Below are 144,179 nucleotides of genomic sequence, written 5' to 3'. Positions count from 1 at the left end.
TCTCTCACTCTCTCACTCTCTCAGGTGGAACATTTCTCAGTTTTAAAGGACGCATGTTGGATAACCTAAAGCTGGTCCATGCGTCTGACAGTCAAACCATCTACGCAGGAGGTCCAGATGGTCTCTACATGTTAAAGCCAGGAAAACATTCAACACTTAAGAAGGTAAACTGTTTCCCCAGCATCTCTTTACACTATCACACTCATAACATTTAATAATATTAATACACAGAAGGACACATTTTGGATGGATTTTCCCCAAAGTACATTAAACACCTGACCTGCCGGGGGGCGTCCCGTTTTCTGCTTCACTTGAACTCGCTCTAGTTCTTCTATCACTTTGGGTTTAAACATTGGTTCAGTAAGCAAGCTGACACAGGAAACCAGCAGCACGAAAAAAAAAAACCCAACTATATTAAACCTCTAGACTCTTACAACACATGATGTATAACTACAGCTTTATCTCCTGAGGATATTAAATAACAAGTTCTGCTTTCTCGGTAGGTTGACGTGCCGATATTTGACCCAGAATGCCCGTCTACTGTAAGTTTCACACATTACGTTAAGTGTACAGATCATTCCTATTTTTAAATATTTTCTGTAATGTGGTTATTATTATACTCAGACAATACTTACTGTCTAAGGCCAAACACTGTTATTCTTATCTCAATGAAGTTGATTTATTTCCATTAAGAGCGCAAGTGTTTTATTCTTCTTGAGCATTTCAGATGTACATTTAAGCGGTCTAAAAAAACTTTCACCAAGCACTAGTGAAACCCTGGGATGAGTGCATTAGTGTAGCAGAGGATTATATAGAGAAATAAAGGGAGTTACTTGCATAAGTGCACAACCAAAAGTCCTGGATTGACTTGAACATCAACAATAAACTAAGAATTAAGAATTAGAATGAGGCCAGTGATGGTAAACATCTGTGATTTGACTTGGCAGCTGGAACTCTTGACCAATCAGAATAGACCATTCAGCCACGTGGTAACCAGTAGTGTGTTGTCAAACAACATCTGTATGTTTATTATATAAGAAAAGAAGCTGGATAGTTCATAGATAGATAGATATTCAGACAGACAGAATTTATTGACCCCGTGATTTGAGAAAAATAATTGAAAATGTATTTAGTTTTAAACCCATCTGAAATTTTGATGGTCATATTTTTGTCTAAATGTCGACTCTGGTGTTCAGAGAAGTTCTGCTCTTCTGTGTCTAAACTGTTGAGCAAGCCTTAACCTCCCTTATAAACTTCCTTATTTCCTAACCAAAGCTTGTTACTGTGTGCTGTACCAGGTTACGCTGCGTGTGAGTTTAACCCACCTAACACCCTGGAGCGGAGAAAAACATTTATGCTTTTAATCAGAGATAAAGCATTTTGATCAGCTGTTAAACTCCGGCCAGACGGCCCTCTTCTCTGGAAATGAACAACATCTGGTCTGAATTCTACAGTACGGTGTAAAAGCCTTGAGCCAGTCCCCTTTGTTCATATGAATGGAAATTTAATTAAATTATGTAGATTAAATTAAAGAAATGTTTTACTGCAAAGTGCCTGAGGGTATCATTTAAAAACTGGGTGTTTATGTAACAACCTCAGCAGCGACCTCATTTCCCCTCCCGTCTGTTCCGGACTGATCATCTGTCATCACCTGCACCTGGTTCTCATCGGTCCAAGCCTTAAGGTATATGTCCTTTATGCTTGAATGACTCATGCTGTAGGTCACGGTGTGGTTTAAAAAAATCACAAATCAGAAGCATGGAGAACTCTTCCTGTTACTGTACAAGTATGAGAATATCCGACTATTTGGACGCAAAATATGATAAAGAAATGGGCGGGGCTCAAGACTTTTGCACAGTACTGTAAGGGAGACCAAAGAAAGGTATTTTTGTTAGGTGTTTACATCTCTTTATTGATTTTCAGGGCTGTGGATACAAAATCTCTCTGTTGAAAGAGGGGAGGAATGGAAATCCACTGTTCATGTGTGGAACCAAGGAGAAAACAACAAAGTGCTGTGATGTGGTATGTTTATGATTCTCGCTTCGAAATCTCATGATGATGCACGACATAGTGTTCCGGTCCTTAGACCTATTTAATTGTGTATAATATTCCAAATTATATCTTTTGTCATGCCAGAACTCAGCGCACAGTGCCATTGATTGCTTCGATCTGGTTAATCCGACACAAATCACACAGCCGTCCTTGCACATTGGTAAGAATCCTGCATTTATTTACAGGTCAAGCTGCTTATTCCTGCTTCATTCATCACTGTGACCTACTGTGTTGAATACACATGCATTTAGTTTCAGAATTTATCACCACTCTTATCATATTATACAATAAGACGTTTTATAGTCATATGATAGTCATCATGTCATCACCCTGACCTGATCCCGTGACCATGTGGAGAGATTCAGTTTTGATCAATGTGCTCAGATTCCCTTCTCAAACATTACAAGACCCTTACTTTTATACAAGCAAACAAGCATGGATTTTCAATTTCCCTTACTAATAATAATCTCTCTTAATAACCCAAGCTAGTTTCAGTGCACACCTGTCTGTCCAAGCACGAGCTATGGTCAGAAATGTGCCAGTATCTTTACCCCGGCACACAAAGGCAGTTTACATCCTGTGTAAAAAGTTAGTGTATAACTTCTTGAAGCCAATCGGAAGTTTTAGAGATTAACTGAGCTGTGGGAAAAGGAAGTGCATGGAGGAAAGAGATTAAGGTGGCATTCAATAAAGTCCTGAACAACATCTATTAAAGGTGCACCAGTTGATACAGTGACAGATGTAAGACTGGATGAGGAAAAATTAAGGCATTGTGCTTGTTATCTGAGCTTTCTGTTTATTAGAATGAATGTTTAACCCACAGGCCAGAGGTTATTTCCATTTGTGTGGGAATAAATAAGATGAGTTTAAAAGTGATTTGATATACATACTGTATATAAAAAATGATGGGTGAGAGATATGATTTTTACGGTTATTACCACATCACTGTATAGTCCTGACCTCGCTGCAAACCATTTCCACATGTTTGGGCCATTAAAGGAGTTCCTGGGAGGCCAGGCATGAAGCAGGCACTCTGATCATGGCTCCAGTGTACTGAGAAAACTTTTTACCTTGATGGTGTCCAAGCACCAGTGAATCACTGGGATAAGTGCACTAGTGTAGCAGGGGATTATATAGAGAAATAAAGGGAAAGTTTTTGCTTTAATAACTGTGTTGTTATTATGCACAATCAAAAGTCCCGGTTTGACGTGAACAACCCTAACAAATATAGTTTGACTGAATGCAAAAACATACATTGCCAGGATTTTAAAACACATAAATAAAAACACCTTGAGGTAAATTTACAGAGATATCAGCCTTGAGTCATTAGCCCATATTTGCTTATATTGCATTTTCTACAACTTAATAATAAATAATAAATCATTCTTAGGGAATATTTAATAATGAGTAATTATGGCAGCACATGTTAAACATTGCAGTGTGTTACCTGTTTAAATTTGTGAATTCCGAGTGTGTGTCATACACTGTGTCTAATATATATATGTGTGTGTTGTGTGTATTCCAGGTGATTCTCTATATTACACAGTCTCTACCGAGAACCACAATCAGCCAGGCCTCTACAGATCGGTCAAGGGGAAATTCACCTGGCCACCGCTGAGAACAACCGGTGAGACAAACACGCTGCATGCAGTAAACTGTTTTTACTAGACATTTGTAAAGAACCAGACTCAGGAGAGGAGTTCGGATCCATGTGCAGAGTTTATTGAATCACAGTCTGAATATTTTAGTGGTTAAGTATGCAGTGATATTGGCATCAATTAAAACACAAAGGAAAACCAAATATAAGTCGAACATGGTAGCAAAATCAGAAATGCACAGAAAGAATAATCAGGGAGAATACAGCTCAAAGGGATTTATGGTAAGACTTGTTAATGAGTAACAGGAAAGTCTGCCCTTATATGGTGATCAAAGAAGGAAGCAGACCAAAAACAGGAACTGAACAGCTGGAAAAAAATAAGGAAACACTGACCATTATTGCGTGTGTGTGTGTAATAGGTGGGTGTGGTGTAGGGGACCAGGAGGATATTTAAATATTATGTATATAATTTTAGTTAATTAGGATTAGGATCGTGAAGTATAGCGTGACATATCCATTTCTTAGCACGACCTAGGCAATATGATGAACTGAATTCTATTTCATTTTAACCAACTATACATGACTAACTAAAAATGGGTCACACAGGCAAAAGAAATACACACGATCCCATGTTTTTATGGTTGTTTTCAGTTGTTTCTATGAACAAATAATAATAATAACAATAATAATAATAATATGTTTAATTTTGAGAGTTTTACATTTTGCAATGTCAATCCCATATTCTGGTAGCAGTAAAATGTACATGTTATTGAAGTAATGATAACTTTCATTCTACCTGACATATCAGAAAACCCAAATTCACAGTTTGATGTCTGAAACCTCACCATTAACTAACACCATCAACGGTGTCATACAGTATAAGCACATTATAGTCATTAACCCATGCTGTGTTGCTGGCACGTATCTGAGTTTTAATTAGCTTTTAAGATAACTAAACCCTTTAAGCTCAAAAATGAGCTCTAATTAATCTCTAATTTCAGAGCAGAGGTATATAAAAATCCTTGGTAATCAAAGTGAGCCACTGGATGGAAAAGTGTACTCCTTCTACACTGAACAGAACCAGAACCAGGACCAGGACATGCCCCTTCGGATACCTCGGGTTTCTCAGATCTGCACGGTGAGCAGTGTTGCCAGAAATAATATTTCCACACTTAGAATTTTTATAAAGTCCTGATGTTTTAGAGCAGCAATGGGGATTGAATGAGATCCTGAGACAACATTGGCATTAAAACAACTCAGATACCAGAGACAATGTTATTGTATGTACATGTCTTTCTTACCTAGTGGAATACTCCTTAATGTAACACTCCTAACCATTCTATAAAGTTTCAAAACAATGTTGATTTTCCAAAAATTCTTTGTGTAATTTGCAACATGACGTAATGGTCTGATTTTCCTTTTCAAAGCCCATTAACTCATCAATGTTATCTGTTCTTTTTGAAGTATGAGTTGGAGAAAGAACTTCTCAATTACAGTAATAAGGAACAAAGGATAATAGATAATTTTCAGTTCTTGTGACATTGTTTCATGACATTAAACACCACGGTAGATTTGTTTCATTTCCATCAACCACAAAAGGTTTTATAAGCATTGGGGCTTTATTCCTGTCCCAAAAGTATACTATTGTATATGCACATGCAGTATGTTGTACAGAAAGTAGTTGAATTTTGTTTGCTGGGTGAAAAACCTTCACCCCGCAGTGCAGATTTATCCTGCAGCTTCTATTTATGGTCTTCTTCTCTAATCTCTGTGAAGTCCAGTTCAGCTGTTGATTATATTTCACAAGCTGAAGAAGCCCAGTTCAAGGCCTTAGGAATATGCACACATGAGAAAGGCTTGCTCTGTCCAGACAATGGCTAACTATTACATCCTTTTGCTCTTAGGCGGATCGAGGTGGCAGTAAATCAGTGCTGCAGTACCGATGGACGTCCATGCTGACCGCACGCCTGTTTTGCGGAGATGAGAAGAAGGGTCTCACGTATACAGAGCTCCTGGACGTTGCTGTGCTGGAAGCTGCAAACTGGGAAAGCACCATCATTTACGGCCTCTTCAAAAATGCCTAGTAAGATAATGCACTGGTCAGACACTCTGTGTTATTCGCATGACTTATATGTGCAGGAGATTTCCTGATGATGAGAGTCTGAACATTTCACACACTCATATCTGTTGGATATCTGAACTCAATGTTGTGGCTTTTAGACGTGGTGCTGATATCATAAAAACCTATCTAGTGACTAATATTCTTAGGGTTTACCAGGTTGCTCACACCAGTAACAGAAGAAGTAACAAAACAGAACAAGGCTGTTATATTCATGTAGCAGATAAGCTAAATAAATAAATAAATTAATAATAATATTTAAAAAAAATCAACCTGTTTGCTTAAAGCTTGTTAAACTTGACATTAACCTGAGGCTAGCTAAGTTTACAATGAGGCTCTGCCACTGGAGTAAAAGAACATAGCTAGCTAGCTAACTACATATATATATATATATATATATATATATATATATATATATATAACTATATATATATATATATATACATATTAGGTTACACAGAAAGACTTGTATTTGAATACCAAATCATTACTAGCTAAATAGCTTGCTAGGTTCCTAGTTACAGTACCTGCTAGCATTAAATAAGCTAGGGCTAGTCACAACACTACCTGATTAAAGGACTTGGCTAGCTCAAAATTCCTCTCAGGTTAGCTCATGTTAGCCAACTATACAGTAACTAGTGTTAACAGGCATTTTTTTGAACACACACACACAGATCTGTCTGTGCTCTGCCATTATACCCTGTGTGATATGATCCATAATTGCAAGATTTCTTTCTAAATTGTACAATAAATATGATTTATCTTCACTACAGTCGACACTGCTAGCTCCTGTAGGCTACCTCTTGATAGCCACCTGTAGCTAGCGCATACAGTAGCACTGACACTTTGGAGGATTTATGAATGAGTATGAATGTGTTGATTGAGTATAGCCCATGCTAGCTAGCCAGTTACTGTTAGCTAACTAGCTGTATGATAACCCACTATAGCTAGACGTATAAGATGTCAGTTTTAGCATACTGGTGTTAGTATTAGTGTTGGTATACGTCATTGACGGGAAAAGAGTTAAAAGGTTAAAGCTAAAAGTAACCTAATGATCATTAATGTAATCAGTGATATTATTATGCAAGGTTGAAGCCCATGTACATGTCTGTCTATCTTTCATTCTATACAGCAGAACTCTCTGTCTAACTTATTAATACAAGAAATATATATAATTTTTTTTTAAGGTTGAGTACGAATGCACTCCCTGTTCGGTAATTGGAAAGTGAATCATAGATTGGAAATCGAAAAAGCAGATCTGAAAAAGATGAAGTTTCATCTTAAAACGACTAAAGCGCGTTAAAATTTACTTCAGCGTTATTATAGAAGTGAAAATATGAACTGATCCCAGTAAAAATATTCAGGTTCGTTTTTCTATTTAATATCTATTGGGGGCCTCCGAGTGGTGCAGTGGTAAAGTGCTCGCCCTATCATCCGGGTGATGCTGTAATCTTTCACAGCTGGAGGTCTAGAGAGAGCTGATTGGCCGAGCTCTCTCAGAGGGGAGGGATGAGAGGTACTTTGTGCTCCCCTATTAATCAAGGCTCTACAGCCAATCAGGGGCATCTGTGAGCTCACGCAAGCGGAAGGAATGGATAGGGCTGTCCTCCGAGTGTGTTACGCCGCCCCAACGGTGCGTGAGCGAGCAGTTTAAAAAGATGCTGTCGGCTGGCGTCACGTGGTTTGGAGAAAACACGTGATAGTCTTCAGCCCTCCAGACTGAGTGGTAGTAGTAGCCTTGATGTGGGAGCCCGCTAGTGATGGCGAGGAATTGGATACGACTAAATTACGGAAAAATTTAAACAAAAAAATAAAAATAATATCTATCGATGCAGGTGTTCATTTACATTGAGCAAGTAGCTTCTTAGTACTGTACCTAATTTTAAAGAAGATTATTAAGTCAGTTTAAACAATCGCTTTTACTTAACACTTCTTTTACTGATTTTACTTATGATGCAAACTTCAGGCAGATATCTAAGTTTCGTAACATTTTGTCAAGCCAGTTTTGCATAATGCTGTGACATAATCTGGCTGGACAGACATACAGACCTACAGACAGACAGACAGAAAATTTATTGAGGTTTTGGTCCTGCAATGTAGGAAACTAGCAGGTTGGTGAATATACATGCCCATGAACATGGATTCATTTTCAAGATTGAAGACAGAGTTTGATAAATTTTTTGTGAATATTCTGATTGATTGATTGATTGATTTTTGCTCTAGCCAAGGTCCAGTTTTAGGCAGTGGAACACAGACACTATGATTAAGCCACTAACACACGCATCCTGTTTTAATCAGGAAATTGTTATTTAGATAGGACAAACTTTGGGGACTACAACCACTGTGCACACTTTACATAGCAAACAGTCAAATTGTGTTCGAGCCATAAGTCAACATCACAGTATCATTTATTTTTTTATATCTGTTATTAAAGCCGCACCATGCAGGTGCTGTATGCTTATTGCAGTATATGTGTTGTGATGATGCTTATAATTAACCACAAGTCACTTCTGTCCTGAGACGTGACCAGTACTTTAATTGCTAATTCAGTAATCTTTTCATTTATGGTGCATAAACGTGGAAGTTAAAGAGCTTTCTGATATCTGGAACCTTGTGTTTCCGTCAGCTGTTTCTGTTCCCTTAGACACTCCTACAGTCTACAGACTATAATTCTGATCTTTCTATCTCTGTGTCTCTCCCATAGCAACCTGAGAGCCGTGTGTGTTTATAAAATGTCCGACATCATTAACGTTTTTGCGAGCAACAATATCAAAGACCAAACTGAGACTTTTTCTTCACCAAGTCCTGGAGAGGTACAGTACCATTCAGTTAAACAGAAATAAACCACGTCTTTATCTCTCACCCTTTCTTAAATGAGTTATAACTGTGTTTTACAGTGTGTAGAAAACAGTCAAACGTTATCACCAAGCTTGCTAAAGTTTATGGAAAAGCATCCTGAGATGAGCCAGTGGATTAAACCTGCCCAGGCCCCTCTGTTGTTCATGCACCATCACTACACACACCTGCAGGTGGACAGAGTGGAGAGCAGGACGTCAGAAAATAGCCATCATGATGTTCTCTTTATGGCTTTAGGTGAGTGGGTTTCTGTTTATCAGAAATGCAATGGTCTTACAGAAACTTGACTAAACAAGAAATGCATGCCTCGTGTAATATGACTTGACCAAACTTTAATCTCTGAATCGCTCTGCTGCTTGTACTGAACTTCTGTTTCCATTTATGGCATTTGACAGACTTAACCAGAGCAACTAACAGAAGTGCATTGACCGCTCTATTAAAACACTGTTAGGGAGAGTGTACGTTACTGGTTTTGAATGTGGGTTTTGGCTTTTACAAGGTTTTACAAGGTTTACAGGGCTGTCCACCACCTTCATGGTTTATTCTCAACTTTTGGCTCCATAGTACCCATAAGAATTTAAACCTACCTTCACTCCTGTTAATTACACTTACTGTTGGCCGCCAGTTTGCGGAAGGATATGTGTTGGTGGAGCAAGATAACTGGTTAAATAAAGAAACAAATCATAATGTGTTGATTAAAAAATGGTGTTTGTGGAATGGTTTTATAAAAGCAATATCACACTCCAGGTCCTGCTGTCGTGTCTTCATGGCTCGGGCTGCGCCCTTGTACTTACAACCGCATCACAGATATTAATCTCAACACTTCTTCCTCTAGTGTGATGTTGCTTACGTACAGGCAAAATATAGACGCATTAACATATTAAAATTAGGGGCAGATTTTCAATTGGAGTGAAATATATAAGTTAAACAAAGAAGAATGATTAATAATGATCATATGTTTAGGTAGAACTAATTAAATAGTCTGAAGTACATTACGAACATGGGGGGGGGGGGGGTGGACAGAGTGCCAATCCATCGCAGGGCACACACATTCACACACTACGGACAATTTGGGGAAACCTAATCTTCATGTTTTTGGGAGGAAACCCACCAAGCATGGAGGTTTAGTCAGCAGTGCTAACCACTAAGCCCCCGTGCTTCCGAATCTACATTTTAAATCGATACGGTTACCCCCAATGAGTAAGCCAGGGGAGGAAAATGACTTCCTGAGAAGATGTAAGGAAACCTTGAGAGGAAGCAACCTCAAAAAGAAACCCATTCTCACCTCTCTGACCCTGGATTATGTGATCATAAGCAATTCCTCTTTGTGAAACTACAGTATGTACTATAGCGTCAAAAGGGTGTCTTTGTGGTACAGTAATAAGGACTTTAAGTATGAGCACCAGATTCATTTCTAAACCCTTGAGATGAGGATTGTGCTTGAGTGATTACAGTCTCAGTCCTGATTACCATGTCAGATCTGACTCAGTGACGGTTAAAGTTTTGAAATGACTGTAGAAGTTTTCGAACTAGTGTCCTCAGTCATGTCAGAGAATTAGCTACGTGTCAACTTGCTCATCTTGTGTGCTGTTAGACAGCGGTATGTCTTAGAGAAGACTTGCCCAGTATGCCTATCATATATCAAATATTTCCATTGTCTCAGCTCATTCACTTATCATTATGAGCAGAGCAGGCCTGGTTCATCATGCAGAATACTGGAGATGCTGACTCATAAATCAGTAAACCAAGTGTAAAAGGATACATTTTCTTCTTGTTCACTAAAAAAAGAAGAAGAGGACGCTTCCGCATGGTTATGCATGTTGTATGGTTAAAATAGTGTTCTGAGAAACGCCTGGGAGGAAAGACAAGTTCTGCTTTTTTTTCGTTTGGGTGTAAAGGTGTTTCATCTGGGTCACAGACCTCAGCGTAAAGGGTAATGTGAGCTGTGATAACTAAACAGGGCATTGAACTTTGACTGACTTTCTCTAAATATCACTTCAGTTAAAAAACTAAAACCGTTATCCATGTGTAAGAGCACCATGACGATAAAGATACAATGCTTAACCTAAAATTAAAAAAAGGTTAAATGTTTTATCCTGTATACAGTATGTACGTGTAAACTGTTCTATTAAGTGTGTTTGGATCTACACACTTAATTACCAATTTTAAAGGTAACATTTCAATTGAACTACATCCGTGAAACTGGTTGTCAGGAAGCCTGCTCTGAAGGCCTCGCTGCTCTCTTGGTCTGTGGCTTTATAAAGAAAACCTCAATGTCTATAAATGGAAATCAGATTTAAACTCAAAAGTCCCATCTGCTATAAAGTGAGATTTTCAATCATTTGATGTTTCAAACATTCATTTATTTACTGACCAGCTTTAGAAATCCTGGTCTGAGTTATGGTGGGAAAACTGGGTGTGAGGTGGGAATTCACTGAATGGAATGCCACATATGTTGTTGGTCTTTCAGCTGCTCCCTCATCACAGGGTCGCCATCTGATTCGCACAACCATTTGGCACATGTTTTGTTGGCACAAAGATGCACCAGTGGCATTGGGTGGGAATTGAACCGTGGCCATGCGCATGACAGATGAGAACCCTACACACGTTCATAAGCATTTTGATTTTGTTTAGTGTGGCCAGTTAAGGATGTTCTTAGGAGAAGAAATGAGAAACCAATTGAGGCTTTTGAGTACTATCTACTGTAGGTTGTGTTCTCACATAGTGTTCTGGAGACATGGGAATAGATCTCTGATTAGTAATCCTTAAGGTACCTTAAATGATAACGTAGTGATAGATGGTATCTTAGATGAGAATACAGCCGTTGCATATGCAACGAGCACGATTTGTGCGACATCTATGTAACCTGGCAGCCAAGAAGAGTGGACTGAACTGAGCGTGCTTGATCAATGACTGCATCAAATTTTGCACTTAGCTTGATCATTCCTCCAAGGAAACTATTTGGATGATTCAGAAGTGCAGTGCAAATAAAAGTGTGGCACAAACACTTGATGGGCGAGAATCTGTTGACATCGATCTTCATTTTGGATCCACCGTCTGGAACATGTACGGGCTGCATCGACAAAGATCTGCAGCTAACATCGCGAGAACCAGAAGTGTGATTAGGAGTTAACGCAGTAACGCAGTCGGTACAGGGGGTGGATACCTTCTAGACAGATATCGTGTGTACTATAAATAGAAAAGATGTATTCGTCATGGTACCATGCCAGCTACAAAAAAGGTATCTTTATAAGGACCACAAAATGTAGATCACTGTAAAAAGATTCTCGCCCATCAAGAGGTACCTTTATTTGTGAGAGTGCAAGGTGATAGTTAGATTTGCCAGATAATGCAGTTTACCGAAAGCTCAACAGTTGGACAGCAGGTTTTTCTTGTTTTACGCTTGTTTTGGTCCCAGCACAATCACTCACTATACCGCTATATCCTGTATGCAAGGCCGCAGAGGGCCTGGAGCCTATCTCGGGGGACTTAGGGCACAAGACGGGGTACACCCTGGACAGGATGCCAATCCATCACAAGGAAAACTCTTACAATACGGGCAATTTGTAAATGCCAATTAACCAAATCTACATGTCTTTGGACTGTGGGAGGAAACCCACCAAGCACGGAAAGATCATGCAAACAGGCCCGAGGCGGGAATCAAACCCAGAACCTGAAGTGCAAGGCGACAGTGCTAACCAATACACCACCATGCCACCCTGGCACAGTTAATCATTCAAAATATAAAAAACTGAAGTGATTGTGCAAGGTCTGTTTGGTTTAAAAGTCAAATGAAGACATATCGATGCCATTACACAGTGAATCTGTTGTGCCATCAAACAGTCACAGATGACCTTCTCTGTCAAAGATCATGGGTGTGTGAGATATATATATACTTTGTGACTCAACTTATTTAACAGTTTTGCCTTCATCAGCTGTCTTATGATATGCTGCTTTTAGCACTTTTGCCTAAAAATGTGCAGTTTTTGGAAAATAATCAACGTCATGTTGGTACCACGTGTCAGCTTGCATCACAGACCCTTTGATCTTTTCTATTCAAATAAGTAAAATCTTCACCCCCCCGCCTCTTTAAGGCTGTTGAAGCCTGTGGATGAAGACAGATATCCAAACCACTAAATGTGTGTTCCTCAAGAAATGTAATTAATCTGAAACACATCTAAAGCTTTAAACATGAAACTTATGATATGTAACATCTGTGACGCTAAAATTAACTCACTCATCTGTGTACTGTAACCGGATGAACCTCCTTACGGTTGGTTAGTCGTGTGTAATGTGGTTCTCCAATCAGAGACTAGAGAACTTTCTCTGGTTTATCATACGGCAGTAGTTTGTAATTTACTGTTGTACTTTACTGCATGAAAATGCTGTTACTTGATTGTAACAGCGAGTCGTGGAGGCATGGTTTTTTTTAGGTTCTCTGATTTCCTTGCACTCCCCAAACACGCAATTACGTAGGTGAAATAACTATAAGGGGACAGTCTGCCCATCACACCCCCACCCCCCGTCCCTTCTCAAACATGAAAGAGAAATCTTTTTGTGAATTAAATCATCAAAATTTCCAAAGAGGTAAAAAAAAAAATTCAACACTAAACCACATGTAAGGGTTGACTACCTGTGTGTGTGGGGGGGGCGTATAAAACGGCTGTGGGCGGGCTGTTATAGGAAAATAATCAGTGACATGGTGGAGTTACTCTTATGCACTTCATCCTGGCCTTTCCAATATTAAAAGTGTTCCAGAACTCAACCATCAATGTTTACCCGGCAGACCTGACAGGGTTGTTTTTGTAGTTGTGTAATGTAGTGAAACATTATGAAACGTTAATTCCTGTTACAGGGTTTCCCTACCAGTCTCTCTCTTCTCCCTCCAGATTTATAATGGCTAAAACGATGATGAACTGTAGATATCACTATAAACTATGGCCCAATTCACATTTCTTAGATATCATAATCATGTCTTATTATTTTTACACATTTTTTTTTAATATGACAAATTTCCTGGAAATTATATTCCTCACTGTTTATTTAAACTTCATTCTTTGCTTACAAAAAATATGTCTATAGTCCCTAATTTATCTTCTATACCATTTATCCCGTACAGGGACATTAGGGAGTTTGGACAGTTTAGATAAGACACTTTTGTGTCCTTTTCTATAAAGACATGGTTTGTTGAGTTCGATGTGGAAGAACTTGACCGGTCCTAACACAGAGCCCTGAGATTGTGTTTCTCGTCCAAAATCAGTGTCTGACCTCATAAGTACTCTACAGAATGAATTCCTACAAAAACACTCCAAAATCTTGTGGACAGCCTTCCGAGAAGAGTAGAAGCTGTTATAGCTGGGACTGACTGCATATTGAATTGTATGTACTTTGGATACAATATTACTGCGTGTTTGGCCAAATACTTGTTTATACATGCCTTGACCACTGTGGTTTGACGGTTAAGGCATTGAACTGTTAATTGGAAAGCCACAGGTTCAGACCCCAGCACCACAAAGTTGCCACTCGTTAACCCTTAACTGCTCGGATGTATAATGAGATTAAAAAAAAAGTCGTGCTGGATAAGGGCGTCAACCAAATTCTGGAAATGCAAGTACAGGTTGATTGATTCTAAAGACCCTCAGATCTCATGACTGATTTGATGACATAATAAAAGGATATCATGATATTATTCCACTGTAAGGTCCTAATGTCCAGCTCCATAATAAATAACAATAAATACTGTATACATCATACTGTATATGTCTATGTATACATTATGCAAAAAATCTCACCATATCATATAGAAATCATATAGAAACAGCATGCACATGTGTTTAAGGACTCAAAAGAGGAGTAATTAAAGGTTGGTTTTCTCTCCTTAGAAAATGGCAACGTCCATAAAATCCTGGAACAGAATAACGAGCCCTTCATCATCACAGAGTACGAGCCCTTCAACAACAGGACACACATCACCAGCCTGCTGCTCGACCGTGCTACAGTGAGTGACTGAAAAACATCTCTGAGCTGAGGAATGCTGGGAAGATTGCATTTCTCACATTGCATTCATATCACAAAGAATGATCATTTGGAGAGTTCATTCAGCTTTTGACGTCTGTATTCGTCACAGGAATGTCTCGTTCAGGAGAGAATAGTTTTATGACGTTTCTTATTACGTGCCCTTATGCTAAGTCATGATTCTATTGTTATCATCATCTCATCAAAATACCAGAAACTTGAGATGCTGATTCAGAAAATGTTTAATGCAGGTTTAATTTCTCTTAATGCAATGTTAATTTATGTGTGTTTTTTTCCAATTAAACGTTGGTTCATGACCTTTTTATCCACGCAAATGACGTGTTTGATAGACTGATGTCTACTTTCAGAATGAGTAGAGCCAGGAGAAGACGCGTACTGTAGATTAGCATTGTCTCATTGAACATCAAGCCTCCAGTCGATCTGTGTGTGTGTGTACGTTTTCTCTGCATGCCTTGGTGTAGGATGATCGGCATTTCCGAACTGTATGTAGGCGTGTGCTTTTGCCCTACGGCGACGAGTTGAGACACTGCCTTTTGGCTTAACCCCGTGCCCTAGGATAATGAGATAATGAATAGATGAAGGGATGATTAAATGCATGTACCATCTTGCAAGACTTTCTCTGAGACCGACTCTCATCCCTCTGCTGCACTTCCACATACCTGAACTCTGTGACTGGCAGTATGGCCCGTCCAATCCAAAGAGCACAAAGCAGGGGTAGTTTAGAGGTTAGACCGCTGATCAGAAGATCCACATTTCAAACCCTAGTGCCAATGAGCTGCCACTGTTTATTGGGCCCTTGATGAAGGTTCTTCACCAGATACAATCGGGTGATTGCATTTGGCAACCCAGCCCTGTATTCAGGACGTGCATGAATTCATTACCTCACGTTACCCAGAGAGCATTATCACGACACACACACAAATGCAAATAAATTATTTGTTTATCAGCATTTGATCTTTCCTTATTGCAAGGCCTGCTCCACACTAAAACAGACTCTGTGCTTGTCTTCTTCCTGCAGAAAAAGCTTTTCGTGAGCTCCATCAGCGAGGTGATCCAGATCGACCTGTCCAACTGCAGCGTGTACGGTAACGACTGCGACTCGTGTGTGATGGCCCGAGACCCGTACTGCGGCTGGGACTTGAAGTGTTCAGCTAACAAAGGGTACATGCTGAAACATCACACACGCACACATCGAATTTCTTGGAAATTAGGTTTTAGAGTCATGACATAGATCATACTATATGTTCATGCACAGAGGGCTGCAGGGTTGTGGGGTCTATGGCTCAGGGGCTTTACCACATCACACGCAGCACTTGCAGCGTATTGCTGCGCATGTCATAGTTTCAGAAAGGATGTTACATCAGTGCAAAGTGTAAAGTAGAAGCAATATCCCTGAACATAGAGAAGATTTCTCAAACTGGTGCAAGACGAGTCGTTGTTCCAGTATATTCGTGCTCTTGTGTAACATGAGCGAGCTCACGTGCACAATTTGAATGAGTTCACAACAAACAAGAACAATTTCACTTTGCATGTCAGAAAAGCTGTTAGCTGTTAATAAAAACAAACTTTGATGTGTGTGAATGTCTGGAAGATACGTTGCAGGGTTAAGAAACAAGCTTTAAAAAGGTGCAAGACTCAGTTAGACCCAAACTGCACTGTCCAAAGCAACGTGTAAAGAAGAACTTGCAGTAAAACCACAACTAGATGCTAGTTCACAGAAATGCCACAGGCGCTGAGTAAAGAGAACAAGTTCCTACACTATTATTTGTTTTGTGTAGCAACAGAGAAGATGGCAATCGGTGTATAGTATCTCTATAGTTTTACATTAAAACATAAATGGCTGCTTTTTGATCTGCCCTGACGTTGGTCTTGGAGTCCACACTGTATGAATTATAAGAATAAATGTAAAAGATTACCTACTGAGCAAATACATTAGCAAGTCAAATATTTACTGTAGAATTAGTTTCATTCAGGTCAAGTCAAGACTTTTATTGTCACTCCAAACATATACAGTTCAGAAACGAAACAACGTTCCTCCAGGACCGAGGTGCTACATACAACATAAATTAACAAAATTTGCGAGCCGCACAAGAATGCACTGCTGTCTGCACGTCTTCATCAGAAGTGAATATTCGTCCTCGTAGGGATGCATGCTTTCAGGCGACCAAACAGGTGATAGAGCGAGATCAGGACTATAGGGAGGACGCTTTAACACCTTAAAACATGGAGACAGTCTGGGCGGAAGTGTGCGGACAACGTGCATTGTCATGCGGGATAACGTCGTCCTCGGATATCAGTCCTCTGCATTTAATCTGGAGTTAGGTCTTCAGCTCTTCGATAAGCGTCTCACTGTAACGAGCGCTGTTGATTGTTGAGCCTTTTTCCCCGCCCGACAATGTTCCAATACTTCTGACCCTTAAGATGAGAATCCCGGGAAACTGTAAGCGTTGATGCATTTTCCAGCTGATGGTTGACTTTTGGACTTTTTCTCAGTTTCTCAGACGTTTCCGTTCCGCACTCTGACGTCTACTCTCGCTCCCTCTCGTATTTTAAAAGTTATTAGACCGAGACAGCACGGTGGAGTAGTGGTTAGCACTGTGGTCTCGCGCCTCCAGGGACAAAGGGTCCGATTCCTGCCTTGTGTGTATGTGTGAAGTTTCCGGAGGAAAGGGTGTTACCCCGCCCAGTGCTCCGGGTCCTCTGGTGGGAATATTATTCCATATCACATAATGTTAGAAAAGAATGAAGTATTGTATTGTTTTAGGGGGACGTAGTTGGTGGGGGACGTAGTTTCACTATTGCTTCGCTTTCGACGCGACACCTTTTGCACACTTAGAATTCACACCTTTATTTTAAATGTTTTATTTCCTTGCACATTTACCACACTTGCTTGCTCATTCTGTCCCTCACACACACACACTACTCCATTGCAACCCACCCGCATACCTGACTCTAATTAGACCAAAGGCTTCTGCCCACACGTACACCTGCGCTACCCTTTATATGAATCAGAGGGTGTTTGTGGTTTTGCTCAGAGAACATCACCTCCATAAGGACAGAAGACATGATTAATATCCTGTATAGCATCAGCAGGAATTATACAAAGGCTTGGGGCTTTGTAATACGTTGCGTAAGGAATAAATCACTTAAAGATAAAGCATGCTGTGGTTCCCTTCTCCTTGATTATTTTACTATTATTTAACAGACAATACACAGTTTTTCTTCTTCAGTTGAAGTTCCATGTATACTTGAGGAATGTCTGTGAAACGAGATAGTTCCAGTTCTTACTTACATCATAGCAGCTGTTTTCTCACCACCAGCCTCTCTTTCCTCTCCCAGTAATCAGGTTTACCAGGCGACTGCAAAGCGTAAACCCATCCAATCATAAAGTCCTGCTGAGATGGAGACGTCTTCCATGAAATGTCTCCTTACATGAAACTTCTTATCAGCCATTATGCAAAGAAATAGCTTTTTTTTTTTTTATCTTCTGAAAGAGCGGTTACTATGGAAACAATATTGTATTACAACAAGCGCTTTAGTCATCACCACCTTCTGACCAATCACATTTGAGAATTCAAAAGCACTGTGCTGTAATGAGGGGTGTTCAAGTCAAACTGGGACTTTTGATTGGGCAAAACAGTTAAAAGAGTAAAAATAAAACGCGCTTCATTCCTCTATATTCTACTATACTGCTACACTAATGCACTTATCCCAGTGTTTCACTAGTGCTTGGATACCATTAAATTAAAAAGTTTTCTCAGTCATGATCTGAAACGCCGGCCCCCCAGGAACTCCTGTAATGACCCGGACGTGTAGAAACGGCTTGGAGCGAGGTCAGGACTGTACGGGGGTGATGTGGTAATAGTTCCTGTAATGTGCGAGTGGTGTTGGTAAATGATTGTGTGTACAGTTCACACGGACAGATGCGTCTCTTCCGCAAGTTAACGAGAAGTTCGAAAACAAAAAAAAACTGCAGTGTTCTCTTATTCACATTGTAAAAGTCCTGAATTGACTCGAACGCCCCTTATAGAATCTTCATAAGTGACTATAAAGGATTCACAGTTTTTTGAGTGAAATGTGTTTTCCTCTGAAATGTTTATTGGAATCAGATCTAAAGTCTAACTCTTCGTGCTCTTTGTTTTCAGGATACAAGATGTGATGAATGGAAGCCACACTATATGTCAAAATGGTACGTCTGTGTTTGTGTGAGTGTGTGTGTGTGTGAGTGTGTGTGTGTGTGTTTCCGCTTCATACTTACTTCATGCTTATTAAATTACACTCTTGCTAAATTCAGGGTGTGATCAGGACACGAATAAATGGACGCATCTCTCAGCAGAACTGATGTTGCACAATCAGTGTGTAGTTCTGTAGGAATTCCTTGAAACACCCACTGAAGAGCAACCCGAGTTTATGAGCCAAGTGTGAAAAAAAACATAAAACACTCTCATTTCCCTTAACGGATAACGGAGACATCGTGAAAACTAAAAAAACAACAACAAAAAAAACATAAATGTATTTTATTGGGATTTTAGTCGTGACCTTTAATGGAAGAGAAAGCCATTGTTAAAAGAAAGCCATGAGACGTCCTGTTTGCAGTTTGGACACATCGTGTGGGGGAGACAGCATGTTCCAAATATGTAGAAGAAGGTGCTTTGATCAGATGAGACCAAAATGTAAAGGAAAACAAAACGTTTGTGTGTGGCTGAAAAAACTAACACTGTGCATGGTGGTGGTAGCATCGCCTTCTCTACAAAAGATGGTTCTACACGTGGGGGGGCTGAATACAAATGCACGGCACACATTTCAGATATTTATCTGTTTGAAAACCATTTCTCATTTTCCCTTCCACTTCACAGTTAATCCATGTGCAAATCTCATGCACACCTAGAATAAATAAAGACAAACAAGACGGCCTGTTAATTTAAAGACTAAATGGTACTACGGTGAACTGGTTTCCTACACGCACACTGAGACGGTTGGCATGAAAAATATTAGCCACGAATAAACAGTCAGGTCATGTGACACTACCCGAAGTCATGCGACATTTACAAAACAAGCAAGATGTCCCTCGGTCATGGGACTCCGCAGTTAAGTCTACTGAGAGACCTGTACATTATATTATTGCATGGTTTAAAGTTTTGGATTAGACCCTATTTTTTTGTCCTCACTTGTGTTCTCATGTCCTTGACTGTCTGTTGTTTCCTTCACAGACCCACAGACCAGCATGTCCCGGACGGATGGCCGTAAAGACTCTGTCATCAGAGTGTCTCAAGACTCTAAATACTTCCTCAAATGCCCCATGGAATCCCAGCATGCCTCATACAGTTGGGACCACCAGGGCAGGACGAGGACGTGTGTCTCAACTGATCAGGACTGCCTTTTACTGATCGACAGCATGAGCCAGAGCGACGCAGGAGTTTATAGATGCATCGCCTCAGAGAACGGATATGAGAGAACGATAGTCCGTCAGGAGCTGCAGATGAACGCTGCCTCAGAGACGAGAGCGACTAGTAGCATACTAGCTGTAGCCTGCATTCTGGCCCTGATCTCTGTCATCTGCTAGCACTGTTTAGTGTGTGTGTGTGTTGGTCTGTCAGCTGCTCTCGGCAAGGGGACGCCACACCGGTCCATCCGGTCCCCACATGCAAGCTTGCGCGGATTTTACGCCGGATTGCCCTTCCTGACGCAACCCTCTTATTTTATCTGGGTTTGGGACCGGCACTGCATCCAGTGGCACTGTTTAGATATTTCTCAAGCGCTCATCTTCCTGTTCCAGAGTGACATGACCAACGAGACTTGAGAGAGACTGATTAAAAACAGAACTATGTGAGTCTATACTTGTGATTCCTATTGAACTGCAACAGGGAGCAAGACGTTTTATACACCATAAACTGTAAAAAAAAAAAAAAAGGGGGAAAAAAAGTGATATTTATGACTTTAGTTTTTAAATTTACATATAATAAACATAATTTTATTACAGTGTGATGGAATGGGTATGAGTGTGTAGCACAGCCAGCATGGGTGCAAGGTGAGTCGGCGCAACGTGCTTGGGCCCGCTCATCGCTGCTTGCAACCATATTTCTTCAAGTTGTGTTCATAAGCATTCGTATGTTTGAGAAGTCCGATGAAAAAGTTTAGTGTTAGTATACGTCATTGACGGTTCAAGAGTTTATAGAAATTGTTAAAAGGTTAAAGCTAAAAAGAATCTGAAAATCTTCAATGTAATCAGTGTTATTATTATTATTATTATTTTAGGTTGAAGCCCATGTACATGTCTGTCTGTCTGTCTAACTGTCTGTCTGTACGGCAGAACTCTCTAACTTATTAAAACAAAGAAATCACATTTGTTAAGGTTGAGTATCTTACACCTTGTTTATGCTGTACAAGTTTTTCTTTTCCTGAAGTGTGTATACACTTTTTTTTGGCAGACTCTGTAGGTTTGCATGTTGATTAATCTAAAGCTAATCTAAAGCTTTTCTATACCGTATAGTTACTCATACTGTAGGTAGGAAGTTTTACTGTGAGCAGCCATGTTGATTCGACGTCACTCTGTACTTATTCTGTAGGAATGCGGATTAAGTTAACTCATCGGTTCAGTTGCATTTCATCTTACAAAAAAAAAAAGGAGAAGAAAGATAAAAAATGCATTCCATCTATTTTTCCAAGATATAACCCAGGCCTATCTCGATACACATTTAATATGATTGTGATAGTATGCGATGACATCAACAGAGACAATGGGCAAATGAAATGAAATGAAAATTAGATGACATCAGAAGCCTGCAAATGAAGATGTTCTGTTAGATGTGTGTATGAAATGGTATATCCAGTAGTCTCATTCTCAAATAATTCGATTCATGCAGTTTTAAATCAAGTACAAGGTTTACACCCGGTCTTAGTCTTAATCAGGATCGACACCATTTCGAAATCTACAATGTTTAAAATGTTGAAAGCTGTAACCTGATTGGTGTTTTACTTCTACGTGAGTTGATTTTTCTGGGAAGTGCCCACAAATAGGAACTGAGGTCGCTATCAGGGAAGTGATGCTAGGTCACAACACACACACACACACACACACACACACACACAAAAACAAACACACACACACATATATGCTAATTAGGTTTTGGTTTAAAACAGATAAGTAACTATGAAACATAATCATCCATAAACAAAAAGAAAAGGAAATTCCTTGTACGTCTTGTATGAGCGGAAGTAATGTGTATTATTACACTTTTGAGGTCGTGTAAATATGGATGTGAGAGCAGAACACACCCACATCCGGATATCGTTTCCTTTAAAATCTTACTAAACCTTAAAATAAACATGCTTTCAATATGTTTATAGCCGAGACGCCCAGACAGAGCTCTGCGGCCAGACTAGATTTTTGCTAATGGGATTTTTGTGGTCTGAAGACAATGAACAGTGCTGGAAACAAGATGATTAAAACGATATTTTGGTGAACAATGAACCCTATGTCATGACCACAGGTCTGCACAGTCACAGTAAAAAGAAACATCTGCTCTCATTCTTATTCTGTCAACACGGCTAAACAAAATAGACACATAAATTGTCTCTTTGCTGTCTCTGATTAAGACAGTATCTGGCCAAAGAAAAACCCACACACTATGATATCATCAGGGCTGTGATTACACACACTGTGGTGTCCAGTTCATGTGTGAAAATTATTTCTCATGCTCCCAAAATCATTCTTTCACACTTCTGGAATATGGGCGTGACATCAGGGAAGGAAAAACTCTGTAGATGTGATAACCCGGTGGTCATTGGGTACATTCAGGTAGTCAGCTGACTTCATTTTATTGCCGAGTCTAGACCTGAGCTCCTTAAGCGACCCCAGATCAGAACCCTGCCGCCAGAGATGAGTGCAGTGCTGGGTTCCTTCCCTTCTTACTCTGACACGCCCGTCGCTCTGGAATATGATCAGACTGGACTCATCAGATCACATGACCTTTCCCCTTTTGACCCCTAGCAAACTAAAGCCTTTTTTTTTCCCTCTAATGATTCATACAGACAAGTGCTTTTATACAGACATGCAGCTGTCTAGTCCCTTTCCTGTGAGTTCTCATCACATTGTGTGTGTGTGTGTGTGTGTGTGTGAGAATGTGCACACTTTCACATAACTGTCCATTTAAAATGATGTAACTTCACTAAGCAAAATAATGTGGTTAAAGGAAAAAAAAAAAGGTTTGACTAATATCATTAAATGCTTTTTTTGCATGATATTTTCCCCCCAACCACATTATTTTACCATAAAGATGATGTGGGTCAGTACTGTAATATACTTCCTGTTTTTAAAATGTGCTGAACAGGTCCTAACCTAATCCCAGTCACATTATTTGTTTATTTTTATTTATTTTTTTTTGCTTGAGGCAGGACCTTCAGAAATGTAGTGACGTCACTATGACGCAGAGGCTCCGAGGCGTGACTCGAGCAGAAGGGGGCGTGTCCGAATGAAGCTTTGAGGCTTGTGTCGGTTCCCCGAGTGTCACGTGACCAACGCCGGTGCCTGAATCATTATATTGGACGTTTTCGTTCGTAAATTCATAAAAGATTTAGGATTTTTTTTTTTTCATTTTCAAGTTTCACAATGAGCACAATGACTTTTATATAATATATGACGAAAGAAAATGCATACACACACAAAAAAAAGACTTTTTGTCTCGCGATGTTACGTTGTAGTTGCTTTAAAACATTCGTCCACTAGATGGCAGTACAACGAGCCCCTGAATGAAGCGTCATGAAATGAACTATTGGCTGGGAGGAACAGGCTTCACCTCAGTATCACTACAGAAATGTTCACTTTTACTAATTTTTTTTTTTGTCAAGTCAGTGTATAATCACATTTTTAGAAACTATGACCAATAAAAAAAAAAAAAAAAAAAAAAACATTATGGCAAAATGTAGATGATTCATATTCTGTACTGCTTTATCATGAAATTTGGGAACACCAATTAGTCTAATCCTCATGTCTTTGGACTGTGGGAGGAAACCGGAGTACCCGGAGGGAACCCACCAAACATGCAAACCCCATGCACACAGAGGGGTGGGAATCGAACCCGGACCCTGGAGGTGCTACCGTGCTAACCACTAAGCCAACCTGAACAATTAATATGTATTTTTATCTTCTTTATTTTGGTTGCACTACATCATATATTTGGCCCTGGAATAGATTTTGTGTAATATATATTTGAAATCAGGAATTTTTTTTAAGCACCACTTTAACTTTTAGATTTATTTATGTGTAAATTTTTGTTCATCATAAAATATTGACACTCTCCGGTGAATGAAATCATGACACACATCACACACCAGATTAAGATATAATGTAAAACTTTATCATAACCGTAGACATGGAAAGCCCTGAGAACCACAGATTTAATATTACTGATGTGAACAAACCTGAATGTCAAAAAAAAAAAAAAAAAAGAAATTAACAAAACTTTTTTTTTTCTTTTTCCGGGAAACAAAGTGCTCCACTTTCGAATACAATCAGCACACACCAGTTTTACAAGCATTCACATGGGTCTTGTCCTAAATCTCATTTTAATTAGAAGAAGAAATAAAAACCAACATCAGTAATATCATCGTTATAATTCTATCAATTATATCAAGAACATCATTAGAATATAATAATAACAGTACAAAAATATGCACAAAGACCATTGTTCAGTTTTCTGAATTGAGCTTTAGGCATTAAAAATAAACAACAACAATAAAAACTGGTAAATGAATTAAACTAGAAGACAAATGAGGTATTCCATAAAGCACTTGCATATGCATGTATAATACACAGACAGATGTGGAGTTGAGGTGAAGTGGTGAAACAGCTGCTGCTGCTGACATTCCTGAGTGATAAACGAGAGAGGAGGGAGAGGTGACTGCTTTCGACAGGCCCTTACTGACTCCCGCCGATGAGGCGGACGGTTCGAGGAGTTTGTAGTGTGTAGTGTGCAAAAAGACGATTAGTCAACAGGAACACACTCATCCCTGAGGACAGCAAGATCACTGTGGATCGACTCAAATCTTTTATGAGTTACAGTCAGACTAATAAGATTTATTATCACTGCTGTACATTTGCTGAATGGAAAGGGGCGGAGTCTCAAATCTGCACCAATCCGATACGGAGTATGACAACGCGTTAAGGAATTTTATGGTGTTGACTTTTATGTCAGAGGATACGGAGTCTCGGATGATGTTTTGTACACATTCTGATCTGGAACTACACCTGAACATGACACAGGATGTGATGAGCAGGATGTAGTAGTGACCGAACCGCTGAAGCATTTAGTGATGAAGAAATAAAGTTACCTGGACAGATTAGGCCAAAAGTCTTGTCTGACTAAAGTACACGACTACGTCTTACTCAACAACTTGGCGTCGACTCATGGATGTGTCTCATTATTTATCAGACATTTCTACATCTCTATCCATTTGAGACTGCAAAGATTGAGTGATCCTTTTAAGCTGTTTCGCCTACGTGATGGGGCGTCGATGTTAATGCCTGCAACCTGAACATATCAGGTAGTCGTTTTGCCAATCGCCATGACAACAATCGTGATAAGGATCGTGAAACGTCACGCCTCAGGCGTTTCCTGTAACTAAAGAAATCTGGCTCAGTTGCTGTAACGATGATGTCAGTGTCGGATCACTCGGGATTGAATGATGTCACGGCTCTGTATTTCTTTTGAGACTGCAATTCCTTTTTCTGGTGATGGTTCACTCCTGAATGTCTGATGCGGATTTGATCGATCGGGATTCGCAGAACTAAAGTCCTGGTGCACGAGGAGGCAGACGAGGGCGTGTTTTAAAAACAGTCAAGCAGCTTCTCCCTCTCTCTCTCTCTCTCACACACACACACACACACGCGCACGCACACATACACGCATACTATCCCATTATGTAAACTGAATACATTGTGTTTGAGCACCACCTAGAGGCTGGCGATCAGCAGAACACCTGATGGCTACGGACTGAGGATGATAAAGTGACTAATGTGTACTAACTGTTACAACCTGACTATCTGATGTGATGTGCAAATGATTGGTCTGTCTAATCTGTCTCTCTCTCTCTCACACACACACACACACACACACACACCTAAAACCAGAAAGTCTTTAAAATCTACTCAAATATGTATAACCTGTAAGACCAGTTTAAAAAATAAAAATTAAATCTATAAATATGCCTGTGTGTCTGATGCTGATTGTATTTTGTGCAGCTGGACTTTAAAGTTCTCTTCAGTTGGATAAACAACAAACACAACCCCCCCCCAAAAAAAAAAGGAAAAGAAAAAAAAAGAAAAGAGCCTCGACAAGCCGTCCTGGTCTCTTTGGTGATTAAGGCAACTACAGCGTCCTTGAACAGCAGCGGTTCATCATTTGAGCGCAACTTTCTCCCTGGCTGTTAAAAAAAAATAAAATAAAAGCATCTCTGGACACCATAGTGAGACTCACGGCTGTAAACTGTTCCATCAGGGAAAAGGGCGGGAAAAAATAATAATAATAATGAAAGATTCACAAACTTCATCACAGTTCCAGATCAGCAGCATGGAGAAGCACGACGCATGTACGAGCTGCTAAGCGAAGGGTAAAGGAGGTGAAGGTTCAGGAAGGACGGCGTGAGACGTGAGGTGTTTGGCAAAATGTAGCCTACTTCCTGAGAGTTTAGAAAGAGAACAACACTACATGGTGGGTCAACCTTTGGGCACCTTCAGTGTCATCATATAAAAAAAATAAAATAAAAAAAAACACCTCACATCTACATTTCATGACCTCCGCTTAATAAATTTTTCAAACTACTATTTAATAAAATCATTACCAGCAAAGAGAAACAAAAAACAAAAAACATAATCTTTACTTATTGGATGCCAAGATTTTGGTGCTGGTTTTAGAGATGGGACCATGAGTACCTTTAAATGTCTAGATGTCTAAAAAACAAGCATAAGTGCTTCAGTACGAAGCGGAGAATGTAAAGTGATTGCATAGTGGGTTGTAGGAAATTTATCCTGTTTACTAGACAAAAAAACGCTTTCGTTTCGCAAAGTACCTGACAGGCCAACCGATTCTGCTCTTACAGGTCCGGTTGTTACTTTTCTACCAGACTGTAATTATAATTTGTCAGAGTTAGAGAAGTTTAACAATCACTGAAACTTCTGATCATAAAAAATAAATAAAAAGAAAATCCAGAGCAACAATCTAAAAACAGCTCATGGTTCCTTGAGACAGCACCAGAACCAGCACCAGAAACGAGTCAAAACAAAAAAGAAAAAAAATAAGGAATCTCCATCCTATGACATGGCATCCACAGAGTTCAATGCTGGAGTAAACATGATGTCAAATTCACTGAGAAAACACCTAATGTCAGACAGAAAGAACAGGAAAGTAAGAAAGAAAGAAAGAAAGAAAGAACGCCAGCTGCTCTTTGGTATCTAGCTGTGCAAGAGATCCAGACGGCACCACCGTGATTGTCCGAATGCAGAACAAATCTGAGATTCGGGAATCCAGAATTAATTTGCTTAAATCTGGTTTTGCGTCACGGGATACGTTAGTGTCTCCATCAGAGAGCATGAGGTACTTCTCAAAGAGAAAGGGGACGGGGGAAAAAAAGAAAAAGTCTAACAATGTGTTTTACTGACTGTAAAGTACTTCCTGAGAAAAGCTGCCTTCTCACAACGAGAGACAATTATCAATGAGATTTGATTACACATCCTGGGAAAAAAAACAACAACAACAAAAACTAAAAAAAAAAAAACTCTACTAGCACTAAAACACACCCTTTAAAGCACAAAAAAAGTGACAAGACAGACTCTCAGCTTCTCTAGACTATTTAAACCAAACTCTTAATGTATTCCAGCGTCTCGTCGGTGTGCAGGTTCGAGAATGTCCGGCTGATCTCCGGTCGCCTCGATGGTGATTGTCCTACAGCATTATATAGTGACCGCGCTCTCTGAGCTGGACGCGCACAAGTACAGTACGCAGTACGCTGGGTGCTTCGATATCAATAAAACATAATTAAAAAATAAATTCTAATAATAATAAAAAGAAAAGGGGGAAAAGAAAAGATCAGAAATCCACAGCTGATTGAAAATGAGGTAGGTCGTGAGCTCTAAACCGAACACTCTAACTGTTTCCGAGTCCTGGCCTGAAAAGCAAAGCTTATGGACAGGACGAGATACGATGAGTAGCATTACACAGAAATCTCTCACACACACACACACACACACACACACACACACACACACACCGCTCGACGGCTCTGGAGAAGTCCAGTCTCAATTTTTTTTTTTTTTAAGCTAAAACTTTCAACTCTAGTTTCGCAGTCGTAGTGTGTGTGAGCACAACAACATTTTTTTCTAGCTCTCCTCTGTGTTTAAATAAGCCTAACCCTCGGTTTATACCTTTGTGTGTGTAGTGCGGCCATTTAACACTCTCGAGCGAGTGTATCGTGGGGTGTAATAAGATTTTAAATGACTCTCTCAAATCATTTTTTTTTCATAATGACATTATTTCGATTTAAGACATACGGCAAGCTGGAAAAAAAAATTAAACAAACAAATGCGCATGGCATCAAATCTGTACGTGAGAGATGCTCCGGCTTTGGTGCGCCCCCTAGAGGACATCAGGTTTAATCAGGTACACAGGTGATGTGCGTAAATAACGCGGCACAAATTGTTGTGTCCACGACCACACACACACGTAGTCGGGTATAAACCAGCTTCGGGCTCAGAGGAAAGAGAACGCAGAGTGACGCGATGAGGTGAGAAAATCCCCTCTTTTACTGATTCGACAAAACTAAAATTCACTCAGCCAGAGGATTTACTACAGCTCCTGAGGTAAAGGTATTATTGTAATGTTCAACCGCTGCGGATTGCTCGATCTGAGGTAAGGGGGGGGGGGGGTGAAAGAGAAAGGGGAAGAAAAAAAAAATATATATATATATTTTAAAAAAGACAAACAAAAAACGCTTCTCCTAAATAAAAATCTTCAAGTCCTGTAATGAACACCTGTCAGTTGAGTTTGGCTGAATATCCTGATTGTGTTTAGCGTTTTTATTTATTTAGCACAGTGTTTGTGAAGTAAGTATTTTGTGAATGTGAGTGTGTGTGTGTGTGTGTGCGCGTGTAATAGAAATATGTCTGACCATGTATCGACAGCCAAGGCTGACAGGACAGTATGAGGTACCAGTTGTGTAACAGTCTGAGGCGTGTTGCAGTCGCGCGAGGCCTGGAGGAGGCTGAGGCCCCGGCGCGGGGGAACTCGTCCTCCACTATGGTGAGCCGCTGGTGGACGGCTCGTCTGAGCTGGGACCTTTAGAGGAAGAGGAGGAGGGGCTGTTGCTGGCGAAGGTGAAGGTGGCGTTGGGCGTCACGGAGGACACGCTCGCTGCAGAAGACACGGGCGCCGAGGCGGGCTTCTGAGCAAACAGGGTTCCTTAAAAGAGGGAAGAAAAAAAGGAATACAGTGAGGATTATGAACAACATCATGGCTTTATAGGGAGGTTTATCTGATTATTAGACAGAATTATATTATACTGCAGCTCTGTCAGTAGTTATACACTTAGATGCCTGTCAATGTGTATCTATGATTCACCACTAGAGGGCAGTATTTAGCTTTGCATTCATATACATTTCAGGCTACTTTAATACATTTACTACTTTACTATTTAATCAAATTTATAATTTATTTCTAATTACAAATTTAACCAACTTCAACTGAGTGCATTGTTACACAGTATTACACAGTGCTCATACAATATGATATAGGAAAAATACACAAGTGTAGACAAAGCGATTAGGAATTCATCAGGCTTTAAAGTCAATTACAATATAAATCTGTTACCACACAGAAGTTACTGTAAACATTCCCTCTCTGTTTCGTCTGCATAAACCATCCATATATCCATATACCAATTACAGGATGACGGTGGCATTAAATACACATGATTGTTAAGATTATAACACAATCTGTTGTGTTTTTATTGTAATATTTTTAAGTTTGGTCTTATTACGGTACGTACCCGAATAGACGACCCCGTTGACCTCTACAGACACGCTGATGCTGGCAGACCCTGTGGAGGAAATGCTCAAGGCCAGGTCGGTCTTATCATCTGAAAGAAAGAGAAAATATGAGCACAGTGTTTAAAAAGAAAAAAAAAACACTGTTACTGTACAGGATGTTCTCTAGGAAAGAACTGATTCTCTGCTTTCAGGGAACTTCAGACCTGCACAGTTTTATCTTCGCCTGAATCTGAACCGTGTGACTGCACGGTTCAACACAATTATGTGGACTCTACTGCCACCTAGAGGGAGCTTTTGCCTCCAAAACTATATTAAAGCAGTACTGAAAGGTACTTTTCATAGGTTTTAATCAACACTAAAGCCCCTGAACTTTAAACGTTACTTTATTCCAAAAAACTTTTCATTTTATAATTAATAAATACTGTTTTAGGGACTCGAACCCTAATAACTAACCTCTTGGTGTCAGACCCATGCGCAGGTTCATGGGCATGTGGGATGCCATGGCCAGCAGGTTGTGCTGAAGTGCCTGCTGCATGAGTCTCTGCTGCTCCTCGGCCAGGCGTGCCATCTTCCTCTCCGGCCCTTCAGAGACTCCGACTCCTGAGCCGGTCTCCAGTTTTTCCCTCAACTGCTCCAATGTGGCCGCCCGAGCCAGTCCCGCCACCTGCTGCGGCCCCAGAGCCAGAGCCATGGCCGGGGCGCGAGCCGCCAGCAGAGATGGTGAGGCGTCTTCTAAAGACAGACATAATGTTTTGAAAGTTTTCTCTGCTTTCTCTCTCTAAAATCTTAGTAAATTAATTTTAATAATGAAGTTTTCCTCAGTTCTCTTACCCAGAGCCTTAATTGAGGGCACCGATGCCCCCTGCAGGCCGTTCAGTGCAGCAGCAGCTCCAGCACCCAGAGCAGTCAGGTGCATTTTGGGTGGGGAGAGAATGTGGGGGGCGGAGCTTGGGGAGGAGCTGAAGCGGAACAGGCTGCTGCTGTAGCTTGGGCGACGCCCCTCACGCCGGTTGCTGTCGATGGCGGCCTGCAGCTCGCTGGGAGAGCTCAGGCCTTTGCGTGCACACTCGTACGGGTACAGATACTTCATATACCTGAGAGAAGATGAAGTTAACACAAAGCGGTATTAATACACTGTTTATTCAACACTACCCTGAATAAACACCAGGGTTTGTACAGCTCCACTTAATAAAATGAGCAGACCGTAAGACTCACTTATTGTTTACATTTCATTTGTTGTAAAGGTACCACTAGTTTGCTGGAACGGTTTTCAGAGTCAATAAAAGCAGATGTTAAAAAATCGAGGCTCCAGGTTCTGACCTTATGGACCGGCTTACTCACTGAACTCGAGTCAGTGGCCCGATTCACTGACTGACTACAGTCACTTCACTGCCTCAACCGACTCACTAACAACACCAATTACTGGCTTCATTCTTATCACTGGCCTGCCTGACTCGACACAAAACAGCAGCTCTGCTTAACTCCCTGACCTGTCTCACTCTCTGACCAGTCTCTCTCCAATCTCACCCAATCCATGACCTGGACCTGTCTCACTCTCTGACCAGTCTCTCTCTAATCTGACCCGACTCGCTGACCTGTCTCACTCTCTGACCCGTCTCTCTTTAATCTGACCCGACTTGCTGACCTGTCTCACTCTCTGACCCGTCTCTCTCCAATCTGACCTGACTCCCTGACCTGTCTCACTCTCTGACCAGTCTCTCTTTAATCTGACCCAACTCCCTGACCTGTCTCACTCTCTGACCCGTCTCTCTCCAATCTGACCTGACTCCCTGACCTGTCTCACTCTCTGACCCGTCTCTCTTTAATCTGACCCGACTTGCTGACCTGTCTCACTCTCTGACCCGTCTCTCTCCAATCTGACCTGACTCCCTGACCTGTCTCACTCTCTGACCCGACTCCCTGACCTGTCACACACTCTGACCCGACTCCCTGACCTGTCACACACTCTGACCCGACTCCCTGACCTGTCACACACTCTGACCCGTCTCTCTCTAATCTGACCCAACCCTCTGACCTGTCTCACTCTCTTACCCGTCTCTCTCTAACCTGACCCAACACACTGACCCGTCTCTCTGCTTTAACCTGATCAGACTCCCTGACCCATCTCACTCTCTAACCTGACCCGACTCCCTGACCCGTCTCACTCTCTAATCTGACCCAATAAGTAGTTTTAAAGTGATGCTCCACACCTTGAAAAACATTAGCGCAGGCTACTTTTAGTTCTGCTTTTGTTGGACCTATTATGAGGCGTCTAATGATCACAGATTTCATCTATATAACTCCTGCACGGCGTGTCAGGTCTAAATGATTTTTATTCGAATATAAAAGAGCTCTTTGTCTGTCTGAGTGACACTGTGGTAATTTACTGTACACAGTTACCAAACGCCTACACCCAGAATTAATTACATGTGGAACAAAGGCGAGCATTTGTGCTTATACCATTCACCGGCGGAAATTAACAAGCCCAGTGCGACTCGTGAACACGAGCACCAGACATGTTGTTCAAGTCTCTTGCGTTACATTAATACCATTCAGTGTCCTCTGCTTTTGATTAACAGATTAGATCTTATTTTTTTTATTGAGATGCAAATTAAGAACTGGACTCATTCTAATATAATACACGGTGTTTATACCGTATGATGTATAAAATAATCGACAAGCGTAGACAAAGCAGTACGGAATTCTCCAGGCTGATGAATTCTCATTTTTGATTGGTCAGGAGGTAATAATTAACTTTCCAACAGCTCTGACAATAATGTTTTTAGCTTCTATAATAATAATTAACATAGCTACACAGCACTAAAGGTAAATATGATTGGATTGAAATTGTTGTGGTTGAATAGAAGCAATTAAACACTTTGATTAATTTCCTGTAACACCATGCACCAGTTTCCCAGCTGGTGACAGTAAGTCTGCTTTACATTAAGCTGAATCACATCACCCCATTGTTAAGTATTTTCCAATAAAATCACGACTGAACGTGTTTCATTCTTTACATAATTTATAACCCTAGGACTCGGGCCATTGCAACGTCACTACGAATAAACACCATTAGCTTCCTAACGATCAGATCAGGAAAACGAGCCATTCTGGGAAAAAAAAAAAAAAAAGAGGACAAAAACCCCTTTCTCAGCACTTCCGTCCTTCTTGCATGGTGACCTCTGACCCTGATCAGATCAATAAATCAATCATGTCAATACACTGCTCCAATAGCAGGACATCGTTTGAGGGAATTAAAAAAAGGGAAGGGTGACAGAAGGCCTGGTGAAAGCAGAGACAAACATACCAGGGTGGAAACCTGAAGCTGTCTTTTGTCTGTGTGTAGGTGTAGGTGTGTTCTCTCTTACTGTGTGCGGAGTGTAAATGCAGCACTGGTGATGGAGGTAGGTAAGTTGAGGCCCTTGGTAATTTCTCTCCAGATCTTCTTGTTGATGACCTCCACCAGGCCTCCTTTCTCCGTCACCAGCTTGTAGAGCATGTAGAGATCCAGCACCTGCTTCGCCATGATGGGGATTCGGTTCACCGGGGTTCCTGCACACACACACAAAAAAAAAAATAATTAAAGTGTGTAGGAATATCAGACAAAGATGTTTCTTTGTGAAGGTCATATTCAGAAAGCAGTGTATGGGACATATATTCAGATTTTTGTTCAGGGTTTTGTAGGATTAACGTCTGACTTTTATCTGGTGTGTTGTTGAATTTTTTTCCTGGCGTAACGTCTGACTTTTGACTGGCGTAACGTCTGACTTTCTGTCCAGTAGTTTTTCTCTAATTAACATTAAATTGTCTGGTATTCGATTTTCTCGTCCGGTGTATCGTCAGAATTTTTTCTTTTAAAAAAAAAAAAAATTCCGTCTGATTAAAATCAAACTGTCTGATTTTTGTCTTGCGCAATCAACAGACTTTCTTCTGGTGCAACATCAGAACTTCCTCTGGTCCATTTGTCTGCATTTTGTCTGATATATCGTCTTGATACAAGTGATTGGGAAAGAAATACAAATTAGATCAGTTTATTTCCACTAAATATCACATTTAATACACTTTTATTTAATTCTGCCACACCAGTGTGTCGTGTGTAGAGTTTAGAGCTTTTTAGTGCCCCGCGTCCTCTTTAATCTGAGGTCTAAAGCCCTGAGAGGGCGAAGGGCACAAGATACATATTTAACCACGCGGGTCTGAACTCACACGTGGCCTTCGCTAACACAAGCGCAAACACAGACCTCATGGTGCGGGGTAGGAATGAAAGGGGAAGGTATAAGGCACCACACACACACACACACACACACCTTTCCCACAGAGTCACAGATTAAACGAGAAGTGAGCAGCTTGACTAATACCCGGGCCACAGGGGGCCACTCACAGAGAGACAGAGCTGTAATGTCGAGGATTGTGAGTGGTAGATTCACCCTCCCCTACACACACTCGTCTTTGTAAGGCATGTAGGTGTGGCTGTGTGCGTGTGTGGTGTAATACTACGTCTAATCTAATCCCATAGCCCTTGGGAACGTTCCACCCTCAGACGGGCGAGCCGCTAGCGCCTCCTCGACAGCAACGTGATCATCTGAGAGGCTTAGAGTTGATCTGACTAATGTCTTCACTTAGTCACGGCTCTGTCCTGATTGCCTTTTATCTAAGACACGAGTGAGTGTGTGTCATATTTACTTATATCGCACTGCTCTGATACAGTACGAGACGTGACACGTTACACAGTCTGGACAGGAACATCACTGTATTTAGTTAAAAAAATAAATAAATGTAACAATACGCAGGATGTCAGAGACGCTCTGGACAGCAGCCATAATTAATCAACATTACAGCACGTAGATAAATTCCCCCCTACACACACACACACAAACAGAGAGCAGATAAACCGGTCTCAGCCAGCCTGGACTTATATAAGTTGTCATAAATACACCCGAGTAATAAGCCCTATACACAGAGATCCAGACAGCCGGGTTGGGCCCTGTGAGGGAAACGCGGTATAACTGTTACAAAACGCCACCAATCACAACACACACACCTGAGGTATCCACAATATCCGTCTGCACCACGTGGAAAAAACGTGCCGGAGCTGGAGGTCACACGCTGACTTGTTGATTCCATTCGATGCCGATAATGTTCACAGTCTAATTTGAATCTCATGCAAGTATTAAAAATAATTAAGCGTAAATACTGTGTAAATTGCGCTGTTGATTGATTTTGTTTAAACTCAAAAGAAGAAGAGGTTGTAGTAATATTCATGCAGAAGAAGAGGGTGTATGTGGATAATACAATCCGGTCAGGATAATGAAACAAAAATAATAAAATAAATAAAATAGTAAGCAACAACAAAAACACATTGCTCTGGCCGGAACATTGTTGAGTGTTGACACCCTATGACAGGTTTCTAGAAAGGGGCAAATACTTTTCCATGACACTGCACATGTAGTCAGATTGTTCCACTGGGGTGAAACTGTGCCAGGTGGAGTTATAGCACTTTTAAAATCATACTAACTTTACACTGATCTGAATAACTTTGAATAATGAACTTATTGTTCTTTCCTTTGTTTCCTTGTTTTACAAATATAACCCAATATATGTTCAATGATACTCATTTTTGTTTGTGTATCTGGTTTTAAAAATGAATCTCCACTTTAATGATCCAGTGTATTATGATGTGGGATGTGGTGGGCTGCTGGATCCAGACTCGCTGTCCCTGCCCGTAATGTTAGAGCCGTAAGAGCCTGCAGAACTTTCCTTCACACCAAAGGCAGAATCTGTTCATTTAAATCCAACTTAAAACTACTGAAAAGAAAACAAAACTCAGGCTCTGTATCCCAGCTTACATCTCGCTTTCGCGTTCACTCACACTGGACCTCATTACCCACAATGCATCTCCCACACTGGACTACACTCCCGTAAACAGCTGTCGTAAATCAACGTCTCTCTCCCACAACAACACGCTCTTTGTCGGCGGTGCCCGTGTGATCGACGCACTCATCCATATGATGAGGAAAAAGATGCAATATTATGGTTTCCGTCATTTTTTATATATTTGCGTACTGTCTGGGCCGGCCCACCGGGAAAACTCCCGGTACTCCAGATGGCCAGTACCCCACTGTATATACATATTCCCTACCTACTGTTATTATTTATATATGTATATATATATATATATATATATTTTTTTTTTTTTTTATTTTTATTATTTTTTTTTTATTTTAATTTGCTTACATTGTAAAACCTCTATTTAACTGAGGATACTTTTTTTTATATTTATACCTAAATCTTACTTTTCAGATTGCAAAAGTCCTTTTTTGTGATTTAAATATATAAAAAAAACAGCTATTTGCATTTATTTATTTTTTTTTAAAGAATTTTGGATTGTTTAAAAATTGCAAGTTTATATAAATAACCTAAATAAATGTGAATCGTTTCGGAGTTTCGGATTTCCGTCTGGTGTATTCGGAGATTCGTTTCTTAGACATACGTCCGAAATCCAGTGTTTACTTATGTAATGTCATGTATGTATTAAAAAATAAATAATTAAAAAATTCTATACATTACCGAACCCTACTAATGAGATCGCTATAGGAGATTTTTAGATAATTTTTAAGCCCCGCCCCTACTTGTATTGCTTCTTGTCTTTAAGACCATATATGGTCTTTTAAAATAATTTTCATGATGCTTCTCCTTTAGGTTTCATTAGTCATATTTAACCGATGAACAGGATTATTACCTTGTGCGAGACTTAATCCTTCCGCCTAGGAGACGAGTCCACACGTACCGTGTAATATATACATATACATATATATATATACATATATATATACACATATATATATATATACACATATATACATACATTATATATATTTTACACACATATATACACACACGTTAGGGAAATACCACGGGATGTACAGATTACGTGGTTGAACTTTCCAGCGAGTTGCATACTTTCTGTTCGCGTTCACATCATTACATACATTGCTTGTGCCTGGGAGTTACGCATCTTCCTGCTGTCACATGACCTTGCAAGTTTATAACACAACACCACAGTTTGTTAAAATCTTAGGTTTTGTTTAACTGCTACAGAACTAAAGACTGTAGCGCTGAAGTCTTAAAGCGCTCCACCTGACTGTCCTGATGAGCCGAACCCGTGTGGTACGGAGCGGGACGGGTGTGTCTGTAGCGCAGGGGGGTTTTCCTCTCATCATCATCATCATCATTACATAACCAGCTTGTTACACACACGCACCTGAAAATGATGCTCTGGCCATCAAGCGTGCATCAAGCACAGAGGTCAGATGTCAAATTCTGGGTATTGACGTTCAAATTAGAGTGTGGGTCAGCTGGAAACTGTTTGCACACGCGCACACACACACACAAACACACGTCCTTGCTTGACACACAAAGCCAGAGGACAAACAAAGGACCTTTTGCAGGCCACTACGTCTTCATCATCGTCATCATCATTATGAATTACTGATAGAAAATAATTATCCAGCGTGTTTAGCTCCACTAACCGGGATCTTCACTGCAGATATGCTTTTTATACAAAATGTAGACAAAAATATTTAACAGGTTGCGTGTTTACTGTCAGTGTCCACATTAGTCATTAGAATTTTGTGTGCTTTAAAGCTTGAACGTTCTCACGGACTGAACAATTCGATGTATACGGAATAAAACACTACAGTTTCACTTGGACACACAGCCAAGGCGGGCGTATCTTCTGATATCAAAAAAAAAAAAAAAAAAAAAAACAACACACCGTCATTTCTTTACGTCACCTAACAGTCTGATGTAACCCTGAGCTTCGATGCTGTTAGACCGAGGACCTCGCAGCATCGAGCGAACACCCCGCTTCCTCCTGATGCTCGCGCACGGCCGCTCTAATTGGCCGCATCCTCCCCCCCCCCACGTCCCATAATGCCCTGCCCAGTTGATTTCCCCCCTGGGACTGGCCGATCAGGAGCTGAGAGATTAATGGCTTCGGGGGTCACAGGTCACGCCGGCGGGAAACCCTGCAGTTGGGGTCCTGCAGGAGTACGAATCGCTCGGGAGGGACGGAGGAAGGGAGGGAGAGGGGAGGAGGAGAGGGTTTGAGATACGACTACTGAGACCTGGAACAGGAAAAGTGTAAAGGGTACTAAAAAAAGGGGGGGGCGGGGGTGAAAAGAGAAGACTAGAAAGAGAGAAGTACATACATACTGTAGAGAAAAAAGGGAAACCGAGTGATGGACTAAATGAGAGAACTATATGATCATCATCATAGCAAAAATAATCATTGTATGCCCTCCTTTTAATAATGTTAATGAGAGTCTCTCTTTCTTTGATTTTAACTAAATGTCTGTACTTATTTTATATACATTTATAAATTTATTTGCTAATATTAATGTCAATATGTGTCATGACCTTAGAATCTTGAGAGAGAGAGAGAGAGAGAGAGAGAGAGAGAGAGAGAACTGCTTGTACTAGTAACAGTTATCAGTTAAAATGCTGCCTCTGACAGAGATAGCAGTATTAACTGTTTGTGTGTGTGTGTGTGTGTGTGTGTGCCTATATGTGAGTAAGAAAGAGAGGGAGAGAGTCATCCATGTCACCCATCACATGGCCATTTATAGTGGCCCACTTGTTGTTGAGTGTAAGACATTAATAGCTGGAGCTCAGCCCTGGATCAGGACGTGCTCACTGATCGGCTCACACCTGTTCACTCCACACGCACTAAACCAGCACACACACACTCACACACACACACACAGCACCATCACACTAGACACTGCCCTAACTGAAGCTGGCAGCTGCTCGGCTCTACGGTCCGGTGCGACGCGACTCTGACGCCGGAGCGCTAAATTAAATATGGCCGATTTCACGTTAGTGACATTCCTTAAATAATTAAAGTGCCGGGAGTGACCGGTGAGCCGAGCGCGGCAATTAATTTTTCAGCGAGCATGCTAGGCTGCCACAGGGGTGTGAGGTTTCAGCGGGCGCCCTGTGCCTCTGTTACATCCACACACTCACGAAATGAGGACGAGAGAGAGAGAGAGAGAGAGAGAGTAAAATAGAGAAAGAATACAGGAGAGAGTAAGTTATGAAGAAAAAGAATGAGTAAGAGAGAGAGAAAGAGAGAGAGTAGATGAGAAAATTAAGAGAAAGACAGGAAGAAGAAATGGAAGATAGAGAGAGATTATCTGACTTATGAGAGACAACATGGTGATTATTTTTTCGATAACCACAGCGCAAAGTGCAGTCACGTTTTTAATCATGTTTTATTTCTTTTACCAGCGACTTTTATCCATTTAAAGTTACATATAATGATAAACGTTCATAAACAGGTCAGTTGATCAAGGTGGTGGTGGTGGTATCGCACCACAAAACTCGAAGGAAGAAGAAGTGATGCTCTCACAAAACTGAACTTTTGCAGAAGATGAAAGCGGTTTGTATTTCTTAGAAAAGCTGTGGTACATTTTACAGAAAAATGTGACAACTTTATACGATTTAATGTCTGTAAGTTGATTCTAAATCGAAAGCTGTGAGTGAATTAATCGAATCGAATCGACCACCAAGAGTTCGAGCTCGGACATTGCAGACTCGCCTCATAAATGCTAAATAAACAACACGTCTCTGTGTTCAAATATTACAGGTTTAGTTTTATGCTTCACGACAATTACACTTACATTAAACGGATTAAATATAAAATTAACCCATAAGAGCCCAGACGCCTGTTCTCTCCTTTAAGAGACTTTATGAGGGGATAAAACTCAACACACTTTGTGAGCACATTTTGAAAGAAAAGTCACATGGTTTTTCCCCCCTGACAATTTTAGGTTTAAAAGCCCTGTGACACAAACTGTACGTCGCAGCAATATTTTTCTCATGTGATTAAAAAATCCATTCAGAACAGGATGAATATAATTATAGGATGTTATTAAATTATTATAATGATGAAACTTACTTTCGATAAGAAAAAAAAAAAAAAAAGATAGTTCTGACAAGTGTTACCCACTACCGACCATTTTGGAAATTATGTAATGAGTTTACTGTATGTGATGTTTACGCACTTGTGCCACTGTGGGTTCTTATGGGTTCTAAAACTTTTTGTTGCCATAGCGACAATAACGTATCAAGCCTGTGATTCATCTCTTGTCGTCAACAATCAACACCTTCTGACCTTCAGAATGGAGGAACTCAGCAGCACCCTGGGTGTCACTTATCACTTCCTTCTCGTATCCTTTAGCCCTATTCACACGGGATCAGTGTTACCTGCTGACCTCTGGTCACTTGTAATAACTGTGGAGGTCGTCTAAAGATGTTAATCTGGTGCGAACCGGACGCGTCTGTAATATTGTAGAGTAAAAACTCCCCCGGTAATGACCTACTGTATTTCGCCCAACACGGGTTGTTTCCTGTGCGCCTTTTTATCCATCTTCTGCAAAAAAATAAAATAAATAGTAAATTAAATAAATGAAATGGAGGTTGCGTTGGAGTGCGGATGAACGTATTCTTGGTCATGTGCGGGAAAGGAAAAAGCTGGGGATAAAAAAACAAAAAAAAACAAACATCGGAACAGCGAAAGCAACAAAAAATAATAGTATGGAGATAGAGGATGTGTAAAGCAGCGATAAGGAACACTCTTCAGTTTATATCACACCTATAAAGTGTTTTTATCTTGACATCATATCAATGAGTAAAATCGCAGGCTTTGCTTATCCTGAGAGAATACACCACACAGGAAATTTAGACGTGGGGGAGGGGTGTAATTTCTTTAAAAAAAAAAAAAAAAAAAAGAATATATATTTAATCACACGAGATCCACAGATTTGAGTGAAATTTTTTCCTTTGACTTCTGGTGAAACGACCACAAGCTTCGGGCTGCAGATTGAGTGAGACGCTTTATTACAAAACTCACACCACAGGGTGGCACCTGGCGTCATGCTGGACTCCATGTTAACTTGGACATCTTCTGTTATATTGAACTTTCAGCTGTCTAACACACAGGACAAGGTTTCTTCCTGTTCCCATCTCGGGGACTTTTTTCCTAACCACCGCCGCCGCCCCTCGGCTCGCCCATCGGGGACGATAAGATCGTTGTGATTTATACACATATTCTCACATCTCACACAAGTTTCCATCATTTTCTTTTGATTTTGTGAAGCTGCTTTGCGACAATGCTTTGCTGTTAAAAAAAGAAATTTAAATAAAATATGGTCCTCATCACACAGCCTTTCTTAATTCTTGTTATACACCCCGTTCTGTCCAGGACAGAAGTCAGGTTTAGCTTTAATAGCAGGGAAGAGACATAAAAGGCATCAAGTGATGATACAACAGACCCGTGCTATGTTTAGATTTTTTTTTTTTTTTTTACACCCCTCCCCCTGTCCCTTTCTGTCTCTACAGTAAGTTATCGCACTGCATTTCTGTCACAGGAAACAAACAATACTGACACTCGCGTAACACCGCCGGCTGTGAACACGCCGAGTAAAACACACAAATTTCTCGTGTCACGCTGCTGACAAATCTCAGTGAGGTCTAAAGAAATCTAATGAGATAAAAACAACAATTCCTCAACTTCATCCTTCATTTAGTATTTTTGCTTTAACAGCCTCTTATTTCTTTCTATCTTTTGTCTCATGACAAGCTGCTGCTTTTTTTTTCTCCCATTTTTTTTGATAATCTACAGTACACTCAGGATGATGTGTTTTTCTTTTTTTTTTTCCTGACATGAGAAGAAAAGAGAAGAGAAGGCTGGGGAATATCTGTAAGCTAGTCCGGTACAGCGTACCAACAGGCGACGTGGGGCCTCACGTTATCGTCACTGTAGTGGTGTGATCGTATCGCTGTGTGTGAACAACGTTCACATGTTATAGATGCCAGGATGTGGCTTTCAAACCGCACGCGAGATGCTCTTTATTACTTCAGACTGGTATTGGAAACATCTTCGCTGTGAACTGTAGATAAAAGACTTCACACGGACTATAAATTGCTGAGGCCGGAGTGTAAGTGTGAGTCTAGACCGTGTGTGTGTGTATTGTTCGTATCAGAGATGTTGTTATCTCCGGCAGGACTTTCTGTAATCACTAAAGATGATCCATCAGTGACGTATCATGATTGTTTTGTGGGAAAAATTAATGTATTGCCAAACTGACCCCCCAATTTTTTTTCGTTAGGAAAAAAATATATTCATACATTCTTAAATGTATATACGTTTGTGTTTGCGGTGATAAAACATTGCAGTTCATCTATAATACAAGCACTTTAATACGTGCTCTGTACTATTCACACATTGGCAGGCAGCACAACATCCTGTGTGATAAAAGCATATGATTTGCCAAGTTTGTTTAGAATTGTAACAAAATCTTAAAAAAGAAAAACAATTCAATTATATTGCATCTTAATTTAGATCAAATCGACACCTCTGTATCGTGATATACTTGTATCGGGTGACCCCTGGTGATTCATATCTATAGTAAATCACGCAGTAAACTAAATCATGCCAGGACTTTGCAATACAACGATGTAATACTAACTGATATCATGATGAATTCAGGTAACCCTATTTTTGTGAAATGTAACTGTTATTGTTAAGTTTTTTCCTTTCTTTTTTTTCCCCTCTCAATCTCTGGAAGGAGCTCCTTCGATGATTCAAATCCCAAAATGTAAAAAAAAAAAAAAAAAAACATTATTTAGAAGTTGTAGCTATAAAAATAAATCTCTGTGATAATCGCTTGAGTTTGGATCAGGACCTGAGACATGTACGCCAGCGGTGTGGATAAACACATGTAAAACAGATCATAGTTCAACTCTAGATTTCTAAACATAAACCTTAAAAAAAAAGATCTGTTATCCAGTCACACACACACTCGGGTAAATGATTCACCTGAAGCTCATAAGGACAGAGACTAGATACGTACACGACTAGAGACACGATACTTTATGGTGTAACGGCCCGGAGTTCATCCGTGACCTGTTCGATCTCTCCATGTGAATTATAATGCGTGATCCAGTTTTACTGCAGCATCCGAGTTGTTTTGTACAGTATTTAAACCTAACTTCTGAGTAAAAACCTGTATTTTCGCTCTCTGAAACAATGCTAAATAAAAACAAATAAATTGATAAATAAATAAATATAAAAAACCCACCTCTGATGTCCACATCAATAAAAAAAGTAAAAGAGTGAAAAAAATTTATTTTGTAAACATTGGACATCTTAAAAGTTCTTTGTTTTAAGCATTCTTCAATTTCTATATGCTATAAAAAAAAAAATTAAAAAAAACCTGAACATCTGCAGAACGATCCGAACTGTGAGGTAAATGTTTATAGGAATCACCTGATATGAAATCATTGTGTGTCGACTCCATTTGTATTGCGATTCTGTACATTATAATCTCACCAGAAATGTTACAACACGAGTCCCGGTTTGACTTGAACAGACCCCCCCGTATAAATATCAGCCTTCGAAACTCAAGGTGTAAGAATGTAGGCATGTCCCATAGCGCTTGTGTCACATTGTGCACGTGCAGGAAGAGAACAGTGCACGAGGCTGGTGCACATGAAAACCACGGCAGGTGAAGTCGAAGTCGGCAGAAGTGTGTACAGATTAGACGGAGAGGCAGCAGATTAGGTGCACAGACTATGTAGGTCATCAGATAAAGTCACGCAGCACCTGACTGAGGGGGATTAACACGGCTAACACACACACAAATAAAATGGGTTCAGGTAACTGAAAAACAATGCTGTGGTTTCCTTGGACTTACTTATGGCTCTTTATAATATATTTTTACACAGTGGCGTAAAACAAGGTCAAGAGAAAAACGTTCAGACGTTTCCTGCACTTCTAGAGTAAAAAAAAAAACCCCACAGAATTTAATAATACAGAAACTGAAAAAAAAAAAAAAAAAAAGAAAACACCTGAACCCTAGACTCACTCAGCCTCCTGAACGTTTTCCCCCAGACTGTGGCGTTAGTTTTTCTCATAAATGTTGTCTAAGTGGGAATAAATCGTCATGAATTTCAGCGTACACACGCCATCACACTTCAGTAAATAAGCAACTACTTCAAACTTGTTTTGATTAATGCTTTTGTTTTTTAATAATTAGCCATGCTGGCATTAACTGACATTAACACCAAAAAGTCACACAGAAGAATGTTGCAAAAGAAAAAAAACAACAACAATAATAATAATAATAATATTAAAAAAAAAAAAACTTAATGACCATAGTGGTGGGTAAAGGTGACCTATTATGCAAAATTAAATTGAGTCTTTTTTAGATATTCGGACGGATCTCCAGTGTGTGTGTAACCAAAAAAATTCCTATGTTTAGTCCTTTTTTCATTTTTGTATTGGCCGGGGGTTCCCCCCCCTTTACGTGACCTCATATAAGAGGATCCCCTTGTTGCTTTTCTCAGAAGGGGCGTGGCTCAGCAGCGGCAGCTCCTTTACACAGACACTGAAATGGCGGGCGTATTTGAAAGAGGAGTGAAATAAAAAAAGTTCAAGGTATGGGGCGAGGGGGGGAACGCATCATCTGAAAAAAGTTGAGATAGTTTCTGCAGTTCTAGAGATAAATAAATAATAATAATAAAAAAACTCTGAATTTAATAATATAGAAACTGAAAAACAAAAAATACGGGAACCCTCGACTCAACTCCGCCACCTGAATGTTTTCCCCAGACTGTGGTGTCAGTTCCTCAAGTGTTAGACAATATTTATGTAAGCGGTAATAAATGTGCGTTAACACACACACACACACACACACACACACACACACACACACACACACACACACACACTTTGGGAAAGCTCTGAGGATGGTGTTAACTTGTTAAAGAAATAATAAAACATGAAAAACTTTACATTTATGGAACTAACAGGATGTGTTAATAATTAATAGACATGGTAACTTACAATAAAAAAAAACTGTATTCATCATAAAGTAAGTCTATTCGTTGCTCATATTTAATAATAGAGAAAATGCTGGTATGTTGCTGTAGGAGAACTTTCACCTTCACGTAAAGAGTGACCGCTCCATCTACTGTTTCACATTCATGAGTAACAAACACCTGAGCGAAATGTCTGAAATATCAAGTCACAACATCCCCGACATCTTAGGAAAGTGTACTGAGAAGATAATACCGAATATTTCATCGCAAAAGACTGAAGTTTATTACATCACGTGGACACGTAGTCAAGAACGTATGTAGAGCTTGTCAGTAACTTTTTAACCACTTGATCAATTTTTAAACATTTCCTTAATGGTCATTTGACTAATTATTTGGCCTTGAATAGGTAATATTCAATAATTCTACATTTAATAGGTAATCGCTGCAGTTTAAATTTTAACTTGCAATGTTTTTTTGTACATTTTTATTCATTTTCATAGTGTTTATCCTAGACGTAGTCGTGAACGGGAATATTTAAGGGGACTTGGAGCACGAGGCAGGGTGCACTCTGGACAGGATGGCAAAACAAGCGCACGCACACACGCACGCACGCACGCACGCACGCACGCACTTATTCGGGAACTCCAGTTAATTTTATCTGCATGTCTTTAGACTTGTGGGAGGAAACTGGAGAACCCAGAGGAAACCCACCAAGCACAGGGAGAACATGACACAGACAGGGGTGGGACTCGAACCCTTGACCAGGAAGTGCAAGGCCACGACCCAAACACTACGCTACCGCACCATCCTACTTATGAAAAAAAAAAAAAAAGACAACACACACACACACACACTATTGCATAGGGTATATATTTTGTGAAAAAAAATGTGTGATAAATCATTAGTGCATTAAAAAAAAATTAAGAAACCCAAATGTGATGATCCTTTTATAAGACGAATCGATTTACACTTTTTAAAGACTCAGAGTTAAAAGAAAAAAAAAAATGAATACACATTTTTTTTTCCTGAAAAAGTGTATGTTGACCCGTGTTTATAAACACCAGACGCCGCCAACACCTGATCGTCACATGGACGTGATTCATCCTCGCTGATTCTCAGTAGACGGGGTTTCCTTATATGTGATGTCACACCTCAGGGGCATTTTAACAGATAAAAGGTTGAAGGATTTTCTGCAGACCACAAGCTACAATACCTGCCTGCCAGCTTGTAGACTGTTCAATCAAGACCTCCTAAAGCCCCGATGGGTGTGTGTGAGAGGGAGTGTGTGAAATACCTGCGGGCATCCATAAAAAACAAACAAAAAAACTACAAGGCGAATGTAGAGAATGACAGGATGTAGGAGGGAACGAGGGAAATCTGACTCTCTTGTCTTGGGTCACAAAGACGGGTCACCTGAACAAAGCCGGAGGATGAAGGAGTGTGTGTGTGTGTGCGCGTGTGTGTGTGTGTGTGGGTGTGTTGGGGGGACACGGACACAGGACGAGTGAAAAGGGTGGATGAGGTGAAAAGTGAGAAGGCCACTTTAACTGTAACCAGAGTCCACATGTCCCCGGAGGACGGCTGGTCGGAGCTGATCACATTCTAATCAACACCTCATCGAAACGCGAGAGGAGGACGGAGGAGCAAGTGTGGGAGGTTGGGAGGGAGGAAGCGAAGGAGTGGATAATATCCTGACACAGCACACCGGATGAAAAGATGTATCGGCCCTCGTGGGGACGACTGTTGTCGTTACTGTCCTTCTAATAGAGCTACAGGGTGTTTTATGTTTAGAAATGACAGAGTTCAGGAGGGAACATATTGATTTGTGCGAAGGTCTTTAATAGAGCTAATTACAGAGGGAAAGGGCTACAGAGACACGAACACAAAGAAGGAATAGATCAACGTCTCAGGAGGGATAAGGGTAGAGATGGTTTAGAGTGAGAGGGGAAAAAAAGTTTTAAAAATGTGAAAGAAATAAAGACAGCATATTACTTAGTTTAAAAAAAAAACAAACAAAAAAAAAAACTAACAAATACAACCAGATTCAACTACTCTAGTTAAAGTCCCAAGAAGGCAAGGTTTAGAGACTCTCCACAATCTACTGTACAGCCACAAAAACAGGTTTTTAATAAAAAAAAAAAAAAAAAACATGGGAACTGTGAGGAAAAAAAACAATCTAGCCTAGTAAATGTTTAATCTCATAAAACATTTAAGAGAGAGAGAGAGAGAGAGAGCACACGCAAAAAAAGATGAATAAGCGAAAAAGCAAAAAAAAAAGACTGGAGGGGAAAAAAGGAAAGAAAATAAGAGAGAAGGAAGGTGGGAAGAAAATAATCACAAACAGAAAGAAAGAATAAAACAAAGAAGGGAAGAAATAAAAACAAGGGATATAAGAATAAAGAAACAGGGAAATAATTAAGAGAGAAAGAAAGAAAGAAAAAAGAAATAGATTAATGATTTAAGGACCTTATTTAATCTCGGAGGGAAATTACGTAGGATGGATAGATGGAGACAGATAATGAAAGAGCCAAAATACGCGATAAACAAGAAAAAAAAGGCAACACTTTCTTTTAAAAGAAATACATAAATAAAGAAAGGTAAAGCACAAAGAAAAAAAACAAACAAACAAGGGCAGAAATCTTGAGGGTGAGTAGGAGAAGCAAGCAGGCGAGGACATGAAGGAGAAGATAAAGAACTGAAGCTCTGTAAAAGAGTGTGTGAGTTGATCTAAACTCTCTCTCTCTCTCTCTCTCTCTGGTAGGGAGCGCCGCAGTCGCGTGTTACACACTGCAGTGCAGGAGGTGCGAGAGAAACATGCAGCGCTGATGCAGGTCAGTTCTGCAGCTACAAACATCGTGTCCTGTTTCTGTATTACTGATGCTGCACTTTCAGTCATAGAGATGGCATACGGGGAGGGGGAGGGGAGGGGAGGTTTAGGGTAGGGGAAACGACCCCGGGCGCTCGGGCTCTACCTGACCTTTATTTACAGTAGATATAGAAGAAGAGTAGGCTTCAAATCCTCCGAGCAAACAGAGTGAATTACTGTTCAAATTAAACTGAATGGTTTGTGAAGTGGCCAACAGTCTCATGTTACCACACTGAAGGCTTTGTAGTGGTTAGCACTGTCGCCTTGCACCTCCAGGGTCCGGGTTCGATTCCCGGCCAGGCTTGATTCTCGTCCCTGTGTGCATGGAGTTTGCATGCCCCCCCCTTGCTTGGTGGGTTTCCTCCGAGTACTTTGGTTTCCTCCCACAGTCCAAAGATATGCTAATCTGCGTTCGCAAATTGCCCGTACTGTGTTAATAGGTGTGTGAGTGTGTGTGTGCGCCCTGCAATGGATTGGCACCCTGTCCAGCGTGTACCCCGCCTCATGCCCTAAGTCTCCTAAAATAGACTCCAGGCCCCCGCGACCCTGAATACAGGATAAAGCGGTATAGAAGATGAGTGAGTGAGTGTACGTGTCTTGGTGTAAAAGCACACAAGCAGCTACACCTGTACACAGTATTAACAACCACAAATTGTATGAATATGCAAAGGGGATTCTAGGAATAAGCAAATGACCTGCTGCGATATTTGCCTACTGGGGCTTGACTCATTATTATTATTATTTAGGTCTACGTGGGGAATATAAAACACTTGTAGAGGAAAACGGTCTCTTCTACCCCTGTGGAAGTGATGATTTTACAACAGCAGCATGGTTTTATTCCAGCAGCTGGTCCATCTCATCACGTGAAAAATATGTGAAATATGTGAAATAAACGTCTCTTTATCGAACGTTTCATCGTATCAGTGGTTAGTAGGGACGTGAATCGCCAGGGAGCTCCCCACACGAAATTATCAATACAACTCCAGGGTTGTTTCACCTATACTAATTCGATTTGTGTCGCAATGATGATTTTGTTTTATTTTTTTAATATCCCGATCCATCATCTTTTAATTTTTTTTATAATTTTAAGACATTTTACCTTAATAAAACAGAATAATAAAAAATAAGTTGCCAGAACTCCAAAGTTTTATACCTCAGCTTTACTCACCAGCTTCCCAACTGGACTAAACATTGAATTCTTTATATATATATTTTTTTATTTTTCACTTAAAAACCAAGCTTAGAATTTAAACAATACAAACTAGGATTATAAAGAAATGTCTTTGTTTTATTGCCTTAAATGCCTCCAAAGTCTTGAGCGCAGGTTGATTAGCACACAGTTAATGTGTTGTTCAGTAATATACAGTTGGCGCAATATGTTAGATTTTACAATAGGTACAATTTCTCACAATATAGCTACTTTATCCCACAATATTATATTACCTAGAATTATTCGATTGAAAGTATAACTACTGTATTGTTTTTTCCCCTTTCTTTTGTATTTATACACTGTACAGTCACTACTTTATGTTTGCACTTTGTTCTTTGTTGCTGTAACTTACAAATTTTCCCACTGTGAGAGACGAACAAAGGTATATCTCATCTTATCTTATTTGCGAGCATGTCGACTCTGCAAAAAAACCTGGGCGTCCACAGATTCTAATGTGAGCACAAGTTAATGCTAGCGTGCTAGATTGATTAGCGCACGTGGTGTTTTGATGCAAGCATTTGTAATAAACATGTTTGAGACAAAATCGCTTAAATAGTTTAGTTTGGAGAAAAAGGCTGATTGGGGGACTTTCGGAAGTGGGCGTAAACCAATTTTACAATAAGAAATAATGGAAACTCAAATTTTTTGTTCCACGAAAAATAAATACCTAAAAATAATGAACACAAAATAAAAAGTGAAAATAAATTAACCTGCACCTAACCTTTAAAAAAAATAAGTGTTTCCGTTTGTGCGCGCAGGTGCTGTGTCTGTGAAGCTAAAGTAAGCTCCCCCCTCCCCCTTCTCTTCTTATACAGTTACCCTTTCTCCACTCACGCACACACACACACACGAGACACTGTTTTATCGGAAAAATAACACACTAACAGAATCACTGCTGTAAAGTAAAAATAAAACAGATTAACCTGCACTTTACCTTTGAAAAAAAAAATCACAACAGAGCAGTGTTTCTGTGTAAAGCTGAGAGAAAGAGTGTGTGTGAGTGTCTGTGAAGTCAAAAGTAGGAGTGTGTGTGACACGGTGTCCAATGACACGCACGCGCACACAGAGCAGGCTGATTCGCTGTACACACACGAATACAGACACAGAATAAAATATGTTTTACGCGCACACACGTGGTCAGTGTTATAGTAAAAACAGTACATGCGAGCACGGATGTTAATTATACCAGACGCACAAAACCCAGCAGGGGAGATAATTTTCCACTATTCCGCAGCACGAGAGAGAGAAAAAATGTTGGCTTAGTTGTGATCACGTGACGCTCGCCGTCAAAACAAGAAGCGCATGGGTGATACATGATACTTGGTACTCATATACCAGGACTTGTTCATTTTCCAAGTCAAAATTTATTAAAAATATTTGCTCGTCTTGCAGAACACTCGCAAACTGCGTTACTTGTAATCTGAGGTTCCACTGTATATATTTGGATTAGATTTTGGAGTAGATGTGGCAAAATAAATCTGCACGCAAAAGAATCGTGATTCATAACCGAGTCCTTTCTATTTTTTAATTCAGACCATTTTACAATATGTTTGTTATTAGGTTTAAAGGATGAAGATCGTTTCTATAAACTATCCGCTACGGAAAGAGCACATCTATACAAATTTGTGATCTGCTTTATAGCTGTACCTCCGCCTGATCTGAGCTGCTGTTACAAGAAATGTTTGAACCTGGACTCATTTTTAAAGAATGTCACAAAACCCCCTCAGAAATAATTTCCCTTCAAAACTAACTTTTACTGTCTCTAACAAGTGCACGTGACCATCAGTTTTGCATGTGCTGGTTTCACTGATGATTGCCACATTCCTCATCTCCATTTAAGGCCATGTTTAGACAGGAGGGGCTTCACGCGGTAACTCCGATTTGGGGGGGATGGGGGAAGAAAAAAAAAAAAAAAATTGTTTTAATCCCCAGCCTGACCGGATGAGTGGGTTCATAAAGACCGCCGAACGGCCGTGTCTGGAGCGGATCTGGCTTTAGTCGCGAGACGAATCGTGTTGTATTGATTCGCGTGACTGTTCGCGTGAGCAGGTTGGTGAGCATGAAGATCAGGTTGGACTGCTTCACCGTCGTGAAAGTCTGACTCAGAGGAATTTTCCCCTCCGGGGTCTGTCCGGTGCTGACGCTCATCTGTAAACTGTTTGGTTCAGATGTGGGCCTCCGGGTCAGAGGGGAAAGACAGAAGAGGGCTCAGGGGGTGGGGTAGGGTGAAGGGAGATCTGACTCTATTCATTCATTAAAGAGAGAGAGAGAGAGAGAGAGAGAGAGAGAGAGAGAGAGAGATAGATGTTTAGAGTCAGCGATATAGAGCAGAGATAATAACTAACCAACACTTAACCACCACTTCCAGCAGAAGGTCCGGAGATAAGACCACTCCAGCATGGCAGTTACTGTTTAATTACTCCAGACACGCACTGGTTCCTGTACGCATCCACCTCAGCAGCAACGCAACGCTCATACCATTAACTCGGATAAACTCGAATAAACTGGAGAGAAAGGTGTCTGATGTGTTGATGGTTATAAGCCGGGGTTCTTGCTGTAACTACCACGCCCTTGGATTTTCTTCTACTGGTGTATTATGGCTTAATATTCCTCCAACTGAAGCGAGACGATCCAGCTTTTCTGCAAAGCAGTTCCACCAGTGTGTCTTTTTCAGGTCACTTCCTTTAGAGCACCTTCCCAAGAGCATCTTTATCAGAGCAATTTTCACTAGATTACTTTCTTTTCAGCGACACCCAGAGTGCAGCTTCTCCAGACGACCTTCTAAAGAGCGACACCCTCAGAGCATCTTCCCCAGAGGAACTCCGGGAGAGCACGTTTCTCTAGAGCAACTCTCCCAAAAAACCTTCTTCAGAATAAACTCCACAAAGCACTTTCTCCACATCAGCTTTTCCAGAGTACCCTCTCCAAAGCAACTCATTTCATGACCACCTTCTGCAGTTCACCCTAACAACATTTTTCTGTCTAACCTGCTCAGGGCTTCCCTACACTTACTACACACAGATTTTGTAGATTCTTTAATCTTGATCTTCTGCTAACCTTAACGTCCTCTCCATCTCTCCCTCTCTCCCTCCTGAAACTCGACAAAGACATGCGGGTGAGTGTTTTGTTCCTGTGGTACCCTAAGGCCCCTGGGCTCCACTGTGCCGCGTGTCCCATCTTGCTCTGGGTGTGTGTGTGTTCCCGTCCTCCGTGGGCGGGTCTTTCCCATGCCTGGTTTCTTTTGCGGTCAGGAACCACACACACACACCGCCTCTATCTTTAATCGAAAACAAACATGGCCGCCTTTCTTTTTATAGAGACGAGCTCGGCGCTGATTAAAAAGTGGCTGGAGGAGACAGACCCGCCTCGCGCCGGGAGTCTTCACTCCGCCTATAATGTGTGTATGTGTGCTTTCCTACTGCAACACCACCCACCACCTAATGCTATAAATTTCCTAAACTGTGCCCTCTCCCATTTTCTCACCAGCCCCCCTGTTTTTTTTTTTCTTGTCTGCCCACGGCGTGTTCTCTCTCTCTCTCTCGAGCTGTAGCTTTCACTCATCTCCTTTGTGAATGATGAATCGCTCCCCTTTCCCGAGGAAATGAAAGACTGCCGTCTTGTTTTCCGCATGTGGACAGCCCCTCTCTTTCTTTCTCTCTTTTTTCGTCCGTCTCTCCGGTCCTTGTCTGCTCTTTTCATCTCTCTCTGGTCTGGAGCTGGTCAGTGGAGAGCCCTGTGTTTTACAGGCTCATTAATCATTTTGAGGGACAGCAAGGGCCCCTAATCCCAACCCCTGCACTCCGCACAGCACACACACACACACACACACACACTTTTACTATACTAAATTAACCACCTTTTTTTTTTTTCGCTGTGTTTACAATCACACGCTGAACCGTTGCAGGCGCACGTGTGTGTGTGTCTCTTTGTGTGAATGAAGCTATTGTGTCAGTGTGTATGTGCTCTACATAATCTTGGTCTCAGAGGAAGTGAAGTGTGTGTGTGTTTTGCTGTAATGTATACACTGACTCCCAGGAGGCCATTCATGGTGTAATTGGTGCTAACGGAGTGCTTGGGCTTTTCGTGCGAGTGTGAGAGACGTCCTCCAGAATAAAAAAAATAAAAATTTCAGATTTTACTCAGGGAAGCCGTGTTAGTGCCTTTTTTTGTTTGTTTAAACAGTTTGTACACTTTCCACTGGATTACACACTCCTACCCTGTTGCCTTGGCCTGTAGGTGTTCAGGTTACGATTCTTTCCATGAGGAGGAGTTTGTGCGAGTGTGTGTGCGTGTGTGTTAGTCGTGCTCGAGCCTACGCCAGTGTCAAAGCTGGAGGTTTGAGTGTGTGCGGTCGAGTGTTTCCTAAAACAGCAGCGACAGCGGGCGAGGTGTTTAAAAGCCTGCTCTTAGCTTCACTCCATCTCTCTCTCTCACTTCCTCAAACACGAGCGTCCTTCATCCGACTTGTGCACCTGCGCTACTGCTACAGGGCACTGACGCGGAGACGGAGACAGGAAAAGAGTGAGAATGAGAGAAAGAAACAGAGACAGAAAGAGAGTGAGAGAAAAACTGAGACAGCAAGAGACAGAAAAAAGGAATTGGTGAAACACAGAGACAGAGAAATTGATCATCACTAAGCAAGAGAAAAATTAAGGAGAAGAAACAGAGAGAGAGAGAGAGAGAGATGGAAAGAGAAACAGTAAGTCAAAAAGAAAGAGGAAAAAGAGAAGCAGAACGGAAGCGTGGAAGAGTAAGCAGAAGAGAGATGCAGAGGAACAGAGCAGGAGACAGACAGAGAGACACAAATGAAGAGAAACTGTGTAGGAGAAAGAAACAGAGACCGAAAGAAAGACAGAATGAGAGTAGGGGGAGAAAATGGGACAGGATAAATGATAGAAACTGAGACAGTGAGACACAAAGAAAGACGGAACGGAACTCAGAGAAAGATAATGAGAGAGGTGCGAAGTGAAAGAGAAAAAAACAAAGCAAGACAAATATGATACACAGAAAGATAGACAGAGAGAGAGACAGAGACAGACAGAGAGAGAGAGAGACAGAGACAGACAGAGAGAGAGAGACAGAGACAGACAGAGAGAGAGAGACAGAGACAGATAGAGAAACAGACAGAGAAAGAGAGAGAGACAGAGACTCGAGTAAAAACATGCAACTGATGAATGAATGTGAATATCTAAAGCGCTGTCATTGTTTGTTAACCCTATTAACGTACGTGTGTGTGTGTGTGTGTTGTATACACTACATGTGGCTTTCTGTGCACGGAGGGCCCCAATCCTGGCCCCACCGAGACTGTTACACACAGCTGGCCAAAATTCCTCAGCCATGACCATGCACGCGCTCTTTCTCTCTCTCTCTCTCTCTCTCTCTCACACACACACACACTTACACACACACCCTAAAGACAGAGGTGAGATTCTTCATCATAGTCCATTTTTTTTACAATAATAATAATAATAAACAAAACAAAAAAAAAAAGCTAGATCACACCCAAAAACACACACACACTTAATCTGTCAGCATCAGAGAAGCATCACGCACAGGGGGTGCCTCTACAGAGGGGAGGTGGCTGTATGGTGGCTCTATGAGTTGAATAAGACGTGACACAAGAGCAGTAGTGAAAGTTTACCTTTTAACCAGCAGCTTTAAAACTCTAGAAATGACAAAAGGTTGTGGGAAAGTACACAGCGGCAGCCTGGGGTTAGATTACTACTGAAACTCATGGAGCGGAAATGAGCAGAGATAAAAATACACAGAGACTGTAGGTCTGTAGATTCATCATTCGTCCACACTTCACTTACAATTCCTGATTTTTTATTTCTCTCTACATTAAAGTAAAACAATACTGAAGGCGTTTATCCAAAATACACAATAATCTCCCGTCGAACAGTTGATATAGAGATGTGTCTGTTACTTCTGCTCGGTAAAGCTTCATAACGACTCTAATCTGAGATTCGGGTTGTTATTTGGTGATTTCTGAGTCTGGTGGGCTTTTAAATAAAAACTTAATTTCCACATGGTTTACATGTTACTTCATAGTTTTTCGTGGGGGGGGGGGGGGGGGGGGGGGGGGGGGGGATCCAGTAGCGTTTTTTTAAATGTAGAAAATAAATAAACTTTTGACTGGTACAGTGTGAATTATTTTCGTGTCATAATAAATTATTATTATTATTATTATTATTATTAAATAACAAGGAAACACTACGTGAGCACATGACGTCTGCCACTTACACTTAAGGGGTTCATGTAGAGCTAACAGAGTTACTGTTCGTATCACTGTATAATAATTTTCACAGTGAAACAGAGAGAGAGAGAGATTTTCCAGACTCGAGCTGGGGATTAAGATCAAGGCAGCACAGTGGCTCGGTGGTTAACGCTGTCGCCTTGCAACTTCTGGGTTAGGGGTTCGAATCTCGTCTCCGGTGTGTGTGTGTGGCGTCTGCTTGGTTGATTTCCTCAGAGTATTCCTGTTTCCTCATTCCAAAGACATGGAGTGTAGGCTGATTGAAGTTTTGAAATAGCCTGTAGTGTGTGTGTGTGTGTGCGCGCACGCGTGTGTGTGTGTGTCTCTAGTGCCCTGCAATGAGTTCCTCACTCATCCTTATACCCGTGACCATTCCTTGATAACCCTGAAATAAGTTTCAGGACATGCTGTTATAGGAGATTAATCAGTCTTTTATTATTATTTTTATTATTATTATTATTATTATTATATTAACACCACATCCATACGGGCTTTCTTCCTCTTCTTTTATATTGTACTATGTAAATTCAAAGAATTTATAGCTAGTTGTGGAACATCTGCAAAACCTTTTGCAGTTTTTTTAGTTTGTTTTTTTTATTGACCAGCAGCTACAACAGTTGTCACTTTCTTTTCTCATCTTTCTTGAACTTGAGATAAAACATGCAAGGTCTAGCTAGCTTTAGTCACAACTTTACTACTGACCGGTGTTGAGAATAAATCATAAATAAAACAGTCTTTTAGGAACTGTTCGCTGTTGTAGCTAGATGAGAAAGATAGTGTGGAAAAGAAGCAGGAGTGTACCGAGTACCGAGCCTTGAGGAACACCAGGCTGATGTGGAACTCCTCCATAAGATGTCCAGGTAGGAAGACAAAAGATAGAGATAGAAAGAGTAAACAAAGGACTTCATGCAGGAATTGCTCAGACTGCCGCATTACTACAGAAATAAGCCATACTTCTCCCACTAAATCACACAGCATCATGTCTACACTGGATCATCAATCATGTATTGAGACGTGCATAACATTCCTCTACTTAGCAGGCCATTAGCGCAACAGAGTGAGAGAGTGCGGGAAAGAGTGTGAGAGCTCGAAGACGAACCTACTGACTCTAAACCTGTCATTAAAGACCACATCATATCCTTCACACAGTGTCGCTGGAACATAGTGCGGTGATAAAACACGGCTCGTATTACTGCACTCACACAGCGCTTGTTCCACTTGTTCAGGCGATTACTCAATCAGCCAATCACCTCGCACACAAGGCAGATACAACCCTTCAGTTAATCTTCACATCAAAAGTGTGGGAGGAAATGTGTACAAGGGCTGGTTTAAATCTTTCAGGAGACTTTGGAGTGGCACAAAAAGACTTAAGGAGGAAGGTCCGAGGAGAACGGGTAGGCTATGGTAACAAATCCACACACTCTTCTCATATGAGCTGAAAAACTATTCAAAACCAGTCGTCTTATTATACCAAGTTGAAAATAACAATATCACATCAATAGCAGATCAACTTATTATTTAACATGTGCGAGCATTTGCTGGTTAAAAACTGTATAATTCGTTTAACTCTGTGTTCCCTGATGGTGAGCTTCAGTATATCAGCAGGGTCATAAGGAGGTGAGGATAAAACTATATGAATAAAACCTCATTTACATTTTAATAAGTGTTTGGTGTCTCGGTCTGGTGAAGGAATTTGGACGTCCACCCTCAACGGGCTGTGACCTGCCAGTTGTTTTTTTGTTTTTTTTTCACCTGCTTTATGAAAAGCTGTGCTGAAAGAGAAAGAGAGGAAGAGGGAGAGAGACAGAGACTAAGAGTGAGACTGAAAGGAAGAGAAAGAGAGAGAGACAGAGGAGGGGGCTGGGAGTCATCTGCTGTCTGCCTTTAAAGTCAATATATGCTTTTGTTTATCAAATAAATAATATTACATCATACAGATAGGCTGGTAGCGTTATCACATGGACTTGGGAACACACGTGTGAGACTGGGGGTTTCTGGTGAAATTCAAAATTAATTAATTAACAAAAACCAGATGAGCTGATTAGAACACTTGTTCTGTAGAATCCTGATATACGATATACTGATATACATTTTTCGGTTTCACAATGACTAAAATTCACTTAATGAGAAAACTAATGACAAAAGTGTTAGGGTTAAAAAAAAAAAAAAGTTCGGATAAAAATGGAGACAGGCTAAAGATATTCAGGTTAATTACGGTGTATGTAGGGGTAAACGTGCTGGTGTTTTTATAGGCTATGTTTACATTATAAGCCGCACTGTCCGATTCCAGTTGTTTGGTCAGATCGGATTTGCATGTCTTGGTGGTTTCACATCCATAATTACAGGTGACTCTTACCAGGTAAGGTAAACACAGCTCTCCCTGGTTGGTGGAAAAATCCATAACGGTCCTAAAAGCTAATCAGTAATAAGTAGTATTATATAACCAGTTAATTTACATACTAAGAAAAAGTACCATGTTTACTCACATTAACTAATTTTGATGGAAATAACTTAAATGCTTAGTTTTTTTTTTTCCGCCCTTGTCATACTCAACGTTATCTGAAGTCAGAGTGAGATACTATCACATTCTCACCTTGTCCTGTTTCAGTACTCAGAACTGACTACTGACTTGCCTCAAGATTATCTCTTTAAATTCCTTTAAAAATTAATCTTGACATCATCTTGTGCTGATACACGCTTAACATCCAAAGAATGAGAAAGGGGAGACCACAACGTCTTGCACAACTCTCCTGTGCTCACTAATATTTCATATCAAAATCGAAATGATGCTTCCAGCACTAGTTTACAAAGATGATTATATAAAAGGTAACGACTTTAATGATAATGATCGTTAATGATCTCTTCTGCTAATAGGAGGTCCAAGACGGAATTTCGACAATCAGAGATCCGTCAACAAATATTCTTGAATTCCCCCCAAAAACCATCAAAACTATCTGTTAATAGAAAATGGTTCTCTTGGATTTTTGAGTAAAAAGAACTTAATATTCTTAATCGTACAATGTTTGGTTTGTTGTAAACTTATTTTAAGACAATTTAGATTTAGGTTCGGCTAGATTTAATACATTTTCACTTGCTAAAATATAATATGTCCTTTTTTTTTTGAAGATTGGAGCAATGAATAACGTATCAGAAAGTAAAGGATGAGGTCAATTAAGTATTTCAGGAGCAAAACAAGGGGGCGTATCCGGGCATATTTATTGTGTCATAAACATGTTACTTCACAACAGCAAAGAGTTACTGGAAGCTGGTTGGGAGTTAGTATTTATTAGTACTATCGACTCCTAATTATAAAGGTCAGTAGCAAAGTCAGAGCTATAAATTAACTGTTAATTACTAATGAGCTGTAACTAAACTCAGATTATAATTTAAGTAAACTTCAGGTTCACTGCACAGTAATAAGCAATAGAAAAGAAAACACAGTTAACAAGAAAGGGGAAACATTAAGTATTTTGCAGACAAAATGTTGCCTGATAAACGTTGAGAAACTGTCCTATCTAATGAATGAGCACTTACACAACATTGCCCTGGACGTATCTAAAAACACATAACTGAATGATAAAAAACGTTGTTTCTTTTCATTCAGAAAGTTCACCTACAGTCTACAAAAAGGGGGAAATTGGCAGTTTTGATGCTTCATACTCAGTTTTAAATACAATGAATCGATTATGAGCACGTTCGTAAGTCGGATTAGTTTGTAAGTCTGACAAAGTGAGTCTAATACACCGTATAACACAAATATACAATGTAAAGGAAAGGGGAAAAAAAAAACCCACACAGGTTCAATGTTTTGGTTCTGCATTATACTATCATGAGGACGCGCCTCCAAATCGCGAAGGTAATCCTGAGGACGCAGTGGGGTCAGCTGACCTCATTTAAAGGGACCATTAGGACAGCTTTACAGGACAGACTTTTTCTAAAAAATTAAAATCGATGTGTGTAGAATATAACTACATTACAGTAAGTTTTGGTAGTTATAAGTTTTCTTCCTCTGCACACCAACAGTGAAGTTTGTCACACAGAAAGCGAGTACAGTGTATGTAAACAGGACCAAACAGCACAACTCTTGTTCTAAGCAAAAATGTGTTCCAAAGTTTAGCTGAGACTCGCGTGAAGTTTCTGTAGTCGTCCCACAGAGATCAATCAAGTTGGTTTCTTTCAAAGTTACAGGTAAAATTACGTTATTATTAAGCATTTAGTACAGATGTAGCTTTTTTTTTTTCATTAGTTTTTTTCTCCTCCATCCCTGAAACTGGAACTTTTCCCACAGAATGAAGATTGTAGAATTTGGCGCTGATTACTTACACTGTAAATCCCCTTTAGAGAGACAAACTTCACATCCAGCATGAAGAGCAGGAAAAAATATATAACGACCGAGACCTACTGTAATGTAGCGAACACACAAGTCAACTTTGTTTTAATACAGACTTGAAAAAAAATTTAACTATCCCTTTTAAAAACTGGGACTAAATTTAAAAATATATTTTTTTTTATGGCATTTATTAACAAACATCCATTTACAAAAGACGTGAGGGTGATCTGAGGCAACGAGGTCGACCCTTTCCTTACTCACAGCTCAGGATTTCTTCCCAGCGGTGTTGTATACATATTTTAAGAAAAGTCTCTTGGTTATAAACTTTTAGTATCACTTAGGAAAACTCAATGATTTTGTGTTCAGACTTGACGAGTACATTTTAACAATCTCTCTCTCTCTCACACACACGCGTTCCTGGGAGACATGGTGTTGAACAGATGTATGTGGTTGAGAGGGAGTCGTCTCTCCCCTAAGCTTTTGAGCTAATCTACTAATCTAATAACGGCCCGTGCACTGGAGTGATGAGGAAGGGATCCCCATAATAAGGGGCCCTGTGCAGGGTGGAACCCAATAAAGTGCACTAGCATTGTGTATTATTAACACACTTGCGTTTTTTAGATCAGCACAAGATTAATCTGTCACACGGCACTGAACAGCTCTCAAATCAAACATAAACGCAAAACACCAGTATGTGTGTGTGTGTGTGTGTGTGTGTGTGTCCACATGAAGGAAAAACATCTGACACGTCAGCAACAAGGGTCATTAACTGAATAACAACAACATGTACCTAAAACACACCCGAAAGCCACCAGCGAGCGGTCTCTGTATGATCTCCACTCTACAGCCAAATGGAGGTTAACCACAAGAGTCACGAGACGAGAACACGCCAAATAAACAAGTAAAAAAAAAAAAAAAACCTTACCTCTTTTCTGCATGAAGGTAAAGAGATCATCCAGAAACTCTTTCCTGTTAGGATCGCTGTCCAGCTCATACAACTGCACAGGAAGCAAAGACATAGTATTATTATTATCATTATTATTATTAGTAGTAGTAATAGTATCTCTAACAAAGAGAAACATGCAGAGAGTATGTAAGGGGGCGAAGAGAAAGAGAGAGAGAGAGAGAGAGAAAGAAATTGATTAAAGGAGAGAGAGAGAGAAAGAGATGGAGAGAGACAGATAGAAGGAGAAAGAGAGAGATAGAGAAAGAGAGACAGAAAGATGGAGAGAGATAGAGAGAAAGAGATATATAGATAGAAGTAGAAAGAGATAAAGAAAGAGAAGGACAAAGAGATGAAGAGAGATAGAGATAGATAGAGAAAGAGAGAGACAGAGAAAGAGATGGCGAGAGAGACAGAGAAAGATAGAAGTAGAAAGAAATAGAGAGAAATATAGATAGAGAGAGAGGAAGATAGATAGAGAAATAGATAGAAGAAGAGAGAGAGGGAGAGAGAAAGAGCTGGAGAGATAGAAGAGAGAGATAAAGATAGAGAGATGAAGAAAGAGAGATATAGATGGATAGAATCACCTTGGCGAAGTCTCTTGATGCCTCTCCTCTCGATTTGTTACTGTCTGATTCCTCTCCCCACACACCACTGCCATTCTGCAGAGAGAAACATCATCATCATCATCACCAGTGTTGCAAGTCGACATCACCATCATCACAGTTACCATCACTGCTTTCTAACATCACCATAGTCACGACCATCATCGCCAGTATCACCATGACCACCACCATAATCAGTATCACACGTCGACATTGACCTGATCATCATCAGTATCACCAAAGTCAGGACCATCATCGGCATAACAATAATCTCCATCACCATAATCAGCAGTACTAACAGTGACCATTATCACCAACATCACGACCATCACTGTTACCACCATCTTCACTAACGACAAAATAATCATCTACATCACCATGTTTCCACCATCACTATCGCCAGTTGCCATCGTGCTCTTCCTCATCATGCCCTCATCATCATCATCATTATCACCTATACCAATATAACACCTCTTTGTCCTGTCAATCACAGCCACGCTAGTCACCCGTCTTTCCTCATGTCGAGGTGAAACAGACGAGCGGAAACCAGACACCGCATGGACACTGGACTCTTCCTTAAAAGACGTGCAGATTCTCCATGAGCTTCTTGTTTTAAGTCTGTCCTCTTTCTTTCATCCCTGCTCTGGATGAACGGTCATCAGGGATTAACTTTATCTTCACTGCTTTAATAATGCATGAACTTTATGATGAAATATTCAGGAACGCTGAAGTGATCTGACGTGTAAATGGAGGCTCTGTGGAAGTCCGTGAAACGCAAATGGATGCTTTCGAACATATAGATCGTGTTTAAATAAAAAAAAAAAAGAAAGGAAAAAAAAAAGGGCATCGTGTTACGCCCTAGGTAGTGAGCCTATCTAGTGACCGAGAGGCCATTTTGAACTGGAGGAACGCGACACCGCACTCGCAGTTCGGATCCTGCTGTTGTGATGGATATTCACAGCTGCACCTCTTAAACACACATCGTCGCTTTCCATGTGTGACACACACACCTCATTTCAGAGCCCTCCCCCCCCCTTACCCCCCGACCCCCCTCACAGGTGTCTCTTCCCAGGAAATGGTAAATAAAGTTGTCCACCCATTTAACCCCCACACAACCAGAGGCCATCTGTGCTGCACCTCCATCATTTATCCACCTCCCTCTTCATCCCTTCATCCACCCCCCCCACTCCACCCACCCGGCCAGCTGCATTCAGCACCCCAACACACACACACAAACACACACCTCTATTTAAAACAGCTGCAACTCCAAGTCAAGTTCACGGCCTGTGCTGTCGGTGGGGCCAGAGGGGGCACTAACATACGCACGCACACACACACACACACACCTCATGGGGGTGACCAACGGCTGCGTAAATAAGGCGCTGGAGGTCGGTGGAATGTTCCGGACAGGAATGTCAGTGTGAAGAGGAAACGATAAAAGTGCTTAGGTACAAAAAAAAAAAAAAAAAAGGTGTGAGAAGCCTGAGAGCGGGGTCTCTTATAGTTCAGATAACTAATTGGATCACACACACACACACACACACACACACACACACACACACACACACAGTGTGAGAGAATCAAGGCAAAGACATTTAAAGGACATATATCTTATGTACCTGTGCATTTGGTTAACTCATTTCCATCTCACCCTCCAGATGTTCAAGTGAAGTAATCGGCACTCGTGTGTTTGTGTGCGTGCGCGTGTGCATGCGTGTCTGTGTGTGTGCGCACACGTCTGCATGTGTGTGTGCACACGTCTGTGTCTGTGTCGGAATTACCCTGTATTTGGGATGTAACTTTCCCCACACATACGACGGTGATTCTTTAATGGAACGCATGTAAACCAGTGGATGTTTTATAAAAGAGGATGAAAGTCAAACCGCGAGAAAAAAGGAAGGAAAAAAGAAAAACCAGCGAGCATAAAAGCACTGAGGTGTGATAAAAACCAAAATTGAAACAAACAAACAAATAAAAAAAGTGTACGATATTGTAATATCACGATAACGAAGCATCATCGTATGGCCCGAGCCCTAACAGAGGCTCCCTTTTATCTCGGCTCTTCTTGTTTGTTTTTATTTGAAATTTTTGTTCCCCGAATGAGAAACCCTGACCTGCGTGATCTCGACCTCGGACAGGACGGGACGCTGGTGTCTCCAGAGTTAATCTTTAATCAGAGTCTACAGTTTGATGTGGCGCAGATCTGCAGGTCACGCATCGCCTACTGAAGCTGAGCAAACAAGAGCGCGAGCGCACACACTCTCACACTCGCGGTAAACAAGACGACTACAGAGTGATCGATACAGCTCGATGGAGCAGAACCACACACACACACACACATTGTAATGACAGTGAGCGGTACTGTGGAGAGCGGAGGACTCGGAGCGAGGGTGGGACACCGGGGCCGAGCTGTGAAAGGGAGACATGACGGCGGCGACGTGTTTCTGCGTGCTGTACCGACGTGGCCGCACAGGTGGACGCGGAGAGCAGAAATCGGATTTAAATCAGCATTCAGGAAGGCCAGACGGTACACAAATCAGAATTAAAATGAGCACAAGTAGGCAAAGCTCCTGTCAAAGCAACACGCGCCGAAAAGTCAGGGAAATCTTACACGCCTTCCTACTTTGGAGGGGGTTTTCTCTCTCTCTCTCTCTCTCACACACACATACTCTCTCTCTCTCTCTCTCTCTATACCAACCATATGCACATATGAAGTGATGACCTGAGTGTACTGAATGAGACGTGAGGTTGATATCTATATACACTGTATATATACTCCGTCTCTATCTCTGTTTTTCTCAGAGATGTTTGTTCAGACTAAACCCCTAAATTGTTATGTTTTAAAATTCAATAGAAAAAGAATTATTGTTTGATGCTCCTCCTCACCTAGATACACTTACAGCTGGTGTACAGAACCAGGAGAAAGAGACACACACGAGTACATTCTCTGTTTATCAGCAAACAAAGGACATGTGAGCACAGAGAGACGCGTAGACGGACAGACGATAGGAAACGCATTAGCATTTAACCGGTTAGACAAAACAGCTCCAGCAGACACAAGCTATAGAAGTGTTACCATATACAGAATGAGGAAGTGCAGTGTGTGTGTGTGTGTGTGTGTGTGTGTGTGTGTGTGTGTTTTAAGAGGGAGGTGGGCATTGCTTTATGGACATAAACATGAAAAAGTTCACATAATATAAAAAATTTTTGTTCCTTTGCTCCGGCTGAATCTTTATGTCTTTTCTCACTTCTGTCTCTCTTACGTCTGTTTAACTCTCTCTCACACTGTTTCTGTCTGAGTTTAGTTCAGTCCCTGTCTCCCAGGACAGGACACCAAATGCGTTTCTTCCCCCTCTCTCACTGCCCCTCCGTGTGCGCGTCCCCCTCTCTCACTGCCCCTCCGTGTGCGTCCCCCTCTCTCTCGGGACTGTGAACACCTAATCTAATCAAATGACCGCAGTGTTACAGTTCAGTTTATACGAACTGCAACTCATCCACAGTCACCCTCATGCCACACACACACCCGCATATGAGTGCAGACATGTATGTAATAAGCACACACAGACGGCCTGTACAGACGTGCTGTAGAACAGGTTGTGTGTGTGTTCGGAGCAACGATCTGCGTGATGTTAATGCGTTAGTTTAATGTTAATGAATTTATAAATTTAAAAAAGAAATAAATAAAATTAAAATGGGCCTTGGGACGAAACTATTTTTTTTTTCTTGATCACACACAAACAATAAACACACACACACACACACACACACCAACCGCAATGACAGGCCTAAGGAAAAAAAAAAAAAAAAGTGAATAGACGCCGAGCTTCCAGTTTTTCAGCTTTTTAACACAACTGGCTTTAATATCTGAAATTTACAGTTGACAAGAGACAATACAAGACAACATTCTTACATATATATGTGTGTGTGTGTGTGTGTTCGCTGCAGTGATGGATCATCTGACATGTCATTTTATGAACACAGACAAGTAGCAGCATTCCACACAGACACACGCACACACAGAAATCTAGTGTTTAGTCGTTTAGCACGAGAAAGTACACACAATCTTTCATGTGTATTCAGTAAATACTGAAGAGGGACAGATCTGGATAGACAGATATAATAAATACACACAGATAAAGAAATTCTCTCACACACATTTACACCCACACATTATGACCACTGACAGATGAAGTGAACAACGCTGATTATCTCGTTACAATGGCACGTGTAAACCGCTCAGTTCAGGGGGAACCGTGAACAGTGTGGGGGAACAAACCAACAACGAACAGTTCATCGCTTTAGTCACTGCGGCTCACACACACACACACACACACACACACACACCAGACCTGACAATAACTTAAAGAATCCTTCATGATTACTGCACAAGGGGAATCAGCGGTCAGATAGAGATGATAGAGATGCGCGATTAATGATTAGTGATTCTAATTTATGGTTCAGGTCGATGTTGTAAAATAAAAATTTCAGTTTGAAGTTTGTGGAAACTGAAGGGAGCAGCGGCGACAAATTTATTCCCGCGCCTCGGACAGAACCACGTTGTTGAACGGGAGGCGTGTGTGTGGCGCTGCGAGCTAAACAAGACAGCGGCAGCGCCGAAAGAAGTAACAAGAAAACCTCATCCCCAAAGTGTGTTTGAATTGAATTTTGCACTTTTAGTCCAAATAAGCAGTTTATATATTTGGTTATTTGCTAACCAAAAAAAAATAAAAAATCTATCCTATAGTCTCTTTTTTTTTACTTATTTTTTAGTCAATTTTTGTCTCAGAATATCGGAGATCCAATATTTATAGGTCATAAACGCCCAGTTCTACATCGCGATACCTCAGTTTCGAGTCGATTAACATTTTATTTCTATATAATTATCACGATTTAATGAACACAGCCGACCTGCGAAATTCACGGGGGGTTACATTCATAGAGCACCTGAGACTTGAACAATTTTGTGAACAAATATTCTCCCAAAACACTTTGAAATGAAATTAAAGTAAAAGACTGTAAATATAAACCTGTTTACTGTACAGTACTGTAATGCTGTGTCTCCAGCAGTGCTAGAATATAAAATCCAGATGTTACCCCTCTCTATATGTACTGTAATTCATGCGAGCGCGTTTCTTTGGTATAAGTGCTGTTGTTTTCTTTGGTGTCAGGACTTTAGGGTAAATACAGTAATAATTCATCACAAGTCGTGTTTTTTCCTTTACAATCGCTCTCTCTACAGTAAAAAAATTTTTATACAGTTATTTTTATATGGAAATTTAGCTGAATTTACAGGATAATATTACTATCACTTAGTTGTTATTATTATTATTATTATTATTATTATTAATTTTAACAAGCAATCTACCTATATTTGTTTAGCATGCGTTTTTATTACAAATCTACACAATATTAATCACTTTATCAACGTCAGCGTCTTTCTTGGAAATCAATCACATTTATTCACAAGTTGATGCAGTCAGACCCGCTTTTTGTTTCATATTGTATCTGTTTTATATCAATTAAAAAAAATCAATATTTTGTTTAAGTAGTGTAAACAAAAACACACCTGCACGTTTCTCACTCCCATACTCGTACATTACTTTACTCTACATGATTAACATGTTATTATCAAATATTATCACATTCTGCGTGTAAGAAAGCAACCAAACGCTCTAAAACTCATCATCATCTGAATCATCGTGCCTGTGTGTTGTGCTGTAATTGCACCGTCTATGTCATTACATGCGATTATGCGTGGTTGTAAGATTATCCTACACTAACGGTGTGTTACAGAGTAAAGGATGCAACACTATAACGGAGTGTTGCACAAGATTTTGTCCAAAAAAAAAAAAAAAAAAGTATCAGGTGTCATTTTACTTCAGGGTAGAAAATCTGGTCATGTTACAAAGACAGGTGATGACCTGTTATAACTGTTTTCTCTCTCTCTCTCTCTCTCGTTGCTCCTGAGCTACCACTGATCCAGACCGCCCCCTCCCTCGGACCCATTTCACTTGTCCTGGTGCCCCACTTGTGGTTGGAGACCTTGTGATGCATGTGGTGACTGAAGAAGGTTCTCCTTGACCATGAAGATGATCCTGGGACACGGCTGATGCAGACAGCGGCTCTCTGACGACTTAAACAGTTTAGTACCCGAGCCTCCAATAATAATGAAACTGGACTCTGTATTAACTTAAACACCTCTCATGTTGTACTGAACACAGTATGAGTGCAGATCAATCCCAGGTATCTGATATCACCCAGATGAGGATGGGTTCCCTGTAGAGTCTAGTTAAACGAGATAAGGTTTGACGGCTGAATACTATACATACTATACTTGTGTTTTGTTGGTCGGAAAATCTCGAAACATGATTTATGATGAGGCTTCATGTTGTTAACAACCTCTCTCAATACTACACTGTATTTGGTTTGCGTTATTTTCGTATCACAGGTAGATCTGGTTGTTAACATGAGTGACGGGTTTATATCAACACCCCTGTTCTGAATCTATAGCGTTTCTATAGTGACGGCTGACACACGGGCACTTGTATGGCAATAATAAACAGAGCAAAGCTTACAATCATTAACGCGGGCTGGAGCTTTTCTTCTTAGAAGACGTTTATTTAACTTTTATGGCTTCGGGTGTCAGAGCTGAAGCGTGGTGGAGGAGTTTTACGCTTCGGGAGCGGTAGCCCGACTGTTAAACTGTTTGAATGTTGAAATAAATTAACCGTTGTGATCCTTGTTCAGTGGAATAACACGACACTCCAGACGCTCCTGTTTTTTGTTGTTTTTAAACCGAGGATGTTAAAAGGAAAATGTCTCATTAGTGATCGAATGAAGCTTTTCTGTGCAGAGATACAGCAGTAATGGAAGCAGTCTCCAGTGTGTCTAGAGAGTCCCCCCCCGCCCCATGTTTCCTGTCGTCTTTAAGTCGTTCCACATCAGCCCGATTAAACCTGGCACCATATTTTCCAAAAGTATTCGCTCTTTTTGAACAAGTCAGGAAGTCATGTTGGAACAGGAAGAGGGCCGTCCTCAAATTGTTCCCATAAAGTTGGGAGCATGAAATTGTCCAAACTGTCTTGAAGCATTAAGAGTCCCTTTCACTGGAAAACTTCCTTACATGACTTCGCACCAGTGCACAAAGCAACGTCGTGATGAGCGAGTTTAGTGTGGAAGAACTTGACTGGAGCCCTGACCTCAACCTGAGAGAACACTTTGGGAATGAATTAGGGCGGAGACTTTCGATGTCCTGATGCAGGACACCACAGCACAGAGGTGACGTCCAGAGGGTGGAGGGCCACCCAGGAGGATACCAGACGTGATGTCTATTCCCCAAACACATAAAAACACTAAAGATCTTATTATTTAGGAGGCTAATATCCTTCATTTGTTTATTTCTACTTTTATTTAATTTCTACAGATTAAACTTTCCTATCTCCTTTAGGAATTGCACGGAAAGCATTAAACTGTCTCCCGTCTGTCCTGCTCTGTATTGTGATGTTTTATGATTAGTCAAACGTATTGAGCTTTGCGCGGGGGTGATACATCACCGATGCCAATAGAGTTCAATAAACGGTCAATACTGTGGTAACCATTAACTTATGATAAATTGGTCAGAGCTAGCACGATCTCTTCCTGGGGTAACGCGATGGCTAAGGATGAAAGCTTCTGTGTTTTAACAAAAAAAAAAAAAAAAAAAAAACATTTTTGGTCCAAAGATCTAATAACTAACTTAGGAAATAAACTAATTGACACTGAATCAACGATATTATAACATGAAACAGCGTAGGTTAGAGCTGCGGAATACCAAGTACACAAAGTACAGCACAACTGATTAAAGTTCTGCAAAGAATCGCATAAATATTTTAATTACAATATGGAGCGGTGCAATTACCTCATCGCAAAAGTCTGCCGTTTATTATGTTTAGTGAACGCTTAGTCAGGAATTGATGTTAAAGTTAATACATGATAAATATCGACAAACATGCTCTTTACTCATATGTACAATTATTTGGTGTTAGCCTGGATGAATATGACTGACAACAAAGAAAGTACATTTAATACTTGCAGTCACGAAATGCGTCAAAATAATCGCAATGTGCTTTTTTAAAAAGATTATTATTAAATTGTACGACCGTGTGAAACTGTGTGCTTCATGTGAAATCTTATGACAACTTTAACCTACTTCGTTATGGACCTGTAATAATTGTAATAATTTTTTAATCATAAAAATACAAAAAAGTGAGCAATACTTTATGTGATCATGTGTTATTGATTACTTTATAAATCCTGTCATGCCTAGACAATTATCATATCTGTGCATATAAAACAAAAAACTGTTTTATTAACTATTGGGTCACATTTTTAGCTATTTATCCATTTATTTTTAACCAGTGAAAAGTATTAAGAGCTAATGATTAAGTCTTATTAAGTCTGTTGGTTCCTGCAGTTTTTGTTTTATTTCTGTAGATGTGTCTGGTTTCCACTCCGTACATTTGCACCACGCATTGTGTTTGTACATTTTACAAACCTAAGCTGTTGTTTTTGTGTGCGCGATTTAAAATTTTAAAATATTTCTTTAAGGAATATTTTTTTAATAAAAAAAAAAAAAAAAAATTGTTATTCCCCCACGTACTCACTCTGAAATTACAAGTAGACATTTTATTCCTCACCTTCTCAAATCAGGTTCTACAACATCTCAAGAACTTTTGCAACATAGTTACCTTTGTAAATTTCTGGCACGTTTTTTTTTTTTTTTACTAACCCGAATGCGTCAAACGCAAACATGTGACTGCACTGAGCTTCTCTGCAGCTATGGTTAATAAACGTTTATATGTTTTGAGAGAGGGAAAAAAAAATAATTACCGGAAAAAATATTACAGAAACATTACATGTCTAAAAGCCTGAGTGTCTCATGTTTCTAATATTTTATGCATAAAGTATCCAAAATTTTATGGAATGAAAAACAATTTAGTGAAAAATGTTAAATTTTTCTTGTGTGCATCAAGTTTGATTTTTGAGTATCTTCAAGTTACAAACATTTGAAGATATGAACATGCATTCACACATTTATTTATTTGTAAATTTGACAGGGAAATTGTACATTAATTAACATATCTGTAAATGTACCAGTCTTAGCTAGATGGCTATTTTTCATTTGCAGTCCCTGGACAATAAAACATCACCTTGTTCTGTTCAATTGCGGAGGTTAGATCATATGTCTGGCGTTTGTCCTCACATGCGTACAGCGCACGTCCCAGGATACCAGGAAGCAAGCATAAAAGCGATGAGGCTGGCAAGCAATAACGATGATAGTTCAACAATCGGCACGATACTAAAGCACACTGTACTTGTGTTGGTATTCTAGTAGCTGGAAAATTTTTGTTGAACTTACGAACAAACTGGACTTACAAACAAGCTTTTGAAACAGAACCTGATCGCATGTAGGGGACTTACTGTATTGACTTAACAATTTTGTAAAAATTTTACCATTAAATTTTCATTTATTATAAGATCTTCGAACAGAGTACGAACTGTAAATCCTGATGTTAGTAAAACAATAAGTACATTAATATTGTTGAGCCACATAACAGGAAACGTTAGATAATTCAAACACGTGTGTAACACTTCTGATTGATTGGATTCTCTTCCTCCTGCTAACAGGCCCCACGCTCTGCGTGTTCTCTGGACGGCGAATTCTCCACAGCGTATCTTTTTCACGAATCTGTGAGCAGCTAGGGGAAATAATACGCCGATCAGCGCTGGGCAAAACCCCAAAGGCAGCACCTGTGTGCAAATTTACTTGAGTGTGACTTGGAACGAGATCATCGAAACTGGTTTAAGGAATGAAGGACGGAAATGAAAAGAGTGAAATTTGGTAAGCAAGTTTCCCAAGAGCTGAGCAAAAGACGAAAAACGTGCTGATCGGGGTGGAAATAAAATCCGAGATCATGCAAACGAGGGGATTGCTCCGGCTCCTCATGTAAATTCATTTGATCCAATTTGATTTTTGGGAGGTCGTGAGTTTGGCAAAACTTACGGAAGTTTTTGCATTGGTTAAGCTCGTTGATATCTTTTCTGTCACGGCACTAATAATTTGGTAAATGAATCAAGGCGTTTCCATAACTGCACGGAGCTGACTGGAGTTTACCGCGAGTTTATGGTAACGTACTGGCTCTGATATGTATAGCTGTTACTGTGGTAACAGTGACCTGGTTTCATGTATACCTCATTTACAAATTAATAATGATTTGGTAGATATTTATGGAAGAAGTCTCCAGTGTCGGCACTCGGTAACTGGTTCCGTTCTCCTTTTGGGTGTAAACCTTTAATAATAAGCTCCATGTCCGTGTAAACACTTGACCTGTTCGTTTCTCTCTTGTGTAAACACATTTTTTCAGACTACCTTCCGTGAAAATGGTTAACTTGGACTTTTTCTATGTCACTTACACTCTCAGTGCTTGATGTTACATCGGCAGCACGCGTGAACCTTAATAAACTGATTGCTTTCCTCTTAGATTTGTCTTTAAGAGGAAAGCAATTTACGCTTTCATCTTAAAGTTAATTTGAAGTGATGACGAGCAACAAAAAAAATCATCATTCTGTGCAGTCTTACTCTGCTAAAATGAAGTATGTAAGGCACAAGTGAGCTATGAAACCCTGCAATGTACACCTCTTACTCAACAACCTTAGAGAAGTTGAATGCACTGATTAGGGATGCATCAGGTTTCAGTACTCATTCCATCTCTTTTTCTTTATATAAACATTCACCACCAGGTAATACTATTCTAAATCATCACCACATCTCTATGCTGATTCGAATAAAAATTTATTATAAACAAACAGTGACGGTTCGCCTCCTCTAAGGCTTCTGAAGTATCAAAACCCATCAGTGGTTGTGTGGGTTCACAACTGAATCGGATTTGTTGTCGCTCTGACAAACAGTGACACACAAGGACTGTGATCACGATCTGTTTCAGGAAAAACATCTACAAATAACCTTCCTAAAAATGCTAGCTGGCATAGCGGTACAGCAGTTTTCACCCAGTTTTTATCTAAAAGAAAACAGCTAGCTAACCTTGTGATAGTGAACAAATTTAATTTCTGCAGCAAAGAAACACAAAGTTCTTAAAGTCCATGATTTATTAATACTATGTATTTAGATTATGAATATAAAACCAGCATCGTGAAACACAGATCCAAAGCAAAATAATACCTGTACTCTTTAATTTATTTCATAATTTATTTTATTTTGACTTCTGTGTCAGACAAAAAAAAAAATTTTATGATGTATTTATATTATTATCATATATATCAATATATAACATATAAAAAATAATTCCTTTCTGACATGTGTATACATTTTTTGGCTGGCTCTGTATATATACGGTAAACTTCTACTTTTAGAAATGCGACCCGATTATAGTGCGTGTTCAAGGTTTACGCTTCAAAATCCCCCTTGTAGTAGCCTTATAGACATGTATATGTGCAAAAAAAAAGGGAGAGGTTAAGAATGTGTGTGTGTGTGTGTGTGTGTGGTGTGTGTGTGTGTGTATATATAGTATCTAACCGCTCCTACTGTATAGAGTACAATGTGCTCTGTACATTAGCTGAAACAATCGAATAAAGCAGATCGACAACATCTCTCTCACTTTTGTTCCCATTTTCAATGTCGTTTGTGTTTTTCCAACAATACGAAACGAAACGCGTAATAGACTCGACTTTAAACGCTCGTCTCTTCAATTTCTACGTCTGAAAGTTCTTATTTTCTTATGAACATGTAAAGTGGAATGCCTGTAGCATGAAGTGGTTGATTCAGATTCCATTATGTAACCGCCACACACGGACTTACGTACGAATAAAACCTGCTAGGTTTTTTAATTTCTTTCTTTCTTTATTTAGGCGTAGTGGGGAGAAAAACCTGAAACTTGTCAGTCAGGGGAGGGGTTGGTGATGGGATGCTAGGGGGTTGGAAGGGGGACAGAAAATCCCATGGTAAAGATCTTCACAATGCATAGCAAGAGCCTGATTTGTCAGTGAAATTTCACTTCAGATGGTAAATATTCAAATATCCACGCACACACACACATTTACGTACACATAAATCCAGGTTTACATTCAATCGAGCAGGTTAAACCTGTTGATCCTGTCCCCACTCTGACACGACTAGGGGGTGTTTTTATATGCAGCCTGTCTGATCACCTCTATAGAGAGAGAGAGAGAGAGAGAGAGAGAGAGAGAGAGTGAAAGATATATAAAGAGCGAGAGAGAGATAAATAGAGAAAGATAAAGAGAGTGAAAGATAGAGAAAGAGCAAGATAGATAAAGAGAAAGAAAGATAGATAAAAAGCAAGAGACAGAGAGAGATAGAGTGAACGATAAAGAGCAAGGGAGAAAGAGAGAGCGAAAGATAGAGAAGATATAAAGAGCGAGAGAGAGAGAGAAAGAAAGAGAAGATATAAAGAGCGAGAGAGAGAGAGAGAGAAAGAAAGAGAGAGCACAAGCAAGCGAGAAAGATAGAGATAGATGGATAGATAAAAAAAGAGAGAGAGAAAGCAGACAGAAAGAGTGGGAAAGATGGATAAAGAGAGAGAGAAAAAATGGATAGAGAGAGCAGAAAGAGAGAGAGCGCGAAAGATAGAGACTTCTAGACTTTTAACGTTTCTTTATTTTACAAAAGGTTCGAGAGAGAGCACGCAAGGGAGCAAGAGAGAAATATAGATAGATAGATAGAGAGAGAGAGAAACAGCAGAGAAAGAATAAAAGATAGAAAAAGAGAGAGAGAGAGAGAGAGAGAGGAATTTCCACTGGCCTGGACACTATTTCAGGCTGTAATATAAAATGATCAGTGTGAGACAAACGACCACATTAATGGTTCGAATCAGATCACAGCTTTTAAATCACAGATCAGATTTTATTTTTGTTTATTTTTTTTTGCTCTGGTGGGTAAAAAGGGGGAAAAACAGTTTTGTTTTTTATGAATTACTTGTGAAACTTCTAGAACTCTTAACTCTTTTTTATTTTGGTTTTCTTTTCCATTCAAAAAGTGTTTAAGCAGGAAGGTCAGTACCCTCTCTGTTTAAACAACAGCAATAATAATAATAATAATAATAATAATAATAATGTGTGTGTGTTCATACTGTGGGAGGACGTTGTACAGAATCTGACGTGCAGTGAATGAGTTTGTTACTCTACACTAATGATGAGAGCTGTTTATTGAGTGTGAACACGGGTGTGTGTGTGTGTGTGTGTGTAAGAGGAGCCAGTGTTGGTGCAGTGTCGCTCTCTGACTCAGCAGCATTCAGTGGAAAACACAGCGCAGGAAACACCACCAGCACTGAAATCAAACGCTTCCACCTCTTTCACTGTGTGTGTGCGCGTTTCCAGTGGCATCGGGCCAAGCTGGCTGTCCAAGGGGAGTGTTTAAAACCCCACAAAAATGAGCCACTGGGCTGGAGATCTGCCAAAATAGCACACACACACACAAACACACAGGCAAAGAGGGAGCAGACACTCACATGTGAACAGACACAGCGAGAGTGAGAGAGTAATAAAACCAGACGTAAACCAGAGAGAGACGATAGGAAAAAAAAAAAAAAGAAAGAAAGTCAGAGAAACAGAGAGACAGAAAGACAAGAGAGAGAGACAAAAGACAGACATGGACGAAAAGACAAAAATAAAGGGGGACGGCCTCTGAGACAGAGAGAGATGAAGATAAAGACAGAGAGGACTACAGACAGGTGTTGATAAACGCTCAGATCCCCGTGTATAAACACACTCCTGCAGTTGGGGGCGGGGTGGTGTGTACACACACACACACACACTCAACACACACACACACACTCACGGTGGTCCGAGCCATCTTCTCTTCTCAAACATACCTGTGTGTGTGTGTGTGTGTGTGTGTGTGTGTGTGTGTGTGTGTGTGTGTGTGTGTGTGTGTGTGTGTGTGTAAGCTCTGAGGCGAGCCCTGACTCATCCTCTGCTCAAACACTTCACTTTTACCAACACACACACACACTTCATCTATTTTATACTCCGTAACACACACACTGCGTACTCTGAGTACGTAACAGTGTGTGTGTGTGTGTGTGTGTGTGTGTGTGTGTGTGTGTGTTGATAGATGGAGTCCCCTCACTCATCACTCCTCTTCTTCCCCCATTAGAGGCTGCAGGAAGAGAGAAGAGGCTGAGCTGAACCACTTTAATGGAGACGGAGGGAGGGACGAGTAAACTGATGGAAAACAGGGACAGGAAGGAAATAAAATAAAATAAGAGTGTGAAGCAAAGCATAAAAAAGACAAGAAATGAAAAAAGCAAGAAAGAAGCAATGGATCAGGGATGGAAAGAAAGTAAAAAAAGAAAAATGAGAGTTAAGACACTAGACAGAGAGGGGGAATGAATGAAGGAAGGACAAAAAGTTGAAAATAAAAAAGGGAAGAAATAGTGAAGAAAAGAAGGAAATGAGCGTAGAAGAAAATGAAAAAAAAGAAAGAAAGAGAAAGAAGGAGGAAGTTGAGAAAAGGAAAGAATAAGAACGAAAAGAAAGAAATGAAGAAAATACAGAAAGAATGAAAAATAGGAAAATGTGGGAGGAAAAGAAGGAAGCAGCTCCAGTTTAATAACAGTGTGTATAAATATTATATTCATCTCTCTCTCTCTCTCTCTCTCTCTCTGTAATGTCCTCGGTTCTACAGGACATCTGAACCCCCGTGTGTGAGCCTGGACAGGAAAACACATCATCAGTGATGTCATTCTCCCTCCATCCTGGACAAGAAGCTCATCCTTTCCCTGTCTTCTTTTCTGACCTCTGAACCCCTGACACACACACACAGGAAGCAGAGTCGCCCCTGCACCTGATACAGCTGTGCGTTCACGTGTGCGTGTGTACGCTCCCTCACTTTTATTTCCACAACAAATATGAAACTGTAGAAACGGAGTGTGTGTGTGCGCGTGCATGATCGATTCAGGTGAAGCTGAGTGGCCGAGTCAGTTTATTACGGCGGTTTCCCGAACCCTCGGCCCAACGGTGGTCTGTCCCTCACCACTCCCTACACGTAAATTCCGAGGACGCTGCAGCGATTCACAAAAACCCCACACTCTTTGCATGAGGTGAGGGTTAATGTGTGGAGGGAAAACACTGACGTGTGTGTGTGTGTGTGTGTGTGTGTGTGTAAATGTTTCTCTTTCTCTCCCACATAACGTCTCGGTTATTACTGTGGTGCACTTTACTTTCCATGCGTGTTTTACACTAATTCGTTTAGGAGATTAAATATAAACATAATGGTAAATAAATAAATAAAATATGTAAGATTAATAAATTAAAGGATGGATGAAGATTTGAAGTCAGGGACGTGTTTAAAAGGCAGAAATAATGATATCGTGTATTTTTAACAGCGTCATCAACAACAGATGGAAGGAAGCGGCTACTAGATGGTACTTGTGCGCTAAACAAAATTAAAAAAAATAAAAACACGCTGTGAGTTTTGCAGAAACTTCAAACTTCTTTATCTTTTAAATCTTGCAGCTTTACCCTTTACTGTCGCAGCCCGCCGACACTGGAGACTCCTTTCATAAACATCATCATGACATGCTGCTTACGCTTTACAAGACCCTGTTTACACCGTTACCATGGAAACTATAGCGTACTAAAAGCAGCGCCCGGAAGTTGGAATCAGGAACTATTAAATTCATCCTGATATTAATTTGAGGTCGTTTACTGTAATAATGTTACAATAAGGTTTAGAATCTGATGTTTCTTACAGATTTGAAAAGTATTAAAAGCTACACAAAAGGTCTAATAAACATAGGAACTCTGTGTAACTCGAGCTGTTGTTTGTTTAGACGTCATGTCTGATGTAGAACACTAATCGTGCCAAAAAAAACGAAACAAACGATAATCTCACAAAAATGCGAGAAAAAATAAAAGCGGTTTGCATATTCTACAAAAGCTTTGATTTTATTTTTTAAAGAATATAAACATTTTTATGTTGAAACCTGATTCACTCGTCGACTCGATGGATCAAAACGGCCGACGAAAGCTCGACTGAATCGCACGGCGTCCGATTTCACTATCAAAACCTGACCGTGTGTCTCCTCCGACGGCGTTCCTCGAAAGACACAGGAAGTGGGCGGTGCTGGAACATCTCAGTATAACCCCAGTCAGGGAGACGTGGATGTGATTAAATCATCTTGGGACGGTCACTGCTGTTAGTGTTACAGCACACTGATGTCACACTGATCGACACTGACGTTACTAATCGCACTCACACACACCAGAATGTAAATACGTGGAAAAAAAGAAAAAGAAAAAAAAAGCCGATACACGACACACAAGGGCGCACGTCTTATCAGAATCCCCGAGGTGTTTGAAGGTTTAACCCTTTAATTCAGGAATGTTTTCTCTGGGTGGGGCAGCTCAGTGTTGAAACAGAGGGAGATTTCCTGCTCCCAACCCCCAACAAACTTTACACTTACACACACACACACACATATATATACATATATATATACAAACCCCTCTCTCTCTCTCTCTCTCTCCCCTTCCCCCAACACCACCAGTCTTCTACATTCAATACCTCTATTTCTGGCCTTCAGGAATCTTCAGGTCCCTAATGATAAGGGCAGGACTGTACACGCAGTGCTGCATCCCCCAAACACACACACACATACACACACTTCCCCACTACCAACTACCATCCACTCAAGTCTCTCACTTCTAAACACAAAATACACTTACACCTTTGTACAAATGTGTCTGATTGTCATCAAATCACTTTGTTTAGTCAGACTGTTAAAAAAAAAAAAAACAAGAAAAGAGAAGAAACACAAGTAAACAAAAACTGTTTATAAAAAAATGATGAATGAATAAATAAATGATGTGGTTTCATGTCGCACGAACACTCGATCAATTAAATGTGACTCCTGGACATCGTAGCTTGGAGTCTTGTGCGTCCTGACGTCGATCATTTACAAGCTTAATTTGGATGAAAATTAGATGCAAGTCAGTGGAGGAGGGGAAAAAATGTACCGCCTCATTGTCCGTATACCTCTCTCTCTCTCACTCTCTCTCTCTCTTAATATACGGCTTAAAATCTACACATGACGTAAATACATTTATTATATATATATATACACACACACACACATTATTTATTCTCACTCAAGTTTTAACAAGATGTGTATAAACTAACAGAGTTTAATGTTTTACATTTAATTCTGTTGCACAGAAACCTGAAAATGACGAGTTTAAAAACTTGGAAGTCACATTTCATACAAATGAACAATCATTTCATACAACAATCATAACGTTCAAATTTGAGGGGTAAAGAAAATCCCCATGACGCAGTCGAGCAGACGAGGGGATTCACCAAAAGTGAAGTGTGTTGGAGCTGGACTACAGACCTGACGCGTGTCGTGTCACAGGTGATGCTTCGTGAATCGGTTATAAAATCTACTGTACATCTGTTTGGATATGTTGTTGAAATGTTGATAAATCTTTTTTTTTTTTTTTTTTTACATGAAGCCTGTTTAATTTCGTTTGCCTAGGTCAGGGGGAGCCACAAAACACTTTTGACATCTAAAATGAAGATAACACTGCATATATATTTTTTTATGTATTTTTTTTGTATGTATACAAAAAATTATAATAATAATAAAAAAAGTGTGTGTAATTTATGAAATCAATGAGAATTACTGCTACAGAGAAAACGAAATCTTTATTTCCGCGTGCAACAAAAACATTTTAAACTGAAAAAAATATATAGAGAGAGTCCTCCCTGTATTTATAAAAAGAAATAAAAAGCCTAACTTAACTTATCTACCTGCATCAAACCAAAAGCGCCGCCTGTTTGTGTGTGACATCATTCTTTTATCGTGTGTACTGGAGCGTGAGCTCAGCTGTCGACCTGAATAGAAACTCAGTAAAGTGCGGGTGTCTCACATCGGCAGTTGTGACGCATATTTTGAGCGACAAAATCTATAACATATTTTATTTTAATGTTACAAGATCACCATAATCTTCAAAAGTTAGAATTACATAAAAAAAAAAAAAAAACTCTAAAATTACATACATTTAAATGAAATACTTCAAAGCCACAGGGAGCCGCAGCAGAGAGATGAAAGAGACACATGTGTCTCCGGAGCCGCGGCTTACCGACCCCTGGTTTAAGACATGTAGTGACTCAGATATTCATATTTCAAACGATGTCACATTTTTTTGGGACACCCTGTATATACTATATAAACATACATATACGTATTCATCTACATGCAGGATTTAAGAAGTAAGACCTGAACAGAGGCAGTGCGTTAATGAGCCGGAGCGTTCACTAATGACGCATCTCGAGTTGGCACCACGCACCGGTAAAGCTGAGCAAACACCGTAACCACCTCCGGCTCCGACTGGCACATTAAAAAAAATTAAATAAAAAAAACCCCTAAGTTTCTCGAATGAAGGCTGAATTTAAAAAAAAGAAAAAAAAAAAAAAGGCAAGTGCAAGCTGGTGCGACAGGTGCGGAAACGCTTAACGCTGTCATCTTCCTCTGTAGGATTCAATTCTGTTGGAGTTTTCAACACCGCGTTCGTTCCTGCTTCGAACTGCTTCGCCCTGCGTCAGCGTCCGACGGGTACCACGTGCTGGAGCGCCGAAATCTCAAATGGTTTCAAAGTACATGACTGAATTGATGAATGTTCTCAAACAACCGCATTTCTGTCCTCTATAAAAATTTACTCGTTCCCTTACCAGCCTTTCTTTGTTTTTTCTTTTTAAAAGGGTTCATTGAATAAAACAAATCCGGAGACTCCTTTCACAAAAGATACGAATCGACAAATAACACACATACACGTGTAACCTGTTGCTAAAGAAACGATACTGCCAGCCAATCACGGTCGAGTATGTGGAAGAGGGCAGACAGTGTTTTTATTTTAGCTAATAAATGAATAAATAAATAAAATAAGGGAATAAAAAAAATTATGTCATGCTGAAAGTCATATTAGCATAATCTGAGAGTCTGAATGAAATGTTATTGTTTAATTTTTATTTATGATTAGCGCGCACTATTTAAGAATGAACGCGGTGTGTGTGTGTGTGTGTGTGTGTGTGTGTGTGTGTGTGTGTGTGTGTGTGTGTTACGCTTCAACAGGAAAACCACGACCTCGGTGGCAGTGAGTGCCTTAACCGTTTCCTGTGTTTTCACGTGGTGCCTCGGTTCGTCCCCTGTCCCCGTCTCCCTACAGATCGGGGTTACAACAAACGAGGCAGATTGTTCTGTCTTTCTCTCTCTTACACTAAAACGTCCATTTACTCCCTTTGAAAACAAACTGGAACAGGAAGAGAAAGAGGAAGAAGATCGAGGAGCTGATTAGGATGGTGATGAAGTATGGTCGCTGTGGTGACCGTGTTTTACACCGTGACGTGTGTAGGAGACGTTCCACACAACCTGAAGTATTGACAGTTTAACACTGTTTAATTAATAAACTGCTGTAGAAAAATAATAAAAAATAAATAAAAAAAACCTCACACACTTCAGGGCGTGCTTTTCTAGCAACGGAAATCAACTTGCACCACCAGAAGATGCACCCAGCCGGCTGACGTCACTCAAGTACAGCGGTCACACTTTAATTAACCGAGGAAGCTGGACATGATAGAAATAATTCTACTTTATTACACTATTTAAAAAAAAAAAAAAAAAAAAAAAACACTGTGAGCAAAGGTTTCCACAGCTCATATTTTACCTTCGATTTATTTAAAGATTTACTTATAATAGATGTGGAATCATTGTAACGGCTGAATGCTTTGATCTTTGATGGGCGTTCGAGTCAAACTGGGACGTCTGTAAACGCCAATCAGTTTTACACCTTCATTCACCAGACTTTAAGCTGCAGTAGAACATTTTGAATGGTGCAAACATTTTAAAGAGCACCGTACGTCTGTGTGAATGACTCGGAGAGGCTCTGCACTGCAGTCGTTCCTGTGGGAACATTTAAAGAGCGGAACGTCTGATCACTAAAAAACAACTAGTAACTTGTCCCCATCTTGCGCAAGAGTATGTGAACCGTACACACGATCATTCACCAACACCACATGTACGTTACAGGAACTCGACCGAAAGTCATTACCACATCCCGTGTACAGTCCTGACCTCGCTCTGAGCCGTTTCCACATGGCTAGGAGTTCAAGGGAGGTTTTATAAATCTCAGAACTTGTGCACAATCAAAAGTCCCGGTTTGGCTTGAACACCACCTCATATGTCTCTTACGCCCCATAATAGTTTCTGCGAACCGTGAACACACTTTGTGAGCAAAGTAGAGTTGAGCAGTCCACTCTGCAGTCTGAAACATGGGGATCATGTGACCGTTACGCACTTCACATAAATTTGCACAAAGTGCTCTTCGGTTCGATGCAAATGCTGCACGTCATAGACGGTATTTGAACGAGAATTCCACTGGCGTACGCGTGTCGCATTTATTTCATACCTTTACAGACCCAGAAGAGCATTTTGCGTGTCTTAAACAAAAAACAAAACAAAACTAAATTACTAGGTGGAATCATTTGAACTAAAAAACGAATACGCCTTTAACGAGAGGATAAAAACAAACATTTACAAAAAAATATTAATAAAATCAGGATTTAAATGAAGGAATTGTTCACATCAGAGAAAATCTGTTTCCCAATGTGGCCCCACACACACATACACACATACACACACACACACGCGCTGCTGATTAAACCATGTTCATGTCCTTAGATCAAAACGCTATTAATCACCTCAGGATTAAACAGGGGAGCCGTGTTCCTCAGATAATACCACAGGGAGGGACTCAGGACCCCAGAGACACACTCAAAGGATTATGGGGGTCAACTGAACGTCCCACTGCGCCCATCTCCACACACACACACACACACACACACAATCGTACTTCTGAACACGGTGCTCCTGAGAGTGTGCTCGTTCTTGATGTCGGACGATGATACGGCAGGAGTAGTGACAGGAGCTGTAAATCTATAATACAAACATGCAGACTCTCTCTCTCTCTCTCACACACACACACACGCACAGCTACTAAAGAGGAATTAACTACTCTGTGGACATGCCGTTATGTGAAAATAAGACTCGGCAGCTTGTAAGCATCCGCTTGTCTGAAGTGCGCGAGATCAAACAGAGCTTCTATCGTTTCCATGGCGACATCACACACATACACATACTGTGTAAAATCAAAGTGCGTTGTTGTTGTTGTCGATACGGTGTTAATGTGCTTTCTTAGAGACAGACCGGCGAGTTTCTCGGATTCCGCGACAGAAGCCTTTGTGCTGTTTGAACCGCACGCCGCCGTCTCGTTTCACTTCCTCTTCAGCTGGCGGGTGATGATGATGGCACGCTCGGAGGAAATGAAGCTTGGGGGGGGGGGGGGGAAATGGGGCGCTGGCATGGGTCCAGCACAGGAGTAGTGTTCGCAGCCATCACACTACTTTCAGTTTGTTAATGAAAACTCCACACTCTGTGCAAGGGAATTCCTCTCCAGGACTGTTCTGGGTTTCAGCTCCACTCCAACACACACACACACACACACACACCTCCTGTGAACTTTGCTCAAAACTGCTCTTGACACACTCTGGAGTCTGGCCAAGTGCTGCTGAGATTCAGCCAGGAGCATGGGAAACACATACACACACGCACTCTCTCACACGCTCAAAGTGAAAGCGTGACGTATGAGCTCTGGCGTGATGCCAGCACACACTCGCAGGGTTTTCTTTCTCCTCGCAGCTGACGGCGGGAGCGGCTCGGCGTGACTCAGGCGCTGTGGGATTTTACAGTGCGCGTCTCCTGGCACGGGTCCAGCGCTCTGAAACACGACTGAGCGGCATTCGAGGAAAAGGTGTGTTTTAGAGAAAGTGTGTGCACGCGCGTGAAGCTGATCAAGGTGAACGTCACTGAATTCATCAGTGCATATTTTAAATATTAAAAAAATAAAAATGAATAAAAAACGCTTCGTCTGAGTCAACTCACCTGAAGAAAGTGAATCCGAAAGACTTTTTTTTTTACACCAATAAATAAATAAATTGTTTATTCTTACCTGTTTGAAGTTATCATCGTAGCCCCAGTCGGCCTGACCGTTCGGAGACGTGGCTGTTTGCGGACCGGCGGGTGAAAGGTCGTTCTCGGGCTCCTCTTTGACCCTGACGGGAGACGAGTCGTCTCTCTGAATCCTAGGCCCTGCCGCCGTGCTGGCGGCGTAGCCCGTGAACTGCCTGGCCATGGCGCTCTGCTGGAGCGCCAGCGTCTGCTTGCGCAAAAACTCCAAGCCGCTTACCGGCCCGTCCTCTTCCTCATCGTCCTCCTCGCTGCCTTCGCCGGCCATGGGTTCCTCTTCGTCGTCGTTATCAGCATCGACGTCGTCGTCATCGCCCGAGTCCCTGCCCCGCCCGACTTCCTCCAGGGCGACCCCGTGGACCTGGGCTTTACCCCCGGCGCCCAGCGCCGAGGCTCGGGCCGCCGCTAGGATGGCGTGCTGAGCGGCCACTTGCTGAGCGTACATCAGGTGGGCGTCGCGCAGACGCCGCTCCTTGCGCTCCATCTCCAGACGTGCCTGCTGCTGCCGCTGCAGATGCTCCATCACGGCCTCGAGCTTCACCCCCGCGGCACCCCCCTGAGGGAAGACGCTGCCTCCTAAACTGCTCTCCTGAGAGAAGGAAAGGGAAGGGAGGGGAGGGGAGGAGGGGAAGGGGGATGGGAAGCCGGAGAGGAAGTAACATAGTCGTCAATGACCTGCCATAAACATGCAACTCTAATTACATCTCAGGAGCACCGAGGCTTCCACGTGCAACCGAACCTCTTTAATCCGATCGTCAGAATAACAACCCGATAAACAGAAAACGTCTCTCGTTACTCAGCAGATTGTTATCCTTCGGGCGATCCTTTTTCTTTAACGGTCAAAGCGGCGGGATATTTTTCTCTGTCTTCGATATCTGAAATGCTGAGTGCTGAGTGCACCGGATCAATACCTCAGCCTTGAGCTGCTCTCTCGGAAATAATGCATGAGCCAGCACAAGGTTTTCTAGGTGTAATTGTGGTGTCAGGACTTCGGCAGACGGGAGGGACAGAAGGAGGAGGGGGGTGGGCAATAAATTATACGGCTTCCTTTGATCTCATGATCTCCAATTAACATTCGGTGGATGCGAAGATTAGGGTTACACTGAGAAGCAACAAGACGAGCAAAAAAAAAAATTTCTTACAAAAAAAGAAAGGAAAAAAAAAAAGGTTTGAGCAACGAGTCAACAATTTCATGAGAGATTTGAATGCAGTGTACAGGCCATGACGTTACCATCACAGTCACACACACAAATTTACACACTGATAAAAAAACAACTAACACCAGCTCCATCCAAGAAATTTTCAAAAATACAGCCTTCTATCCATACATTGCAATTATCACAAACCACACCCACATTCTTTTTTAAAGAATATATTTATATATAATTATACAGATATAAATAGCTCTATAAAATTATATGTAATTACTAGCACAAGTACCCGTCATTGACAGGGAAAGAAAAAAAAGGAAAGAAAGAAAAAAAGAGTTTGTAGAAATGGTTCAAAGGTTAAAGCTAAAAATAAGCTGGTCAGCTTTAATGTAATTAGTGAGATTATTATTATTACTATTATTATTAATTATTATTACTATTATTACTATTTTAGGTTAAAGCCCACATATATGTCTGCCTGCAATAAAGATAAACCCCTTTAATTTTTTAAAAACTGTAATTTCACAAAGTTGTGTTATATGGTTTATATTAGGAAATTGTACAAAATGAATCTACTGTCATTCTCATCTGATTATAATCGATAAGGAAAGAGAGAAAAATTTAATGTTTACGCCCTGTTTACTCTAAGTTGTACTTCTTTTGTCATCAGCCAAATGAATACGCTTTCTGTTCGTTAATCGGAGAGTAAATCACAGACGAGAAATCGGAAAAAGTGGATCTGATAAAGATGACGTTTTGTCTTAAAACGACCCCAGCGCGTTAAAATTCACCTATACCACTTCAGCGCTGAAAATATTAGCTAATCCCAGGAAAAATGTTTTCGTTTCGCTTTTTTGTAATTAATAACCATTTTCGATTTTGATCACGCAAAACTAGCTTGACAGAATTTAAAAAGGTTAAACCTGCACCACAAATGAAACCAAAACGTTGAGTCGATATGAAGTTATAAGTATTTAACTGCCAGATGTCAGTCACAGCATCATGCAAAACTGGCTGGACAGATTTTACTCAAACTTTCTCAGTACTTAGATATCTGCATGAAGTTTAAGCTGCACCACAAGTCAAATCAAAACGTTGAGTAAAAACTATGTTATGAACAGTTATGTGATAGATTTACTAATCTATATACTCAATGTAAACAAACATCTGCACCAATAGATATTCATTATAAAATCTAAACTGAGTATTTTACTGGGATTAGGTAATAAATTATAAAACACACAAAAACACAGACAGGGAGAATTTTTCCTGAGACAGACTTTGCGTCCTTCATTGTATGAAACAAAGATATCTGTTAAAGAGCTCATTCTGGCCAATGTACAAACAAAACATTTATTTTTTTTATACAGACAGTTATATACATATATAGACATAAATAGCTCTATAAAATGATATAATTATATACCACATCACACTTGATCATTTGTGGTCATAAAACTCACAAGAAAGCATTTAAATGACCTCAAAACAAGCTCCAGGACACTACAGGACAACACACTGCCTGCGCTCGTGCACTCTTGAGTAAGCTAGTGCGCAGTACGGAGCGTAGTCATGACGACGCGCGAGCACGCGACGGCTGATTACGTAGCCTACTATGTTTACATAGATACTAGCTAGTACGCTTGTGTACTGTTACTAGTATCTGTACTGTAAGTAAATAGGACAATAACTCGAACCACGCGGTTTAAAATGGTTTTAGCTTTATAACCGACACTTCCGCGGTAATTATGATAATTAAGTGAACACGAATTGGACGTGTTTGAGACTCACCATGTGAGCTTTGCCGCTGTTGGAGTTCTCCACCATCCCGTCCTTCGCCCCTGTGCGTCGCGCGCGCGCGCTTCACGTCCTCAACCGCTCCGGCTCAGCGTCACCCCCAGGCGCACGCGCGTGCAACTCAGCCGCCGCAGACCTGGATAGAAATCAATAATTTTAATATATTCCTTAAAAATAAAGGGGTGGATTAAAAAAAACAACAACGACAAAACTAACAGAAACACTACCTAAGTACTGTGAACAGCTAGCGAACTCCAGATTAAACGGCTTTTAACGGCGGAAACGCGAAGCCCCCAAACACATAACCTCCTAACGCCTGGAGCGCGCGCACACTGCGTGAGTCTCGCGCTCGCACTAGCAAGCAGCACGTCCCGCCTCCTATAATTACCCCACGCCCACTTACGCCTATATACTATAGAACCCCGCCCACTACACAAACATCCATCTCCCATTAATAAGTCCAGCACTTTAGCCAGTGTTTTTTAAAAAGCAAAATTTGACATTAAGTACTAATTACTCCTCAGATGGGTTGTTTATACATGTATATGTCGCATATATAAGCGTATTGAAAAAACTTCAGAAAAAGAAAAATAGTGTGATGTATATTATATGCATATATTATTAATATACTATCATATATATCAATATGCAATGCATAAAATACACTAAGTATTAAAATATATATGTATATACCTCTAGTCTAAGCTATTAAATAGAATAGACCTTTTTTAAGAACATAAAATTATAAATTATATAATATTATAAATTATATATATATATATATATATATATATATATATTAGAGAAATGAATTATAACCCATACCAAACATTGTTTTGTATTTATTTATTTATTTATTTAATTTGTTGTTGTTGTTGATGATGATTATAATAATAATAATAATAATAATAATAATTTATTATTATTATTATTATTATTATTATTATTATTATTATTATTATTATTTTAAAGGACCACTGATTTCACTGGTAATAAATGATAAACAAGATGTTGGAAGTCTTGGGATACCCAGGCGAATAGTAATATTTTGAAATTCAGGAAAATCTAAACACAACTTTGCCAGTTCTTTTAAATAAGGTTTAAATCAATTAATCAATCAATGAATCAATCAATCAATCAATTAATCAATTAAACAATCAATCAATGCATTTTACTGTATTGTGTATGTCAAGGTTTGGGGATCTCCTGTACATCTGACATTCATTTTTACCTACAGGAAATAAATTATAAAAATAAATAAATAAATAGTTACACTCAACCTCATTGGTTTTCTAATAAAGAGCATTTAAAAACAAATTTTAATAATGAGAAGAAACTGGGAACTAGGGGTTACCAGTGAAGGAATAATAATTTTTTTAATTGACATTACAGTAGTCTAAACTGCATGCAGCATTAACATTATTATGTCGTTATTCATCTTTCCTAAAATGAAGTGACTCATTACTTTTAGCTTGATGCTTTAAGTCCAATCAAATAAAAATAAAACAACTTATACAGGTGGAGTTTAAAGAACATAAACTATTATTAACAACAAAAAATAGCATAGTATACTTGGATTTGTAATAATAATAATAATAATAATAATAATAATAATAATAAAGCATTATGACCAGAAAGTTGTAACAACTTCAATAACTATATTTAATTATGTAATGTGTACAGGAGTAAAAGAAAACCCTTAGAAAACAAAGATTTTTACATTTATTTCATCAATTAAATTCTTTATTAAAAAGAAAAAAGCTCAGAGCAAACACACAGACAACACACTATCAGAAAATTTAGCATGAAAGGTTTTCTCTTTTATTATGAATTTTTATTTTATCACCAAGAACACCAAGACACCCAGCGCAGACAATTTAATCTCAGGACTGCATGTCGTCCGTATTGTTTGTTCGTCTCGGGTTCCTGTACATGGTATCTTGTGTTTGCTATCAATCCAAGATTATACACCAGTGGCTCAAGAGCTGTGACGAAGAGGCTTTTATTAGATCTATAAAACCCAACAGGATTGTTTATTAGAGACAGAAACAGCAGAGTGTCACTGTTAATGAAGCAGGATGTCAGAAATAGCACACTGCACAGAGGAACTCAAGACTGCACACACACACATAATAATAATAATAATAATAATAATAATAATAATTATTATTATTATTTATATAGCAGTTTTTATTAAAAAAAAAAAGCTCTTTACAAAATAAAATGTACAGAAATCAACAAGAGATATTAATGCATTTAATGCAATATACAGTATTATGGTATGAATTAATATCTAATTAAAAAACTAAATTAATACAAAATGTAAAATATATTACAATAAGACAACTTGACTTTATATAGTCAAGTTTATATATATATATATATATATATATATATATATAAGTTTGTTAGTCACGTTTGCCACCTAGTGGTGACATCCAGTATCACACAGTGACTAGTAGTGATAAATGCAGTAAACCTGAGTGAGTGGTTTATACTGAGATTTAAACCTTTGTGAGCTGTTCAGATTGTGGGTCTGTTCAGAGATAAAGTATGAAGTAATAAACAAGAGAAGTAATTCTGTATCCGTGGCATTTCTAAGGAAATAAACGATATGGCTGAGTCCTGTGTTTCTACACTATATAAAGTCATGCTACATGTTTGTATGGTACGTACAGCAGTTTCAGCATCCTAAACGTAAAGGTTTTCATGAATGCACACTGTGTTTTTTACTACAACTTGTTCACATGGCCTCAAAATGGTGTTTAATACAAAAAACATACACTAGTACTCTAAGTTTTCATGTTCTGATAGAGGATTTCTCTAACGAGATGTTCATGTAACGTCCATGGAAGGAGTCTCCAGTGTCAGAGCTTTGGAACACAGAAAGAAAGTCTTCAGGACAAAAGGAGGCTGGTGAGGAGTTCTTTTCTGTACCATTCTTTAATTAAAATAAACTTGCTTCTACAGCATGTGAGTGTTTGTATGATGCGTCAATGTTTAAGAAACTAAAATCTGTAAGCATAGTTGCAAGCAACAATGAGCGGGCCCAAGCACCTGCACGATCGCCTCTAAGGTGCATGCATTTAAAGGGGACATACCAATAACATTACGACATAACTGTAGAATTTTATGTTCAGACCTCCAAAAAGCCACAGATTACTGGAAAAAAAGCATCACACTATGATGTCACTTAATGTGATGTCATATAATCTAATGTCACACAAAAAGTTTACCACTTTTCAGCATAAGTTTAAGGTGTTGTCATGATTGACCTGTTTGAGAAATCAAAAATCCCTCCGCAATTTTGCATCCTCAATGTCTTGATATCATACAGGCCCAGTCTGGTGGCGATCATATAAATCCCCTAGGAGGAGTATCTAAAAATCCAATGTGTGAGTTTTGCAAGCATCCTAAAATAACCAACTTCCTGTTGAGTTGAGCCCATGACATGCAGTGCGAAAGTTTTTCTGCTTAATGAGCTCTAAATGTGTCCCGGGTTACACATGTATACGTGCAAGTAAAAAAAATCCTTAGAAAAACAAGTGAGCCTTTCACACACTATGACGACATGGGGCTGATAAAATAGTGCTTGGTCCCCAACCAGTGACTTATTCCTGTGTTATGTAGGATAAATAAACTCCTTCAGGATGTGTTGTAAGTGGAAACTCAATCCATTGAACAGGCTTTATAGTCACTGATTATTTTCCTACAATAGCACACCTTTGTGTGCTTTATTCCTTACATACAATTTTTTTTCTTTCTTTGTCTTTAAAAAGCACTACACTTTAATTCCTATCTGTATTATTACTTTTTTTCAATGATTTTAAATGATGAAAAGTGTTGCATAATAAAAAAATCTCTCTTGTATTCATAAAGTCAATTATATTTTAATCTCAAATACTAGTAACCGATTAGTTACAGTAAAAAGCCAGATGTTATACAGGTGTGTTGTACTAACACTGCGAGTCCTTACACGTGAACATGTACATTTATGGAAAATGAGTATTTGTTTTTTCCACATACACATAAAAAACAAAGTGAACTTATTGCATGTGAAACAGTAATAATTAATATAATAATTATATAAGCAATAATTGCTACTTGGAGGGTGTAGAATAAAGATTGTCTGATTAGTTGCATAGTGAAGGAGACGAAAAGTCCGCTCAGCGCTCAGAGTGCAACAGCTATGTCCATTATAATATTAACCACACACACACAATGCATTAACAATAGAAAATGACGTCTTCTAAGCTAATAAAGAAAACACGTCCCTTTTCTTCCCCTCCTTAAACAATAAACTTTCCTTTCACATAAAACACCACACTCAACACAGATACTGTATATCCTTACACGGAACATTAGGAAACTTTTCTTTCCTTTATATCTTTCAGTAAAATGTAGTGATAAATAGACAAGTCTGTTGCTTGTCCTGGATTATTTTCCAATATTTAATATTTAATATAATGCAGAGCTCATTAAAACTAATATGTGTCCCTTTCTCTCTCTCCTTCTCTCTCTCACACACACAAACACACACTTTGAAAAATTATGTTCATTTAAGTTTAAACTGTGCAGCAAAATGTAGTGATCTGGGTCTTAATATCAAGTTATTAGCGCCATCTGCTGGCTGCGAGGTGAATTGCACAATCTCATAAACTCTTTAACCAAAGTCAACTCCTCTCTATTCAAAAAATCAATCAATTCTCATAAAAAATGAAGCAAAGTCTGAGAAGTGTAACAAAATGCCAAATATATCACAAAATAACACGATAAGTCTTAAAAAAAATCTTATGCCATAATAAAACATCAATAAAACAAAAATCAGCAAAATACAACAACAATGGTTAAAATATTGAAACAGAAAAGTAAGCTGTTTTCCTACTGTTTTTTCCCCTCACATATCAGTAACATGTAATGCCATTCCAAAAGAAAAATTGAGACAGAGAGGAAAAAAAAGAAGAAAAGTAAATACTGTTGTCTCCAGGCAGGCGTGTCTCGTTGACACTATTAATGGAAAGCTTCCTCAGCTTCACATGAGAGAAAATCTCGACCTCAGGGGGTCGTTATGGATTATTCGGGAGACGTTTGGAATTATTCAGTTGCCTCGTTTTAGCCACTTTAGCTGCTAAACACTGATTTCCATCATAAAGTCGAAGCTGAAACGTTCATTCCGGTGGATTCCGGTCCTGGAGTAACGTTTTGAGATTCGAGGATTGTTTGTAAGTGATTATTAGTTCAGGAGGCTGCGCAAGTGTTTTAGACACTGGATAATTGGATAATTGCATGATAAGTGTTATATTAAGGCTCTGGGACAGGGGTCAGAAATAGGAAATCTCAGATGATTAAAATTGTTCCTTCTGCTCCACATCATGGCTCTCTAATTTTATCAATTTTTCAACGTGGCTGAAACTTCAGTGCCTCCCTGCTAATGCAAACGCAGTTACCGCCTATCAACCATATAGCTAGGTCATGACCTAAGACTAATTTAATGCACACTCAGTGTACTCCGTTCACACTGAAATGCTTTTTAAGCAAGACGGAGGGGAAGGGGGTGGTGCTTCCAGGGCGTGGCTTTATATCTGACATTTCAAAACAAACCAGATGAGCCTCATTTTAGTACTAGCTCGATTCTCTTATTTGCTAAGTCTCTACATCACTTATCCTGGAAACGCCAATTAACCTGATCTTGGAACCGTTGGAGAAGCCCCACCAAGCACAGAGAGAAGACGCAAACACTACATGCACACAGACCCGAGGTGAGAATCGAACCTGTGACCCTGGAGGTGCGAGGTTACTAATCCACCGTTTCTGTAAATTTTGCAAATTCAATAAGAATCAAGCGTGTATTGATGTTTTCGTAGCTTCCAGGGCAGGCTATACAGGCTGTCCCCGACTTACAAACAAGTTCTTTTCTGGGAGCATGTTCATAAGTCCGATTTGTTCTTAAGTCAGACAAAGTGAGTCTTATACGCCTTTGTCACGAACATACAATGTAAAGCATATTAATCCACTTAACAAAATCTCTGTCCCCTTTCCCAACACTGCCATCAGTCAAGCTGCGGAAATTTGTAACTCGGATGTTCATAAGTTGGGGACTACCGATATATACGATATTTTAAAACATCTATGTGAGCTTGAAGCTAAAGAAGACAACTCTTTTGTGTTATTTAAGTACTAACTCGTACTAATGACCGCTGGAATGTTCTTACGCACAATGTGTAAAATTTTTCAGCTCTTTTGGAGCTAAAACGATTCAAACCGGACCAGAGTAAAAAAAAAAAATAAATTTTTTTACTTTAAATTTTTTTGGGGGGTTAAAGGTTGTTTGGTCTTAAAAAAAAAAAAGGCTAGTCTAATATCCTAAACTAGATCTTAAATAAACTAGCATTTGTTTATTTAAGACTAAATCTGCACCACATCTGTAGCATCTGGATATTTCCATTTCTGAGGCACTTCTGTGGGTGTGTTTACTTTGGGCTACGTGAACTCGTTTTCATCAGAAATGATACTGAACTGTACAGATTTACTCTTCTGGAAAGAAAGTGCACGTAAATCGTGTAATGTTGTCTTCTCTCGGTGCAGGGACACGAATCAGAAATCTGGAACTCAAAAGATGCATTACACACAGAGATCATGCAGAGATGTATGGTGCATGCGCTTGTATACCGTCTTGACCTTTTTGCTAAAGCTGCATTAATACAACAATAAAAAAAATAAAAAAAGGACATCTCTGGTCTGTTCTGTTGAAAAAACAGGATGCAGATGAGATTAGTGAGAACTCGGGCCGCAGGAACTCGGGAACATTAATACATCAGGCGTGCTCGCTTCAGTAACGGGGTTTTCCTTCTCAAAGCCGCAATTTCTCTTCCTGTGGCGGCGCGGTGCTGAGTGAAAGCCATGTCCTTCCTGTCGAGAGCTCACTGCAGGCAGCAGGACGGGATGTCGGAGAAGCAGCAGCAGATGGAAGGACCCATGGCTTTGGGAGGAATAAGGTCCAGATCCTCGTCGTCTGGGATCTCATCTAGTCGGTATCCGTCTTTCAGCAGCTGCTGGCTCAGGTCTGGATGAATCTACAAAGGAGAAGTGACGAGACGAGAGAGGGGAAACAGGAGACGCAATTTAATGAACATGAGTAATGAAATGGCTGCAAAAAAAATAATCCGAAGCTAATTGCTGGATTATTTTGTGCTATAAACCAGATACTACTACACTAACCAAATCTACTAATATAATTAGGGCCCAAGCACTATGACACTAAGCCCTATGTAGTCATATTGTGTAAAGGGCTCGCGTTTGCTCTTGTTGTTTTAATTTCTTTATAATATATAATCGTCTAAATGCATAATTTACGGTTAACATTAACCTCTTTAGTTCTGACCTCCAAAGCTAATGCTGCTAACAAGTAAAGAAAGTCTCTCTTACCCAAAACAAACAAACAAAAAAAAATGCCTCTTTAGTTCTTGCTTAATTATTATTAGAAACAAAATGAATTTGTTACAAGTAAGGAAGGAGCAGTGACTGATTCATGAAACTTTACATGTAGTAAAGCAACTAACCAATCATAGATAAAACTGAATGCTTTTGAAAACTGAATCAAAAGCAAATTGATACAAATTTAGCCAAATGAGGGTTTTTATATGTTAATAAATGCATTACCATTACTGCACTTACGTATTGTTCTCATTCTCACTGCTATGCCACGGTGCTGCCCTTTCAGCTAAATTCTGAATGTCAAAAAAAAAAAAAAACCTGTTTAGGGATTTGGACTACGACAGACTTCTGTTATTTGGTAGTTAAATTAGCTTCTAAATGAGCAATTATAAACAACTGAAGAAGAAAACTTCTGTGGAAAATTTGGAACCATTTACGGTTACTACTGTCTTGTCATCACCGTGGTGTTTTACCTCTGCTGAGGAATATCCAGAGGAATACTCCAGCTCGACATCACTGAAAGAGAAACAGACAGGATATGGATCAGAAACACTTCACAATAAAATCACGCTTTAACTCATAGACACTTCAGCTAGTTCAGGTCTAATCATTATAAAAAAAAAAAATTAAAAAAAAAATGTACGCAATTTAACAAATGATGAACGTGCAACAGTGTGTCGGTTTACCTGTCCGAGTCCAGAGACACCAGTGCATCTTCTGCGTTCTGACTAAGTGCTGCGTATCCTTTATTGAACTTCACGCTAAATTAAAAGAAAAAAAGAAATTACAAATCAACCACATTGCTGAAAAATATACGGAAGAACAGTTAAACCCTGCACAAAACTTCTCAAAACTTTTAGGCATGAAAGAAACACACTCATCTCTCTTCTTACAAGTGTTCACAAATAGTATGCATATTATACACAAATGCTACTAACATACTGTAGAATAAAATATTTAAATGTTATAAAAGTCAGAAATTATGACTGATTACATAATTACATTAAAATATCACAATGTGAAAATTCACTATCTGTTGAATTTTGAGATAAACTAATGATTTTTACGGTCGTTTTTTATTATATAAGGGCGTTTTTAATTTCAAAATTTAAATTAGCATATCTAACAGATATCTGTTCTCTTCCTGTGAGGCGACTGCGATGAAACAAAGCCTAAATGTTACCTCAAGCTCGGCCAAGTATGCACATGAAACCCCTGTTAAAAGTCCTTCAGTAGTTTTCACGTTATGCGTGCACACACAAACAGACAAAAAAATTCCCAAAACACCATCTTGATGTCTTCTATTACTCAACCCACAAATAATTTTTTTTCCCCTCAAATATCTTTAATGTACGAACACGCCAACTTTAAACTTTTATTATATGTATAGAAGATATTGACCATTTAACTACTTTGTGCAAAAGCTCAGCTGTTCATCATATCTGATCTGTTCTACTAAAGTGTGTGAGATCAGATGACACACTTAGATTTGTTTGAAAGCATTTCTACAAACTACGTATTCAGCTTCATCATTAACATTATTCCAAGGTCCCTAAGTGAAATCTAGAGAACATCCTGGTGCAGTCATGTGACAGCACACCCATAACATCATTTTCAAAATGGTGGTGTTTTCCAGGTAGCTCATGTAGATCTTTTAAGAAAGCTTGTTTTTTGTTACTAAAAGTATGTTTCCTTCTATAACTACAGTGAAACCTCGGATTATAAGTAACGCGGTTTGCGAGTGTTCCGCAAGACGAGCAAAGATTTTTAATAACTCGTTTAGAGTGTGTGTTTGTGTGTGTGAAGCACCCCCTCTCTGCTTCACACACACACAAACACACACACACAAACACACACAAACACTCTGCTCCTCACAGATACTCTGCTCTGTCGCGAATCTTTTCAAAAGTAAAGTGCTGGTTCATTTGTTTGTTTGTTTGACTTTACAGCAGTGATTCCGTTATTAAGCGCGTAATTAGTGATGTTCCTTGTTAATTTTTCAGACAAAACAGTCTTTCCGTTAATGTTTGTTTATGTGACATTCAAATAAGAAAGGTTTACAATGTAATAAAGTCTCATTAGAAGGTTAAAAATCCATTTTTTTCCCTTAGCCTCTCTTATGTGTGTGCGGTTCATACACTCTCTCTCGGGACGGGAGGGGCTTCACACACACACACACACAGCGTGAAACACTTAAACTGTGTCAGGATTTACTTTTACTTTTTTTAAGAGGTAAAGTGCAGGTTAATTTGTTTTGTTTTTACTTTATATTTTGTGTTAATTATTTTTATGTATTTATAAAAAATATATTTATATATATTTTTTATTATTATTTTTTTTTATATATATTTATTTAAGTTCTTGTGTTAAAATCGACATGGCTGCTTATCAACAAAAACGGTTAAAAAGTCTAACCACATGTAATAGCTTTTGCTTTAGCTCAATAAACATACAGGACAGGTATTAGTCTACAGGAGATGATGGAGAGCTGATCACTCACTTCTTCGCTCCGTGCCTGGGCTGCTGCGTGACCAATCCCCCAGAGGAAAAGCCTTTCTTCTTAAACACTCTCCTCGCCATCTCTCTGGGTTTCTCTGTCAAACATTCACACTTCTATTCACACTATCTTTGAAAGAATAATGACATTATGTGGAACTAACCACACACAAATATAAATGTAGATCAGGGGGGATTTTGAGCCTTTACTCACGCAGTTTCATGTTTATAGATTTGGCCATTATGTAAGGCCCTCTCTTCTCGACCGCTCTGTTTCCTCCATCCACAGCCGGTTTCGTCCTGCCGCTCCTGCTACTGCCTGCCTTTGAGGGAGAAATATAATAAAAGTTTATGACACACAGAGCGAGACCTGCTCTTTAATGGCCGAGTCTTTGCGCAGGCTGGCATGCATCGTTGTTTTTGCTCTATTGCGTTTTGAAAGAATGAACGATGGTGGAATAAAATTGGCCAGTGTTTCCCAACACATAATAGTCTTCATGGGTGAGCCACCAAAATATATTGACAGCTGACTAAGTATTTTTGCTTTAGTGATCGATTAACTAGTAGCGAACCCTTCCCTCTTGCGCTCCCGCTCTGGTACCTGGTTATTCTGCTACCACGTGAGCGGTGTAGAGAGACAGTAAATGCAGCTGATTCCAGATGCCATAATTTATTTTTTTTAAATAAATAATTAGAGTGCACTTCAACTTTGTTTAATGTTAACATGGTCACAGTGTTACAGTAAACAGTACACGCGTGAACGGATGTTAACTATACAAGTGATGCATGCACACTGAGACTGAGCATAGGAAACGATTACCCACAATCCCACAGCACAAGAGAGAGAGAACAACAACTGGCTCAGTTGTGATCATGTGACGCTCAGCAAACAGAGCGTATACGCACATACTACATCACTCGTATATCAAGACCTGGCTTATTTAACAAGTTAAATTTTATTTTTAAAAAAGGTTAATTGCAATCCTCTGTTTTACTGTATATATAGAAATGCAGGAACTCTTGATTAACAACTTAATTATTCAAAATTTAACATGAATTAACCTAAGACGATCTTAAAAGCAGGAATGGCCATTTACTCAAACAAACAGGATTCTCGTTTCAGATCTCGCGAGATCTCAGACAAAACTTTCCGTTAATTTATGTCATATTTACAATTCATATTTTTAATGTTTTTTTGCCCACGAAAACACAAAAAATAACCTTAATTACTTTTGTTTTTACTAAACAATAAAATTTATTTTAGTTTTTAAAGACATTTTCATGAATAGCGTAAACCAAAATCATAAATAAATAAAAGAAACGCTAGCCGGTTGCTAACACGAATGTCAGTTTTTAAAACCGACTTGTTTAATGATGTCATGTTGTTTACTGCTTAAATTTCAAGAAAACAACGATAATAAACATTAATATTAATGTCATTTTTATATAACGGTCAACGGCAGCTCGCGCGCGCTAGCAGCTACACAGCAGCTAACGCACTTAGCCTGACTAGCACTAGCTAGCGTCTGCACAGTAACACGAAACTAAATGAATTAACTGACTCTCACGGACGGAGACCCGGCCACCAGCGTGTCCTGTTCCTTCTCCTGTTCCTCCATGATGTCGTTCATGTTGGAGCTGACAGCGGGAAGCTCACAGTCATGTCAGGGTGTGTGTGCGGATCCCGAAAGTCATGTTTACAGGCGCTGTGTTACATCTGACTCGGACCGGAAGGGGAGGGGCCTAACAAAGCTCCGCTTCTCTAGTCCCGAGTCGATTCCCAGTACGTGATGTCACCGATGACGTCACGGATGACTTACAGAGGCATTAATTGTTGTTGGGAAAATATTATATCAATAAATGTAAACTTTCTTCCACATTCCCAAAATTACATTATTTTTTTACGCTTTTACCCACCTAAATACATCACTAAAAATAGATTATAATATAATATAATATAATATAATATAATATTAATACAAAAAAAGTGTGAGATTTGTAAATTTGTATAATAATATAAAGAATAATAAATTTTGATTTACTACATTTGTACCCTTTTATTTTATATATTTAGTCTGTATTATTATTATAATTATTATTATTTGTTTATTTATTTTTAAAGTCTTCCTATATTATTTATGTAATCATAATGCCATTCAATGTTAAACTTTAATGTTGAAGTTCATTGTTTATGCTTGCAATAAAGGGAACTTATTCTTCTACAAATTAAACTTATAAATTATAAATATTTTAATACTAAATTTATCACTATACATTGTATATATATATATATATATATATATATATATATATATATAATACTATTATGATAATAATATGATGATATTATTAACATTGTATTAGTATAATATACATAACACAATTTTCCCCCCGAAGTGTGTTTATAAAAAATACACTGATCAGCCATAATATTATGAAAACACGCATATTATTGTGTAGGTCCTTGCTTTGCCACTAACACACTTATGCACTGTGTTCTGACACCTTACTGTTGGAACCCGCATTAAGCTTTTCCTTAATCTGATTTACAGTAGTGCTTCTATTGGATCGAATTACACGGGTCAGCCTTCACCCTCAGTGTGCATCAGTGAGCCTTGGGCACCCACGACCCTGTCTGTCACCAGGGTTTTAAAACCCTGTTTCGTAAGGTGAACGAGCTCTTTAATATAAGGCCATACACAATATAATATGCAGTGAAATGCTTACATGATGCCCCGTGACCTAACATTTCTAAAAGAAAATAGAGTATTTGATAAAAAAATTAAATGTGAAACAAGAGGAAATTATACAAATATAGAAAACTTTAGCTATAACAAGTATATTCTATTTTATTTTATTACATAATAAAACGCAATAAAATAATAAAGTCATAAAACACAATAGATTTGAAATAGAATTGGAATAAAAGTGTACTAGATGTTAAGTGTAAAATTACAGTTACTCCTTATTTGTGTGAAAAATAAGCAATGTCCAATCATGAGCGGAACAATATGCAGTCCCAGAAGTGTGCAACCTGTAGGCAAAGTGCAAAAGTGCAAAAAATGTGCATTAAGCACCGAAAACAATTAAGAAGTGTTTTTTTCTGGGAATAATTTTACACACCACAGTGTGCACCATAATTCCAGCTAAAGAGGGTCAATGACATCTTGGACCTTGGAGTGTGTGACAGAAAGTGTACAGAGGAGTCGACTCTTTATTTTTGAATGTGCCAAGTGATTTGACCCAGCAAACATAGTGGAATTCAGCTTCACAAAAAAAAAAAAAAAAAAAAAATCTTTAATTTTTTTTTTTTTTTGTGAAGCTGCTTTGGGACAATGACCATTGTTAAAAGCGCTATATAAATAAAATTGAATTGAATTGAATTGAATTGAATTTCCACTGTTGTGAAAAGAGCAATTACACAAGCGAAGTCTGTGTAATTTGACCTGATATGTGTTTGTAATAAAGGAACCTCTCATGAGACAAACAGGAACATTTTAATACAAACCTAACAACATTTACGGAATGATCACTGCCTTTAAAATAAAGCGAAGTAATGGATAAAATGGTTTAAAAAATGCCTTTTTTTGTAAACACAATTAGAGTAATTAGGTATATTACTCACCAAGTCATTGTCTATACCACTTATCCTGTGTAGAGGGTCACTCCAATTTGACTGCATTAACATTTAACACATTTTAGCCTGAAGATTTATCCTGCTTTGGTGTGTAATTCAAGCGACATTAGCTGCACGGTAAGTAGCATCACTCACAACTGATCTACTGTGTATGAAGCGTATGGATGTAGGAGTGTTTATGACATGCATGAACACAATACATTTGTAAAAGACTACAGCTTGCTTAGGAAAAGCTCCTTACACAATCATTAGTCATTTATTTTCCATCAATGGTATTACTCTAAGTGACCACCAGGGGGAACCAGAGCCAACCAAATCTCATCACCTCATTCCCTCCATCAGGGTTTGTGAGGACTCGAAACATGTGGCACTCTTTCTGATTATTGGTTATTGATGTAACATCCTGTTATTCATTCCTTTTCATATCATTCCAACTAACAACAAGATCCAATCAAAGCCTTCATAATTATTGGCACTCTTGGTAAAAACGTAAATACTGTATATCCACAGTGGCCAGTCACTAATGTAGTCTGTGGTTTATCAGCTTAATATTACACAACAAGCCAGAGAAATCAGACCTAACACCCAAAGAGACGTGAAATATCAGTTTATGTCTCCAAAACAAATGATTGTTGCGTGGGAAGCCTGCCACGATAACAGTGTAAACGTATAACAGTTTCCATTTCGCAGTTCTTATCTAATTCGCATTTTGGTCCTCTAAGGGTATAGAATGATAAAAAGATAAATAAAAAAAAAAGATATGAAACATTAATATTTTATATTTGTGCTTTCAATATCTAAAAAAAATTGACAAGGTTTATTTTCTGCATTAGATGCAGATTTATCCTGTTTCTCAAAAGTCACAATCATGATATTGTGCTCAAATAGAAACACTCTCTCTCTCTCTCTAATTTATTACTTCTCTCTCTGTTTCTCTGATGCATGCAGTTATCTCTCAGTTATCAGTTTCTCTCTCTGTCAGGCTGTCTGTTTTTATTTGCCGGTGGTTTATTTTATCCAGCCGTGTCTGTCTGTCTGTCGGTCTCTCTGCCTCTCTGTATCTCTCTCTGTCTGTCTGTATGTTGTTGTCTGTCTGCCTGCCTGTCTATCTGTCCCTGTCTGTGCGTCTGTCTGTCACTGCCTGCCTGCTGTTGCCTCTCTGCCTGCTTGTCTATCTGTCCCTGTCTGTGTGTCTGTCACTGTTTGTCTGCTTTAGTCTGTCTGTCTGTTTGGTGGTATTCTTCTGTCTACCTGTCTGTCACCGTCTGCTGTAATCTGTCCCTCTGTCTGTCTGATTGTCTCTTTCTTTCTGTCTGTTTCTGCATGTCCGATGTAATCTGTCTGCCTGCCTGTCTATCTGTCTCTGTCTGTGTGTCTGTCACTGTTCGTCTGCTGTAGTCACTCTGTCTGTCTGTCTGTCTGTCTGTCTGTCTGTCTGTCTGCTGTAGCCTGTCTCTCGGCCTGTTTGTCACATTCCTTGTCGCTATCTGTCTATGACTCAGTAGACACATCAATGCCTCTCTCACCTGCAGCTTTAGACCTGCAGACAGGGTTCAGACAGAGACACGGCGCCTCTCACTGCTTCGTCCTTCTGTTCGTTTCAGTTACAAGTGTGCTGAAGACGACTTCCCTAACATAATGCGATCACATTCATCCTCGCTGTAATGAGTCTCCATGCGGGAGGGAGGTGAGAGGGGGAGAGCCTGTCTCAGTCAGAGCCCTCTCCTGACCTCAACACTCCAGCTGAATTCTCATTACGGAATTAAAATCAGTGTGTCTACAGTATATGGAGAGAGTGTGTATCTGTGTGTGTGTGTGTGTGTGTGTGTAGGGGAGGGGGGTATCAGGGGAGGACAGGGATGCTAGTGGAAAAGAAAAGATGTCTTTGTGTACGTGTGTGTGTGTGTGTAGATTTGATGTCAGATGATGAGAACGTTCAGTACGCACTCTCAGAACTGCAGCTCTTTATTAATAACTCGGGCTCGAAAGGAAATAACACGCAGCATTGTGTAGTCGAGCTGGAAGACGTAGACAACAACACAACACAGGGGCTGGTCAATATTCCACGGGAATAAACGAGCGGTGTGAAAACTGTGTCGAAGCAGTGAGTCAGCAGTAAAAGTCCCTCTCTCAGGGGATTTAATAATGAAAGAGCACAAGGTAGATTTTTTCGTGTAAGTCAGCCGGGGCGAGGAGGAGGAGAGGGTTATTTATTTATTTATTTTATTTGTCTCGTCTTATTCAGTGGGATAAAATATCATGCCTCTAAAACCGGAGTAAATTTGCTATTTTATACACGACGGCTTCATATCCGTTAGACAATCGGACGTGTTTACACTCCTAATATCATCTTAATAACGCGGAACAAACAAATCGAACGCGATCCTCACCGCGGCATGAAAGCTCTGCGCGGAGACAAAGAGAGCGAGAGTGAGATTGTCTCGACAACAGAACAGCGCTGTACTGTATCTATCATCCATCTGTTATTATTTTCTCTAGGAGGCGTGAAATTCTGGTTTGGTGTGAAACATGCCGCCTAAAGCAGCAGGGCTAGTACCGGTTTGGCAGCTCTCGAGAAAACGACTATAGGGGTTTTATACTGTGGTGTTAAAAACATCTCGACAGCACCGCTGGAACAGCATGAAAAACCGTTTTGTCAGGTCATTCCTGCGTATAGCTGGGGGACACGGCCGTATCGGTTAATTCACACAGTCTTAGGGTTGGAGGCGGGGTGCACACACTCACGTTCACACACTGCGGGCGATTCGAGAACGCTAATTAGCATGTCTTTGGACTGGAGGAAACCAGAGTACCCTGAGGAAAGCACAGGGAGAACAAGCAAACTCCACACACAGTCCCTAAGGTGGGAAGCGAACCCACACACTGGAGGTGCAAGGCAACAGCGCTAACATTTACATTACAGCTTTATCTTTCTGTACATCTGAGCAGTTGAAAGTTAAAGCAACTTCATATTGTTTTATATAAGTTTTTATTATACACTTGGCGGTGTTGGGGTTTGAACCTGGAACCTTCTGATCACTAGTGCAATGCCGTGCATTTTTTTTCAGCTGATTTTAAAGCTATATTTTATTCAAATTGTGAAAAAAACCCTCTAAACCGTAAATCTCTTGTACATTTATTTCGCATGTATTTATTTATGAGTCATAAATTATTGTACACATACTGTAGAGTCGTTAAGGTTATTATTTCCGTGAGCAAATGATTGACGACAAACTGACATCCAAATTAAACTGGTTGGATGATCAGATTATTATTCTTATAGTATACACTGTACATTTTGCCGAACGGCGCGAAACAAGTTCACAAGTTCTGCAGCAGAGCCACGTTTGAATGAAATGCCTTAAACAAAATGAGCTTGTGTTTAAACACCCATGATTTAAGAGCTTCTGCTCAGGATGAAAAGTTATAGACGTACCGAGTGATCGTGTTCCTTTAATGGTGTTTGTAATATCATGAATTCACGGCCCATACCAAGCGTTCCTGGGATCCACGGCGACCCTGACAAGTGTTTACCAGACAATCAGATGCTTAAGGCTCCAGGCCAGTAGGGGGCACTTGAGGGGGTTAAGGGTCTTATTTATTATTTACAAGCTAATGCTGATGAACGTGTTCAAATCTTTTTTAGGAATAGATCTGAGAAGTTTAAGAGTCCACTTACTGCTCACTTACGTGAAATAAATAAATAAATAAAGGAATAAATAAATAAATGTCTTACAGTAGGAAAGGGATCCTGTGAAACGTTCAGCTGAAAGCAAATGACTTCCAGTCTGTCTGTCATCTGTCATCTATTAGAAGCAGTGAAAGCACATGATTTGTCGGTACTGAGGGACCGAGGACTCGGGACTCTCCAGAAGCTGTAATAGAGCAGAGGATGGAGATGCCACATCACACTGGAGCGGATCAGCATCTTCACCATCAGTACACTGTTGTTGATGTTGGTCTTTCGGCTGCTCCCGGCAAGGGGTCGCCACAGCCGAATATCCAGTCCCACCCGATAAAGGGTTAAGGGTTAAAGGGTAAAGTATTTGCCCCTGGTCTCCATACAGTCCAGAGAAGAGGATGTGGGGATCAGATGAAAAGCTCGGGCTCGATGTAGTGATAAGGGAGGGAAGCCACAGCGATCTCGATCTTCTCTAAGAAACAAAGCTAAGTGCTAAACTCTGGGACTCGGGCCTGACACAACCCTCTTTATCACACTCTCTGTGTCTAGTAAGTAGGAAATGTGATAAATAACACATTAACACATTAGATATTTAGTGATTATCTCCAGAGATCATGAGGAATTTAATTACGTAAAGGGAAATAGCACACTGAAACACATTAAATATGTCATTTACAAAGTGGTTATTAATTCTGAGGCTCGTTTTGTTACGTTAAACCGCGTTAGATTTCCAACCAACAACACAAGCTTGCTAATAGAAGATGGTTAACAGTTCTGCAATCGTTCTTTTTTTACTGTTTCAGTACTCATCACTATTAACGGCAAGGGTGAGTCAAAAATTATCCACACTCTGGTGGTAGATTTCATTTTAATTACCTTATATAAACCAAATGAATAGCTTTTTCTACATAATCTCCTTGCTTTTCAATACACTCTGTCAATCTGACAACAAGTTTTCATATTCCCTCATTAAAAAACGTTTTAGGCCGAGCTGTGAGCCACACGAGAGTGCACCGCTGTCTTCACTTCTTCATCTTCATCATAAGTGACTCTTCGTCCTCGTGGGGCTGTTTTCTGGAGACCACACATGTGGAAGTCTGATGGAGTGAGATCAGGACTATAGGGAGGACGCTCCAACACCTCAAGAAGAGTTTTTGCAGAGAGTCGACAGTGTGGGCAGAGGTGTGTGGAAGTGTGTCGTCACGCAAGATCACGTCGCCCTCGTGCATCAGTCCTCTGCATTCAATCCAAAGTTCAGTTCAACAAGCGTCTCACTGTAATCAGCGCTGTTTTTTGGTGAAGCTCCCCCCGTGGATGTTCCAATACTTTTGGCCCTTGAGATGAGAATCCCAGAAAACTGTAAACGTTGATGAATTTTCCAGCTGATGGTCGACTTTTGAACTTCTTTTTGAGGATGTTTCCGGTCCAGACTCTTTCTGCCGTTTACTCTCAGGCTCGTAGTGAGGAATCCGTGTCTCGTCACCAGTAATGATCCTCTAAGAAACTTCGCAGATAGGATATATATAATATAAACGGGGGGTGAATCATTTTAGACTCACCCTCATATAAAGTACTTAATTATACATAAATGTGGTCCAAACTGACATTGAGATTTAAAAATATATTGTGCTAAATTAGTTTTAGCTAAAAGTTTTTCCCCCATTCCCTGATTTTATCATAGTGCTGTCAATCAATTGTAATTACTCATTATTTACTATATTTACTAATAAAGTAAATCTGAGTAATTTTAAATTATGATAAATTATGATTAATCACAGACTAGGATTGTGATTAACTTGATGAAACACAACCATAGTGTGTGATTAATGACGATTAATCACAATTTTAAAATACTTAGATTAACTTGTATTATAAATGTGCAATGTTGGAATAAATAAATGCATGACAGACTGGTTAAAGTGAACATAATTTACAATTTTATAATATGAAGTCTCTAAAATCTCACATAATATGGGGTGTGATAACACACCGACAGCGGGACTTGAACTGTGATCTTCAGATCCAAAAAAGGAACAACTTAGAGCCTTAGTCACCCGAGTCACCGCTCCCACAGCTTACATTTAATGTGCCCATGTAAAAACAGTTCCCCTTGAAGGTAGCTCAAGCACACAACTTTCCAAACTGGTTTTATTCAAACTTTCATCTGTAAGCTTCTTATAATGAAATGGTAATGTTCGGCACACATGGAGACGTTCCCTGAGTCACCTTATTATTGCATCATCACACACAGCCAGGTAACGGGAAGCCATTAGGGTTCAACTTGGTCACATGATTAGTTTTCATAAAATAAAAAAATTAAATAAATTGTAATGCATTAAAAGTTTTGGATTAATCCCAGGCGTTAACACATTAATATTGTCAGCCATCATTTATTATTATTATTATTATCATTATTATTGTAAATTTTAATGAAAGCATTGATGATTCCTTAGTTCGACTTCAGTAAAAACCTTTGAAGTCGTATTTCAGCCTTCACCAAAGCACTGATCGCACTTACCTGAGAAATTAAATCGGATTCTTTAAATTGTTTTGGTTTTCTCTAATTATAAACCAATATCAGTTTAACAACTTCCTTGCAGAAATGTTTCCCCTCTCTCACTCCCTCTCTCTCTCTCTCTCTCTCTGGTTGGTTTGTGTTTGGATGTGTTTGGATCGCTCTCCCAGGCATGGACAATTTCCCCGCTATTTCCTGTCACGAGCATTCACATCTCCTAAACAACCTCTCACAGAAGCTTTCGTAACACAATTCATGCCTTTTGGGAATCTATGCTGTGAAACATGACAAGTCTGTGCGTCTCTGTGCGAATGTGTGTGTGTGTGTGTGTGTGTGGGTGTATTTGTGCATGCATTAGTCGGATATCTTGGCTGGGAAAATGGATTGTTTATTAGACAAAAGATTTCACTCAGAAGGAAATGAGTAAATGTATCTAAAAGCTTCTGTGTTTTTCAAATCTCAGGAATGCCAGCAGGCCATAATCCCTAAACCCACTCCGTCTCGGTTATAAATTATAAATCGCTGGATGAACACGTCTTCCGAACGACAAAGACAATGTTTACCCAACCGTGCTTTACACATGCCATACGTCAGGATTATATACAGACAGGGATTATCCACATAAACACACACATGTTCCTGCTTACAACTGAGAATATTATACAATGGAGATATATTGAACATATTCAAATGTGCCTTCGATGTTTCATTAAGACATTTTGTTATTGCATGAGACATAACGAGGGGCGTTTGAGTCAAAGCAGAACTTTTGATTGTGCAGAATAACAGAACAAAGTTCTGAAATTTATTAAAAAAAAAAACCTTCATGTCTCTATATAATCCACTGCTATAGCTGGTAAAAATATCCAGCCTGATCTACTTAAAAAAATGAAGATAAATTTAAACATCAGATTATTATGTAGTTCAAGCAAGACTATTCTTTGTATTTACTACTTACATTTCTTTACTAGAATTTTTTTTTTCGAGTAAAGTTGAAATGCAACTTCATTCAGTGATGAGGCTTTGGTACGCTTTTAATTTGATACGGGGTTTCCCATGCTTTCTCCATGGGGAGGCAGTTTTATTTAAACAGAGTAAAATAAACAAGATTATTGCTTGTTGTGTGTGTCTACTTAAAAAGATTGGCAGGGATTACGTAAAAAATATATGTTAAGGAAAAAATGCACATTGTCTTGTATTCTTAACAAATGCAGATTAATTTCTAACTTAGATATATTTATGTAAATGTACTTGATTATTTATTGTTGATTACACAGATTTAATTATGCTAGAGTTCTTTTTTAAAAGTGTACACTAATGCACTTATCCCAGTGTTTCACTAGTGCTTGGACACCATCAAGGTAGAAGGTTTTCATGAGCGGTCCGCCTGCTTTACGTCTAAAACACTGGCCTCCCAGGAACCCCGTTAACAGCATTGCCAAATATGTAGAAATAGCTTTGAGCGAGTTCAGGACTGTACGGGGCTGTGATGTGGCAATAACGCTCATGGAAGTCCTTGCAAGGAACAAGTGGTGCTGGTCAATGATTGTGTGTACAGTTCACACAGACAGATGCGACTCTTCTGCAAGTCGACGAGGTGGATTTTTAAGAATAAGGCGTTGCACTCGATAAATGTCACCTTAGTCTGGATCATCATTCACAAATTTTGTCCCAGTTTGACTTGAACGCCCGTCGTATATATAAATCTATATGTGTGTTACTTTTATTTAAATTTGCTACGTTTTTATAATTTCTCAAAAGAAGGAAAATGGTCAATATAATTAGGTTTAAGTTATTAAGTTAAGTTAGTAAATAAAGCCTGGAGATTAGAATTAGTCCTGGTGTCTAGGAAGAAGCTTAACTATCCTATATTTGTTTTGTAATAATATATCATAAGTAAGGATCTAAACACTTGAGATAATACTGCTTTAGAAAAATGACCAATAGTGGGTTGTTGTGATGCAGCCAGGCATGTAGTGGATGATTTTAAATAACATCATATCCACAAGTCGTCTCATCTCATCTTCTATACCGCTTAATCCTGTATTCAGGTTCGCGGGGTCCTGGAGCCTTTCTCGGGAGATTTAGGGCACGAGGTGGGGTACACCCTGGACAGGGTGCCAATACATCACAGGCCACACACACACTCACATGCTCATTCACACACTACGGGCAATTTGGGAACGCCAATTAGTCAATTGGGGAGGAAACCGGAGTACCCAGGGGAAACCCACCAAGCGCGGGAAAAACATGCAAACCCCATGCACACAGAGGTGGGAATTGAACCTGGACCCTGTAACCACTACACCACCGTGCCGTCCACATCCACAAGTGTAAAATCTTTTATTATTTGACAGATATAGTTAATATTGAGTAACATTATTGATTAGATTAGATTAAATCAGATTAGATTGTATTAGAGTCAACTTTATTGCCATTGTACAAAGTACATGTACAGAGCCAATGAAATGCCCTTATTATCTAACCAGAGTGCATACTATAAGTAGCCTATTTACACTAAATGTGGTAAATAATGAAAAGGGTTCAGATGTACAGGGGTGCGAGTGATTAATGTACAGAAGGTGCAGTGTGTAATTAGGATATGGTATCTATAGTAAGTCATGTGTTAACATTCTGCAGACATGTCAAGAAGATAACTTGCTCAAATATCACAAAATTTATATTTATATGATACAGAATAAAGTATATAGAGATAACATGATATACAGTAGTACAATAATAAACATAAGTTATGGATGGTGCAATAATGCATAGTGGATGAAACAGAGCAGATAGACTGAAAGTGAGAGAGTACAGTGTGTGTACATGACTTATGGTTCAGCCCTCCTGGTATATACGTGTGAAACATGTGAAAGCTTAACATACATCAAATTCTTCAAGGGCATCCAAAGAACAAAGAAATCTCTCGTTCTAGCTCACTCTTGCTCTCTTTCTTTCCATCCCAATGATGAAACATTGAAACATTCCTTGCTTTCTCTTTCTTCCTTTTACAGCATGATTCGGTCTACAAATGTGTTTATTCTGCGCTTTACAGTAATCTCCCCATCTGTACTATTCCTCTGAAAAACCGTAATTGGCCCTTATGTAATTAACCAGAACCTGACGCAGTTAAGGCTTGTAGGCAAGACAAGAAAAATGAGCCAGGAGTTATACGGTGTAGGTGTTATGCAATAAAGATATTTCAAGAATGATTAGCAGCGGTGATATTGTTTGTAGAATAACATGTAAGAATGTAAGAATAATAAAAAAAAACTCTTAATAATGTTTTATTTATTGGCAAAAGTCATCACTCACTCATTGTTATTACCGCTTAATCTTGTATTCAGGGTCGTGGGGGTTGAGGGGTGGGGTGGGTGGGTGGGGGGGGTTTGGAGCCCATCCCAGGAGACTTAGGGCACAAGGCAAGGTACACCATGGACAGGGTGATCGGCAAAAGTCCCCAAATGTTAATCTTTTATACTCTTATTCCTAATCCTCTTTTCTTCTGCTAATAATCCTGCTGTATTTCCTGATCCCCAATATTTTAAATACAGGTCCCTAAGTTACAAGTCGGACTTTGAAGAAGTTTCGAGCCTTCTGAACCTCGGATAGCGTTCGTTTGAGCTTCAGTGTAAACAGGACATTCGTATTTCTGTGACCTTTTGGTTCCTCTCTGAAAGTCTGAAAGTCTGACCTTTATGAAATTTATGTGTTTGTGTTTTAGGAAATCTCCCCACCACCCCGAAACACACCCTGAACACACAAACATTCAAAGGAAATGGATTCTGAACACACACAAACACCCTGTTACTTGCCATATATAGCAAGTTCGGCAAGACACAAGTGTGGAAACTCAAAAGTGCTTTTAGAATCATGATCAGAGTCCATATAAAGTTCAGCACACTGACTTTGTGCAGCACAATCGTTAAAACAGAGCTAAAGAACAGGAAGCAGGTCAAAAAAACCTACAGTAGGAAGTACTATAAATGACAGAATGCTGAACTCAGGAAGCATCAAGTCTCAGACTGTCGAGTCGAACAGAATCTGGCAACGGACCAAAGGCAAGCTATGGCAGATCTAGAGCAATAACCAAAACAAACACATGGTGTGTGTGAACATGAAAACTGTGACATGGAAAGGGAAATTAACTCTGTGGCACCGATACCAACAAACACAGAATGCATACTTGCCTCAGAACTGGGCCCACAGAGCCCACAGAGACAGACGGTGGACAAGATGTTTTCGGTGGCTACAGGAGAAGGACAGGACAGTAACATCCTCAGTAAAGGCTTCGGGAAAAGACAGGAGACGGGCCAGGAGGCTTCATGAGATTAGTTCAAGCTTTAAGTGGGGCAAGAAAGGCTTTGGACAGTACAGAGAAGGCCTCGCCACAGGTAGGTAGTGGGGGGTCAAAGTCCTTTGTGCAGACCTGCAGTGTGATGTCATCATCCTTGGAAAAAAAAAGATGGAATTCCTCAAATATCTCAGGTGGACTGGTGAAGTCAAGAGGATCCACAGAGTGGTGTCTGAGCATACACTGCAAAGGAAACAGAAGAGGACTCAAGCAGGACAGGATAGGTTTCAGGGCAGAACTCGAAAAAAGGCGAAGAGAGGCTTTGGGGCAGGACTCAAGCAGGACAAAAGAGGTTTCAGAGCAGAACTTAAAAAGGACAAGGGAGGCTTTGGGGCAAAATTCAAGCAGGACAAGAGAGGTTTCGGAGCAGAACTCAAACAGGACAAAAAAGACTTCAGGGCAGAACTCAAGCAGGACAGGAGTTCCAGGTATAACTCACACAGAATACTAGAGGTTTCAGGGCAGAACTTCAGCAGTGCAAGAGAGGCATCAAACAGGGGTGCGTTTCCCAAAAGCATCGTTAGCCAACTATGGTCGCAAGTTCCGTCGTTACCAACATAGTTCAACAATTCGGTGTTTCTCCAAAGCATAGTTCAAACAAACATTCGCAAACAGCGTCGCAAACGTACGTGGTTGGAACTAAAGCCTTCAACCTGTGGTTAGAAGCATAGTTCCCTGCCGCGGCTGGGTGTGTTCTATTCACAGTTAACGACCCTACGCTCTATTAGTTTCTAAAATTTTTCCCAACCACTTTGAGCGATTTGGACAACTTAATGTTTTGGTGCTCAGATATTAGGTTATTAATTTTTTGGTTATTTTGATTACAAATTCACTTTAAAACGATATAACAGCGATACCATCGCAAATATTCTCCCTTCCAAGTGCCCTACGAAAGCATTATTTATGCCGGTTGGAGCACAGCCTTGGTTTCGTTTGTGCGAACAAAAAGGTGAGTTTTTAAGTGAGTATCTTTGTTAAAAAAACAATTTTTCATAACAATATAATTAATGTTATCCGTACTGTTCACGTATTCAACATATACAGTGCACAAAGTGTTAAGCACTAAGAAAATAAAAAAATATATACACTACCATAGTGCAAGCCTATTTAAAATATTATTTAATATATATTCAATGAATGTACACAAATAAATCAACAACAATGCTATAAATAAACATGTGGTTTTGTGTTGTGCTCTGAGAAGTAGAAGTAGAACATGGACTATTCATAGGTTAAAATTTTATTATAAATGCATTCTGCCTTGATGTTTGTTCGAAGGATCATCATTATCATCATCATCCTCATCAGAAGTGTCATCTTCCTCATCCACAGCAGCACCAGAAAGACCCCCCTCTTCCTCATTAAAAAGCAGGACATTTTCCGTGACTGTAATGTTGTGGAGAATTGCAGTAACTACAATTACATAGCAGCTTTTGGAGGGGTTCAGTTTCAGGCCTCCACTGGACTCGCTTGTTTGGTCACACTTGCAAAGTCCCTCCACTTGTTTCTGACTTCCTCTGGGCTTCTCTCATACCCATTTCCAGAAGCATTAATTTTTTGTGCGATTTCATTCCATTTTTTTTTTGTCAGAATTTGTAACTGTGTTTTTTAATTTGGAGAAAAGCAAGATTTGATTGTTTCCCACCTCCTCCAAAAGAACTGCAAGCTCTTTTGTAGTAAATTGTGGTTTCCGTGTCATTTTTTCACATCAACTCTCATTAAAACATGGCTTCATGTAAAGGGACTTATATAGGAAATGATCTTGAGCAAAATAGGTAACAGGTGTTCACAACACAATCCCAGCATTTTCAAAACCCATAATTTCTTTTTATTTTAATTGTACTTATGTATCAATACCAAATAAAAATGAGTTCAAATGAAATATAACTATAAGTTACAGACTTTGTTATCCGAAAAGAGCACATTTAAACTGTGTATGCCTATATATGTTTTATTGTACAAATAATGAATGTTGTGTTCATGACATTATTACACCACTTCTACGTAACGTCACTGCGAAAACGCATTGAATGCGAGCCGAAGAGAGAGAAAAAAAAACACACTTTACAGTAGGGGGCGATGTGTGCCTATGGCACTACTCCGCCATTGTATCGAAGAAGAAGAAGAACGACAGATTAAACCAACATAGTTCTAACGATAGAAGTGCGACACAGGTACTATGGTGTTGGGAAACACTCGTGACTAGTTAGTTATTTTCTTCAACGTTGCATCGTACAACGGTGGTTAAGTAAAGAGCTACATCGTTGTACGGGAAACGCACCCTGGGCAGGAAATGCTTTGTGGCATAAGAAGTTTTTGGCCAGAACTCGGGCAAGACAAGGACAGACCTTGGCCCAAAGAGCAGGTGGATCATCAAGGTCATCAGTGTCCAATGTCTACTGGTACAGATCAGAGGTGGGAACCCCAGCATCAGAAACTAAAAGTCCTACTACATACAATATTTGTCACTAATTAGTTTGAGCCTATCTGGCTGAAGAATCGTGGTAATTTGAACCAGATGGTTTAGTTCACCATCAGGGGTTTGCCACCTCTGGTGCAGATGGACAATGGAATTCCAGCATCCTTGGCAAATTAAATGGAGCAAATTTGGCTTTAAGAGAGGCAATTAAATGAAGTGATGAAGTGAAGGGGAAAGTCCATAGAGATCTTCAAGCTCACGCTCGATTTAGTCATTGCCATTTTGTGGGAGCCTGAGCCAGATCGACTTCTTCGTAGGAGGCTAGAAATGTTCACACATCTTAATGGTAACATGAAGGCTATGATTAAGCCTTTGTTCTTTATCTATTTCCACTGACTTTGGTCATCTCAAAAAATTACGACACTGCAGATCCACCCCAGAGTCACCTACTGCCTAAAGCCAACCGTTTAACCCTCAGCAGATTTATCCCCAAATCTGTCTCACTTTGGACAAGTCTCTTTGGTATAAATGTGTCTGCCAAATATGGAAATGTAAAATCCAGTCTGGATTTTATGTCATCTGTATTCAGGAACGAGCAGTGTGTGTGAAGAAAAATGGAAAAGAAGGCAGAGTTTTACGAATCTTCCAAGTGACCCTGTTCGTGAACAAAGACAATACAAAGACATACAGAAAGTCCAAACATCATAATGGTCGCAGTCTTCACAAACCATAGCCTATATGTTTAAATGAGAAGGTTATATAAATACGATATCCAGATTACTGACATCTCTTACTGAGCGCTGTCAAATGTCTATATGATTAAAGTGGTAATCTCACCGTGAAGAAGATATCGGCTTTCCTTCATTTCCAGGACAAAGCTGGTGGAGGTGGTAGTGGAGGTGGATGCCAAAGCAAAATAAAAAAGGATTTATTTACACAAGCTGGCATTTTTAATATAGCTCCCAAACAGCTATAATGCTTGACTGAACAGTGACGGTGTGTGTGTGTGTGTGTGTGTGTGTCTTTAGATATGTAGGTGGTTATAACTACATTTCAAATGGTAGTGGATCAGATAAAATAAATAAATAAATAAAAAGATGCTAAAATGATGAAAAATGATAGAAGAGTTCCCCATGATGAGATCTCACACTATAATGTTTTAGTACACAGCAGCAGGAGAGATGGGTGGAAGATCGATCACCGAGGACACGGGGGAATGCATTAGGCCACTTCCTGTCAGCATTTCTCCTCTGTGGATTTCTGGTTCTTGAGCCTTAATGCACACAATTATTATAAGTATCTTAATGCAGGCTTTCCCATTATCTCCAGGACACGGATCATCATCTCTTCACTCTCAGCAGCTTCCTGATAATGGCCTTCAGGTATGACTTTGACGCATCCCGACCTCCAGGTTTATAACTACTTTATAGCTACTAAAGTTTTGTTTTGCTAACACGAAAAGACGCACGGTGGTGGTCGCCCTGCACCTCCAGGGTCTGGGTTCGATTCCCATCTCTATGTGCATGGAGTTTGCATGTTCTCCCCGTGCTTGGTTGGTTCCCTCGGGTGCTCCGGTTTCCTCTCACATTCCAAAGACATGTCGGTTAGGTTAATTGATGTTTCCAAATTGCCTGTAGGGTGTGAATGTGTGTGTGCCCTGCGATGTATTGGCACTCTGTCCAAGGTGTACCCTGTTTTGTGCCCTAAGTCTCCTGGGATAGGCTCCAGGCCCCCCACGACGCTGGATAAAGCGGTATAGAAGGTGAGCAAGAACAAGACTGAGTGTTATATGTAAGAATCTCCAGCATGGTTGCGTAGTGGTTGGCACTGTCACCTCGCACCTCCAGGGTTTGCATGTTCTCCCCGTGCTTGGTGGGTTCCCTTGGGTACTCTAGTTTCATCAAACAGTTCAAAGACAGGCAGATTAGATGCGCGAGTTTCAGTATTGTATATTTTGGCGCATATCGTTCAATGGTCACCATTGGCCTCCATGGTGCAGCTGGGCTACAGAGGTATGTACGAATGTATTTTGGCATGTAACCTGTATAAAAGTCAAAGAAAAAGAGACAAACATCACAGAATTCATAATGCTATTGGAGTTTCACTAGGCTTATCTTCCCGTTGTGGTGCATGGTAGTTAAAGCTCATGCTTGATTCTCATGAGATAACACCATTCTAATCTTAATTAAATTAACATATAATAGTCTGTTGGGCTATGATCAAGCACTAAACTGCTACAATTCTGGATCAATAGGAATCACCCAGCATGTCCGTATGTCTCTGTTTACTCCCCGAAGAGTCGGTCTTGTGATGTGTTGCTGAATCTGTATTATTTCTGCACAATGTCATTTATATAACTGCTCTCACAGGCTAGATGGTTTTTTTTCCCCTCCACTTGTTAATAGTGTATTGTGTTTTGCACACATTAGGTTAATACACATACAGTGGTTTCTGAGTTTCACACATTCTCCCAGTTCTCCCCAGGCTCTCTAGTTTCCATTTACCTTCAAAAACACGCAGGTATGCCAGGAATGATTGTAAATGCATGATACCATTAAAATGGAAAAATGTCCCGTTCCCGGTGCTCCAGCTCCATCACACCACTAACCAGGATAAAGCGATTATTAAGGATAAAGGATGCAATAAATGAAATCAATCAATTGTACTATGAATATCTATAACAAAACAAAATAATATAAACTCTGACATTGAAGTTTTACTAAACACATTGTTTTCAGTCTATTTTGGGATGATGCATTTATATAACATCCACTTGGACACCAGAACGCCTGCTTCACAATGTACAAGGAGCGTTCAAGTCAAACCGGGACTTTATGATGGTGTAAAAGCGATTGGCATTTACAAAAGACTTCAAGCACAAACGTGCAAACATTATATATGTTTTATACATATATTAAGTATTAGAAACACTGTCCATGCCTGAATATTACTGAAACTATCAGATGTGTCATCTCGAAAGTAGCATTTCACATTCTCAGGAACGTGTTAGCATTTGGACTTCTCTGTTACTGACAAGGGAACAGAACTGAAAGTCAGGCAATCCTGCCAAATGTTCATGAACAGATGGCGCTGTAACACATTATACACTCCACTGGCGCCAAATCACACTTGCGAAATGTTCTGCATTAACACACCTGACTCCAGACGCTACCTGAAGGGCTCGCTCTGGCTGATCAGGTGGATTAGATGAGGAACACCAGTTCTGCAGAGTTTCTATTAAAACACACAGACTGCTTTCACATTAGGGCTGTTATTCTCACTTCAGTGCATTTGAACTCCTACATGTAGTTTTCCAGTGTGCAGTACAGTATGAGTCAATGCAGAACGTGCGTAGCTTGAGTATGACCATCAGCTTTTTTTTTTTTTGGCTTTATTGTGCATGTTAGTTTTTCATTCTTTTTCAAAAATGTGATCAGACGAGTTCTTTTTCTGTGGACCTAGAGTATCAGATGTCAGAAACCACACCAAAGTGGACCGCATTGTAATCCAATGTCCAAAAAATACAGCACAAAAAAGAAACCAAAGCAGGAAATGAATACCTTTGATACCCCAGGCCTACATGAAACACCGTATTGGGTGTGACTTTTCTAAAACTTGTAATGTTGAGAAATATTTTGACCAAAATGTCTAAGCAAAGTGTCTCCAGAGGTTTACACTTGATATCATGGAAAACATTTTTAACTGACTGATTAATTTTAGGGGATCAGCATTAAACAGCATGCCTGTAACCACTCAGAACATAGAAATCATTATCACAATGTGGAATTTAATTAAATGTGTCGCTTGAATAAGACCCCGATAATGAGCTCTGGCTCATTATTCCTGGTTAAGACAGGAGCCGCTTCACTGTGAACTAGCTCAAAGCTCAAGCTACGGTATTTTCTTAAAGAGACCTCAAAACGACACGTTATAACACCCCAATGATAACATGCACATGCAAGTCTTTAAGGTTACATCGGAATCAAATGAAAAACCGCATCGGCTATTTGTTCCCTGAGAATAAGACGGAACAGTGTATTCAGCCATGATAAGTAAGACTGAAGAATGTGGACATTGTGGGGAACAATGGTTCGTTACTTTGGCAGGAGTGGACGAGCAAAATTACACATTAGTCATTGTGCCTCGTTGAAGTGAAAAAACTAATAAACTTGCAAGCTCACATGAGACCTGGTATTCATTACAAGCACCATTAATTATTATCAAGGATGAAATAATAATAATAATATTAATAATATTTATTATTATTATTATTATTATTATTATTATTACAAGTGATCTATATATACCTGACCTCAATCCTATCGAGCACCTTTGAGATGAACTGGAACAGAGATTGCAAGTTCTTCTCGTCCATGGGCACAAATTCCCAGAGAAACAGTCCAAAATCGTGTGGACAGCCTGGATATATATCTGATATAGCTGTACCAATTCCATAGTGACGTATATGCACTTGGCCATAACAAGAAAAATGTGTACATTTTGGAGTTTCATGGTTTTCTGCAATAATTTGTCATGAAATGTAATATAATGCACTTAAAAATAGTCATAGAAAACAGATTTTTTATATCCTTTTGAGAACAAACATAAAAAAATCATAGTGCTAGTGAAAAAAGTATGCAAATTATTGAGTTAATAACCTCAAAAAGCTAATCGGCGTCAGGTGTTAGCATACCTGAAGTCTTGTAAAGAAAATTAGTTTGACGGTGCCGACAAAATAATGCAGAAATCCATGAAATTCCAAAAGGTTCACATACAAATTGTTATGTTGGTTATTTTTCAGCATAATCTTAATATTAGGATTAGGAATGACAGATAAACATATATACACTTCAGTAGTATAAATAGTGTAATTTACCAGTTTTTGGTGTCTGAGGTGCTGACCAGAGTAATGCACAAAGGAAGTCATCTATGTGTTGGGGACGTCAAAGCGTGTTCTAAATGGAGGGATTATTATTATGATCAGGGTTATTATCTGTACTGTAGCTTTTGGTTTGCAGGTTGTCTTTTCTGTAGATATTGAATGGACACTTGTGCCTTCTTCATCCTGCAGATATTTGAAGTGTGAGACTTTCTCCAACCTACTGTATAGGTAACTTCTTTACCATTTGGAATCTTTGGACCATTGGAGTCATGTGTAAATACACGTTCATGCATGTACAGTAAAAGGAGTACGGGAGGTGCCAGACTTAATACACAAAATCAGCACTGTTAACTTTAGCAGGAGACAGCATCTACTCAAGTAAGCATGGGAAATCGCTGAGAAATTCAATTTTGGCCTATTCATGAACAAATGAAAGAGTTTTTAGTTCAACATATTTGCAAATGAGCAAGAACTCATGCTGTCCTGTATACAGGGTTTATATTTGGCCTGGAGCCTACACCTTCACCAAAAGTTTTTACCACCACTCCACCGTACCACCAATGACCAAGCCTTTGGATACAAGCCGTGACGAATAGGGAACCTAATAAAGAACCTTGTGGAACAGTGTTTTGTACTCATACTGCATGTATCTCAATTTACACCATTTATTTGGTCCATGACAGATTTCGACATGTTTTAAATAAATCACAGTGCAGACAGTTTAAAATGTATCCAAAATACAAGTATCAAAGCTAAAGGGTTATGCAATAGGCAAATCCAAATAATCCAAATAAGGCACATACCTATATAGCACAGGTCAGAACTTAGACGAACACAAGTGATTGGCAAGGCTTCACAAGAAGAGATCACTAGGGAATACAGACGGGTCCAACGTCTACTGGTAGGGAGGGGAAATGATCTAAATCCTTGTTACATCATCCATCTATCCATTACCTATACTGGTGTCATCATGTGTACTGTACAGTCAATGTGGGGCCAGGAACTTGGAGCACATGAATGGATGGAGTTCCACCCACTGTGCATTACATTTATTTGGACTGGAAACCCACAATGCACTGGGAGAGCATGTACACTCCATGGACACAGCCCAGAGATGAGGTTCGATTTCAAACCCCATAAATCTAACCAATATAATAGCAAATATAACCAAAGCCAGTGGTTCTCCCAGGATTCCCTGTCATGCACATTTTAGTTAACCTGATATAATTAATGCGCATTTTTAAATTGCAAGTTGCCTGGATAGAGTAGAAAAAGCCGTGAGACCCACCGATCCAATCAATAATGAGCAAAATCCTATCCAAACTTATTTTCAAACCTGAGACAAGCAGGGAGTCAATGAAGTCACCAAAAAGACATGGATGTACTGTTTCTCTCGCATTCTTACAGCATAACTGATTTGTTAGTGCTTAATATTTGGTGTAAACATAAAATTCATTCGGTTTAATTCTGAATTGGTTCCTGAACTAACAGAGGCTTCATAACTCACTATGAAGGGATGACTAAAAAAAAAAGATGGATGAGCTCCAGTTGGTTCTCAGTATCTTCAATTGTGCTCGGCTTTATTGGAACGCCTTTTAATCGAAAGGAAACCGCGGCACTACAGTATGTGCATCATGTTTTTTTGGCATCATCCTGTGTGCAACAAACGACCTGAAGGGGTCTGATCTGATTAGGTGTGAATGAAGATAGAGTAGGCTGATGTGCTTCGATCAGGGCGGAGGGTATCAGCTAATCTGCCATGGTGGACACCGATGTCTAGACTTTGCACTGAATCCCGGGACACTGGTGTAGGACGTGAACAGGAGTATAAAGATGGGTCTTAACCCTGACAGCTTATTATTTTCTGTAGTAGATTGATGGAGTGAAAATGCTGGAGTATATTAATTCGCAGTGGATAGTGTTTCCACTGTAGAGCTCCAGGGTTGTAGGCTGATTTTGACATTTGCGCTAGGGGGCATCTTGCGGCTAGTGATGGATTGTGTTTTATTACTCACATCCAACTTATATTATAGTGTGTTTGTAAGAGATATAAATAGAATAACCAGCGTCCTACATAGTGTAGCCGTGGTTTAGTAACCAATTCATTTTGCAGTGCTTGAGTGCTAAAAAAAAATATATATTATAAAAACCAAGCATAATAGAATTGAAGGGATTTTATTTATTAGAATCATTTTATTTTATTGCATAAAGTACTTTTTTTTTTTTCATTTCTAAAATGAATTCCAATTGAGCGAGTGCAAATGCCACTTAACCTAATCTGCATGTCTTTGGACTGTGGCTGGAAATCAGAGGAAACCCACCAAGCACATGGAGAACAGAATTTATGAATATTCTGGACACAGAAGTGGCGGAAATGCTGAGCAGATTCTAGAGCCAATGCCTTACAGAGGTGGGATCAGGACAGTGTGTGCCAACTAGTGACCAAGAGTGGTACTGCCGCACAGAAAACCACGATGCAGTTTTAACGTCTTAAAGAATCCCCAAGTGTTAACATATTAATATCATCTGTAACATAGAAATCTTTTAATTGGACCTGTTATAGACTCCATGGAGTGAATAAGGTCGACGATGCCCTGCTTGCCACCTCGCAAACTTCACTCACATCCACGGTCATTCGTTTGATCCTGGACTTGGGTTACTGACAGTGTGAAGTGATATATTAAGGTACAAAGACTTTTAGGGCATACCGAGTGTTTCTCCTTGATGGTACTTGATTTGTACAGTCAGGGAATTTAAAGGATTCCATTGCAAGGCAGATATTTGGACCTGAAAGTCATATACAGTAGTTTTGTTTTTAACCTTGGTTAACATGTTCAAGTTTTTTTAAAACCCACAAACATGTGCATGCAAGACAAACGAAATTAAAACCAGGAAGTAAAGCAATAAGAAACCATTATGCAAAGTAAAAAGGCTCAGCCAGCCATGAAAAAAGCAGCAAAAAAAGCTCCATAGTGTAATGAAAACAGGTGTATTCAGTCATCAAAAGGGGAACGGTCAATGTAACGATGCAGCGCGTTCAGATCCTGGAGCTTCCCCTTCATGGTAACGTCTTTATATCAGAACAAAATACATACACACACACAAAAAAAACATCTGGACGCCAGAGCGGAGGTCTGTTTCTCATCATCAAAGACAGATAAGATATTAATTCAGAGGGTTCAGTCCTCAAAAAAACATAAAAGGCGTGCCTCTGATTCTGTTGATAAACAGATCTGATTAATTTCTGCTTTGTTAGTGGATCTGAACGTGACCACACGGCTGCAGAACAGAAACAGCTTGGGCATACCGCAACATTTGTTTACAGGCTCTCAGCCAGCTGTTTACTAGTGCGAGGCTCTCGATCCAGTGCATTAGCTTGTACTTTACCCTCACATCTCGTGTATTTACATCTGAGGTTGTAATGTCATCTGGTAGGAGTGTGTGTATCCCTGCCGGAGGAGAGGATATTGCTATCGTCTGCTTTATGGGCGTTTTATTTATTTATTTTATATATATATATATATATGTGTGTCTTTAAAACCCGCGAGCATAGTCAGTTTACAGCACGGACACACACACACACCTCAAGCATATGGTGCACGCACACACAAACACAGATAAATTAGTGAACTGGGAGTTGCCTTCGCCTGTTCAGAGGCAACAATGGCAGCAGCAGCAGCGGCAGCAGGGAGGTGAAATGAAGCTGTAAGTTTATTTACAGTGTAAAGACCGACGTCGTCTCAGTGGCGCCATTAACACAAAAACGTCTCTGTTTTTTTTTTTTTTTATCATCATCTGCAGCTTTATTCTCATTCCTGTCCACTTCCATTAATGCAGAATTAAGTAGAGTAAGGAACAGGTCCTGACTGAACTAAGATTAAGTTTAAGATGAGATCCAAACTCTTTCGCTGTTCTCCTGAGAGTCTTACAGGAAGGCCATACACACAATGCAGTTGAGAGACAACGTCATATGGGGACGTCTGCAGCTCGTAATAGTTCTGTGGAGAGCAAAATGTTGTGCAAGAGAGGCTTTCCAATAAGAACCACTTTAGCAAGAACCCAAGTAGCCCTTAAAGCTCACAGCATTTTAGGCAATTTATGTTTTTCTGTATTTTCAAAGAAAACATATACAGGGCTGAGGATTGTGCAGTATACAGTGACAATACCTGGTTTTCAGTACAATAATATGATAAATATAATAAAATATGATGGATTTTATTTCATTTTAAACAACTATACTGTACAAACATGACTGAGCAAAAAACAAAAAAAAAGTAATATTATGCTCTTTTTTAGTTCTACATTTTTGCAATGTGATTCCCATATTCTATTAGTGGTAAAAGATACACGTTATTAAAGTAATGATAACATTTGTTCTGAAGTCTGAAGTGTCCCTGTTAACACACACCCGCAAGGCTTCCATATAAGCACTATATATACAGTACTGTGCAAAAGGCTTCTATTTTTTTCTTTACAGCCATGCATATGTTCTCATTCTGTAATGTTATTTGGTTATTAATTTTTAAGTGAATGATTTTGTACATAATTATGCAGACATAATAAACATATATAACAAAATTGGTACAGCATATAATAATATATAATATAATAAGACTTTTGCACAGTACTGTATATATATATATATTTGTGTACTTGAACTTTAAAGTAGTTTTTAAAATCTGTAATTTAAATTTTACTTAAATATGTTTTGTGTAAAGTATTGCACTTCGCTACATTTTAAATCATATTCATTACTAGTTAAAAATTTAATGAATAAAAATAAATAAATAAATAATTCAATGGGGAAGGAAAAGAATTGCACCCTGGGAACCACTGCACTGATTGATTGATGTATCAGGACTTTTACTTGAGTACAAAATTTTATTACTCTTTCCACTTCTGGTATCTTCTATACATTTCTATATATAACTATAACTATATATACACACACAGACACACACATTATATATATGAATGAAAAAAAAAATATATATATATATAATGTGTGTCTGTGTGTGTGCGATGTGGGGGATGGGTTGTGTAAAAGGGATGAAAATTTAAAATCAAGAGGAACATTGTTATTTTTTGGAATTAAAAAAAAATCTGTTTGTCTGTTTGTTTGTGCACGCATCACATAAAAGCTACTAAATTATTTTTAATGGGGTTTTCACAGGTGTATTTGGCTGACATAAAGGCTATGTTTAATCACAATCAGCCCACAGGGAAATAAGATATGCTAATTTGAAATGTAAATAAAAAAAACACCCTATATGATCATTAGTTCATCTCAGAATTCAACAGATGGTGCTGTGAAGCATTTTAATATGCGCTTACGAGTGTGCAATTAAATTCCACCCATATGTATAAATATATATGTATGTCTGTAAGTAAATCAATTGAATTGAATAAATTCACCAGCATTACTGATTCAAATATTTAAAAAAAAATAATAATAATAAATAAATAAATAAATGACATGAACATAAAATTGATACGCTATTAAGCTCTGACCGTGTGCTATTTTGGCGACATTTACACCAACAGCTGACTCTTGTTCTGTAAAGTGCAATCCAGGGCCCTTTGAAGTCCTGAGGAGATCAGAGTTCTGAGATTTTACAACTTCTTATCAGTGTTACAGCTATACTTTTAAAGTTATTACAGTTCTTTATTCCATGCGGTGCCCATATGCAGTAAGTGTACTGACGACTTTTTGCTCAAAGTTACAGCTTGACCTCTGACAGTAACAGGAGACCATAAATGACATGAAATAAAAACTTAAGGCAGAAAAGTACACACAAGTCAGATCATACACGTCTAGTTGAGTAAGCAGTTGCTCTGGACCTACTGTAGAAACAATAACAGAATTAATGCATAGAGTTCTTCGCAAAAGTATTGAGCCCTAACATTTATTAATATTATATTCAATTAAATGATTCCATTACTATACATTATACATTATTTTACTGTGACAGGCTGCAAAGTGTCTAAAGATACAATAAAAAAAACTGGTTGTTTATGTAACAGCCTCAGCGGCGACCACATTTCCCCTCTCGTCTGCATTCAGCATCACTAGTACGGTACACTAATCACCGCCTGATCATCTGTCATCATCTGCACCTGTTTCTCACTGGGTCACGCCTTCAGTTAGATGTTTTTAAAGCTTGAATGATTCACAGGTCACTGTGTGGCTGAACAAACAAAAAACATTCCTCTGAAATTGCTCAGGTACAGCGACTGGAGTGGAAATAAAGAGAGATCGAAATTTCGTAAGTAAACGTGAAGAACTATTCCTAAAGGTTATATATTTAAAATAAAAGACTACTGCCAGGGCTACTCTTAAAGAAAATTAAAGTCATGTATCTAAAGAGATGTATCTTTTATTGTCTTTTTTAAGATTAAAAGGATGGTACATTAAATACTTGTGAGTTAGTCTGTTTGGACTGTAAAACATAAAAAAAATCTGTACAATAATAATAATAACAATAATAATAACAATAATAATAACAATAATAATAATAATAAAAATTATAATAATACACATTTTTATGTACAATGGAATTAAATTCATGAATAGAATAAAACTTGTCTGAGAAAGAAATGTAACATTTTCACCCTATGTTTTTTTGATTAATACATCAAACGGATTGTAATTGATTCACTAAATAGAGGTGCTAATTGAGGTGCTCCTTTTTTTTGGCTGAGAGACAGACTGGCAGGTGAAGGCTTAAAGAAGGAAAGAGAGAGAGAGAGAGAGAGAGAGATCCAGTGTCTGAGGTAAGGCATTAAGAATCAATACTGTCAGAGAGATAAATATCCAAGGACACTGTAGAGAGAGAGAGAGAGAGAGAGATATTAGAAAAGGAAAGGGTGGTAGGAAGTGATGAAGAAACAAAGCACAGATGGACAGAATCCTGAAAGAGAAAAATGAAGGTAGAGAAAACAGGACAGAGTGAAAACCACAAGGCTTTTTCTTTCTACGATGCTCTTTTAAAGAAACAGATTTGTCCCCTTCCTCCCCCCATCTCCCGCCTGGTCCCCTGGAGGAGAGAACTCTCACACCAGGATAATGGTGCCGTCGGCCAGGCGGGGTTGATCCGAGTCTGGAAATCGAGGTTTTAGACGGCACACACACACACACACACACACACACCGGGCTGGAGTTTCCCAAAAGTCTGCTACTGCAAAGCGCTTTAATACCTCTGATACGTCTCGTCAGATAGCTGCCAAGCTGAGAACATGCCAGTGTGTGTTTCTGCATTGCATCAGTCTGTCAGCGCTGGGAAAGCTCCATTAGCAGGATAATGATGATAATGATGATAATGATGATAATACTGGAAAAGAAGAAATTATTTGTGGATAAGGCATTGGACTACGGTTCGGAAGATCCCAGGTTCAAACCACACAACCACCAAGTGTTCTCTGTTGGGCCCTTGAGCAAGGTGTATAATGAGATAAAAATGTAAGTCACTCTGGATAAGAGCGTCTGCCAAATCCCTAAATGTATTTAACTCTTAATTCTTTATTCCGATTAGTCAGAAGGGGATGATTATGACATTTACATTTACATTTAGGCATTTGGTCTTATCCAGAGCGACTTACAAAAAGTGATTTCATACTGTATGTCCAGATTAATAATAAACAAATGAAATACTGTGAAATATGTTATTTATAGTTCAAATTAAAATGATCTTGATATAAGGATGTATTCTTCACTGTATAAGGAGATTTTTGGAAGGGGTCTCCAGTGTCAGAGCTTTGTAACACTCAAAAGTAAAGCTGTAACGTTCTGATATAGCAAAGTCTCTCTCTCTCTCTCTCTCTCTCTCTCTCACTCTCTCTATCTCACTCTCTCTCTCTCTCTACAGAAACTAACTTGTTTTTTGGATGTGCAGAAACATTAAACTTTAACCAGTGGTGGGCAAAGTTCACAAATCATCTACTTAAAAGTAAAGGTAGAGATATCCCAGGTAAAATATTACTCAAGTAAAAGTACAAGTCCTTGGTTTACATTTCTACTCAAGAAAAAAGTACTAAAAAGTATTGAGCTTGTATTAGCTCACAGTAGCCTTTAAGTCAATGCAAAAGAGTAATCATATTCTTGAAGGACATCCCAAATCTGATTTCAAACACCTGCTACACGACTCAGCGTTTCAAAGAGGTTATGCAAATCACGCAATTATAATAATTACACATCAGGTGAAGATATCACCCCTTTAAATACTACACTCCACCATGGTTACACACAACACAACATCATACGTGAATGTAGTGACGTAGAAAGTACAGATACAGTATTTGTTGTAAGATGCAGTGAAGTAAAAGTAAAACGTAATCACTAATTAAGCTAACCACTCAGTTAAATTACAGATATACGCATGAAAATGTACGCAATCAGCGTGAATATACTCAGTTATCTTTCATGTCCATATTTAATTGGATAAAAAAGGACAGTTGGTCATTGTTTAATAATTAAAAAAATAATCACCACAGAATGGACATGTTATAAGTAGAATAAAACTTTATGGAATATGTTGTACAAAAACACAACAAACAAACAAACAAATAACAATATTATATATATATATATAAAATATGTAATTATTATTTTTATTATTATTGTTGTTTTATATTATATATATATAGTATATAACAACAACTATATATATATATATATATATATATATATATATATATATATATATATATATATATATACAACAACAATAATAATAATTATAATAATAGTATATATACACACCATATTGTCTATTACTTTACGCACACCCTCGAGTACTGTATTTGTTGTAAATGAAACATATGCTTCATGTAACAGAATACAAAGTTATTTTGTTTATGTAAGTCTTTTATTTATTTATTTATTTATTTTAAGAAAACCCTAATTTAATGTGTTATATATGTATAGGAACTCTAATGCACTTGCACGTCTGCCGGATGAACTACGACCTGGGTTGCTACAGTACATCCGTCTGACAAAAACGGCCCAAAGTATGAAAGGATGCAATTTCCTTAAATAATCCCTTCGCCAGTCTGCCAGTCTCGCATCTCTTCCTCTGTGTGAGCTCTGTGTGTAGATCAGCTTCTGACTCACTGCTAAGTCACAGGATGTAGATGAATCGATGTAAATGTAACTTAGTAATCTGAATCTTACATATACAGTATATGTAGGTGTCTATTGCTATATAGTCCTTTAAAAAGTATTATGTAAGTGTCTTGTGTTGGAAGAGGTGCAGCGTGTTTCTTTTCCTTTAACATCTCACTTCCGCTGCTCACAGATGTGATCATGAGGAGAAGGAGTGCAAACATGAACGCAGATGCGCACCCTGTCCGTCTTCCAAGTTTATACATTCTCCCACTTTATTTCTTTCTATGTGATGTACACACAGCTGGATCGTCGGCTCCAGCTGTGCGCTAAGGACACTCTTGTCTTTCTTCTCAACATCTCGACCTTTTGCTCCTTATGCTTTTCAATAGGGTTTTAATTCTTATTTTTTTATCTCAATGCATGGACTACATTGTTTCAATCCAATGCACATAAACAAAACTTATTTATTTACAATCCCAAAGCTGAATGGAATCCCAATTTTCTAACCAAATGAACCATCCAAGCTCTCTCTCTCTCTCTCTCTCTCTCTCTCTCTCTGAGTAAACACCAGTTTAATTCTGTTACGTGTCCTGGTTGATCGCTCCTGAAGTTGCCCTGTGTCTTTATTTAATCTTGGCAGGGCGAGTGCCTCTGGCGCCAGTGGTCACAGAAAGGTCAGGCACGTCTAATTGTTCAGCGGTTAATGTTCTAAGCTAATGATCTGCACACAGTAATCGGCTAAAACTGATGTTAATGGTGCTAAAAAGTGTCCCACCTACAGTACTGTACTATAGGTGAAAAAGTGAATTTTTAGATAAAATAGTATAACACCATCCTATTTTTTTTTTTTAAACGTAATACTTTTTATCTCCTGATCCATGCTTTGTTTTTTTGTAAATATGCATACACATTTATATTTTTATCAGATAAAAAGAAACCTATTTGCTAAAAACAATTTCATGCCCTTTTATGTCTGTAACTTTTTTTAATTCAAATTTTTCAAAGATCTTCATTTTCATTTAGATGAAACTTGGCCAATTTAGATTTCACATTAAAAGACATAAAGCTGAAAAAGTGTATTATGCTAAAATGCTAAATTGTCAAGATATTGCAACATGAATTCGACATGGTTACGGACACTACAGATGTTTAGATTTTTGAGTTTTTAAAAGTTTTTTTTAAGTTTTTTTTATTTTTATTTTTTGTTACCAAAAACCAATTTAAGCAATAATTTTTACGAGTCATATGATTCTAGAAGCTTACACCAATTTTATATTAATACACATAAAATAATTTGAACAATTTTAGTTGGCTTTAATTTGGCTGAAGTTTGCAACTTGAAATTTTTAGGGAAGTAAGATCGGTCACTTCCATGTTGCATAAAGTTCAGAAGTAGCTCCTTTGGCACAGACATTTTCTGTAATACATGTATAACATTAAAAATAAACAAAATCAGCACCAATACCGTGTGCCATACCGTTATAGAGCTGCTATAAAAAGAACTTGAACTGCTCATCTGCTGATCATCCATTGGATTTGTGTTCAATCGAAAGCGAGAGCCAAAAATCTAATGTAAATAGTTGAACACTATGACTGGCCGAATGTGGGAAGTCCATCACCTTATCCACCCACTTTCAATCATTCATTCATCACCAGTAAGTGTTTTGTCCTGATCCGGGTCACGTGGATCCGGAGCCGATAATGGGAACACTGGGTGTGTGGCAGGAGTACATCCTGAATGAGACGACGCTACGCGCTGTACCCACATGGTAACCTTTCTGCCAGCTTTCTGTCTTATCTAAACCTCAGCGGTCTGGCATTTTAGAGCTTTCTCCTGCCTCCAGGATGAATCACACTTGCTATGATGGATGGATGTACAGATGCATTGATGTTACAGTCAATAACTTATTATAATCTACTTTCTTTTTAAATGATATATGTGCTGAAAGCCTTCCCCTTCCTCACACTCTTAGAGTAAAACTCACCCTTGTTATTCTTCAGGGCACCATTTGAGACGGGTCCTATTAGTATATTAGCAGTTTTTAGACGCCCATTTTTGAGGGATGAGAGAGCAAATTAACAAGATAATGTCACGCCCAGGAATCATTGTCATTTGTCACCAATTCATTTATGGGGAAAAAAGAAGAACAAAAGAAAATTCACATGATTTTTCTATTTTTCGATTTAGTTTGCAAAATCCCTGGGTTGCGCAATATGCTGGGGAAGGGTATCTTCTTATATGAGGTCACATTAGGGCGAATTGACTTGTGATTTTTTTGTCCTTTTTTAAGGACACTGATCTAAATGTCTCCAGCACACATAATGCTTTTTGCATTATAGGTTTTCCTTAATGCTCCTTTTTTTCAAAGCACCAGAGCTGAACTCTTCTGTTCCAAGTGGAGGCGGAGCTAATCTCAGGGCTTGAAACATTTCAAAAGAATCCTAATATTGAAACCTTCAAACTATCCAGAGCTGTTGCGTGGAATATCCGGAGTTGGAGTTATATTAACCTGGTAACACCTTTGAGCCACACCTTGGACTTCTGTTATCTTCCTTATCATGTTATGAATTATTATTTGCTTGACCTTTGAGTTATTTTCCCTCTGACGCCGGACTCGCTCTGTTCCTGTATATGTGTTATGTAGAGCTAGCTACCCCTACATGCTTTATCACTCCCTCTCATAATCTATTTTTATCTCTAATGAAGCAGCTTAGGACTTCACAACAGGCATCGTGTTTCTGGCCATGAGATAAAATTAGATGTAGAGCAAAGGATTTTAAATATAGGCGTTATGGTGACTTATTTTGTTTGTTTGTTTGCTGGACATGGCTTAATCATTGCTGACTCTCGATTTCTGGCCAATTAAGCAAAGACGGAAGGGGTTTCAGACAACATTAAACCCACTCAGTCTCTTTCCTGTTTCCTTGACTCCATAGAACATAGACCAAACACTTTCACAAAGAGAACAATTTGGTTTCCGGAAATGCCAATCTGGAAAAACTGGCTCTTGTTGCATAGAATTAACGAGGATAGCGGGCATCCAGGCTGAAGGAACCCAAGTAGCTTTTCTTGACCTGATGGTGAATGATTTCTGATGATAAGAAAGCGAGGTTGCATTACAGAGAGAAAGAAAGAGAGAGAGAGAGAGATCTCAAATGAAATGACACATCACTGTGATATATGGAAGAAAACACTGCAACCCCATTTGCTAAAATAAGCAGCGCTGCATCATCCACACGCAGGAGTGATGAATGAGATCTCATTGTCAAGGAAGCATCTCGACATTTTCGTTCGAAGGGAAAAGTTCACCTGAGTATAAGTCAAGCTGGGCAGGACAAGTGCATGAGAAGAGAGATAGGGAAAGAAAAGGGTCTAGTGAAAGAGACGATGACTAGCAATAAATCAGGGTGTATTTGTGTAATGTATCGATTTTTCATTTCTGTGTAAATGTAATTCAAATTATATGAGTTGCATATAATTAGTGTATTTTGCATTTAATGTACAGACTGGGCGGTACAGCGTCATAAGTGGCTTCGCAAAATCCAGGGTCAAGAGTTCGATTCCTGCCTCGGGTCATCCAGGCGCGCCTGTTTCCTTCCACAGCCCAAGGTCATGCAGATTAGACTAATTGGCCCCCCCAAGTTGCCCGTAGTGTGTGAGTGTACGAGAGAGTGTGTGAGTGTCCTCTAAAGGATTGCCACCCTGTCCAGGGTGTGTCTGACTTTGTGGTATATAAAGTAAAGTAAAGTTCAAATTAGGGCAAATGTATGGCATGTAAAAGATGCCAACTAGGGAGACTGTATAGTATATAAAGTGTAGTAACATGCCCACTAGGGTGCCTCTATGTGACAAAATAATAATAATAATAATAATAATAATAATAATAATAATGTGCCCACAATGGTGCCTCTATGGTATATAAAGTAAAGTGCCCACTAGGTGATAGTATGGTACATAAAATATAGTAAAGTACCAACTTGGACACCTCTCAGGTACATAACGTGTAGTAACATGCCCACTAGGCGGCCTCCATGGTACATAAAACTTAAAGTGCCCACATGGGTGCTTCTGTAATACATTAAATTTAGTAAAGGGCCCATAAGGGTGCCCCTAAGGTATATAATATGTAGTAAAGTTCCCATTACCCTGACTTTGTTGTCTATAAAATGTTACAAAGTGCCTACAAGGTTGCCTCAATGGTGTATAACAAACAGTAAAGTGCCCACAAGGGTGCTTCTATGGTACATGAAATGGGGTTAAGGGCTTTTAAGGATTGGTACCCTGTCCAGGGTATACCCTGACTTGTGCCTGAAGTCTCCTGAGCTAGGCTCCAGACTTCCTATGAGGCTGTACAGAAAAAGCAGTATAGAGAGAAAATTTAGAAACAAATGAAAGTCAAACTACAGATACTTTATTTAACATTTGCTCCACATGCTCTATACCCTTGAGCTCTATGCATTTTTTTCAGAAGTTTTGTTACATCTTTGCAGATTTTGCTCAACATATCCCCATAGTGCCCTGACTTTTCGGACACCCTGTAGTAGTTTTTCTAACACACCTCCAATGGTGATAAAAACGAGACAAAACATGGAAGCCAAACATATTTGCATGTAAATTAAACAACTTCTGAATTCCCATCAGCAATATATGCAAATAAAGGATAATACACATAATCAGATGTAATTTTATTCCTTGCATGATGCACATAGATTTCATTGGAAGAAGAATAGATTAATGCATTGATTTAAGGGCGTCTGTTCAACTTCTTTTAGAGGAGATGTCTTGATTTTCCTTCTCTTTTCCTCATTTTATAAATTATTTGTTTCAGTGTTGGTACCTTTAAAAGAACTGCCCCTTAAATGCATTAAAATGGGGGTGCCAAAAGTTACACACGTGTTAAACTGTAATGTGCGAACATGAGATCTGTTTATGCAGTTGTAGGGTAAAGTTTAAGCTCTTTGGATCAGATTTAGAGAACTGTGGTATGTAAAGTAAGTGTAGTAAGGTACCCACTAGGATGCCTCTTAGGTACATCAAATGTAGTAAAGTGCCCCATTGTAGTAAAGTGCCCACTAGGTCAACGCATGGTATGTAAAATATAGTAAAGTGCCCACAATGGAAACTCTGTGGTATATAAAGTCTTGTAAAGTGCCCACTAGGTAAATTTATGGTGCATAAAAATAGTAAGGTCTCGAAGATGCCTCTTGGGTACATCAAATGTAGTAACGTGCCTTCTATGGAGTCTCTATCGCACATACATTGTAGTAAGTAGCCCACTAGGGGGGCCCATGGTATATAAACAGTATCAAAGTGCCCACTAGGGTGAATGCATGGTATATAAAATGTAGGAAAGTGCCCTCTAGGGAGCCTCTATGGTGCATACATTGTAGTAAAGTGCCCACTAGGTCAATGTATGGTATGTAAAATATAGTAAAGTGCCCACAATGGAAACTTTGTGGTATATAAAGTGTAGTAAAGTGCCCACTAGATAAATTTATGGTGCATAAAAATAGTACGGTCTCGAAGATGCCTCTTGGGTACATCAAATGTAGTAACGTGCCTTCTATGGAGCCTCTATTGCACATACATTGTAGTAAGTAGCCCACTAGGGGGCCTTCATGGTATATAAACAGTATCAATGTGCCCACTAGGGTGAATGCATGGTATATAAAATGTAGTAATGTGCCCACAATAGTGCATCTATAATACATAAAATATAGTAACATGCCTATTAGGAGGCATCAATAGTACATTAAGTGTAATAAAGTGCCCATTAGTGTGACTCTGTGGTCTAAAAAATGCACTAAAGTGCCCACAAGGTTGCCTCAGTGGTAGATAACATGTAGTAAAATGTCCTCTAGAGTCCTTTATGGTACATAAAATGTACTAATATGTCCACTTGTGTGTCTGTATGGTACATAAATTATTATGTGCCCACTAGGTGAATGGATGGTACATACTCAATGTTACATAACGTGTAGTGTGGTGACCACCAGAGGCCTCTATAGTACATACAATGTACTAAAATTTCCACTCGTGTGGAAAAAGGTTTTAAAGTGCCCATTAGGGTGCCTCTATGGTACATATAACACAGAGGGGCTGAAAAAAAAATAAACCTACATTAACATGAAAAATACAGGCAAAAAAGGTACAAAGTGCTTTTATGTTTAAGAAAAACTCAACAAAACAAGATTTTTATTTGCTCACCAGGTGCCCTTTTCAAAATTTTCTCCCCTACCTCTCAGACAACCAGTTCTCTGTAAGAAGAACTAAGGCCATTAAAAGAAAGAAACTTTGGCCATTAAGTCCTTGAGTCAGGAATGTACAGCAGGTTTGTGCTCGAACTAATAAACAGGAAGTTTAACTGCATCACTGATTGACTCACTGACTTTCTCCAGGAAATCGTTAAAAGTGTGCAGGTTGGGAGAAAACGCTTAAACGTGTCAGTCCATGTCAATATGCAACACGTGGAGAACCTGACGTCTGTAAGCGTGCATGTTTCATTTATAACCATTAGTTCTAATCTCACTGGTGTGTTAGAGCAGGAATAATGGAGAAACTCTGTATGTGCGCGTGCAGTGTCATGTCTTGCCCCTCCCTCTCTCTCTCTCTCTCCCTCTCTCCCACGCGCGTCTGTCTGTTGCTGGAGCTCCTCCTGCATGCACCCCAGACGAACAGGCTCTCTCTCTCTCTCTCTCTCTCTCTCTCGCACAGCTTTGCCTGGTCTCCCGTGCGAAACCAGAAGCTCACCAGAGCGCACAAGACGACGAGCTTTTCTAGGATCGCAGCACGCACCGGGGGGTAAAGTGCATGAGGGAAAAAAAAAATAACAGAAAGAAGTGAACGCAAAGCAAAGTGGAAGTATCCGTCTGTTTGTAGACGTTTGGACGTGTTGGAAGGCGCGGACGGTGAGAAGGGGGGTGTGTATTTCATTTGACTTCTGGGACATGTGCACGGCTGGATCTTGAAATGTCAAGGTAGCTACCAGGCAGCACTTCCATGCTTGCTGGTTTCCTGATGTAAGTGTGTGTGTGAGTGTGAGTGATCACCGGCTGCCCGTTGGAGACGGGTTTCTTTATCACACACACACACGCACACACACAGACACACATACACAGACACACACTTATTTCCTGACATCATGACAGACATGAACTTCACCTCGATCCCGTACGTGAGTGAGAACCAAGCTCTGAATTACACACGCGGCTGCTCGCTGACCAAAACCGCTTTCCAGTTTTACTACCTGCCCACCGTCTACATCATCGTCTTCATCACCGGCTTTATCGGAAACAGCCTGGCCATATGGATGTTCGTGTGCCACATGCGCCCGTGGAGCAGCATCTCGGTTTACATGTTCAACCTTGCCCTGGCTGATTTCTGCTACGTCCTGTCGCTTCCCTTCCTCATATTCTACTACTTCAACAAAACCGACTGGATCTTCGGCGACATCACGTGCCGCCTGCAGCGCTTCATCTTCCATGTCAACCTCTACGGGAGCATCCTGTTCCTCATGTGCATCAGCATGCACCGCTACTCCGGCGTCGTCCACCCGCTCAAGTCGCTCGGGAGGCTGAAGAAGAAGAACGCCGTGCGCACCAGCGCCTTGGTGTGGTTCATCGTGATCGCCGGGATCTCGCCCATCCTGTACTACTCGCGTACCGGACCTAAGCGGAACGTCACGACGTGCTACGATACGACCACCGAGGACGAGCTTCCGGGGTACTTCGTCTACAGCATGTGCATGACCGTGTTTGGATTCTGCGTGCCCTTCGTGGTCATCCTTGTCTGCTACGGATTCATCGTCAAAGCGCTTATTTACAATGACATGGACAACGCGCCGCTCAGGAAGAAATCCATCTATCTGGTCATCATCGTGCTTGCTGTATTTGCTGTGTCCTACCTGCCCTTCCACGTCATGAAGAACCTCAACATGAGGGCCAGGCTGTACTTCCAGAGTTCTGAGATGTGCGGGTTTAACAACAGGGTCTACGCCACCTACCAGGTCACCCGGGGTTTGGCCAGCCTCAACAGCTGCGTGGATCCCATCCTTTACTTTTTAGCCGGGGACACGTTTCGACGACGGCTCTCCAGAGCCACCAAGAAGAATTCCAGGAAGGGCGACCTCGTGGTTCAATCCAAGAGCGAGGAAACGGCCCTGAACAGTCTTCCAGAGTACACCGAGAATGGCAACAGGTCGCTCTGAGGATTCATGGATAAATTCCATAAGCAGACTTTTTTTTTTTTTTTTTTTTCACGATGCACTGACTTATGAAGAATCGCACTGATCGTATGCTGATACGATATTTATCTGAGACTATGAACGTAAACACTGTTTAATATCAAGCTCTGAGCCAGTGACTGGACATTCCTTCTACGTGGAATAACAGGAGTAGTGTACGTGATCTAGTGACGTATATGATGTATATAAAGTTTTTGGTGTACAGTAATTACTCTCCATGTGAATACGCCTCCATTGTACTGTATTGTATTTGTCAGTATTATTATTATACGAGCTGATACACCAACAGCTTCACTTTAGCCAACGAATCATTTCCAGAAAGTGGACTAACCATCCAGTTCATGCTATCCACAGGTCAGACTAGAATAGAGAGCAGTGCTCTGTATTATCTGAGTGTAACACAATTAAAAGAAGTAATACGATCTGAGACTGTCGTTATCTCATCCCGAGCTGAGACAGGTCTGAGCGGTGCAATTTTATTTTATTTTTTTCGTCTCTGTGATAAATAACACTGTAGATTTAAACTCCGCCGTCGGTTCTAAGCGAGATCTCGCACACCAATCTGTTACAATTTAAAAGTCATCACGTGTCTGATTTAAACTCTCTGACTCATGAAGGAACATGTTCGGTAGGTACGCAGTCAGCTGTCTGGTGATATACAGCAACAAAGAAAGGAGACAAAGCTAACGCTGCTGCTGTTGTTACTTTTGTTTTCAGTTTATTTACCTTGGCCGGGTTCCAGCAGGAATTATCATTATCACTAACTAAATCTCCACATCTGGAATGAAACTATGAAACCGGGCGACTTCTACGGAATAATCTTTTACCGGCTGAGGTTGTTCTACATGTAAGGACCTGGAATCTTGTTTTATCAACCGCCACATCGTTCCGTATTGAGTAAGCAAGTGCTCGATACAAAACAGGACACTTATTCCAGATGATATAATTATGCAGATTAGAAAACGCCCCCAAATCAGACTAATATTAACGGCAGTTGATTCACCAGGTGCTTGGCAGGGATGCGCAACCAGGCATGTGTGAAAACATCCAGATTTACAAAAGTGCATAATGGAATACAAAACAGGATGTTATAAAGGCGAAAACAATAAAAAACAACAAATATATATTATAATGAGTTGTTAGTTTTTCGGCTACTTCCATCAAGCGGTTGCCACGGCGGACCATCCAATCTGCACAACAACTTGGCAGCCAGGTTTTACGCCTTCCAGACACAACCGGCCCATTTTATCCGGGCTTGGAACCGGCACTGCATCCAGTGGATGGGGTTTGGGCATTGGCTGGGAATCTAACCCGGGCCTCACCGTGTAACAGTACATGACGTTGTGTCATCAAAGTATCACTAGACAGGCGTCATCATCACCCGTCATGCCATACTGTGAGGTTATAATATTTTTGCTGGTGTCAGGAGGAGCCGCTGGTACCTTCTAGTTTGATATGATCTGATATAATATGATATAATATAAAGTTCATATTTAATGCTGGTAACTAAAGGGAAGCTCTAGTTCTGCTGATCTGTCATACATGGCATGTTATGAGCAGTTTTTGCAGGGAAAAAAGAATTAAATCCTACTACACCCTTTCCATGTGTTTTTTCGAAACCGTCCAGTAATTTGCATGGGCCGGCCTTAACTGCATATTAAAAACCTGATAGGCTTTTATATTTTATGATGTAATAACACTTGCCTGTGACGTTTCCAGTACTAATTCGAATTACGTTTTTTTTTTCTCCTGCTACTGCCACAACTTTTGGATCGAATTAAATTAACTTCAGAAGAACGATTAAAACATGTTTTTTTTTTTTTTTTATTGTGATGTGTATTTATGTGTGTATGTGTATGATGGGATTTAAAGGAAGTCACAAATCAAAGTCAGTTAGCATCACACCTCATGGCGCTACGTTGATCATGAAATCTTGTGTGGCGGTATTATTATTATTATTATTATTATTATTATTGCATTTGAAAAGGTTCTCTTCTTTTATGGTGGACTCCAGGGTCGTACATCTTCCAAAAAAACATCTAAAAACATGTCAATATGTGTACTAGGTGTGCTAAATTGCCCTATTACAGTCAGAAAAAAAAAAGTGTTTCATCCAGGTAGTATTTCTGCCTCACTCCCAGTGTTCGCAGATGCACCAGAATCCTGACCCAGATAAAAGTTATATATGACGTTTCTTTAGTATGATGTGAATGCAGTGCTAATTCCGAGATATTACTGAGATAATAACCTCAGGATCCTGATGCGAGAACTTTCCTCCTTGGATCAGGCGAGGTCTGAAACATACTGTACATTGCTGTGCAAAAGTCTTAAACCCCTACTCATTTCTTCATACTCAATACATTAAAAGTGACTAATGTTTTACTGCAACAGGCTGGAAAGTGCCTTAAGATAGAGATCGAAAATTGGATTTTAATGTAACTAGCTCAGCAGCGGCCTCATTTCCCCTCTCGTCAGCATCAGTATACTAATCACCAGCCTACACCTGCTGGGTCATGCCTTATGGTAGATTTTTATTTTAAATTCTTGACTGGTTCATTGGTCACTGTGGGGCTTGACAGACAGAACAATGTTCCTCTGAAACAGCTCAGCTACAGGGACTGGACTGAAAATGAGAGTCCCCTTCAGGAAACCTGGAAACTTCTATTATTCCTCAAGAAAAAAAAACAATAAAGTCTTTGGATGAAGAAATGATGGGTGGCTCAAGACGTTAGTTCAGTGCTCTACCTCGACAAATAGGTCTTGCCAAAGCTCATTAAAGTAATACAGTTAATACCACAGAACATGCTGACAGGTATGCTTTGAACTGTAAAAACAGCGAGGAGAAAGTCGGGCCCTGACCTGCTCGACGCCGCTGAAGATGAAGACGAGATGAACAGTGATAGCTGGTAGCAGTTGAACCTCTAATCTGTTAATGCTAAAGATCACATAGTTCTATGATTGACTGAATTGTGTGTGTGCGTGTGTGTTTTCTTTCTTTCAGGACCGTGCACGTCTTCAAAGTGCATATTAATATGCAGATTAATGTGTGGTGGATTTTTGCTCATAAAAATGAAGCGAAGCGTGAAATTTAGCAGCCTGCGTTCCTGAGGCTGAGAGAAGAATTTCCATTATCGTTAACCCGAAACGCTCTGCATCGCCCGCGCTAGGTAAAAGACTTCGCGCCCTTGTTCGCCGGCTTAATTCTATCAGACGCTTGCGTAATGCCATGAAGCAGAGATGAGCTATTATTTTTCTTATCTGGACTGTTAATTTTAAATGCTCTTACAGACAGACGGTCTTTCTCAATAAGGGTTTAGCAGAGCGTAAGTCATCGGCATGTTTGTTGGGTGAGTTGTTTCAAAAGTGGATATAGAAAAGTTTGCACACCCGTAAGACAAAATTACGCATGTAGTGTATATCATCTTCTCATCATGTTACAGTGTTAGTCTGTGAAATAGTGAAAATAGTCTTCCTGTCTGAACGAATTACTAATAATAATAATAATAATAGTTTTAAAGCGTTTCAAACTTATGAACAAATCTTCTTTTGAAAGTTTGACTATGTGCTCACTGCAAGCACATGTGATGATCACAAATTACAAAGAAAAAAAAAAATATTTTTTTAAACCATTTGTATACTGATATTTAAAATATTTATTTAAAATATATTTATTTGCGGTTTTATCACCCATGCTTTAATTTAAAAAATATATACAGTATAAGAAAAAAAATATATATTTTTTAATATAAATTAAATTAATTTAAATAAAAAATAAAAAAATGTAATTAATAAATTTATAAACTTTTTAAAAAATATATAAATAAATATAAATATTTTTGGAAATATATTGGTGAAGGAATTTTTTTTAGTAGTAATAATAATAATAATAATAAACTTTAATACCATGGCATGCTTGAGTTCTCTAACATGATTGGTTTAAAAAGGAGGTGTGCATTATTTTTTGTAAAACCACAGAATTAGTCTGTAGTTCTGAAACACTTCCACATTTTTGTTTATTCTTGACGGCGGTGTACAGTAACTTCTTCCAGTAGACTAATGGTTGTTCTACAACAATAGTTGTTCAAGTCAAAGCAGGACTTTCACAGTTCTAAAAGGTAAAAACTCCATTATTTCTCTATACAATCCCCTGCTACACTAACACTCCTGATACACTGAAACCCTGGCCTCCCAGGAACTCCTTAAATGGCCCAAACATGTTTTTTCATTTAAAGAAAATACCATTAAAGGTGGAGGTTCAGACATCAAGCGAAAAAAACTTTGATACCTTGATGGTGTCCAAGCACTAGTGGGCTCTCTCTGGGATAAGTGCATTAGTGTAGCAGGGGATTATATAGAGAAATAAAGTAAGTTTTTATAAAAAAAAAAAAAAGAGTCCCGGTTCGACTTGAACGCCTCGGATTGACTCAAACTCGTATATTTTTGTGCATGTGTGTGTTAATGTGAATTCGGAGCTTGTCTTTACTGCAGCTGGAGCAGCACCCAAATATCAGCTCTTGCAACTTTTACAGGTGTTGGCGTGTCGTCAGACTTTACGCTGATGAAATTATGACATCATCCTACCAAAGAGAAAAGAAATCTCACGTGTTGCAAAATTGCTGCTTTGGAAGCGATTTTGCAACGGCGGAATAAGATTTACGCCTCTGTCACTTCCTGTCCCGTTTTCGGCACTATATCGTGCTTGTAGGCTTTCACCAGTGGTGTTAGTGTCACGTTTCTCACTCCTCCCACCTTCCCTTCTTCCCTCCTTTCCTCGGTCGGTGTAGCTTTGCTTTTCCTTTCACTCTTCACGAAGACGGCCTAGGGAACGAGGGCGGGAACAAAAGCGTGAAGTAGAGGCACCTTTGCCTTTCCCAAGCCTGTCTTTGTGTGCATTACAAAACAGTATTTACGGATGCGAGACACGGAGGCCCAGAGGCACACAGGAGTCCTGGGATGGCACTGAATCCTGCCTGGCATAAATATCCCTTCTCTGGGAAAAAAAACAAACTCAGATTTATGAAGCTCTGGGTTAAATTACTGGGAGGGACGTCTATGTTAGTGATTTACATTTGAAGGGACTGAAGTTTCATGCTCCTAAAAGCAGAACAAGAGCTTCTTTTCTAATTCGTTCCTCAATTTTAAGCATGGACCGTATTGATGAGACATTCGGCTTGGTAGTGGAATGCAACGCACCTATAGCATGATAGCGCAGCTAGTTGGCGTTCTGACGAGTACCATGATGTCGACAATGGTGTATTAGCACGGTTTGGAAATGTGTTTGAGCGGAGCGTAGACTTTGGGTGGTGAAAGACTGGGAACATACTGAAACACCCTTTTTAAATAGACATGACGTGAGGACTACAATCAATCTCGGACGCTGTTAAAGAGCAAAAGTTAGCTCTAAAGATTAAGTGTGTGTGCTTTGGAAAAGTATTAAAAAAGTGCTACATCGATAAATTACTCTGATTCGTTACGAAATCATGATGCGCACGTGATCGCTTTACAAACTGCCTGAGCACGAAGCCCACTTGAGGATATCATGTACGATTTGTTCCCCCTTTGTTCGCGAGTGTGTACGTTCGCGATTGAATGGCAGGTGAACGACAGAGCTTGCTCCTGCTTGTTCGGGACACTCTCACACGTTAGCTGTTTGATGGAGACTCCCACACAAAGCTGGCGTTCACAAGACAGGCCTGCTGAGGCATGAAGAACACGCAACTCTGCCCGCCTTCTCCTTTCTTTCTCTCTCCTTTACTTTCCTTCCCTCTCTTTTCCCTTCTTTGTCTTTTTCTATTTATTGGTCTGTTGCTCAGTACTTAAATTTATCCACTGATGCAAAGAAGAAAGTCAGGAGGAAGAGGAAGAGAGCTGGAGGGAACAAAGCCTTTCACTGGTGGAAGAATAATGGCCCGAGAGGGGGAGGCAATCGACTGAAGCGGGTGAAATACAGTCGCTCCGTGCCAGAGGCTTTATTTTGTCTTCGGGAGTAGCAGGACATGCCAATTCTTCCTGTTTAAAGTCCAGTGGGATGCTGGGAAACTGTTTGGGAATCGGTTTCCTACTGTGTGTTTCATTAAGTCCATGAGTTCTTTAGAAGATAGCAGGCAATGTTATGTGTCGGGGTCAATTTCAACATTCATTTACATACATCACAGCTTAACGTATAATCTTTAAAATAACACAGGAAGTCCGAGTGGATAAGCATGCTTTAATGGTTACAAACGAGTCAAACTCACTCATCGTCTATACCGCTTTATCCTGTGTACAGGGTCACCAGGGGCCTGGAGCCTTTCCCAGGAGACGTAGGGTACAAGGCACCCTGGACGGGGTGCCAATCCCTCAAAGGGCACACACACATAGACACACTCAGGCAATTTGGGAACGCCATTTAGCCCAACCTGCATGTCTTTGGACTGTGGGAGGAAATCAGAGCACCTGGAGGAAACCCACCAAACACGTGGAGAACATGCAAACTCCATGCACACAGACCCTGAGGTGGGAATCGAAACCCGGACCCTGGAGGTGCAATGTGACAGTGCTAACCATTAAGCCACCGTGCCTCCATGAATAGTCTTAACTTTTAGTGGTCTAAACATGGCTCCAGATTAATAAATGCGTTTTAATGTTTTGTTCTTTAAACACCCTGGACAATGAGAGACAATGTTAACTTTCACGCAGACAGTTCCCCGAGCTCAGGGACGATCTGGGAACCGTGTCGTTTTGAGGGGCGATTCAATGCAAATAATTATTCCTGGTAAAGCTGCACTGACGATTGAGTGTTTGTTGACATGTACACACCTTGGGCGATAAAGGTAAACAATTTTTTCTGTTTTTAGATCAGATGCATAGAGCTGCAGGTGCAGGTGAAACAAGCAAGACTAGTCGAATACCTTACCAACCTCATTTCTGGTGCAGGAACGGATCCGCCCATCTTCGACCTCTAATTGAAAGTAAAATGATAATAAGGACTGACTTGACTGGATTCCTGGTTGTAATTAATGATAGAAGCACTTACCTGGAATTCACACACTTGAGGGTTCTTTAAGATTATTGGTTCAGAGTTTAGCCAGATTGTCCTTAGAACCGGTTCTATAAGGCAAAACTTTTGTTGGTGGCTTTTATATATATATATATATGATCAGGAATAATTAGGAATATTACATAAACCTGACTATATTCAAGAAGACTCATAATGACCTGGTTATAAAGTAATGGTGGATCAGATCAGCCAGTTAATCTCTTCTGTGCCTCATCATGAGACAGATGAGCAGCAGAGCGAGCCGAGGGGATGGAGGGATGGAGGGATGGAGTGTCCACAACCTCAAATGCCACAGCCGACCGCAGCTTAATATTAATGAGAGATCCTCTTTACTCTGCTTTTAACCTTTAGTCCAGGCTGCTGTCGGCTTTTTCCTGCTTTTCTTACTACTATAAAAGGACGACGTGTGTCTATCGATCAGCTGCTGAATAAAAATATCGAGCGTGACCTTCAGTGATTGGATACATCATCCGAGTCCGTAGGTACAGCTTTCCTGAAGAAGATGTCAATCATTCGTTTTCGTCTTCCAGATCAGTAAAATGTTAACAATCACTTTTATTCAAATTCAGCAGGAATTTCTCTCAACGTCTTGCAAATGAATAGAAATACATACAGTTCTGTGTGAAGGACTCCCTCATTTCTTTATATTAAATTTAATTGTATTCAATTTAATTCGACGTAGATTCAATAACAGGAATGGGAACAGATCATTTACTGCCACAGGCTAAAAAGTGTCTAAAGATATCATTTTAAAATGAGTTGTTTATGTATCAACCTGAGCAGCGACCTCGTTTCCCCTCTCGTCTGTTCCAACCTCTCAGCATTCAGCATCACTAGTACAGTACACTAATCACCGCCTGATCATCTGTCATCATCTACACCTGTCTCTCACTGGTTCATGCCTTAAGATAGATGGATTAAAGCTTGAGTGATTCATAGGTCACTGTGTGGCTGAACAAACAAACAACATTCCTCTGAAACTGCTTAGGTACGTTTTATGGAGAACTCATATTCAAGATTACAATAAAAATGGAAGTCTGACTCCATAGAAGCAAAATATGGAAAAATGTGTACTTTTGTATAATTTATATAAAATAGAAGGCACATCGTTAGACTATGTTTACACTGCAGGCCAAAGTGGCCACATGTGATTTTGCTAAATCAGGTAACTAAGTTAGCACGCTAGTTAGGTGGTTTTAGTATCTCTTTAAATGTAGTAAAATAGCACCAGTTCTATAAAAAAAAAACATTATATTCTGTAAAAATAGCTTTTTTAATTAGCTAGCTTCTTTAAATTAGCTAACTTAACCTAGAGTTAAGTTTTGAAAAGCAGCTTGTCAAATTAGCTAGCTAGGTCAGTGTTGCTGACTAGCTGGTGATATTAGCCGGCTAGTTCGTTCTTGGCAGCACAGTGGCTTAGTGGTTAGCACTGTGACCTCGCACCTTCAGGGTCTGGGTACGATTCCCACATCAGGGTCTGTGCGTATGGAGTTTGTTTTCTCCGGGTACTCCGGTTTCCTCCCACATGTGTGAATGAGTGTGTGTGTGCCCTGTGATGGATTGTCCAGGGTGTACCGCGCCTTATGCTCTAAGTCTCCACGACCCTATATACAGGATTAAACGGTACAGACCGTGAGTGAGTGAGTTGTAACTTATTGGAAAAATTGCAAATTAAACATGGTTACTAACTGTAACATAATGCCTGGTGACGTTCATGTCATTAGTCAAAAATTTGTACTTTTTTAAAATTATTTTCTCTGCACATTCTCTTCCTCCTAATGTGGAACTACATGTTTTTTTTTTAATAGACACGCAATATGAACACAATGTACAGATGATGATAAGTTATAAAATAATGGCTGACACTTTTGAACCAAACCCACTTGTTCCAAAAATAAAAAAAAAGAGGAAAGCCAAAAAGCTGAGATCATAAGATGAAAATCTGGAGTGTTATCATCTATTATATCACACATCCTGTTTCTTAGGACTCATACAGAAGCTGTGCGATTGTGCTTGCTAATCCAACCCATGTACAGCTCTGTAAGTGTGTGTGTAGGAGTGTGTGTCATGGAGGTGTAAAACTGGGTGGTGTGTTTAGTGTGCAAGCTATATTTTGACATGATGTTTGCTTAGGGTAAATCTTGTGTCTCTCTTACACACACACACACACACACACACACACACTGGAATAGCTGCCAGAAGATCCAGTACAGGTTATACAATACAAAGGGTCACGAGGTTTACTTTATTTAAAATGTATTTTAACCACAGATACAGATATGTATATAATTCTTATTCTCATGATTGGGGTTCCACTAAAAGCACCTGTCAAATATAAAAAAAAGATGATGATGATGATGATGATGATGAAGGAAAAGCAGAGTTCTGCCCTTTAATAATGCAATATGACCTTTTTTTTTAGTGATTATATTGAAAGATGGTTATCATTTTAGTTATGACAAAGCAGTGTGTGATTAAAACAATACATTTTATTTCCACTCATGCTTCTGTAACCTATAATGATTTATCTAAACATCACGGCG

At 39.6% G+C, this 144,179-nt stretch overlaps 4 protein-coding genes across 4 annotated transcripts in view; 2 read left to right on the top strand and 2 right to left on the bottom strand.

Moving 5' to 3' along the window:
* LOC128527925 (semaphorin-7A-like) overlaps positions 1 to 20,939 on the top strand; it is a 24,102-nt gene extending 3,163 nt beyond the window's left edge. The window contains exons 2-14 of the mRNA XM_053500588.1: positions 25 to 164; positions 504 to 542; positions 1,924 to 2,022; positions 2,137 to 2,212; positions 3,578 to 3,679; positions 4,651 to 4,787; positions 5,554 to 5,732; positions 8,473 to 8,581; positions 8,666 to 8,861; positions 14,507 to 14,622; positions 15,679 to 15,821; positions 18,806 to 18,849; positions 19,871 to 20,939. Coding sequence (XP_053356563.1) covers positions 25 to 164; positions 504 to 542; positions 1,924 to 2,022; positions 2,137 to 2,212; positions 3,578 to 3,679; positions 4,651 to 4,787; positions 5,554 to 5,732; positions 8,473 to 8,581; positions 8,666 to 8,861; positions 14,507 to 14,622; positions 15,679 to 15,821; positions 18,806 to 18,849; positions 19,871 to 20,223 — 1,733 coding nt within the window. The 3' untranslated portion in view covers positions 20,224 to 20,939. The remainder of the gene's footprint in view (positions 1 to 24; positions 165 to 503; positions 543 to 1,923; positions 2,023 to 2,136; positions 2,213 to 3,577; positions 3,680 to 4,650; positions 4,788 to 5,553; positions 5,733 to 8,472; positions 8,582 to 8,665; positions 8,862 to 14,506; positions 14,623 to 15,678; positions 15,822 to 18,805; positions 18,850 to 19,870) is intronic.
* A 7,690-nt stretch (positions 20,940 to 28,629) lies between these two features.
* Positions 28,630 to 86,152, bottom strand: LOC128527973 (AT-rich interactive domain-containing protein 3B-like). Its single transcript, XM_053500665.1, has 10 exons — positions 86,060 to 86,152; positions 85,827 to 85,968; positions 82,868 to 83,473; positions 60,773 to 60,847; positions 60,168 to 60,240; positions 33,066 to 33,249; positions 30,529 to 30,791; positions 30,151 to 30,429; positions 29,697 to 29,786; positions 28,630 to 29,110 (listed from the first exon to the last, which is right to left on the bottom strand). The coding sequence occupies exons 2-10, from the start codon at positions 85,860 to 85,862 to the stop codon at positions 28,947 to 28,949; spliced, it is 1,770 nt and encodes a 589-aa protein (XP_053356640.1). The 5' UTR covers positions 85,863 to 85,968; positions 86,060 to 86,152; the 3' UTR covers positions 28,630 to 28,946.
* A 5,997-nt stretch (positions 86,153 to 92,149) lies between these two features.
* Positions 92,150 to 97,484, bottom strand: fam219b (family with sequence similarity 219 member B). Its single transcript, XM_053500848.1, has 6 exons — positions 97,325 to 97,484; positions 95,977 to 96,085; positions 95,767 to 95,860; positions 93,953 to 94,027; positions 93,740 to 93,782; positions 92,150 to 92,905 (listed from the first exon to the last, which is right to left on the bottom strand). The coding sequence occupies exons 1-6, from the start codon at positions 97,391 to 97,393 to the stop codon at positions 92,753 to 92,755; spliced, it is 543 nt and encodes a 180-aa protein (XP_053356823.1). The 5' UTR covers positions 97,394 to 97,484; the 3' UTR covers positions 92,150 to 92,752.
* A 35,531-nt stretch (positions 97,485 to 133,015) lies between these two features.
* p2ry1 (purinergic receptor P2Y1) lies at positions 133,016 to 135,453 on the top strand. Its single transcript, XM_053499808.1, has 2 exons — positions 133,016 to 135,225; positions 135,315 to 135,453. The coding sequence occupies exon 1, from the start codon at positions 133,497 to 133,499 to the stop codon at positions 134,559 to 134,561; it is 1,065 nt and encodes a 354-aa protein (XP_053355783.1). The 5' UTR covers positions 133,016 to 133,496; the 3' UTR covers positions 134,562 to 135,225; positions 135,315 to 135,453.
* The last annotated feature ends 8,726 nt before the right edge of the window (positions 135,454 to 144,179 follow it).

This window comes from Clarias gariepinus, chromosome 7, assembly GCF_024256425.1.
Source record: "Clarias gariepinus isolate MV-2021 ecotype Netherlands chromosome 7, CGAR_prim_01v2, whole genome shotgun sequence".
NCBI lineage: Eukaryota > Metazoa > Chordata > Actinopteri > Siluriformes > Clariidae > Clarias > Clarias gariepinus.
Note: the sequence above shows the minus strand (reverse complement) of the source record. Positions and strands in the feature narration are given on the sequence as shown.

Bases quoted from the DNA above. Each gene is read 5' to 3' on its own strand.
- fam219b (XM_053500848.1), bottom strand. From the start codon at position 97,393: ATGAACGACATCATGGAGGAACAGGAGAAGGAACAGGACACGCTGGTG. The intron at 96,086-97,324 runs GTCAGTTAATTC...TCTCCCTCAAAG, and splicing joins CCGGGTCTCCGTCCGTGAGA to GCAGGCAGTAGCAGGAGCGG. The intron at 93,783-93,952 runs GTAAACCGACAC...TTTCTCTTTCAG, and splicing joins GTGTCTCTGGACTCGGACAG to TGATGTCGAGCTGGAGTATT.
- p2ry1 (XM_053499808.1), top strand. From the start codon at position 133,497: ATGACAGACATGAACTTCACCTCGATCCCGTACGTGAGTGAGAACCAA.
- LOC128527973 (XM_053500665.1), bottom strand. From the start codon at position 85,862: ATGGTGGAGAACTCCAACAGCGGCAAAGCTCACATG. The intron at 60,848-82,867 runs GTAAGAATAAAC...TTCTCTCTGCAG, and splicing joins ACGATGATAACTTCAAACAG to AATGGCAGTGGTGTGTGGGG. The intron at 30,792-33,065 runs GTAAGAGAGAAC...ATCTTCTCTCAG, and splicing joins GCATTTACACTCCGCACACA to GTATATGAAGTATCTGTACC.